The sequence below is a fragment of the Myotis daubentonii genome, chromosome 6, assembly GCF_963259705.1.
Source record: "Myotis daubentonii chromosome 6, mMyoDau2.1, whole genome shotgun sequence".
NCBI lineage: Eukaryota > Metazoa > Chordata > Mammalia > Chiroptera > Vespertilionidae > Myotis > Myotis daubentonii.
Genome location: NC_081845.1, coordinates 75,712,089 through 75,838,460, shown reverse-complemented (window position 1 = coordinate 75,838,460; position 126,372 = coordinate 75,712,089). Strand labels below are relative to the sequence as shown.

The 126,372-nt window shown below is 38.3% G+C and overlaps 1 protein-coding gene across 1 annotated transcript; it reads left to right on the top strand.

Moving 5' to 3' along the window:
• The first annotated feature begins 5,929 nt into the window (after nucleotides 1-5,929).
• On the top strand, nucleotides 5,930-105,066 carry HCRTR2 (hypocretin receptor 2). The gene is made up of 7 exons (XM_059699646.1): nucleotides 5,930-6,490; nucleotides 73,331-73,509; nucleotides 80,234-80,477; nucleotides 87,865-87,980; nucleotides 100,581-100,801; nucleotides 102,487-102,608; nucleotides 104,648-105,066. Exons 1-7 carry the CDS (start codon nucleotides 6,268-6,270, stop codon nucleotides 104,875-104,877), a joined length of 1,335 nt encoding a protein of 444 aa, XP_059555629.1. The 5' UTR covers nucleotides 5,930-6,267; the 3' UTR covers nucleotides 104,878-105,066.
• The last annotated feature ends 21,306 nt before the right edge of the window (nucleotides 105,067-126,372 follow it).

Here is a 126,372-nt window from a genome sequence, read left to right as displayed (position 1 = left end):
TACAAATTCAATGCAATTTTTTTCAAAATTCCAACCACGTCCCCCCACTTTTTTTCAGAAATGGACAAGCAGATTCTAAAATTCACACGGAACTTCAAGAAACCCCGAACAGCCAAAAATAATATTTAAAAATAAGAACAAAATGTATGGACTCACACTTCTTAATTTTAAAATATACCACAAAGCTACAATAATCGAACATTGTTATACTGAAATAAGAATAGAAATATAGATAAATAAAATAGAATTGGGAGCTTCAAAATTAACCCATGTATCTATGGCTAACTTATTTTCAACAAGGGTGCTAAGATCATTTAATGGGAAAAGAAGGGTTTTTAAATGGTTATAAACTCACTATAAAACTACAGTAACAAAGTCAGTGTGGTGTTGCTAAAAAAGTAGACAAAAAATTCCATGGGACAGACCAGAAACTCAGAAATAGAACCCCATAAATATTGTCAACTGATCTTTGCAAAGGGGGGAAAATAATACAATTGTGCAAAGAGACTCTCTTTGACAAATGATGCTGGAATAACTGGACATTCAAAGGCAAAAACCATGAATCTAGTCAAGGCCTTACAACCTTTACAAAAATTAACTCAAATATTTCGCAGACTTAAATATAAAATGCAGAACCATAACACTTCTAGAAGACAACATAGCAGAAAATCTAGCAGATGACCCTAGGTATGTCTATGACTTCTTAGGTACAATACCAAAAGCATGATCTATGAACAAAGTCATTGATAGACTGGACATTATTAAAATTAATTAATTCAGCTCTGTGAAAGGCAATTTCAAGAGAAGACAAGTCACAGACTGGAGTTAAATATTTTCGAAAGACACATCTGGTAAAGAAATGTTATTCAAAACATACACAAATAAATCTCTTAAAACTCAATAATGAAACAACATATACCAAAAGGGCCAAAGACCTTAACAGACATCATACCAAAGAAGATATACAGGTGGCAAAGAAGCACATGCATCATAAGTTCTCAGTGAAAGTACACACTTAATAGAATGGCTAAATTCTGGAGCACTGCTAGCCTCTCATGCTTGCAAGGGTGTGGAACAACAAAACTCTCACTCACTACTGGTGGGAATACTAAATGGTACAGACACTTTGGAAGACAGTTGTGTGATTCCTTCTAAAACTCAACATACTTCCACTATATGATCCAGCAACCCTTGATGCTTGGCATTTTCTCAAAGGAGTTGAAAATGTATGTTCACACAAACAACTGCATATGGATGTTTCTATCAGCTTTTTTTGTTTTTTTCAAAATTGCCCAAACTTGGAAGTAGCTAAGATGTTCTTCATAAAGCAAATGGCTAAATAAACTGCGATACAGCCAGATAATAGAATATTATCTAGTGCTAACAAGGGAAATGAGCTATCAACCATGAAAAGACATGGAGGAACCGTAAGGCCATACTCCTAAGTAAAAGAAGCCAATCTGAGATCTGTCCGTTCCCCTCAGCCACCTTGAAGGATGGTGTCCCAAGAAGGAGAGTGCAAGTGCAATACCTGCCTGTCTCAACATCAGTGCCTGGCCCCGTGAGATCTTACTTTACCCTCTGGGCTTGGGGTCATTGAGAGAGCTCTATGTTCTTTCCATAAATGTTGTTTTTTTATAATGGCAAGTGGTGAAAATGGGAAAAATAATAATAAAGAGTAGAAAAAGATAACAAGTTTCATTGCAGTCCTAAATTGCAGACTGTCACGAGATGCCTGCATACTGAATGATGTCCATTCAAACTGTTACATTTTTTAATAATACTCAATTCCCTTAATTCCCACACCGCTACCTTCCTTCTGACAGGATCATTATATTAACCTACTACCTAGAACCCTTATCTTTTGTCTCGCCCTTCCCTAATCTAGCCTCTGCATCACTGTGTGAGGTTGTTGCAATAGCCTGACCTTGCTCGCTTACCTTGCTTTTGTCCCCCCACTACATGTTTTCTCCTGCTTCCCAGTCCCTAGGAAGTGCTGCCTCCTCTGCTTTAACACCGGCCAGCCTTCACCACTTAGTAATCTCCTCCTTTGCCTCAAGGAGGTAAGCTCAAGAGTGACTGTCCCTGTAGGGGAGCCATCAATTTTTTTGTATTCTCAGGCTGAATTAGGTGTTTTTTCATGTTCTCATGACACTGCATCCCTCTACCCTAGAAATGCACAGTGATTCTCTCATATAATTCATCAGTGGGCTGTGATATAACTGAGGCTGGGTTATATCTTATTGATCTTCATGCCCCCAGCTCTTAGTGAAACTCCTGGGCACTTAGAACATACTCCAAAACGTTTATTGAAATGGATCTATCAAATGATTATAGAGCTGCAAAAAATGTGGTCTCATCTCACATCCGGGTTAAGAATGTAAAACCTAGGACAGCCCATATACCTGGTAATCTGAGATCTCTAAGCAACCTAACTCCAACCACTACTAGAGAAAAAAAATCGGTGTTGAGTATTATTTTCCTTTTATTTGTCATTTTTAATATATTCAGGCAAGTGAGAGAGCTAAAAGTGGCAGACAAACAGAAGTACTCAGACTATTGTGAGCTACATTTAAAAATATTTTAACACTTAGAGTAATTGAAATGTGTAGCAAATAATATTCACACCATGAGAGAATATAGTTTTACATTTTTTTTCCAACAAATGCTTTTCAGATCACTTTCTATATAACAGACACAGTTCTAAAAATATCAATTCATTTAATTCTCATAACAGCCTTAAGATGTCATCACAGGACCAATTTGGGACTTTCTTTACTGACTTGTGATAATAAGCTGACTCCTTTTCCCAGCATCCAACAGAAAGACTTTAAATTGAAGAGAATAATAGTATCTACAAAACTAAAAATTCTTTTCAAATGTCCTAAAGGGTATCAAAAGATCTAAGGAAGAGAGCACATCAAAATGAGTACTGCAATAATTATCATCTCTAATGTTCTTGCAAAAGGGCAAACAAATAATAAATTGGAGTTTTGAGTGAAATTTTTGTATGACCTTGGAGTACCACATATTTAAAATAAATCACCTGATAAATAATGGACAGAAGGCAATAGAATACTCGTAGGATCAAGATAAATCCAGGCTTGTCACAACATAAAGCAGATAACAGAACAAAATCTTGAAAATAGTCTTCTCTTTATTTACACTTTTAGTCAAGAGTGATTAATTGCAGATAGAAGACGTAAAGAGAGCAGATTGAAGTATAGACAAGTTGAAGTGCTATGAAATGAAAGCTAAAGGCACTGAGTCCTTAGTAAATAGCATACTGGTCCATATTTATGAGCCAACTGTCAATGACAAGAAATTTGCACACATTAATGAGTATAGATTGGTACTAAAGTTGCAACAACCTTTCCTATTTTGAAAAGAATAGTACATGGAGAAGGAAAACACAGATATTAATAAGTCAGAGGACACATATACCACTGGATAAAGTTAGCAGAGTTGTATCAATAAACTTGAATGAAGCTATAGAAGGCCTGCTTGTCAAATTTACTGATAACAAGAGGTCTAGAGAAATGACTAATGCTTTAATATATTTTATTTATTTTTTACAGAGAAGAAGGGAGAGGGATAGAGTTAGAAACATCGATGAGAGAGAAACATCGATTAGCTGCCTCCTGCACACCCCCTGCTGGGGATGTGCCCGCAACCAAGGTACATGCCCTTCACCAGAATCGAACCTGGGACCCTTCAGTCCACAGGCCGATGCTCTATCCACTGAGCAAAACCAGCCAGGACCTGACTAATGCTTCAGATAACAGGATCAGCATTTAAGAAAATCTGGTTAAACCTCAAATTAACAAAAGTAAATTAATACATGTGTATCTCATTTGGATATTCTACTTATACTAGTATGTCACCTTTTCACACAGTCCTCTTTTGACCATCTATTTCTAATATGGCCTTTGGTATTCGCCCTCACCATTACTTCACTCTATTTAGTTTTCAACATAGCACGTACCCCTTCCTAATACCTTCCTTATGTGCTTATTAGTTTGTTTTCTTTCTAACTTCACTGGAAAGTAAAATGCATGCAGTAGTACTGTAACCTTGACTAACTTGTATCACTGAGAGTGAAACAGAAGCACTAAGTAAACATATGTCAAAAAATAAAATGCCTATTTTTTTTCTCTTCTCTTAAAAAGAAATTTGACAAGGGAAGAATGGGGAAATCCAACAACAGTATTTCTTAAGAAATAGGGCATCTGTAGAATAATAGCACTAAGTATTGGGTGGTTTTGTCACTGAGTAGTCATTTGACCTTTGGTCAATCATGTAATTTCTTCAGAAACAGTTTACTCATCTGTGAACAAGCTGATAATAGCCCCTCAGAGGTTTTATAATAATGTGTATAAAATAACTTTATAAACTTTAATGTACAAAAGTGAAGAATTATGATTGGGGGTCCGGGTAGGGAGTTGAGTAAATGCTCAATATGAACCCTCAGTGTCTTGTGACTTTTGAAAACATAATAAGATAAAACATTGGAAATAATAGTATACATTTTGTACTGGCAAGACCCAATCCAGATAATTGTATTTCCTCTTACTTGCATGTTATCTAAAATATTGACAAATGTCTAAAGGAAGACCAAGCAAATATAGGTTGTAGAAATAATGTCATTTGTAAAACATTGGAAATAATTGGGGGGAAAGTGACCGTAGGGAGCATGGGAAGGGGAGGGGACTGTGGTGCTTATTTTTTTCAATATTCTGTATTTTTTTCTTTATTGATTATGGTATCACATATGTGTCCTTATCCTCCCATTGTCCCTCCCCCCACCCATGCCCTCACCCCCTGGTGTCTGTGTCCATTGGTTAGGCTTAATATGCATGCATACAAGTCCTTTGGTTGTGATGCTTATTTTGAATATGTGAAGAATTGTCACATGGAAGACTGATTCCATGTAGCACTAAGATGCCAACTAGGAATTCGATAGAAAAGACCGAGAAAGACAAATGTTGGTTAAAGACCTTGTTTCAATGTGTGGCACAGTTTTCCAAACTTTAGAGCAGTCCCATAATGGTGGATGTAATACATTATGGTGTCACGTCCAAACTAGGGACACATCAGGCTTCTAATATTACGCTGGAGTCTAGCCTAGATGATTCCAAGGTCCTTCCCAAGTCCAATTATAATCAATCAAATGCAATATTCCTATCATGCGTACTGAGAACGAAAGGATTTTGAACTCAGACTCAGACACACCCCAAAATACTTTTCTTAGAGACCCAATCAATTAATGAGAGAATGACAGATGATATCAATCCTGAGTCCATGAGAAGGGAGACCCGTGGCGTGGTAATCACCAGAGAGAGCGCTCCTGCTTCACCCACCCCATCCAGCTGGGAATCCCCTTCATGCTGTTTGGTATGGCTCCTCCGCTTGGGAACATTTAACTGTGAGCGCATTTATCGCCCTCGGTGTCCTTTAAGAATCTGCTGCTCTATTTCACATGACACTTGCTGTTGCAAATACAAATTCTAACTAAATATGTCTTAAAAACGTGGTCTCATTTCCCAATTCCGAGGGGGAGATGCCTGAAAGAGTCAGCAAGTGCTATATTGGAAAAGCCCCACAAATGTTCAACTATTTGCCTGAAATGACTTTTGCCGAGTCCTGCTGGAGGCACACAGCGGCTCCTCCTCATGCCCTTTACGTTGACATCACAGAGACAAAGGCGCCCATACCTCCGGAGTTCACCCTGCCCTGACATGCTTGCCATGTGCACAGACCTACACACGTGTGGTTTAGAGAAGCTGCAGGTGAGACATGGAGAAGGAAATGGAAAGTAGGAAAGACGGGAGATGGGACCCACAGAGAGAGACACAGGTTAAAATCATCTTCCTTACTTTCTCCCCTCCCACTCCAGCTCTCCATCCGCGCGGGAGGAGGCTGCGGGCTGCGGACTCAGTGCTGGAATGAGGAGTAATTGAGCCCGAGCCGAGCCGAGGTAGCGTCTCCTCCCGGTGTCATTGCTGCAGCCTCCAGGGCCGGGTCCGAGGTCCTCTGCCGCCTGGCTCCCCGGTGCCCAAGCGCCCGGCACACGCAGCCCAGGCGCGGCCGAAGTTGCGGGGCACAGGACTCCGGAGGAGGCATTGGCTCCTGAACTTTTCACGTCATTTGCTGCTCGGAGCCCCTTCTCGCCGCTCGGCGCAGCCGTTCCCACCGCGAGTCCCGGTGCTCATGGGGCAGGGCAAGAGCCGCTTGCAGCACTGAGCCGAACCGGACTCGAGCCCCGTGATGTCCGGCACCAAACTGGAGGACTCACCCCCGTATCGCAACTGGTCATCCGCCTCGGAGCTGAATGAAACTCAAGAGCCCTTTCTAAGCCCCACCGACTATGACGACGAGGAATTCCTGCGGTACCTGTGGAGGGACTACCTCCACCCGAAAGAATACGAGTGGGTCCTGATCGCGGGCTACATCATCGTGTTCGTGGTGGCTCTCATCGGGAACATCCTGGGTGAGTCCTGTCCCCGGCAGCCCTCCAGAGGGCTGTCACGTACCCTTCGCCCCGGGCTGCAAAAGCTCGGAGACCCCTCCCTCCCCCTGGGATGCAAACAAAGAGGTCCCTGCCCTCCGGGTGGGGTTTTCTATTAAAAAAAAAAAAAAAAAGTTTTCTGATTTTCAGAACCAGGACCGAGCCTTGAAATAGTGATTCTTTTTTTGTTTTGTTTTGGGGTGTTTTTTTTCTGCAGAGAGAAGCGGGGGAACCGCGTTTCTCTTGCGAGCACCTGGGTTACAAGTGCCAGCAGAGGGGCGGCGAGGGCCACCGCCAGGTGGATTGCGGGAGTGGGGAAATTAGCCATCCTTTTGTGTGGCGTGGCTGGCGGTTTCAGGGGCTTTGGGGAGAAGTAGAGCTGGCAGAATGAAAAGCTGTTGCCTACAAGGAGCAAGCTTGCTTCGGCTTTTGAAGTCACTAAGGATTTGTGGGCGAGGTGGAGTGCCCCTTGGCGAGGAGGCGTAGGCTCTGTCTGGAGGTGGACATGAAAGGGCAGGGAGTGGAGACCCAGGCGAAGCAGCGAGGTGCACCTGGGCACTGGGGGCTTAATTATAGAGGAACCATGCTGGGAGCAAGCAAGAAGGAGGGGCATCTGAGAAAAGTGCCAAAGAGATCCCAATCATCCATCCATTCATTCATCATTCATTCATTCATACACTCAACCAATATACCCCCTCCGCCCCCCCAGAACATGCTTGTTGCCACGTTTCAGAAAGACTTGTAACTGGTTGTTTTTTGTGTGTGGTTTTTTCTTCCCCCAAACAAGATCAATTTTAATGCTAGGCTTATCTCTATTTGTCCCTGTCCAGATTTGCATGCAAAACCAGCCCATTCTCCACCTCTGCACAATTTCTGAGGGTTGGGGAGTGGGCGTAATGGTGATATGATGACTGTGGTGGTGGAGTTGATTAGAGCAGCTGGGGAATCCACTTAAAAAGAGCTTTAGGAGGGCCTTGAGGACTTAACATGAATTGTGAATGGACCGAACATGTGCCTTGATGAATGGAGAGTGGGAGGCAGTTCATATGTAGAGGGCAGTGTGGAGGGAATCTCTGTTGAAAAGAACAGGAGGGGAGCGGGGAGGCTGGGTAAAGATGCTCTCTCGGTGATGGTTATGAAAAGGGAAGAAGAGTGATGTGAAATAGGCTGGGAGGCTTTGAAGTCCAAAGCAAATAGTCTGTAGCTTCAATGCAGGGTGATAAGGAACTTACCAGGCTTTCAGCATTCAGCTCAGTCTTACCTGCTCTCTCCTAGTGCGCCCGGCTGTGCAGGAGCACTCAAAGTAGCAGGTAGTGAGAGTCGTTGGCAGTATATGACTGAGAGGTGTTCTGGAGAAAGTTGGTAGACTTAGTATTTGGTAAGAGAAATAAGACACCTCTGAGAACTTTAGTTTGCTCTTCCTGTATTATTTTAGACTTTTTTTTCTTTTGTTGCTTTTTAAAAATATAAACATAAGGGAATATTTTGGGGATGCCAACAAGGTGGATGAAGGTGCAGATGCACATGATTAGGGCCCTTGGATATAAGAACACATCTGTTAATGACAATGCCTTTCTTGTTTTCCTTCTTCTTGTGTCCATCCTTGGTGTTACAACTATTCAGACTCATGGCCACCACTATAGCAACACTGCACTGCATTATGCCAACACTTAATATAAGTGAATAATCCCAATTGAAAATCTGTTGAGGACCTAATGTGTGCCGGACCCCTTCATATACACTCTCTCACTTAAACCTCAAAGTAGTCTATATTTGACATAAGAATTTTGACTTAGAGAAATGAAATTACTCATTAAGGAACATGCTGCAGATTCAATTCCATTTTTTTTCTGACCTCATATCCAGAATGCTTCAAGAATGTACCACTCTAGATCGATCTAGAAAGCATATAGAGAATGAATTTTTTACTCCTGATTGTCTGCAAGTCTATTAAATATACTTCCTGTTCTCTTCTGCACCTATGTCCAATGCTAGTAAATTACCACAGGGGGTTAATTCTATTATTCTATTATTCTCTCCAACAAAAACCTATCCATAGGGAAATGTTATTGCATTGCAGTAAAATTTTGACATGTCTTGAAGGGATAGCTACAAATCATATTTCCCCTCTCTAATTTTATTTTAGGCTTAATCTCTGTGATAAAATTTGCTCCTTTTTGCTGTTACTTCATCCTGGCTTTGCACAGACCTGTGATGCATCCTCTTTATATCCTAATTGAATAGTTTAGGGGCACATGCTTGCTAATCTGGGGAATGTTTTAATCTCAAGAAGTACTACAACTTGTTTCATTACCTAAGGAAGAGAGTACTGTCCATAGCTCCAAGTGCTGAAATGGCCATTTCCATTTAGCTTACAAAGAAAGCTTTAATCAAAGCCCTCTGCTTTCAAGATACTGACAGCTATTTTGTTCAGCACTGAATGACACTGAAATCCTCTCTGGCTGAACTGAAATTCATTCTTTACTGACATATTCTGAAAGTTGATGCGGTTAAGTTTGACATTTAAACAAATGAGCAGTGTCATTACTCACAGACAACTTCCTGCTCTTTGATGTCACTGTCAAATTTGCAAAACAGATTAGGTTGAGAACTGCTTTTTTGCCCCTCTGGTATAAGTAATTTTATTCAGAGATTGGCAGGACAAAAAATCATATTATTCTTCAAGATAAAGAGGCAACCTTAGGTTTGAAGGTGAAATACCACAATGTAGGTAGCAGATGTAATCACTGACCCTTTAAGTCCATTCACCATTTGCACTTGCATGTAACTGACTACTTGGAAAATATCAACCTTGTTGAACTTACAAATATAATGTATCAGTTAGAAGGCATTTCGACCACAATGCCCTTTTGTGAAGTGATGTAACAGGATGATAAAGTCTTCATCATCCCCACCTTATTTTCTTTAGTCCTCAGTTCCTCTCTCATTATATGCCCTCTCCACTATCAGGTGATACTTTCCAGAGATGGAAAGCAGTTTCCTGGGAAAAAATGTGACAAATTCATAAAAAATAAGACAAATATTACTATACATGGAGTTTCATAAGTAAAATCATTCTAATAAAAGGCACACACATTTCATTATATAATTCAAGTCCTAGGGGTGAAGGTGGGGCAGTGTTCTTTTTGAAAGCAGTGTTTGCCAGCATTAAATTATGCTCCATAAAACCTATTCCTGTGTATATCTTGTACTATAGCCAATTATTTGACTAGTACATTTTGCGCAATATTACATTTTTTTAAAAAATAATGTAGTTTGGGGGAGGGGGCTCTTGGGGACAACTCAAAGGAAACTCTTTAATGTAATTCCTACATTATCTTTGTAGTTGAAACTGAGAGATGGGTTCTAGTCAGTTTAAACATTCAACATTAGGAGGAAGTGAGCAATTCTCTGCCTTTCTTCTGCATTTAAAGATATCTATTTTTTACCTGGATTGTGTCTATTTTCCTGTTGGTGTTGCCATATGAAAAATAAGGAGAACATTCAACAAATGACATGACAAGAAGCTGTGTTTCTTGCTTCTTGTGTGACCATTAACAAGTTATTATTAGTAAGCTCTCCAAGTCTGGTTTTTCCAATTGAAAATTAAGGGTGGTAATGCCTGACTTATAGAAAGCTGAGGAGGATGTAATATATAGATATAGACTATACATATATATTCATCAACACATAGTAAACACTAAATGCCAAGTTCTATCCCTTCATTCCCACTGTTGAAGTCGCTCCCCAGTGTGGTTTGCAACTGTTTTCTGCCTCCATGGCCAGTCTGTAGTTCTGTAACTCTTAATGGCCTCTGCTCTAGCCTTCTTTGGAATTGAGTATTTTACTGAAAGGTATTAGTAAAATGGATCTGGCCTTTTTCTCAATTGAGAATTTTGCTATCAGCTATTCATAAAATGGAGTTGGCACATGTTACTCTCCTTTTCCATCCCAGCTCCACCCACCCATCCCCTAACAGGTGCTCAGTGCCTTTATACTGAGTGATTTGCATTGCCTTCCCACCTCTCTGTGAATGTCATTCCTATCATGATAATTTTTCCTCTCTCTTTCATGGTTTCAATTTGCCTGCACTGGGCCCATTCACAGAATTTTTAAATTGTTAGCTGGTTGGTCTATCACTGTTAATTTTTAAATAGAACCCATGTACACACAGACACACACACAAAAAATGGCAATAATATGTTGGTTTAACTGAGTTAATGCACACTGCTCATTAAGGGTTTACCCAGTAGCAGGTAAGCTAATTGGGTGGGTGGGATGGGAAGAATATCTGTCATAGGGGTGCTTCTTACAAGGCAAATCTTTATGTCCCAGATGTGGAAATGGCAGAGTTACAAGTTCTCACTATCCCTCCGACTAAGAGACATTTCTTTGATGCTTCTTCTGATGCCCACTTCAGCTCTGTGGGTGTGCGTAAGCCCAGCCTTTCCTCCACAGGAAGCAGAAAGAGGTTAGAGATAATACCTTATTCATCTCCTCCAGGACTCCATAGAAGTCATGACTAGTGACTGGAAAAGGTAATATTAATATGGTCATTAAGCTTTGAACGTGTATGTTTTTAGAATGCAGAATGCACCCTGACATATCCCACATCCTTAGTGCTGTTGGCTCCATTAAGTAATGGCTCACTAGTAAGGTTCAGTCAATGTCATGTGATGGACGAAGCTGAGGGTATTCATTTCCAGTTCCTTTCCTCACTGCAAAGAGAAAGGAAGACTATTTATTGCGCACTATATGCCAGGCTCCACAATGAATGTATTTCATTGATACCTCATAACAAGCTTTTACTGAGGAATTTAATAGCTTTGTTTTATAAATGAGATAAATAAAATTCAAAAAGCTATTTTAATGTGTTCCAAAGTTTAGTCCTACAGTAAGTAGCAGCATTAGGTTGCAAATAAGGATCTATCAGGTCCATGGCTCACTTGTGTTCCATTACTTCATCCTGTCTCTCTCCTTTGCTTCTAATTCTGATTAAGAAACACAGAATAAAGGAGAGTGGAAATGATACTTAGGTGTGCCCTCTAGACAATTTACAGAGTTTTTCTGGCATGTTGCCATGGCATTTCTCTGACAGACTATAGCTGTGAGCTCATCTGATAAGCTAATCAAGGTCAGGCTACAGTTACTTCACAAGAGAAAAATTCAAGGTAATATAGGTGCTGCCAAAAATACTTTTGCCTGGTCAGGGGGTGATTCATTGGATACAGGTTAGGTAATTGTGGCCTAACCTGTAGCCAATGTATTGTTTTGTTATTGAAGGTGCTGGGTTTAAGCATAAGTTAAGACTGAGGTTCTATCATTCAATATCTCACATGACCTAAAGATCTTTTCTTTCTTTTTAAGTTTTCAAACCTACACATGCATTTTATTTTATTTTTTCATCCTATGTTATAATTAATGTTAACTTTAAAATTATAAATTTATTTTGATTTAACTGAATAGGTCAATCTTTATATCGCACAATATTTTTCCTAGACCATAATGGTGTTACATATGTCCGAAGAGGCATAATCCATCACACCGGCTATGAAATGACCTTTAGACATTAACAATAGAACATTTTGAGGTGAAATACATGACATATATGACCAGTATTTTAATAGGTGACTCATAGGACTGAATTTGTTAATTTTACCTTTGTTCTCAGAGAGAGATGATTTCTTAACCAAGTAAATAGATTTCATACATATTTAAAATATTTATTGCCAGTAGAAATGTTTTCTAATAAACAATAACAAAAAACTGTTTAGAATAAATATGTACTTTATTTTTTAAAATATTTGGGGATTATTAACATTAAGTCTTTTTCAGTAATTTGCTTTCAATATGAAATACATATAAATGATGTTTAATATTTATATAGTATTTCACTCTTCAGAAGACATTGTTACTTATCTCATTTACTCTTCACAACAATCGTATTGAGTAGGTCTTATTTAGTGGGGGGAAGAAATCAAGTACTTGAAGTGATTGAAAATCACCTTAAAAGAAAAGTTTGAGTACATGGAAATACCAACGGGCTTTGTGTCACCTTGGGAAAGCTTGCCATTTTCCTATAATAGAAGATAACAGGATGAGGGATGCTAACTACCTTTGCCTGGCCTTCAGCTGTGATGTCTTTGTACATGATTTTGGCAACATTCTGTGTTCAGATGTACATTAACCAAATTCACACACCTGGCAAAAATAAAATAAAATTGAGTTCCAATGTTTAAGTATACAATAAGAAGTCACTCTTGCAAGTCCTAGAATACTTGAAGTCCTTTTAATCATCACGGACTCTTTCTGTAAAGGAATCTTTTTGAGAGCTTTGTTGGTCTGAATAGCTGGGCAATGCCATACTAGACCCTGAATTCTCATTGGCTTAGCATCACACAAGTTTATGTCTTGCTTATTTAACATCTAATGTGGGTTGGAGAGTCTGTTCCCATTCAATAACTGGTGGTCCAGGTGCTCTCGTGTTTTATATACCATTTTAACAGGTGGTCTCCTTGGTAACCTGCCTCCAGGGTAGCTCCTGACATGCCTTCATTTTCTGGCCTTCACATCCTTGTGGGGTCCTTTTCCACATTGTGCCAGCATTGCTCTGGGTAACCGACAACATACGGCACAAGGGATAGTATGTACCTTTTAAGATTAGAGCTTTATAAGCGATTACAGCTTCTGCCTTGAGTTCCCACTCTCTCTCTTGCTCTTGGATTTCTTGCCCTGGAGAAAGTAAGATGCTTCATTGAGAGTTACCTATATGATAAGAAATGGAAATATCCATCCAATATCCATAGAGGAAATATGGCCTCTAACAGCCACATGTATGATCTTGAAAGCAAATCCTTCAGCCATATTGAGTCTTGAGATATCTGTGATTGCACATTGACTGAAATTTAACAGGCTCTGAGACAGAACAGTCTGGCTAAGTTTTTTGGAGGTTCCTGACCCTTTAGAAGGGTATGTAAAATAATACATTTATTGTTTTATTATTATTACTAGAGGCCCAGTGCACAAAATTCATGCATGCATAGGGTCCTTAGGACTAGCCAGCAATCAGGGCTGATTGGGACCTTCCAGCTGCCAGCTGGGGCCTTCCTTTATTCCACTCCATCCCTGGTGGTCAGCACACATCATAGCGAGCAGTCAATCTCCCAGTCGGTCAAACTCCTGAAGGGACAATTTGCATATTAGCCTTTTATTCCATAGGATTTTTTAAATTTGGAGATAAGTTGTCATATAGTGTCTTAAATTGTCATGGTAGAGTGTGAACTAGAAAAAATATACTGGCTTCTAACTACTTTCGCCCAGAAGCTACACATGTCAATTTTACCCATGATCACTTGGCCAAAACCAATCACATGCTATCACCCTAATTGCCAGAGCAGCTGAAAAGTGTAAAGGAACCTCATATCTGTCATGGAAACCATACAATAGTTAAAATAATTTTTAACTTGAATAGATCCAGAACAAGGAAATTTAAAGGAATTGTACTTAATGGCATATGGCTAAAATAAGCTGATAAATATATCCACTTCACATTTTGAATCTCTGCCAATAAAAGTAACTTAAAATATTGGGAAACTTTGCTAAATTAATTACTATGCTAAAAATCTAGGGTACAAAGGTATTAGAAGCCAAGGAACCTATACTCCAGTTGGAGAGAGAAACATATCAATAGATTATTTCAATGTAATGTGGCAAGTGTTCTGACAGACGGTTATAGGATATAGTAAAAGCCTATAAGAAGGGCACTCCATTCCAACTGGGGGATTAGAGAAAGACCCAGGAGGAGATGACACCTACACTGAGTTCTAATGCATAAATTCAAGTTATACAGGTGAAGAAAATTGGGTAAGGATGTTCTAAGCAGAGGAAACAACATGAGCAAAATCAAAGATGCGTGAAATAGCATGGGCTATGAAGAGAGTGTTAAGCAGTTGGGTAACTCAAGTGTAACTGCAGATGAGGAGAGTCTAGAGGTAAGGCTGGAGCATTAGATAAGGGTTGGGTTATGAAAGGCCTGTGTACCAGACTGAGGATCTTGGCTGGCTTTGACACTGTAATTTAAAGGGAGCCTTAAAAGTTTTTAAGGAGAGTGCTGCCATTGGTTTGCATTTTTTCATGAGAGCATTCTGGGCTTAATGTAAAGAATAAACCCAAAAAGAGGAAGACTTGTAAAGGTTTTACACCGGAGTTTGAGTCCTGTTTGGGGCTCATTAAATGAAGTCTACTTCAATTAAAAAAAAAGGTAATAAAAGACAATCAAAATTATCTAAGTAATTTTTTCTGTAAGGTTTTCTACATGCTATATAAGGAAGGAAATGAGAAAAGAAGAAAGGGAGAAAATAGAGAAAAAATAAAGGAAGGGAAAAGGAAGAAGACTAAAATATAGGAAAAACTGTTTCTATTTTTGCTTTGCTGAATATTTAAATTTGAGAAATTTCTGTTTACATAATTTTTCACATTATTTTCCTGAAAGATGTATGTATGAATTTTACATGTCATGGCTTTATTAATATTTTCCAATATTCTGTACAGTTTTCACTAAAATCATTTTTATAGTAACTTATTGTGGGGATTTCAAAAAGTTACTGTACTCCTAGCCAACTTGACCTTTAGATCTTTTTTATCCTCATATTGAGACCCCAAAAATGAAAAATTTGAGATCTAATAAGCATTTTTTATATATTCCAATGAAATCCCCAATCTTTGCTCCAATTTAATTGCAATTTTCTAATGCTCATTTGAAAATTTATTCTAAATGGCATTTTTATCATTCAAATAATCAAAGGAGATATCACACTGACCCCAGGTCATTCCTAAGGGAATTACAGGGAACATTTCTCTACAAGTTGACATGGTAACACTTCAAAATTTCTAAAACTGTGGTTAGTTTAAAAATTTTACACAGTAGAGTATAGAGATGTTGTTCTATAAAGTTAGCACCTGAAATTTATATAATATTATTAACCAATGTTAAACCCAATAAATTTATTTTTAAAAATTAAAATATATATACAAATTTTTAAAACTGGAAACAAATAAATATATTTTAAAAACACTTTTATTTGCTATTTCTAGTTCTCATTGGGAATACAGTGGTGGAATTAAATATTGTAATATACTGTTTTTCTTTGCTTTGTTAATCCTCACCCAAGGATATTTTTTCCATTGATTTTTAGAGAGTGTAGAGGGAGGGTGAGAGAGAAAGAGAGAGAAATAGAGAGAGAGAAACATCAATGTGAGAGAGACACATTGGTTGGTTACCTCCTCAGGAGTCCCAACCAGGGCCAGGGATTGAATCTGCAACCCTTTGCTGTACAGTCCAATGCTCTAACCACTGGGCAGGGCTGCAATGTTCTTTTCTAGATTTTTAGTAAGTTTTTTTATTCCTACTGAGTGACTCTAAAATGAATTTACAAAGGATAGGGTTTATAACCATGTGTGGCCTTGATTTTATCAGTACATTGCTAGAAATGGAGTCAAAAAGGCACTGTCTATAAGAATTCATTTCATCAGTTTAGAGTAAATTTGATGAGTCATCCACTTTGTTAGAGAACTACATTGCTTATAAATACCATTTTGAAGCCAATTCATCTTTTTTCAAATGTGCAGATTGTGCTAATCTTTTTGGATAGAAGTACGAAGATATGGTTAAGTGCTTATGAAACCATTTTGATATTGGGTGAAACTGAGTCAACTTTTCATTATGATAAAATATCTTAAAACTTAATCACTTCAATGAGAATACTTCATGTAAATGTTCTCCAATTTTAGAAAGCTTTAAGAAAATACATTAACAAATCTCACTAGCTGATATAAGAAAGGACTTCATAATTATTGGGACAGTTACATGCTTGGTCTTGATATCTATTTCAGACAACCCAAGCCTAGAATGACTTTCTTCTGTAAAGTCAGCAGAGATGGTGATGGTGACTCATAGATTCCTGAAAGTCAGTAACCCTAGTTCATAGACTTATATGGTTTATTTTTCCAGGGTGTATGGACTTTGCAACTAATCAGTGAAAGGAAGTCAAACTATCTCAGTGGAAAAGAGAAATAATTTAATAACTTAAAAACTCATAAATAAAAACGTGCATGCGCACACATACACAGAGACACATTTGGGGGATTATAGTAAATAGCTAATAGGATTTTACTACACCTTAGGTTTTTTTCATGCAGGTGTAAGAAGGTACCCTCTGAACTTTAAAAATGCCAAAACTGGCCTTGACTTTTCCAAAGTCAAAAAATATTTTCAATTATTCTCTGAGTAAAATAACTAGCTTTTAGGGAAACAAAAAAGATTAATACAGTAGAGATGAGTAAGTCCTTGAATTAACATTCACGCAAGGAGCATCTTGATCCCTTGATCATTGTAGCATAAGTTAATTCCCTTGGACAGACTCACTATATTCCTGCTCACAATCTCTAACCCCTACAACCCTCTCATGGCTGCCTCCTTCTCAGGTCACATGTCACACCTTCATACAAGGTCTCTATGAAGGCCCAGTCAGAATCATCACCCCTTCCTTGTACTATACCATCCCATTTTATATTTGGCATTGAATGTATTATTATTTGAAATTATACTCTTGATTTACTTGTTCATTTTTCTATGTGTCCCTTAAGTATCATGTAAGTTCCATGAGGAGAGATCCTTTATTTTTCTTTCTGGCAGGTGCATCCTCGGTGTCTAGAACTGTGCTAGGTGTGCAGCAATTGTTAGCTACCAACTGAATTAGACTTCCACCAGGAGAAATACTTTAGTGATGAGTACATTTTTTTTTAAAAAAAAAGGCATTTCGGGCTTGAAATGTCTTTGATATAAACATTTAAAATAACAATTCAGTAATTTAAATTATGTTTGTGATAATTTTGGTCAATATCTTAAGGAACACACACTTTAAAATGAATATTATATAATGACTAAACTAATGATTCCAGAGAACATTTGCAAATCTCTCGCCAGCACTAAAATCCCCTGGACATTAACATGAAACTGTTTGGCTCTTGTCATGAAAAACAAGTGGGATTTACAAACAGTGCAGGTTTTTGTTTTCCCCCTCAAGAAAGTTATACCAAGATCCTTCCAAATAACATGATATATTTCTGTAATAACTGAGGAGAATATGTAATGTACAAAATTCTTACTTAAGCCCTCTCTGCTCTTTGTTTCAAAGTAATTCTTATTTGTTGTTGTTGTTGTTTTGAAAGTCTAAGGAAACATTTGTGACCCAGATGCAGTAAGGGAGCTGAGACTGAAAGTTACCAGGAATCCACACTTTCTGAAATAAAAAGGGCCAAACATACCCTCATCAGAGCCCAGGATGTTTCAGGAATGCACACAGCGCCTCAGCATTAGGAATCCTTTGTCATTCTGCCCATTGCCAGTGACATAACAATCCTGGTTACCTTGAGATGGAGCACAAGAGCAGTGTTGGGAATAGCTAAATAGTCCTAGACCCTTTATTTAATAAGGAACAAGAAAAACAATGAACAATTTTTACTAACTCTGGACGTCAGTTTCCTGAAATATTCATCAATTTATAAAATTTTAACAATCAAAGTGCTGTCTTGCCTGGAGAAGGGCGGCATTGCTAATTTTGGCAGACACTTAACCAATTAAACCAATTTTATTAATTTTTCTCGTTATTGTAAGTCAAATAAATTACAGTAGAATTTACACATTAAGCTTTTTGGAGGTGTTATATTGCTCTAATTACATAACTCTTCAACGTTTTAGTCAGTCCTACAACCACCTATGTGATTTGGCTATTAGTCACTCTTTTTCCCAGGTAGTAAGTAATAGTAAACATTCCCATTTAATATTAGAGAGCTGCTATTGTGCTGTTGGAACAGTTTCCCATATTATCACTTTGCTTCCCCAAAGGATGAGAACACTAAATAAATACCGTGTGTTGTTCCCCATTTCCATTTCTCCTTGGATAGTGAAACTATTCTAGTGTGCGTAATAAAAATATAAAGTGGGTAATTAAAAAACCCACAAATATTCCTGTGCATTTTTGTAAACTCAGCTGAAAGGGTCTGGAGTTTCAGCGACTAATCACCACTGTCCCGGGGACCTGTAACTCATTGTAGGTACCTGGCCGCAGAGGGGGGAAGAGGAGTGGCCGCAAAAGTCAAGCCTGAAATAGATTTTCTCTCCTGGTAAACAGAAGTGCATAAGACTTCTCTGAGTGCCCAGTCACAATCAGCAGCAATGGCAGTATCTACAGATTGTTGGCTTGAAGTCATGAAAATAGATCTTTATCATCCAAAAGGAGGTAAAGGCAACATACAAAAGCAAAGGATTCTGTCCAACTGTAGCAGCAAAATGTGCACACACACAAATAAAGCAACCTGAATCAACACCCAGGTTTTCTAGGGCTTATCGAATTTGGAGCTATTTCCTTTTTTCTATTTCATTCAGCAAATATTTATTGAACACCCACAACATGTAATGTGTTCTATTACATTCTGTGGAGGAAGCACAGTAGTGAATGAGACATGCTGCTTACCTACAAGGCATTTCTAATCTTGTGGGAGAGACTAGCATGTAAACAATAGATGACAGTATGAGGGTTACTGAAGAGGCATGCATGCTAAGTGTTAGAACATGGAAACATAAAAATTGGATCTGACTTGGGGTAGGAAGTACTCTTTTGCTTAGTAGGTAGCATTTGAGGTATTGTTGGCATGTGAGTATAATTTTGAAAAGTTCCAAAGGATGAAAAGAAATTATACTAATTTGATGAAGTCACCAGAGTAAATTTATGGTTGCTTGCAAATATAGAAATAATTATGCTGGTCATTCAGGGAATTCCAGTAAGACACAGGCTTTCATGAATGTTTCTGGGTAATTTCAAGTAACGGAGACTTCAAGTAATCTCCTCTGATGCTTTGTATTGCTTTTTTGGCCTTCTTTATTCTGTGGGAATCTGCCACACAGATACCTGTTATGTTACATCATGGTAGATTCACTGTAAAAAGTTTAAAATCCTGGAGTTATTTGAAAATAAGTTCTGATATATCAGAGCGCCCAAAGGAAGATAGTCTAGGGTAGTGGTCGGCAAACTCATTAGTCAACAGAGCCAAATATCAACAGTACAACGATTGATATTTCTTTTGAGAGCCAAATTTTTTAAACTTAAACTATATAGGTAGGTACATTGTTATTAACTTAATTAGGGTACTCCTAAGGCTTAGGAAGAGCCACACTCAAGGGGCCAAAGAACCACATGTGGCTCGAGAGCCGCAGTTTGCCGACCACGGGTCTAGGGCAATGGAAAGAAGTGAAAGTTATGTGAGATAAACATATTGGGAAGCCAGTTCAGAGCCTGTTGAGACTTTTCACAAAAATAATTATAAGGGTAAAACCAGAGCAGTGGAGTTGAATAGGAAAAACAATGAAACATATATGTCGGACACTCTGGTGATAGATACTGGTAACCCATCAAATGTGAGGATTTGTTGGGAACAGAAAATAAATCTTCTGAGTAATAGATATTTTTGCCAAAAGAAAGAATATTGATCATCTCATTTGTCTTTTTCTTAACATAGAAATTATAGAAAGAAAATCAAGTGTGAGGAGAGGGGTAATCATGAATTTGGTCAAGGCAGGTTGAGTTAGAATTACTAGAGGAATATATATATGTGTAGCTGTTCACTGGGAAGTAGGACTTGCTTTGTCACATGCCACTCACAATTAGTTTGCTACTCAGAGAAGGATAAGCAAGTAATCTACACAGTTTTTGTGAGAATTACTTAGGCAATGTCTTCTGGGGTAACTAAAAGCATGCTAGGAAGTATACATTTGTTAATAGGTGAATCAAGTGGCAAGTTCTTTTTTGCAACACTAAAACGTATTTATTTATTTATTTATTTATTATTGATTAAGGTATTACATATGTGTCCTTATCCTCACATTGCCCCCCACCCCCCAATCATGCCCTCACACTCACCCCCTGTTGTCTGTGTCCATTGGTTATGCTTATATGTATGCATATAAGTCCTTTGGTTGATCTCTCCCCCTTACCCCCACCCTCCCCTACCTTCCCTCTGAGGTTTGATGGTCTGATTGATGCTTTTCTGTCTCTGGATCTGTTTTTGTTCATCAGTTTATGTTGTTCATTATATTCCACAAATGAGTGAGATCACGTGATATTTATCTTTCTCTGACTGACTTACTTCACTTAGCTTAATGCTCTCCAGCTTCATCCATGCTGTTGCAAATGGTAGGAGTCCCTTCCTTTTTACTGCAGCGTAGTATTCCATTGTGTATATGTACCACAGTTTTCTAATCCACTCATCTGCTGATGGGCACTTAGGCTGTTTCCAGATCTTAGCTATGGTAAATTGTGCTGCTATGAACATAGGGGTGCATTTATCCTTTCTGATTGGTGTTTCTAGTTTCTTGGGATATAGTCCTAGAAGTGGGATCACTGGGTCAAATGGAAGTTCCAATTTTAGCTTTTTAAGGAAACTCCATACTGTTCTCCACAGTGACTGTACCAGTCTGCATTCCCACCAGCAGCTATTATGTATACTTAGCAGCTAAATGAAATAGGCAAAACTTCTTCCCTCAGGACACTTATATTCTAGTGTGTCATTTAAGATATATTTTGACAGTAAGGCCAATAGGATTTGCTAATGGATTGCATATGGGTGTGAGAAAAAGAGAGGAGTCAACATGATCATGACAAGTAAATGGATGTTCGTTCAATTTATTGAGATGTGGGATGCTGGGGAGGAGCAGGTTTGAAGTAGGGAAAGGGAAAAAATCAAAAGAATATACATTTTGAGATAGTTCATCCACACTAATAAAAGAGAAAGATGCAAATTGACCGTACCTTCTTGACACCCACTAGCCAATCAGGAGTGAGTATGCAAATTGACCCATCAAAGATGATGGGTCAATTTGCATACACAGGCTCCAAGCGGCCGGGGGTGGGGTGGGATGCTTGTGTCATGGCCATGGTGGCAATGCAGGCTTTCCACACCGCCCAGCTGCTCCAGGACTCTGGGTAGTGTGGGAAGGCAGGAAGGTGGCTCCGGGTGGAGCAAAGGCAGTGCCAGCAGCCAGGGGAAGGAAGGCCCATGCTTGAACGAATCTTTGTGCACCAGGCCTCTAGTTTAAATATAAAATCAGGAGTTTAAGCATTAAGTCAGATGAAGTAAACCTCTGATTTATAATCAGTCATCTTTTATGTTCATGTTTTTTTACATACCCCCATAGATATCAAAGACTATAGAATGAGCTGGGTAGTGAATACAAACATTTTTCTTACATGTTATTTTATTCTTGGCTTTCTCCTGTGTGATATTATCACAAATATGTTTCCTTAAATTGGGAAAAAGATCACCTTGAGCCATGTATGAAGAAACAAAAAATTAGGGTGCATAGTAAAAATTTTGTTTCAGGGCCTATGCCAGACTTATTGAGTCAGGTTTATGGGGTGGTAAATCAAAAATCGACATTTTCTTTCTTTTTTAAAATATATTTTTATTGATTTCAGAGAGGAATGGAGAGGGAGAGGGAGAGAGAGATAGAAACATCAATGATGAGAGAACATTATTGACTGGCTGCCTCCTACATGTCCCCTCCTGGGGATCAAGCCTGCAACCCGGGCATGTGCCCTTGACCAGAATCGAACCCGGTACCCTTCAGTCCTCAGGCCGACACTCTATCCACTGAGCCAAACTAGCTAGGGCTAGAATGGACATTTTCAAAAGAGCCCCAGTACACTGAGATGAGAATCCCTGCCATGGGAAAAGGTAAAGTCAGCGTCCTGTTAGATGAGGATTCCTATATTTAGAGATGAGCTTGAGAGCCAGGTAATTTTACATTTGACACAAATTAAAGAGTGCCTATCAAGAGCTATCAGAAGAGAGAAGATGAAAAGACTTGACTTGAAATGGGATTAGACAGAAAATGCAGCAAGGAGGCGTTAAATGAGAAAAAAACAAAGCATTGAGAGTGTGGGAGTCCCAAAAGTCCAGTGATCACTTTGAAGTGATAGTTACTTAACATTTTGAGCAGAGGTAGCAGTGGGCACACTGACTCAATTTATCGTTGTTATAGTCAGTACACATTGTTTGTTATCCAACTTTACCAAAAAAGGACATTTCAGAAGTCTGGCATGATGAGCAGAATTCACTGCAAACAGAATTAGTAATGCAATGATTTAGAAAAATTCTAGAGAAAAATAGAATTAGTAGTGCAAAGCTTTTTCTTCTGCATTTTTTAATTTATGATTTTCTATGTGAAGTCATTCTTTCAGATTGGAAATGAAATTTACTTCCTATTCTTGTGTCCCTGGAACCTTGAAATAAAGTCTACACATATATTTTATGCCTAATAAATGTAGTTAATCGGTTATATCATGGAAGGCATCTGAGGTTTGCTATGAAAAGGTGTTTGACAGCACAAAAACACATGAAAGCCTGGCTTTGATTTAGGTCCAGTGATTCTGATTTATTAAATTATCATTTAATAAATGTGAGGAGTTGTTAGTCACAGAATAGAAACTAGGATTATGTGAAATTCTAAGAACCTCAACAACTTTTTGGCCATAATATTGAAGATATGGAAATATTGGGTGGATACAGATGAAGACAAGGAATAAAAACTTTCCTCCAAGGGCTTGTCCACGCTAAGGTTTGAGAAATTCAGTTTTTCACTGAAATAGGCTTAATCCTCCAGATATAAACAAGGAGGAAACATAAGCCTCTGGGAAGCTCCATCTAAATCCACTGCAGACAGATGGTTGCCTACCCTTTTCTTCAATATATTGAAGTTTGCAAATATTCTGCTTCCAAAAAATAGGTGTTACAAAAATATTGTGAAAGTTGATAAGACTTGAGACATATTTGGTTGCAGTTGGTTAGAGAAGAGACTTTTTTTTAAATTTTTTATATATATATATTTTATTGAGTTTTTACAGAGAGGAAGGGAGAGAGATAGAGAGTTAGAAACATCGATGAGAGAGAAACATCGATCAGCTACCTCCTGCACATCTCCCACTGGGGATGTGCCCGCAACCCAGGTACATGCCCTTGACCGGAATCGAACCTGGGATCCTTCAGTCCACAGGCTGACACTCTATCCACTGAGCCAAACCGGTTTCGGCAGAGAAGAGACATTTTTATTATGGACAATAACAGTTCAGATTTGGAATATGTAAGTCTAACTGTTTGTCTATACATTACATATATGTTGCATATAAACATAAAAACTTGGGTATACTCCCATGTACTTTAAGGAGTTAGTGGCATTAGTCATAGATAATTTAATTCCCCTTTATATTCAGTTGAAGCTATTCAAATTTAAATTTTTCATTTGCATTTCAAGAAAAATATTTAGGATCTATCTTGGCTTTTATGAAGAAAGCCATTATCTTCAATTCTCCTGCAACTGGATCCCAGGTTATTATTATTTTTTATTGACTTAGAGTACTGATGAAGTATTGATTGATGAAAACATATTAAACACATTCTCTACTAAATCTAATTGTCTTCCTCTTTGCAAGCAATCGCTAAGTATTATGTGTTAATCTGAATACCCTGAATATATCTTCTGAACAGGATACAAGTTGTAGTATTATGAGCATCTTTCTATTCAACATTCTAATTAAATGCTTAAAGTTCTATTTTAAGCATTGTATCAGCATAAGAAAACATGATCTGTGCTCAGATTTAAAAAGTAAAGAAAATTTACTGAGGATTTCTGAATAATGACACAAGGTCATAGGGACTGATTCATTCGGAAGGTCATGGACTGCCATTTTCTTGAGGGAAAATGTCAGCCTATGCAGCCTGAATCCTGATGTTCTCCAGAGATCTAATGTGGGTGGTCTGCTGCTGTTGAACAGGTATACATGAAATCTAAGACATGAAAAGCATTCATTCATTCATTCATTCATTCATTCTTGAAACAATTTTTAGGCGTCTATTTATTGCCAGGCACTCTCCTTGATACCAGAAAAAACAAATATAAGAAAGATACCATTTTCTTCAAGAAGTTAGCACTGTCCCAGAAAGGACAGAAATATAATATATTAAAAAACAACTCCACAATGTTATATATCTACTATTAAATAGATATGAATAGTGTAGTGAAATGTAAGATCTAATGTATAAAATTAGCTTAACAAATGAGAAGAAAACATTAACACTGGAGCCATGAGCTTCAAGGAAATAAATGGCAGGAGGGACAAAAGATGAAGCAAAAAAATGCTGCTGAGGCAGGGTACAAGCAAGCCAAATGTTTGCTACCTCCAGCTTTTAGTATTCTCAGAAAGACACACACACACACACACACACACACACACACACACACACAAAGGCTGTGTCCTTGAGAATTGCTTTCCTCTTTCTCTACATGCAGAAAACCCTGGAGTTTATTCACCTCTCTGGCAAACCACAATTTATGGAGGAATTCCCACTGTCTTCACCTCAAACTGCTGTTTAACTGTGATACTTTTTGTTGTTGTTAATCCTCACCGGAGGATAATCTTTAATCCATTGATTTGCAGAGAGTAGAACGGAGGGGGAAAGACAGGGAGAGAAAGACATCAATGTGAGACACATGGACTGGTTGCCTCCTGCACGTGCCCCGACTGGGGCCGGGATTGAGCCTGCAACCGAGGTACATGCCCTTGTCCAGAATCAAACCTGGGGCTCTTCAATCCTTGGGCTGATGCTCTAACCACTGAGCTAAAATGGCTAGTGCTACCTGTGAGACTTGATCAAAGTATCATTATCTCCAAATTTCTCATCAAATGTAATAGTTTGTTTTTTTATTATTATTTTCTTTTAAGTGATTTTTTTAAAAATAAAGTCATTTAGAGTTAACATCATTACTTTTATCAATGTAGGACTACAATACTGCAGAGTTAGTTCCATGAAGGAATGCTTATATCCTTTGCTTTCTGACTTGTGCGTGTCTTTTCTTCTTCTGTTGCTGCCTTAAGACTGCTTCTCAACTTTTACCTCCTCAGCAATGGGACATAAATGGGTAAAATTCTTAAGTTTGTTGTCTGCCCCGATAACTTTAGGCAAAGTTTTATTTATTTTTCAAAACAGGTTTAAAAATAATGACCTAAAAATGTTTTGTTTCCTTTGTCTAAGTTCCCTTTATTTTCCATGGTCATAGATAGTTGTGTTACAAGGACAGTGTCTCCTAATTTCTATTACTAACTTAACATTATTAGGAAAGGTAATAGAAAGTTATAAATCTTAGAATGTTGTTCCTATTGCTATGGTAAAGGCTTAGGTTTTGCTTAGCTTTGGGATGAATATACTATTACGGGAACCATTGGTTATTTGCAAGTTCATTTACTTAAAATTCTAATAGGAGAATATATAGGTGTAGGCAAAAGTAAGTTTACTGTTGTGAATACATGAAACACAGAGTGTATTCTTGTGTTATTATAATCATAACCTGTATGTCTTTTTTCCATAAGAACAACTGTAAACCTACTGTTACCCAAGTCTGATTTATGTTAATTACCTATGTGACTTCCTTTTAAAAGAGAATAATTCTCACCGAAACCGGTTTGGCTCAGTGGATAGAGCGTCAGCCTGTGGACTGAAAGGTCAGAGGTTCGATTCCGGTCAAGGGCATATACCTGGGTTGCGGGCACATCCCCAGTGGGAGATGTGCAGGAGGCAGCTGATCGATGTTTCACTCTCATCGATGTTTCTAACTTTCTATCTCTCTCCATTCCTCTCTGTGAAAAATCAATAAAATATAAATAAATAAATAAATAAATAAATAAATAAATAAATAAATAAATAAATAAAAGAGAATAATTCTTTATTTTTAACAATAGTAAATGAAATACAATTCATTTTAAACATGTTCTTAATATTACAACCCATTCTCTTTTTTAAAATAACAAGTATGTCATCTGGAAACACTGATCACTTAGTAAAATTTAGAAAATAACTTAATATATAATTAAACATGGATGTTTATTTTCAAACTAGAGGCCCGGTGCACAAAAATTTGTGCACTCAGGGGGGGTCCCTCAGCCTAGCCTGTGCCCTCTCACAGTCTGGGACCCCTCGGGGGATGACCATGTACTAGCTGAGGCCTGCTCTCCAGGGGATTGGGCCTAAACTGGCAATCACACATCCCTCTGGCAGCCCGGTAGCCCTCAGGGGATGTCCACTTGCCAGCGGGGAGCAGACCTAAGCTGCAGTCGGACATCCTTAGCGCTGCTGAGGAGACAGGAGAGGCTCCCACCACCACCGCTGTACTGGCAGCTATCAGCCTGGCTTGTGGCTGAGCAGAGCTCCTCCATGTGGGAGCTCACTGACCACCAGAAGGCAGCTCCTGAATTGAGCGTCTGCCCCCTGTTGGTCAGTGTGTGTCATAGTGACCAGTCATTCCAGTCTTTCTGCTGTTAGGGTCAGTTTGCATATTACCCTTTTACTATATAGGATAGAGGCCTGGTGCATGGGTGGGGGCTGGCTGGTTTGTCCTGAAGGGTGTCCCGGATCAGGGTGGGGGTCCCCACTGGGATGCCTAGCCAGTCTGGATGAGGGGTTTAGGGCTGTTTTCAGGCAGGCCAAGCCTGCAACTAAAGCTCCCAGTCTCTCCTTTTTTCTTTCTTTTTTTTATTCTGGGATTTATTTACCTTCTGTAATTGAAACTGCGTTGCGGCTCCAACTCCTGCGGCTGGCTGAAAGCTGGTATCTGGGGCTTGTTTAGCTTCTATAATTGCAACATTGTTGCATCCAGAGCTCAGAGCTGGGCCGGGGAGGTGGGGAACCTTGGCTTCCTCCATCGCCGGGGCAACCAAGCCTCATGTTCGCTTCAGCTACGTAGCTGCTGGACGCCATCTTGGTTGGCAGTTAATTTGCATATCACCCTGATTAGCCAATGGGAAGCATAGTGGAGGTATGGTTAATTACCATGTTTGTCTATTATTAGATAGGATTAGAAAATATATCTGAGATGCTAACTAATAGGCAAATTATGTGTTATTTCTACTTCACTAACATGATAGGTCTTAAAATATTAATATTAGGGTCTGATTTTAAAATAAACCTGATGAACAAAGTCAGAAATAAACTTGAGATTTACTTTGGGAAATTCTGTTCTGTTCAGCATCATAATATTTAATTCCATAAATTTGGTATGTATGACCATTGAAACACCAAATCAATGAGATACTGATAATTCTTTATATAATTCTTTATCTTTAAATCTGATGCTTTCTCAATGAAAGAGCTATTGGCCTCTTGAATTTCTATGAAGAAATTGTGACTTTTAATTAAAATATAATCATATGAGAAGAAAATATTAGATTACAAACAAATATGAAATGAGTCATAAAATATTTAAAATCTAATAATTCGGACAGAGACACAATGTTTCCTCTAGTCATGTTTTCCAGTAAATGTCTCACCAAAAACACTTTGAAAATAATAATTATGAAGTCATTAACTTTCAGAATAAAGGGCAGGACTAGAAAGAAAGAAATGAAGAAGGTACCCAGTAATAATATAGAACAAAAGCGTAAATGAAGATAAAATACAAATTCAATAGGATATTGACATTTTTAAAAGACAGAAACATCACAATATAAAACTCCTCAGGAGGGGAACATTAGACACACACACACACACACACACACACACAGAGAGAGAGAGAGACACACACACAAAGACACACACACACAGACCCAGATTAATAAAACAAGAGGAAAAGCATGCCAAAATGATCTGAACACTGATTTAAAACTTTTTTTGTTGTTGTTAATCCTCACCCAATGATATTTTTCTATTAATTTTTAGAGAGAGTGGAAGGGAGGGGAAGAGAGAGAGAAACATTTATGTGAGAGAGACACTGAAATCCAGGTACATGTCCTTGACCGGAATCAAACTCGGACAGACCACAGGCCAACTCTCTATCCACAGCCAAACTGGCTAGGGCCTGACTTAAAACTTTTGAAATGTATTTGGGTAAAGTTTCATGGGGAAAATGTTTTATCAAGGTGCTCTGGGCACAGACTCAAGATAAAAAAAGAGGAAATGGCTTAATTTAAAATCAGAGAGAACTATAATAGCTAAAAAAAAAAAAAAAAAGAAAAGAAAAAGAAAGAGCACAGAAGATAAAAAGGAACACAATTCCGTATATCCCCCAAATGCCTAAATATCAATAGCATAGGGATCTGTTATAGATACCGGTTGCCTTTGGTCTTCCCAACTACCACATATCCCCTTCTTCACATATCAGCATTACCTCTTCCTTTAGGAAATTGCCCCCTTGCTATTCCATGTAAATGTGGTGGAGAGAGGAAAGAAAATATCAATCACAACATCACCACTCCCCAGCCACAGTGCTTGGCAAAGGGATGATAATCTGATCCAAATAGAAATAACAAGCTTGTTTATTTTTTGCACTTGGGATTATTAGACCTAAGAGATGCCTAAGATCTTCCCCTTTGCCACAGAGAAGAAAATTATCTCCTGTGGGAGAATTAAACCAGTTTCCAGAGACATAGACCAAGAGATGGAGAGAACCCTCATGATATTACTGGAATCCCTACATCTAGTTAGCCCATCCCTTTCCAGGTACATGAGCTTTTATTTGTTTACTTTCATTAGCTTTGGATGGTATTTCTGCAAAGTACTGACTAAAACAGGAACCCACCTGTGTGATACAGGTAATGAGAAGGAAGAAGTCAGAAAATGAGAGTGGAAGAATAAAACAAAGGGAAACATGGAGAAGGAGCGTGGGAAACTGACCAGCTTTATTCTTTGACAGAGTTTACACTCCTCAGCGAGGGTTATATAAAAGGATGAAGATGATACAGATGCTTACAGCCTGGGTGGTCCTCCAGAGAGCCCTGGCTGAATGAGTACACTGTTCCCTCAGGAGCCTTAAATCTACCTGTAAGGCTAACCTTACTGTAACACTAACAAGAAACCTGATCCTTCCTATAACGTTAACTGCACCCTAACACTAAACATCTTAACTAACCCTAAGCTAACAGTACCCCCAAACTAACTCTGATTCCAATTATAGGCATAACCTTATTGTCCCCCAACTTTGATCTGAGAATCAACTGTAAAGCTAAACCCAATCTTTCCTTTAAAACTTATTCCTAAAACTAACCACAATCTTATCTCTATATCTAATCTTAAAACTAACCCCAGCCATAGCTCTAACTCAAGCCTTAACACTAACCCCAAACCTGTCTTTAATCCTGCCTCTAACCATAACCCAAACATTTACCCAAAACCTATTTTTCACTGACTAACCTAATCATAATCCTAACCTCAAGTTTACCTCTACTTCAGTTATAACTAAACTCCAACCTGCCCCAACACTAACTGTTACGCCCAAACCTACCTCAGACCCCAACCATAATATAAATTTCAATCCTACCCCTAATCCTAACTCTGACACTACATGTATATCTAATTGATAGTCCAAATATATCTCTAATTGATAATCTAAAACTAAACACAACCCTATCTTGAGCTCCAACTCCTATATTAACCTCAATTCTACCTGTAATCCTAACTCAAATATTGGCACCAAAGATATCTCTAACACTATCTATAACCCTAACAATAAACTAATCTCAAACATAACTCTAATTTTAATTATAATCTAATTCTTCCTCAAACTACACTACTAAAAGTAATCCTAACCCATTTTTATGCTAATGCTAACACTAAATCTATTTCTAATTACAATTATAAACCTATCCCCATGACTAACCCATGATCTATTTATCTTTAACCCTTTCAAAAAACTCAGGCCTACCTCCTATACCATGCTAACTATACACCTAATACAAAATTTACCTCAAAATGTAGCCTTAACCATGACCCAAATCCTACCTATTAACCTAATCCCATATCTACCAATAAATCTAACCCTAAAACTAACCCCAACTCTAATCTCTATCCATGACCCTGTTTTTAATACTAACCTTAAATTTCAAAGTAACTCCAAACCTATCTCTAATCCTAACCCTAACATTAACCCCTATTTTTAGCTCTATGTCTAACTCTAAAACAAAGTCCAAACCTAATTCTTATCCTAACCTTAAAATTCACCCCGACATTATCTCTAACTCTAATCCTAACATTAACCTCAAACCTACCTCTAACGAACCCAAATCCTGCCCTAATCCCAACCATAATTCCGAACCTGACCCATAATTTATCTTAGCATCCATTAGTGTTCTGGGGATCACTGCTTTGTTTTATTCTCTTCCGACTTCTCTCACTTTATTTTGATAATGAATCAAAAAATATCACTATGGAGTCAGGGTCTTAGAACTATGGCATTATCCAGGATTTGTTTTGCTGCAAGTGATAAAACACAAAAATTAGCCTCACAAATGTAAGTAAATGTGCATGTTTTGAGGGAGGGCAAGGGGCAGAGTAACTGGCTCAGGAAGTGAAACATCCTGATGGCCTGGATTCACAGTTACCTGGATTTGAAGGTCCCAGTACTTGCCATCAGGCTCTGGTCTATCTCCAACTCAAGACTCTTCTGGCTGTTGGCTTCATTTTCAAGTTTCCTGTGACAACATGGCTGCCAATAACTCTGGGACTATGACTTACCTGGACCAACTCCAGTAGTTAAGAGTACTCCTTTTGGCACTGGCTGGGTGGCTCAATTGGTTAGAGTTCCATCCCTTGTCCCTGCACACCTAGGCCTTGGGTTAGATCACCATTCAAGAATCAACCAGTGAATGCATGAATAAGTGGAACAATAAATTGATGTCTGCCTGTCTGTCCCTCTCTCTCAATTTTTTTTTTAAAGAGTCCTCTTTTTTTTCTGGTTGTTCAAATGTGAATCCCAGGATAAGTTTAAATTTAATCTGATTGATTTTGCTTGGGTCAAATTGCCATTCATAACTCATCATGACTACGTTGAAATTATGATCTGCTTGGCCAGGTATAAGTGATACCAACTTTTTGTTTTGTTGTCAGTTTCTTTTGTTGTACAGAAGCTTTTTAGTTTGATATAGTCCCATTTATTTATTTCTGCCTTTACTTTCCTTGCCTTTGGAGTCAAATTCATAAAATGTTCTCTATGGCAGCCAACCAGATGGGAGATGATATATGCAAACAGACAAAGGTTTAATTTCCAAAATATATAAAGAACTCATAAAACTCAACACCAAACAAACAAACAAACAAACAAAAACCAATTAACAATTAAAAAATGGGCAGAGGACCTAAAAATACATTTCTCCCAAGAAGACATATAAACAAGCAATAGATATATGAAAAGATGCTCAACCTCACTGGCAATTAGGGAAATGCAAATCAAAACTACAATGTTAGAGTGGCCATTATTGGCAAGTCAAACAATAAGTGTTGAAGAGGTTGAAGAGAAAAGGGAACCCTCATGCACTGCTGGTGGGAATGTAGACTGGTACACCACTATGGAAAGCAGTCTGGCAATTTCTCAAAAAATTAAGAATAGACATACCATAAGACACAGCAATCCCACTCCTGGGTATATAACCCAAAATCTCAAAATCATATATTCACAAAAATATATGCACCCCTATGTTCATTGCAGCATTATTTAAGGTACTAAGGCATGGAAACAACTAAAGTGTCCCATGATAAGAGGACTGGGTAAAGAAGATGTGGTACATATACACAATGGTATATTACTCAGGCATAGAAAAAGATGAAATAGCGCCATTTGCAACAACAGGATGGACCTTGAGAACATTATGCTAAGTGAAATAAGTCAGTCAGTAAAAGCTAAGAACCATATGATTTCACTCATATGTGGGATATAAAACTGAAACTCATGAAGACGAACAGCAGTGTGGTGGTTGCCATAGGGAAGGGGTGGGGGAAGAAGAGGGTCCTAATATAAGGTGACAGGAGAAGATTTGACTTTGGGTGGTGGACACAGGGTGCAATATATAGATCTTGCAACATAGAAACCCATTCCTGAAACCTATATGTTCATGTTGACCAATATCACCCCAATCAATTTGATATAAATAATGCCCACTCTCAGAGACAGGAATCGAGGGGAGTAATGCCATTGGAGGTATTTATATGAAAAGTGGGAGGCTTGGGGGTTCCCCGAAAGAACAAGAAGGATACTGCTAATAGGAGAAAGAGAAACAGATGCTGGATGGCAAAACCCACTAATGTCCACTACAAATTTTGAAGAGGATTTTTCTTCATTATGTCTACCCCAACTTTGTCATTTTAAGAGGATATTGTAGATTTGACCATTATTTTAATACAACATTTTATAAATCTAGGGATGGATTGGCATCTTGAAAATTTGGAGACTATTTAACTAAAAATGCTTAGACAGGAAAGAATTGAAGTTTCAGGAATGTAAACAGTGTCCTATCTTGGGTAATATAAGTGTTTGCTAGGAAAAGCTGGCTCATGTCTTCATTTTCTTTCTAAGATTTTAAAAATATTTTTATTGATTTCAGAGAAGAAGGGAGAGGGAGAGACAGAAACATCAATGATGAGAAAAAAATCACTGACAGGCCACCTCCTGCATGCCCACTATGGGGCTGGAGTCCGAAACCTGGGTATGTGCCCTGACTGAGAATCCACCTGACCTCCTGGTTTATGGGTGGATGCTCAACCACTGGACACACTGTCAGCCTCCCTAAATCTAAACACTACTTTTTTGTGTATAAATTTATTTCCTTTCTTTTGCTAATTTATCTTTCCCAAGTATGCATAGCCAAATTTATGCATTAGATTGATTTTTCTAGTAAGAACATTATTTTATTTTATTTTTTAACAATTTTTATTAATTAAGTTATTATATATGTGTCCTTATCCCCACATTACCCCCATCCCCCCCCCCCAACTCGTGCCCTCACCCCCCTGTTGTCTGTGAAGAACATTATTTTAAAAAAGCAATTGGAAAGTCTATACAAAATAAAATCATGAATTTAAGGATAATAGTTTTCAATGTCTCCTTTGTGCACTTGAAAAATTTACCTTTTTTTTATTTAAAAAAAATTAACAAGAAGATGTAACTGGGGATAATTTAAAGCTAGTGAAAAAACCATTCACTATCATTGATTATGTGAGAAAAAAATAACATTAAAATTCCATTCATGTTTCTGTGAATGAAATGAAAAATTCATAAGGGAAGGATCTAATCAGTCTATCAACAATCTAAATCCATCACAACATTATTCATTCACTGCACACTCTCAGTGTGTTCCGGACTTGAATGAATGCATTTTAAAAATCTGCACTGTGCTATGAACGTGAATGAGAACAGCAGTGGTTAATGGGTGTTCTTTGGTGCCTGAGGAACCTGTGCCTGTCACTCGCTGCCCCAGGTGAACATTCCCATCCATCTGCTTTCTCCACCTGGAAGATCCACTCTGATGGCAGCAATCAAGAGGAAAATGTTTATCATTTATGATCCTTTCGTAAAAACTTTTAGGTGAATCTAGATGCACTTTTACTATATGTATTCTCTATCCTTATAATGTTCTTTTTTAAAACATTCAATAGTACTTTACTTTTTGTGCCTGTTTGTTCTCTTGTTTCCTAAAATCTTTATTAGTGATTTTTCAAAGTGGAACTTGCAAGATTAATTCTACAATGGTTGTTTTAAAATATATCAATTGTTTAGTAAAGGCATCCATTGCTCTTTCTCACTCTGCCCTGCTTATAATTTTTCATGATTCCTTGTATCTATTTCTAGTTTTCCTGATTCTGTTCTCAAAATTAAAAATCTATGGAGTAATTTTTATTTTTGCCATTCATGAGAAGATATTTAGTATAATTTTGGCTCTTCTTAGCTACAATTACAGGCTCAATACATTTTACGTAATATTATATATTCTATAAATCTTATTCGGTATAATAGTTTTCAGCATTTCCTTTGAATTCTGATTACATATTGACAAATTATTTGTTGTTTTTAATAATATATTATAATTGGTTACACTATTCAACTATAGTTATTCATACTTTGTTTTTCCATGGTTGATGTCTTGATTTTGATATACTTATTGGTTTTGTGGATCCAAATTCCTCTCTCCTGGCAGGCAGTATAATTTTATTAGCTTTGTAAGTGAACATAAGATTGATTAGACATGAAATTCTTTAGTAATAAAGTTTTAATGTCTGATTCTATACACATTTGTCCAAATGTCTTTGCACTTTAGTGCTGTGAAGAAATAATTTTAGTCAAACCTGCTCATTTTTCTCTCTCAGAAGTAACATGTTTTTCTCTCTCCCTGGTAATCATTAATATTATATGAAATTGTATGAATATATGCCATCTGATCTGAATCTCATGTTTAGAAAATATTTCTATTCTTTTCTTATTTTTGTAATAGTGCATATAATTCTTAAACTGTTTCAGAGTCTGTTCTATTATCTTCTCTTACATAGTTTGATCTCATTCTCTTTTTCTGCTGAATTCTGGGAGGTTTCTCTTCACAGTGTTGATTCTAGATTATAGTGCCCCTAGAGTGTGTTTAAATCCTTCCCTTGAACTTCCTCTCATTATACTATTTTTAATTCATCTTTTGTTCATCTTTGAATTCATACATTTTGTTCTCTGTTTCCATCGTAGCTCATTCATGAATCCTTACTCTTCTTCCAGAGGAGTCACCATATTCCTTCATTTTTGGAAAAACTCAAACAAAGTGTTTCCCAAAATTTTCACCTGTTTCTTAGAATAATTTTTAACTTTGCCTTGTTTGTGAGTCGTCTGTCAATGTTTTGGTTTTAGTCGTATATCTTTCTTCCCTCATCCTGCAATTCATTTTTATAGTTACAGGCTGATATACAGCCCCCTACCTCTAATTATTTTTTTCAGAGGAGTTTTACCTTTCCTCCCTGGTCACTTTAGTGCTGTCAACTTTTCCTCCTCAGATTCAATCCACAATGTCAAGTTGATGAGTACAGAAGCTACCTAAATGTATGAAATTCATAAGGTGGGCTTTCTGGGCTAGTATTGAAGTATTTTCTCTACAAATTATGTGATACTCGAACCCAACTAGAATTAGCTGTGGTTTTGAATTCTTAATATAAAGTTGAGTCTAGAGGATTGAATCATTCAGCAACATCGACTCCACCTCACTCTCACTTTCTTGAGTACCACTTGTGTTTTTTTACTTGGATAAATAAAAATTTCTTTTCATTCCCTCCTGTTTGCCTCCATGTGTGTGCTTGTATAGGTACAGACAGAGTGGAACTGATGAGAGCAGCAATAAAGGTAGACATATTTGGTAAGTTTTCTAAAATTTTAGAGGATGTCCATCTTCCTTTCTTGGTCATTGAAGCTTTTATATCTTGGCATTGGGTGCAGACAGAGCAGATGGATCAGACGTTCTCTGTCTTCCTTGCTGCCATTTGTCCCGTCGTGCGGTAGGCAGGGAAGCGTGTGTAGCCCAGGAATTCCCATCCAGCTGCATCAGTGATGCATTTAGCAAAATTCCATTCAGACTTAGAACTTCGCCCTTCCCTTTTCTCTGTGTTTCGGTCATGCTAACTATTCAGACAATCGTGAGCTTAGAGAACATACATAACAACACACATGTTCACTTCAAAAACACATGTGAAATTCTAAAAGTAAATTTTAATGACACAATTCTAATTTATAATGAGAAAAATGAGATGATTTGTGTGCATTTATAAATATCTTATTAAATAGTAGAAGTCATACATAAACAATTATTTTCCTTGCTTAGTAGCATTGATTGATTAGTAGTAAAATAAAATCCCAAGCAAAAATAATTTGTCAGGGTATAAATGAATCCATAAATTATATATAGAATGTATAGGAGAACTTTACATAAATTTGAGAGCTATATTTCACCTCCTACCTACCTGGAGGTTAATTTAATATTCTATACTTCAAGAAAATTTGGGGCATATTTAGTTTTACCAGATTATCTAGATACACAAACTGAAGTTTTATAGTAAAATATCTAGAAAATTAAGCCAGAAACATCTATTAACATCTACTTATATTGCTCAGATTTATGATATGGTTACCATTTTTGAAATAGTTTTGACCATAGACATAAATATTAAATTTATTTCAGAAACAATCTTAAGCTAACATAAGAAAAGAACTAGAGATAAAAAATATTAAAAATTAAGCAGAAGTTTCTTCATTCACAGTGAAGATAAGATAAAGGCTATATGAGAGCCCATAGCCTCTCAGATTTGAGAATAAGGGTAGAGAAAATATTTCAAATAAAATTATATGGTAATTAAATTTTAAAGCAAAGCTTTGATAATCTGAATAAAATAAGATTTCTTTCATTTCTATTTTTGCTATCAGCAGAAAATAATACTTTCTAGCTACATAGATCTGGTTTTTTTTTCCTTTCCACCACCAATTCTTGCTAACTCCTTTTTTTTCTCATTCACAAAATTTAATCTCATTGGATAGTATTTATGGAATATAGTATTTGTGGAGGTGATATCTTCATTAAAGGAAGAGTCCATCTAAATCCTAGCCTTCATTATCTTGACCTTAACATACATGTTTGACTTCAAGAGCTGATTTCATGAAATGGCTTTTCTCTGGATAAAGCTCTGCCAAAAGTATGACAGGAACAAATGATATGAGGTGCAATACCCCTTATACACACACACCAGATTTAAACTTCAGAGGCTCAAAGTTTATTAATGTAATATTTGGTTCAACATAAAAGTTGTTTTAAATGTATTTCTATTCCTTTCATAAAGTAAAAACAAGTGGTTTAGGAGAAAAAGTCACCTTCCATTATTCAGAGTTCTCCAACTATCATTGCTATGTCAAAATTAGAATTGGAAGCACCAACATAATTAGATCAAGATACCCTAAAAACTCCCTCTCTAAAATTGCCTCTATAAAGAGAGAAACTGTGCCCTAAACTGTACATTCTCTCTGTGGATGAGTGTATAAAATAACATTCCCCTCAGGATAGAAATATGTCCTTTGTCCTATATATAAAAATTCATTTGACAAATATCATGCATAGCTCAAAGCTTGAGAAATAGTGTTTGTTTTTATTACTTGCTATCTCTAATTAAACACTGGTATTCAATACTGTAGTCATGATTTGAGTTTTCTGTTTTTTGCTTTTCCCTTGTGGGCCTAACTTGTGCCTGTTTGTGTTAGAAGTACAGAGGGCGGAGACATGAATAAGCAGACACAGTCCCAGTCCTTGTGGAGTTCAGTTTATTGGGAATTGAGAGACAATGAACAAAAGCAGTAAATAAATCTGTAAATTACATTTTTAGATGAAATTAAGTGCTATGAAAAAAATGGGAGAGGAGTTAGGGAATGCCTGATGGATATAGGTTCACCTTACAATTGGATAGTTAGAGAAGTGCTCATTGAGAAGGAAACATAAGTTCTTACGATTGCTTATAAGTTCTTATCAGATGTTCCATACAGTCCTCAACTATATCTCAATGTCTAGCTCTCCAGTTTGACTTCCAATTTGTGTGACATTTTGCATAAATGCTTTTTCTGTGCTTTCTCTTAAGGGTTGTGCATATTTTTTTCGTACTGCTTTTGTTCATTGTCTCTCAATTCCCAATAGAGTGGAAGTACCATGGACCACACGCCAGAAGCACTCTCAACATATGATTCATAGTAGTTGGTGGATAAATACCTCAACTTTCTCTCCCTCCTGGGTGAGAAAAACCTGAGATGTGTTTACTACAGTATCACCATGAGGCCCTCCTCTTAATTAAGCTCAACTTACTGACATCAGTATCTTGTCCCATGACATTTTTATTAATTTTTCTCTCCTTCCAACCTCACTTCTCTATTTCTCAACAGTATTTCTGGGGAACACTTTTCAAATAAATTACATTTTCTTGAATCATATTTTTAGAATTTTTTTCCTCAGGAAACCTGATCTGAGGCTGAGGCCAGGCAGAGAGAGAGAGAGAGAGAGAGAGAGAGAGAGAGAGAGAGAGAGAGAGAACATCATTAAAGTTGTTGCCCTAAGCAAGTGGAAGCCTGAATTTGGAGATTCAAATGTTCAAATTCAAGAATACCAAAATTTTACTTTCAGCCATTTGAATTTGAGATGTCTATTAGATATTAAGTGCAGAGGCCAAGTAGGTACTTATGAAAGTGGAATTTGGTAGAGAAGTCCAGGTTGAAGTTATATATTTGGAAAGTGTCAGCAACTACTTGATATTTAGTGAAGAGCCCAGATGAGATCACTAAGTAAATGAATATAGATAAAGAAGAGAAAACATCCAAGGACTGAGATGTAGAGTATTTTAATAAATGTTAGGAAAACAACAAAACATGAGAGGAGACTAAAAAAAAAAATGATCAGTGGAAAAGAAATCAAAGGGAGCCAAGGTATTAACTGTTTAAGAGCCAAGATATTTATCTGTATCACATGTTACTAAGTGAGATGTGGAATGAGAATAGACCATGAGGTTTAGCACTTAAGAATCATTAATAACCTTAGGAGAATGCTTTTTGTTATAAGGAGATAGGGGAACAATACTTAGAGTGGTTTCAAGAGAAAATAGGAGAGGAATTAGAGACATTGATATAGATCAGTGATTTTTAACCTGTGTGCCTTAATAATTTTTTAAATTAATGCTTAGAGAGAGAGGAAGGGAGTCGCGGAGAGAGAAACATTGATGTGAGAGTGAAATATCAGTTGCTGCCTCATGCATACCCCCTTCTAGGGATCAAGTCCACAACCCAGGCATGTGCCCTGACCAGGAATTGAACTGGCAACCTTTTGGTGAACAGGAAAATGCCAACCAACCGAGCGACAATGGCCAGGTTACAAGAATTTTAAGTCATACAATTATTGACTATTTAGTCAAAGGTGCTGACCTCTTTTCTCTTAGCTTGTCAAATATAAAATAGTAACAGCCAGCACAATAGCCATCCAATGTGAATAAATCAAAATTATAACAATTTTTGTCAGATAGGCAAGAATATATATTTTTGGTGTACTACAGAACTTTAGTAATTAGTTTATGTGTGCCATGAGATGAAAAAGGTTGAAAATTGCTGACATAGGCAATAACTTCAATGAGGTTTACAATTAAAGTAAGAAACAAGAAATTTGAAGTGCTTAAATAGCAGAATAGTCTCGAATGATTTCTGGAGATTTTTTGTTGGTTGGTTCATATCTTTGCTTTTTAGGTGGGAGAAATATCATCATTCATATTCATATCCATGCTTTTATTCTTGCTCTGGCTGCTTGCGATAGCACATGCATATTTATTGTTAATCTTTTACAGTTTACCTAGCCTAGATTTTCTCATGCACTTTTATGTTTGCACTGTCTTTTTAAAAACTTTTTGTAATATTTTTATGTTTGTTAATAATACCTATTAACTTTATCACTTATTGAAACCATTCTCTTTTTTGGGGAAGACTGAGGCCTAGATAAGAATTTAATATGGCGCCGAACCGGTTTGGCTCAGTGGATAGAGCGTTGGCCTGCGAACTCAAGGGTCCCAGGTTCGATTCCGGTCAAGGGCATGTACCTTGGTTGCGGGCACATCCCCACTGGGGTACGTGCAGAAGGCGGCTGATCGATGTTTCTCTCTCATCGATGTTTCTAACTCTCTGTCCCTCTCCCGTCTTCTCTGTAAAAAAATCAATAAAATATATTTTTTAAAAAAGAATTTAATATGGCTCTGAGAAACATTTAATAAGACTAAAGGAAGGCCAAGTATTGATTGAAGAAAATTTCAGATATTTTAATAGTAGAAAGGACTAAGTTATGGCTCAACCTGTTTAAATAAAAGTATGTGGGAATAGTTATACAAATTATCAATTAATTTTTTATAAAAATTAAAATATTTATTTGAATTTATAATCATTGAAACAATTTGAAAATTAGAGAACTTCTAGCTACAACTATAAAAATGTAATATTGTAAGATACTTATAAACAAGAAATGATCTCATGACTGAGATTACACCTGGGAATTTTCTTCACCTTCTTTAAGAGAACAATATTTAATCTCCTATTTGTATTCCTTTTATGGAACTACTAGGGGCCCTGTGCACGAAATTCGTGCACTGGGTGTGTGTGTGTGGGGGGGGGAGTGTCCCTCAGCCCAGCCTGCCCCCTCTCACATACTGGGAGCCCTCAGGCGTTGACCCCCATCACCCTCTAATCTCAGGATTGGCCCCTTGCCCAGGCCTTACGCCTCTGGCCTAGGCGTCCGGCCCGGGCAGCGAGGACCTGCAGTGGCAGCGGCCCCGCGATCATGGGCTTCGCTTTAGGCCCAGGCAAGGGGCCCCTAGCTCCCGGGACTGCCAGCTTCGACCGTGCCCAGCTCCCATCGCTGGCTCCACCCCTACTTCCTGCTATCACTGGCCAGGGCGGAAAAGGCACCTGATTCTCTGATCATGGCTGGGGGGCAGGGCAAAGGCGGCCCCAGGGACGCCTTTGCCCTGCCCCCCAGCTCTTAGCTCCCCCCTGGGTTTCCGATCACTGTCAGTGGCAGGGGGCTTCTTCCTGCTTTCCCTTTCACCTCCCTGCATTGTGCCTACATATGCAAATTAACCGCCATCTTGTTGACAGTTAACTGCCAATCTTAGTTGAGTGGCTCCCATCTTAGTTGGCAGTTAACTGCCAATCTTGGCAGTTAATTTGCATATAGCCCCGATTAGCCAATGAAAAGGGTATCGTCGTACACCAATTACCATTTTTCTCTTTTATTAGTGTTGATTTATGTGTTCAAATAATAAACTAAGATAAAGCATGAGAAAAGATATACATTTTCAAACAGAAACTGGAAGAAATGGAAACTATGTGAGGCTAATAAGAATTAATAAGTATTTGGTTTATTTGAAAAGAAAAGTGATTACAAGGAATATGGTGAAAATGATATGTACATATCAGAATTTTTAAAGCCAGCATTACTTTTGAAAATGTCAATTACCAAGAATTCAGGTTCATGTCTTTGGCTCATTCTAACTAGATAAAAATAATGGCTGCAATAATAAGATATGTGACATTTATTGAAAATAAGAAAGGTTTTATATGCATTATTACATATCAGTAAGATTTTACCATTTAATTAATTTCAAAAAATTTAGCATGACTTGTTCCTCTTATAAAGATCACATCAGAAAAGGGAAAAATAATTAAATGATTAGAATGGGATAATTTTTTGTGAGTGTTATCAACATAGGGTCAATTTCCAAGTTCAGGATTTATCGTGCAATGAAAAATAATCCAGAAGACAGGAGTTTCACTATATTCCTGTCTTTAAACTAATTGATGTATGAACATATAAAGTATGCTAACTTTCTTGGCCTTGGTTTGTTTTCTATAAAATGGGAGGATTCAGGAAAATGTCCAAATTATAACTCAAGAAACTCTTTTACTTAGGTATGAAAATTTATATTAATCTATAAATAAACACATTTTACTGAAACAGTAAGGGAAATTTATTTTACACATGTTGAAAGGCGCACTGGCCGCCTCTCCGGGCGGTGCAGGGTGGGGGGGGGGGGGGAGGAGTCTGACCGCCCGGCTCTGAGATCCCTCTGCGCCCGCCATAGGGCCTGGCCTCCCCGGAGCGGGTCCGAGTGTCCGGACCGGCTGCGTGGTGGCCGGCGGCGGGCTGAGGGGTGGGGGCCGGGCGGGGACCGACCACGGGGGAGGTCATGGGAGCGGAAGGCCTCACCGCCTGGCTCTTTCCTCCCTTCCCCCGTGGTCGGCTGCCGCTTGCCCGCGCTGGGGCCGGGGGTCCATGCGGCCCTCGGGGCCCGGTCGGTGGGGGGGGCCTGGGTGGGCCGGCCGCCGGGCCCCATGGGGGGGGCATTGGCTCCCCGGCCCACGGCGGGAGCCCGGCGCAGGCTGCCCCCCCCCCCCCGACTGGGCCCGGTGCAGCAGCGGCGGCAGCGGAGTGGGGCGCGTGCCCAGGCTCGGGGAGGCCGCCATGCTGCAGTGCGCCGGCCCCATGGGCCGGGCCTGCTCCGAGCGATGCCGCTCCTCCAGAGCTGGGCCGCTCCACCGGCCGCACCCCGTGTGCTGGGCCTGTGCCGCCCAGACGCGCTGGAGTCCCGGTCTGCCCGCAGGCCGGCTGCGGGTGCTGTGCGGGAGGGCCATCCTGCCTTGTGGCGAGTTCGAGCGGCAGCAGCAGGAGCCGGACAAGGACTGCGCCCTCCACCTTGCCTTGGGTTCTCCATCTTGGGACAGAGCCATGTGCGCCCTCCATCTTGCCTTGGGTCCTCCATCTTGGGACAGAACCATGTGCTTCCTCACGGGAAGAAGCCGCTGCTAGCCACACCCAGGATTTCTCTGGATTGACCAATGATGATCAAGGGAAGTGCACGCCATCACTATGACCACATCCTGTACCGACTCGCGCCTGGCCAATCGGCAGGGCCCACAGTGCCCTCTCCTGCCCTCACTCCACCCCCCTTTAAAACCCCCTGTCCCATCAGGCCTCGCTCTCTCGGCCACTGGACTTTCCGCTGTGTTGGTGGGTCTGGTGAACGGGGAGCGCAGGCCGGCTTGCATAATAAAGGACTCTTTGCTTTTGCATCGGACTGACTGGCTCCCTGGGGGTCTTGGGAACTTTGAAATCTGGGCACAACAATGTGTGTTCCTAACTTGTAAAATAAAAACACTTAATTATGAAAGCATTTTTTTTGACATTTCAAATGAAATATCCTATATAATAAAGAGGTAATATGCAAATTAACCCTCACAAGATAGCTGCCTACTACCAGGCCGGCAGGGGGGTTAGTAGGGATGACCAAACGACTGAACAAGCAGGCTGCGTGAGGCTACTAGTCCAGCAGGGGGCCATGAGGGGCAACCAGGCCAGCAGGGGGGGGCAGTTGGAGGTGACCAGGCTAACAGGGGGGGCAGCTGGGGGTGACCAGGCTGGCAGGCGGGGAAGTAGGGGGTGACCAGGCTGGCAGGAGGGCAGTAAGAGGTGACCAGGCCAGCAGGAGGAGCAATTAGGGGCAACCAGGCTGGTTGGGGGGGGGGTGCAGTTGGGGGTGATCAGGCCGGCAGGGGTGGCAGTTGGGGGCAATTATGCTGGCAGGGGGGCAGTGAGGAGTGACTAGGCCAGTTGGGGGGACAGTTGGGGGTGACCAGGCTGGCAGGGGGGGCAGTAAGGGGTGACCAGGCCAGTGGGGGGTAGTTAGGAGTGTCCAGGATGGCATGGAGGGGGCAATTGGGGGGCAACCTGGCCAGCAGCAGGGGGCAGTTAGGTGCAATCAGGCCAATGGGGAGGGGGCAGTTAGGGATGATCAGGCCAGCAGAGGGAGGCAGTTAGAGGCAACCAGGCAGGCAGGCAGGTGAGAGATTAGGAGCCAACGGTCCAGGATTGTGAGAGGGATGTCCGACTGCCGGTTTAAACCAGCAGTCAGACATCTCCCAATGGGTCTCAGATTGGAGAGGGTGTAGGCTGGGCTGAGGGCCTCCCTCCCCCATGCACGAATTCTGTGCACTGGGTCTCTAGTGTAATATATAAAAGAGAATGTTTTCTTTCTTTTGAACTCAGTTATATGTAGAAGTCAATAAGTTAAGGATTTGAGTTTTTCATGTGTTTAATGATTTTCTCTCTTTTCAATGGCTTCCATAACAAGTCTGAAAAATATGGATGTTATGTCTTTTAGATTTGCCATTTGAAAAAAACTAAAAGTCCAGTTAGAATATGAATATGTAGGAGACGAGGACCAAATTGATACTTTCATAGTGTTGTTTTAGGGAAAAAGGATGGAAACAATAGGGAAAAAATTTTAACTTAATTTAGGGAATAACTCCTAAGAATTATTGCAAATAATGTAAGAAGGCTGAAATAATGTCTTCAGTTCCTAAATCCTTTAAATGTTTAAACAATTCACTATAACGGGGGTATTTTACTAAAGATTTTTGCCTTGACTACGAGATCAAAATGGTGACCCATAAAGTTTCTTCTGACAGTAACATAGTATTACTCACTGTGTTTTATCCTCTAAAAATATCTAATATCAAGAGTATTCATGAAATAAACTATTTTTATAATTTCTTTATTGATTAAGTTATTACATATGTGTTCTTATCCCCGCATTACCCCCCATGCAATAGACTATTGCTGAAATGTCAATCATCCGCTTTTTTATGAAAAAATTCTGCTACAACTCCAGATATTGGGAAAAGCACACATTTTGTAATCTTTGTAATACTAGAACAAATTTAGCTCTAAAACCATGCCAGTCATTCTTGTTTTAATATACCTTTTTTGGATCTAGTTGAGCTTTAATAACTTCATCATGGATTATGGCTAGAGATTTTTATTTGGAAAAGCTTTGAACAACCATGATTGCTACCTTAATGAGGCAGGACATTTGATCTTTTTAACAAGAGCTATTTTTTTTCTTTACCAAAAGAGGCAGAATTCTGAATTTCATCTGGAAACTTCCACTTAAGAATGCATTACTCATAAATTTGCCTAATTGCTGATTAGATCTAAACCATTAGGTATATATATTTTTGAAACGTGGGGTTTAGGGTGCAGACTTCTCATAGATTCTTGCCCAACAAGTTTGAAGAATAAACTCATGGACTAACAGATTTCTTTAATACAAAGGTAGAAGTTTAGTGGAAGCATATACAAATTCCATCTGGGCAGGGGTGTCCCGGAAGGGGACTCCCTGGGAAGGGGATCCCAAATGGTAAAGTCCTGCTCTCTCTCTCCAGTGGTAAATATCTAAATAATCTGAATCTTCTGAGTCTCTTTTTCTTCGGTTTATAAAGGCTGTAGCTCTTTGTATGAACGTGACCTTTTCTAATTGGCCCCTTTCCTTAATTTGGGACCCCTGTGCTTTCCTTGTTGGTCATTCTGCTACATAGTATTAGTTTAAAAGCTCAAAGTCCACATGGTGGCCCCCTTTTTCTCTCCCTTATCTTGTAACATTCCTCTATCCTCCGTAAAAATATGTTTCCTTCTGCCCTATATCCTGTGACTTTTCTTTATCCTCTATGAACGTGTATCTTCCTCCCCCGCTTATCCTGTGGCATTTCTCTGTCCTCCACATATCCGTCTTACCTGTTCAGGCTGGAGTTGCTTTTGATCTACCTTATGGCTGGCCAGTTGTCCTGGTCTGAGATGTTTCATTGCCCTTATGGCTCTCCCAGCTACTCAGGTCAGGGCTGCTTTTGATTTCACTTATGGATGCTTTAATTGCTCAGGCCAAGATGCCTCTGTCCTCTCCGGACCTCCTCCCTGCCTTTCCCCCTGATTAAGCTAGCTAGCTAACCCTTATCATTTTGATGGGAGCAGGAAAGTTATTTGAGATTTTTTTTCTATCTGTTATTGATTTCCAGCTATCGTGTCCTGCTCTGATACATATGGATAAATTTGCACCTCACATTTTGAGCTGGTGTCATTCTTCCTGTGTGTGTGTGAGTGTGTGTGTGAGTGTGTGTGTGTGCGTGTGTATGTGTATGTGTGTGTGTATGTGTGTGTGAGTGTGCGTGTATGTGTGTGTGTGCGTGTGTATGTGTGTGTGCGTGTGTGTGTGTGTGTATGTGTGTGTGTGGATGTGGGTGTGTATGTGTGTGTATGTGTGTGTGAGTGTGTGTGTGAGTGTGCATGTATGTGTGTGTGCGTGTGTGCGTGTGCGTGTGTGTGTGTGTGTGTATGTGTGTGTGGGGGGTGTGTGGGTGTGGGTGTGTGTGTATGTGTGAGATATGTGCATTTCAGGACATCCAAATTAAATCTGTAATAGAATCTGGCAATAACAAACATTTATAGCTGTCTATAGATGGACTCAGTGATGTGCTATGTTTCAATCAACATCAGTCTTAGATGAACCATGTAAATGAAAGTTGTTAAGTTGACATTCATGCAAAAGTATTACTTACTGAAGTTCACATGGAGCTAAGAAGAGTACTTAGAACAATCTTGAATTACATTGTCATTTAAATCATGTCTCTGGCCCTAACTCAAGGCCCGAATATGGGTTCTGTTGCCAAGGCCGCACTCAGAAGGGAGATGCGAAGTACTGAAAAATATTTGCAAGTTTAAAATTATTTTTATTTTACTTACCATGTATCTTTTATTATAAATGTATTTTCTAAGTTAACTCTTTACATATTAACATTTGTGCTATGTTAACATAATGATAAAATAATCCACACTGTCTTTTAAATCCATTAAATTAGAGGCCTCTAAGGGAGTTATAAACAATTCTCCCATATGTTATTGGTATGCTTCATGAGATACAATTTAATCTCTAGGCTACCTGAAATCACATACTAAAGAATAATATATTAAAAGAGGCTTAATCATGCTATTTAAGTGTCATTGAAAGTGTTTGTTGATCAAGAAGATTTACCTAGAAAAAGATTATAGAATACCTCATTGAATTCAACAGTTGTTCCAGAAAATGTCCTTTGGTTTCTTTTTTAGAATGATTCCATTGAAAACTATCTAACTCAGCATAGCTTCTTTGTTGTTAAATAAAATGTTGTAGATAAGAATTATTACAAAGGTATGTTATTTTTTAAAATGTTTTTATTGATTTCAGAGAGAGCAAGGGAAAGGGAGAGAGAAATAGAAACATCCATGAGAAAGAAACATCAAGCAGCTGCCTCATGCACGCCCCCTACTGGTGATCAAACCGGCAATCCAGGAATGTGCCCTGACCTGGAATCAAACCTCCAACGGGTGATCTTCTGGTGCATGGGACAACGCTCAACCAACTGAGCCACAACTGAGGCAGAAATGCGTTATATTTTAAGCTGATATGATAATAGATATTGTTGGCTACATACCTTAAATTACTAAATACCATTAGTCACACAATTATTAGAATAGGCGAAGTCTTCGTTAGTGCTGTGATGAAACTTTGGGTTGTATTCCTAGCTCAAAATAACACCTTTTGGGGGGACCTGCTCTCCAAAACCATAGGACTGAGTGGCCTGCAGACATACCCTGTAACCCTATAATTCTGACCCTTGATGAATAGCTCAGGGGTGGACATCTGCCCTGGGGCCCTCTGATGGTTTATTCTTTAAATTTATGGTGTGAAATGAGAGGCTGTAGCTAATCTCTTCCATCACTTTCATTAGACTAAGACCAGCACTCATAGTCTACTTTTTCAGGGGGGGATCTGAGAACCCAGCCCACAGGACTGCAAAAGAAGAGAAGAAAATAGTTAAGCAAGAAAGGAAATGGATGGCCCCAATGGTTTTCTATATTCTGATCACAGTCCCTTCCTGTGGCCAGATATAAACAGGTCTCAGGGCTCCGAAAGGCATGCTTGTATCTTTATAAGCTTTTCTACTTATTTTCATATGTTGGAGTTGGTTTCTTTAATGCAACAAAAAGACCTTGACCAGTACAACCTGACTTTGCCACAATGTCCTGGATTTAAAAGCCCTTTTGGACATCGATTGGCATTGTTTTTACTTCTTAAGAGTATTACGAAGTCTTTTATTTTATAGCATTTCATTTGCTCATGAGGTCATTAAAAATAAATACAATTTTAAACTTACAGTAAATTTTCAACAGTGAATGACCTGGACCATCAATCTCACATGTATTTTGCAAAGTATAAAATGATTATACTTAATATTCCTGCTAAAATACCTGCAATTGATGCTCTGCTTGGTTCTGGAAAAGGCATGTTGCCTAAATGTTTATAGGAGAAGCTGGAGCTTTCCCCCCTATCCCTTCATTTTGCTCAGTACTTCGTTTAATTTAGGGGCTATGTGTTACCTATCCCTATCTGCTCTTGAGTGGAGACACATTCCCAATGTCTTGATATGTTTAAAAGCCTTTCATGGTCTAGTCTATCTTTTATGACTTTCCTTTCCAACTCTGTTCTCCACCCTATGGGTATCTCTCAGATTGTTTAATACAACATGTCTCCCTAAACTTCGAGCCTGTGCACATATAATGTTCCCAATGTAGAGCTTCTTGGCCAATTTCTACTCCTTCAGGGCACAGTTTGAATATCACTGCACCTGGGAAGCTTTCTGTGATTTCCAAGGTACTGGGACATGTACTCCCATAGTTTGCTGGGCTATGTATCACAGTACCACCTTGTGTTATTGTTATTATTTATTCAGTGTCTTCCAGCTAGGCCATGAGTGCTGTTAGAGCAGAAATAACACTGTCCTGTGCCCTGTCTAGCACAGGGTCTCTATAAGGAAACAACAACAAATGTTAAATTAATTAACATTAACAGACAGAATAAATACCTGTCTTTACCGACATCGCATGAATATGCTGAATGTCCAGCATTTGTTCATATATCCCTAGGCCAGTATTGAGGATGAAAGATGAAAATGACATCTCCCTAGAACCTCATCATGGCTGAAGTTCTATCCTGAGTGTGAGGTTTGCTTCTAGTGCTATTGGAGGAATTTTGATCCCTCAAGACTACACATATTTGGAAATGACACTGAGATCATCATGGTTAGATACCTTCCCATGTCATTTCACCTTTTCCTTATAGGCATCTCAACTTTGTTCAAGTGGCAATATGTGCAGCTTCAGTGATGAATCATGATTTTTCCAAAGCGAACAGATGAGTCCTCTTTCCTTTTCCCAAAGAATGGTATGGGTTGGGTATACCAATAACTTCTAGCCTATGAAATTTAACAGGAGTTCAGTTTGGGACATTTGGATAAAGAATTTGCTCTTGTCATCCTGGCCAGATAGCTCCTTTGTTAGAGGTCATCCTGGTTGCAGGTTTGATCTCTGGTCAGGGCACAATCAACCAATGAATGTATCAATCTGTGTAAGAATAAATCAATGTTTCTCTCTCTCTCTCCCTTCCCCATTCTCTAAAACCAATCAATAAATAAAACACTTTGCTCGTTAATGAAAAACAAAAGCAGCATCAGGAAAAGATCCTTTCTTAAGACCATTTTCCTCTTCCTGGTGTCAATGTGAGGAGAAAATCTGATACCAAGATTTGAGATAGATATGTTTCAATTATCTAACGACTAACTTGAAAAGAAAGAATCATATGCTGAAATGTCAGAGTGAAGAAAAGCAGGAAATTGGGTTCTTTTTACTTCATGAACTGCTGACCTGAACCTGAGACAGAATTTATTGTGATTCTTGTTAAAAATAATGTGTCCTTGTAGTTTAAGCTGCTCTCTACAAATCAACACATCATGAATGATACAATCCTTTGATCTAACCAAAATGCACCTGACAAGGGGCCACCTAGTTTTCAAGCCTCAGAAAAGATACTACCAAGGTGCTCATGTGTTCTAGGGGATATCTTCCTATGATATGTCACTGGCATTGTGACTATAACTCTTAGTTTCCATTCAGTGTGAGTCAGATTGTGGCTAGATTACTTTCGGGAGCGGGGGAGGGCAGAAAATTAAAGTACCTGAAAGGAACGAGAGGCAGGAGGAGAGAGGGAAGACAAAAGCCAGTGTGGACTGGAAAGACCTGGGGTGTTGGGGAAGTTGGGAAGGTTGAATGGAATGAGAGAAAAGAGCGTGAAACAGCAGCATGTGGAGCCCTGTGGAGTGCAGAGGGTGCTGGGTGGGTTAGTAAATGCCAGGTGTCAGTAAGGCGACGGACAGTCTTGTGACATCTTAAAGTTCTTGGCATGTGAAGCAAACTACGATTATTTACATGAGTTTTAGGGGGTCTTGCCACCTAGTGAAATTTGGGGGGAGAATGAAAAACGAGCCAGCAACCGGATGGTGCCATCAGCTAGAAAGCAGAATAGGAAGCCTCAGACTCTTCTGCACCAACTCAACCACAGTACATGGACCAATCCCTTTCGAGAGAACTTTAGAAACCAATTAAGAGGCTCCTGCATCCCAGGCAAACATGAAGTGAGCCATATCGGAACTGGTAGGAAAGTTTGTGGTATTTACTCACCATAGTTCACCCTGTTGGTACACCACAGAGCAATTGGAAGGAAATGCTCTAGTTTTGATTGCTCTCTGGGAAAGAGAGAGAGAGAGAGAGAGAGAGAGAGAGAGAGAGAGAGAGAGAGAGAGAGAGAGAGAGAGAGAGAGAGAAGGCTGAAACATGCACATGACATTCACATTTCAGGGGGCTGTGCACAGGAATTGTTTCAGTCTTGCCTGAATCTAAGCACTGATGGGGAAAGGAGCGGGTGGAGGCCTCTGAGAACAGTGGCAGTGTCTGGAGTATCATTTAGTCACTCACTGGAGTCCCTCCCCCGGGAACTAGAGAAAAACCCCAACACCCAGTTTCTTCCTGAGAAAGGAATGAGTTAGAGTGTGCTTCCAATGTTTCAGACTCTACATTAAATTTTTATTAAGATCATGGATTTTATGCTGTTTGTGTTTTTACTGTAATTTTTAAAAAAACCAGTTGCTAAATGTACTTGCACTAATTTGAGTTTACATAAGATGCTGCTAAAAAACAAAAGAAAAAGTAAATAGTGGAGTCTACTTACTTTGTCAATATATATCTTGTTATTTTTTAGGGGATTTTTACTGAAGCAGAATGTATAAAGTATCTTTTCGTTCTGATGACTCATTTTTTCTAGTTTATTTCTCATTTTTTTGAACTGCTAGTTAATTTACCTAAATTATTGACACCATATTTGACATTTTGTTAAATTCTCCATTAGCAGCTGGAACCCTTTCAGCTACATTTATGTGATGCCAAGCAGCTAGTAGATTTGGTTAATATGTGACAACAGTCCATCTGGTTACTTTGGTGAATAGGTCCTTACTCAATTCTCTTTTATGTCTTCCCAGAATCATGATTATCCTGTGAGCATGAGTTAAAAATACAGCATCATTATGAAACTTCCTGAAGGGACTTTTATACCAGTAAATGAGATAAGTTCCCTCTGTTTGGTGTTCTTTGATCCTAATTAACTTTTAGAATGAAAGTATGTTTGCAAAATCACTATTAGCTGACTGGGTTCAGGAGGGGTCTTTTTTGACTATCTATTTGTCATTACTTCTGTTACTTATGTTAACAATGGGTTTTATACTTAGCTTTAGGTTTGTTGATCATTTATTGCTTCAATATACTTTTCATGTGATAGTTTGTCAAATTTCTATATATTGTGCAACTTTTTCAGATTTAGGGTAAACTGCAGATTCAATTAAAATTCTAGTTCTCATTAAGAGAGTTGAAGAAAAAATCTGACAGTTCACCTTGCATAAAATGTAATCATACTTAATTCATATACATCACCCATTCACTTTTACTTAATTGATCATTTTAGAATAATTTTGTTCATTATGAATAAGGAAGAAATTCCTCATTTAGCTTCATCAATAAGCAGTAAGCTTGTAAGCCAGATCTCTACCCGCTGAGCATAAGTAATTTTTGAACAAATACAAGTGGGTGCATTTTCTGTAACTCACATTTTAGAGACAGTTGCAGACACTTTTCCAGATGTGTAATCTTATCCTCTATTTAGATGATGAGGTTTTTTTCAGATTTAGTGTTATCTTGTATTCTTTAGTCTTGATTTAAAGTTAATTTATAATGTTCTATTTTTCTCACATAATTTTGGTTTCTAAACACTAATATTGATAAATGAAAAAGTTAGAAATTAGAATGTGAAAATTATATATTGTATGCTATTAGTCTATGTTCACATAAGTGTCTCTACAGCCTTCTGGCTGTTGGCCGGGATCTTCCTTCATTCCACGCCAACCCCTGGTGGTCAGCACATGCCATAGCGAGCAGTCGAACTCCCCGTTGGATGAACTCCCGAGGGAACAATTTGCATATTGGTCTTTTATTATATAGGATGCAAACGAAACATGACTTTACAAAATGGTGCCTATGGTCACTTATCACCACAGTTATTATTATTTTTTTAATCTTGAATCCTTTTTTTTAAAACTTAAATAAAACATGTTCTACTTCTCCTTCCCAACCTCCTATGAGATGAATTATTGACCATAATCCAGAGTAGCAGTGTAGTGCTGCACTATAAATGGTGAGCCAGAGGCATGAGTTGTTGTAAGCATGGTCTTTGTAGGCAAAATAAATAACTCAGCAAATGCTCCTTGAAAGATTCTACTATGATATATTCCAAAACCTGCACAAGCACAGAGAATAAAAATGTGAACAGTCACTCCTATTTGTTCATTCACCATGTTCCAGTACCTGGAAATGCCAATGTGGTATATTTTAATTCCATATATTATACTTATATTTTTTAGATGTACAAAGAATGATATTGTAATTAATAAATTATAAATGCATTTAAAGATTTCACTATAATCAAATTATAATAGTTTTTATCAACAGAAATAACTAAAAGTATAATTTCTGTTAAGTATAACTTCTTTTACATATAGCTTTTATTAAATTCCTTTGACATTCTTTGCCTTATAGAAGGGTCTACATACTTGAAATGTTTGGTAAGTCCTACTTCATATGCTTATCATTGAAAAAATTAGTTTTATATGGTCCCCATGATGACACTGAAAGAAAGACAGGCTAGGCTGTTTTGTGCTTCTTCCCTAATTGAGCATCCTATATAATAAAAGCCTAATATGCTAAGTGTCCAGTCATCCATTCAAAGCATAATATGCTAATGATATGCTAAGGCTGCTCAACCGCTTGCTATGAAGTGCACTTACCACCAGGGGCCAGACGCTCCAACCAGTAGGTTAGCTTGCTGCTGGGGTCCGGCTGATTGGGACTGAGTGAGACGGGCCAGACATGCCCTGGAGCCCTCCCACAGTCCCTCCCCAGCTGGCCAACCTCTCCCATCCCCCCCCAACCCCGACTGTGCACCAGTGGGGTTCCTCCACCTGGCCTGTGCCCTCTCACAATCCAGGACCCCTTGGGGGATGTCAGAGAGCCAGTTTCGGTCCAATTCTGCTCAACACAGGAGTTGCCCCCTGGTGGTCAGTGCGCTCCCACAGGGGGAGCACTGCTTAGCCAGATTGGGCTCACATCTGGTGAGCGCAGTGGCGGTGGCGGGAGCCACTTCCGCCTCTGCAGCAGTGCTAAGGATGTCCGACTGACAGCTTAGGCTCGCTCCCCATCAGTCAGACACCCTCCAAGGTTCCAGGACTGCAAGAGGGCGCAGACCTGGCTGAGGGACCTCCAACCCCCGAGTGCACAAATTTCGTGCACCGGGCCTCTAGTCAATGTATAATGGGAGCGGGTAAATAATATGGTTTTAAGGTCAGGGACATTGGATTATGGAATCCTTGGGAGATTTATAAGAGCAATAATTATCAAATATTACCAATGCATATATAGAATGTGGTGATCCTCATGCCTTCTCCATTGTTCTTTTTTTAACACCCATTTATTTTCTTTTTAAACTTTATTTTTATTATTGGCACTATTATAGATGTCCTCATTTTCCCCCTCCTTGTCCACCTCCATCCAACCCCTGCTCCCCACTCCACCTCTTGTCATCACAACATTATTGTCTGTGTCTATGGATTGTACATATATACTCTTTGGCTAATTTCTTGATTTTCTCCTTTCTGATTCCCCTCCTTTTTCTTTTCCCCTCTGTGGCTTTATGGGCCTCATTAAATCCATATTACAATGTAAGATGAATTCAAGTGCCCTAAAGTACTTTCTATTTGTTCAGGATGGACTCCAAAAGAAAAAAACAATGATCATTATGGTATTAATAAAGTATAAGGACACCTAAACTCACTGTAGTTATGTTTAATCTCTGAGCTATATGAGTTGTGGACTGACAACAAATCCCAGAGGATTCTGTGCAATATAAAAGAGCTCATGAAAACAGGATGTAGATTATTGAAACTTTTTTTACATTAAAAATGCAATTTTTTCTATTTCAAATTTAATGTGTCTATTTTACAAAGGGGATAGAATTTAAATGTTAAAATTTGGGTAATGTAAAACAAGAGAAAAACAGAAAAATCCAGTAATAATTATAATTGATGTTTACTGAGTATTTCATTAGGTGCCAGGGATTGTTCTGATATTTGGATTTCATCACTTAGCCTTTAAAGCATTCTATGATGTCAATACTGTTTTTATCCAGGTGTTACAGATTGTTCCTAGAGAGTTTTAAGTGACTAGCCAAGTTGATACCCTAGTAATATCCTTGATACACACCCAGTTGGCAAGTATTTATTGATTGTTTACTAGGAGTCAGGCATGGAGATATCAACATGAACATGTATTATTCAATTAATTTTTACATTAATTCTGTGGGGGGTAGAAAGTAGTGTCTCTATTAGTTTTAGGCCATTAAAATAGGTTTACTAAAGTCACAGAGCTATTGCATATTGGAACCTGAATTGGAATCCAGTTCTGTCTGGCTCCATTTTCTCTCCCCCATTTCTTAAATGTGTGTGTGTGTGTATGTGTATGTGAGTGTGTGTGTGTGTGTGTGTGTGCGTACAACATAAAAAAAAAACATTCCAACACAAAAATCATTAATGTTTTCAGATATGGGTTTGAGAGGGGAATTTGGTACTGCATAAAAAGCTATCTTGAACAGTATACCTAGCCAATCACGCAGAGCTATCATTTGACTATTGACTGTCCTTGTCCTTGTGTGTTTCTACAGTACATTCCTATTCCCATGAAAACCACACTATTCTGGGGCCAGGTACTTCATCATCTCTAGTTTCCCCACGGTGCACAGTACATAATTCTAAGTAGATGCTCTTAGGGGAGGAGGTTGCAGGACTGGGTTAAAAAAAAAAAAGTGAAGGGATTATGCAATACAAACAAACAAACAAAAAACCCTCGTGTACACACACGACCATATATTGATTACCAGAGGGTAAAGGGGGGGATAAGTGGTGATATAAGGAGACTTGACTTGGTGCAGTGAACACACAATTTAATATACAGGTGATATGTTATAGACGTGTACACATGAAACCTATAGGATTTTCTTAACCAGTGTCACCCCAATGAATTCATTTTTTAAAAGTAGATGGTCCTGTTTACGCTTGGTGAGGAAAATGGTGGTGGCAGTATAAAAAATGATCAGTCAATTTCCATTGTGAACAACAAAAGGAGAAAAAGGAAAGATAAATGGAAATGAACAAAAGTGAAATTGTGATTTGGAAGTATAGATAAATCTATATAATGAAGATATCAAAATCCTGGCCAGAGAGTTCAGAGAAGATACATAAAGATGGTCATAACAGTTATTATTTATCCAAATAAGTAGTAACTTGACAGTTGGCAGACAGGAGATTACTTAGACACTGGTTAGAGTCTGAAAGATGATTCGGTAGGTGAGTTTGTTTGGGCCGAAGGCACTTTGGTGAAAACAGACAGTAAGGGGGGAGACAGTTAAGACTCAGAACAAATGCAGAAGTCATGGATGAAGTAGTAAGAGGATTACCAGGACAGTGATGAATAACAGAATCACAGCAGAAAGAATATGTGGACTTATATCATAACATGAATAATGATAGGGCCAGGGGAAAATAAGTCAACCAGAATGGGAAGAAAAAGGTTTGCAACTTGTATGCAGAAATTCAAAAAAGGAAGTTAAAACCTGGAGAACAAATAATGTTAACTTCCAATTTGGAAAGAAGAAATTTTAGTAAGCAAAATCAAAATGCAAAAGTTTGATATGTGACATTGTAGGATTTGGACACCCTGAGCACATGAATTCAGTTTATGACACTGTTTCATAGCATCTTTAGCTTGAAATGTAGGTTGAAATATAAGACTTTCTGTATCTTACAGCCTGTAACTATTGAGAAGTCAAGGCCATAATATTGATTTTTTCCCATTGGAACCACATGAGCTTTCTTCAGGAAACTACTAGTTGTAATGTTGATAGACATTCTAAGTGAACCAAAAATTTTTCACAATAACAGGTCCCAATTGTTTGCAGCAGTCAAACAGATAGCTCCTGAACTCTCGTCTATATTCCATATGTCTGTTGAGGTCTCATTCAAATTGCTGGATCAAGTGGAAGCAACTTTCTAAAACAATAAGTTTATTTGTATTCTTAAACCTTTGTAGATTGTTTAATTCAATGTTTGTATCTTTTTTTCTAAAATGACTTTCTTTAATATCATAACAACTGAAACATTTCTAAGGGCTTCCATTTCCTTTATAAATTCTGTAGTATATATCTCTCTATATAAAAGTGTAATATGCAAATCAACCAGACAGCAGAATGACTGGTCGGCTATGACATGCACTGACAACCAGGGGGCAGATGCTCAACACCGGAGCCGCCCCCAGCCCACAGGCCCTGATCACCTAATTGGGACCTGCCGGCCAACCTCTCAGTCCTTACCCCCAGCCAGCAGACTTTGATAGCCCAATGAGGAACCAGGAACCAGGGGTGGTTGATGGCTGATGTGGGCGGAGCCAAGGCCCCGATTGCCCAGCCAGTCATCCCACACACAGAGGGTGACCTGCAGCAGTGGTGGCCGGGGGCGGGGCCAGTTGCCGGCAGCCAGGGAAAATCGGCCCTGATTGCAGGCCAGGCCTAAGGACCCTACCCATGCATGAATTTTGTGTACCTCTAGTCTAGATATAATAAACTAGAATTATCTGACCAGTGACCATACATTTAATAATGGTTTGTTTTTATGGGTGCTATTTACACTAATATCTCTAGTAATACTAATAAAGCAACAAGAAAGATCTTGAGATGACAGGGTCTCTAGAGCCACCTTATTCAAAATATATAGTTCAGAGACCAATAACAATTATTTCCTAATTCAGAAACTTCGAGAATTTCTTCAAAATGTATAATATGAATTAAAGAAAAGTTGAATTTATGCATGAATTTAAATGAAATTCATTTAAATGAATGAAAGTAAATTTTAAAATGTATGATATGAATCAACAGAATAATGAGTTATAGAAAAGACATTATTTTTTTCTGAATATATATCCAATGATGTGGAGGCAGAATTATTGAAAAGATAGCATCAGCACATTTTTCACCATCACCTAGCATGGTGATGCATAGCATAATAGCGTATTTTAGTTACTATATAAATTCCAACTTTGTATGAATGGATACATGAATACTTGAAAGCAGATTTTTAAAATCCAAACCACTGTATACAGTTTTGTGTTTCACACAAAATGAACACTCATATATTGAAACATGTGTAGTACTTTCCTGTCTTCAGAACCACCCATTCACCCTTTTCTCTAAATTCTGCATATATGTCTGGAGTGACAGAGAATTTACTTCACCTCTGTATAAAATTCCTTATTGAGAGCTGTGACTCAGTGAGAAAAATTCGGTAATTTAATGTTTTCCATAATTAGCCCAGCTAATTGCTGCTTTCCATAACCTTTATGTTCTTAGGCTCTTTCCCATACCACTCTCAGACTAAGGTATCATTCAGAGATGCAGTATGAGTAAGCTCCAAGAAAAAGATACTTTTTTTTCCCCTCAAAATCATATTCCAATCAATATTGTAATTATACTACTCATTTACACACATTTCAGTAACTAAGCAAAAGTGCATAAAATTTATAGATACAATTTCTTATCTATATCTATACTAATAAAAGGGTAATATGCTAATTAGACCAGGAGATCAGACATCTTCCTACCGTCTGACTTCCTTCCAGACAAAGCCATGGTGGTGGGGGCCGAGGCAGAGTCAGTTAGGGGCAATCAGGCCAGCAGGGGAGGGCAGTTGGGGGCCATGAGGCCAGCAAGGGAGGGTGGTTGGGGGCCATCAGGCCAGCAGGGGAGCGGTTAGACAGCGATCAAGCTGGTAGGCAGGCAAGTGGTTAGGAGCCAGCATTCCTGGATTACAATAAGGATGTCTGACTGCTGATTTAGCGAGATGGGGCCTAAACCAGCAGTCAGACATCCCCCGAGGGGTCCCAGATTGGAAAGGGTGCAGGCCGGGCTGAGGGACCCCCCACACACACATGAATTTCATGCACTGGGCCTCTAGTATATATATATATATATATATGCCTAAGTGACCGTTCAACTATTCTACCCTTTGACCACTAGCTATGATGTGCACTGACCACCAGGGGGCAGACACTCAATGCATAGGCATGGAAACATGGAACAGACTGATGAATCTCAGAGGGAAAGGGGAATGGAAGAGGGCAGAAAGAGATTAACCAAAGATCTTATATGCATAGTAGAGGCCCAGTACGTGGATTCATGCACCAGTGGGGTCCCTGGCCTGGTCTGTGGGGATTGGGCTGAAACCGGCATGTGAATGGATTTATGCACTGGTGGGGGCCCTCAGCCTGGCCTGAGGGGGATCAGACCGAAACCAGCAGTCCAACATCCCCTGAGGGGTTCCAGATTGAGGGAGGGTGCAGGCCAGGCTGTGCACCAGGCCTCTAGTTTTTTAATAATAGACATGGGCTTGGATATTCTATTGGGGTACTTCTTAAACTTTGACCAGCAAAAATTTTAATATTCATTTTTATTAATTTTTAAGTTGCTAGAGCAAAGTGAGACATGCATGAAGCAAATACTCTCTTTTAAGAAGAGAACCAAAATGAAATATCTATATAACATTACACAATGGATCATATTTTGTGTTATAATGGAGAACAGAATGAAAAGGAATGCCCACTTTAACAACTAAAAGTGCCAGAGTTGTTGATTTCTAATTTAAACTATGGTATTTGCATTTTTTTAAGGAAAGGAAGCAAAAATTTGTAAAAAACAGCAACAATTGTCTATTTTGTGTAATTTCTAAGTAGAAATGTATGACTCTAGTATGGCAGGCTCAGTTATTAAAAAATATTATTTAACCAAAAACTATGAAAGGAAAAGAAAGAAAAGCAAGGAACATGGCTATTAAAGGGAAAAATTGTCAAGGCTTGCAAAATTATTAGCTGGTGAAATGACAACCTAAAAACAAGCCAACATAGTCTATATAGACAAGCCATCCCTTTAATAAATGCTCCATCGGAGTGAGGAGAGAGAGAACCAAGATGGCGGCATAGGTTAACGCCGGAGTTTGCTGCTTTGAACAACTACTTCAAAAGTGAAACCAAAAAACGGAAGGGACATCACCCAGAACCACAGGGGCGCTGGCTGAGTGGAAGTCCTACAACTAGGAGGAAAGAGAAACGCATACGGACACTCAGAGGAGGCGCAGTGCTGAAGTCAAATTCTGAGGTGCGGAGTGCGCGGATCGGGCTGGCGGCGGAGGGCGCGGTTGTTGTTTTCAATCGGGAGGGAGTCGCAGACTCTGAGCTCCAGATCCGGGCGAGTCTTTAGGGACCCAGACTCAAACGGGAGAAGCGGGACTGTCTGGCTTCGGTCAGAGCGAGTGCAGCTTTCTCTCCGAGCTTTGCAGCGGGTGCTGGGACTCAGAGAGGCAGAGCCCCTTGGGACAGGACTGAGAGCCGCCATAACTGCTCTCTCCGGCCCACACTGTTGATCCTGTTCGACCCGCCCTGCCCAAGCCCTGCACAGAGGCATTTGCCGGATAGCCTCAGGCAAAGGCTAGATTAGCACCTCCCTAGAGGACAGAAGTTCTCTCACCGCTGACACAGCTGAATCTCATAGCCACTTGGCCTGGAGGTCAAACCCTCCCTGGAATTAGCTACAGCAATCAAGATTTATCTATAAGACTGCGAACAAAGACCACTAGGGGGTGCACCAAGGAAGCATAACAAAATGCGGAGACAAAGAAACAGGACAAAATTGTCAATGGAAGAAATAGAGTTCAGAACCACACTTTTAAGGTCTCTCAAGAACTGTTTAGAAGCTGCCGATAAACTTAATGAGCTCTACACGAAAACTAATAAGACCCTCGATCTTATATTGGGGAACCAACTAGAAATTAAGCACACACGGACTGAAATAACGAATATTATACAGACGCCCGACAGCAGACCAGAGGAGCGCAAGAATCAAGTCAATGATTTGAAATGCGAGGAAGCAAAAAACATCCAACCGGAAAAGCAAAATGAAAAAAGAATCCAAAAATGCGAGGATAGTGTAAGGAGCCTCTGGGACAGCTTCAAGCGTACCAACATCAGAATTATAGGGGTGCCAGAAGATGAGAGAGAGCAAGATATTGAAAACCTATTTGAAGAAATAATGACAGAAAACTTCCCCCACCTGGTGAAAGAAATGGACTTACAGGTCCAAGAAGCGCGGAGAACCCCAAACAAAAGGAATCCAAAGAGGACCACACCAAGACACATCATAATTAAAATGCCAAGAGCAAAAGATAAAGAGAGAATCTTAAAAACAGCAAGAGAAAGAAACTCAGTTACCTACAAGGGAATACCCATACGACTGTCAGCTGATTTCTCAACACAAACTTTGCAGGCCAGAAGGGAGTGGCAAGAAATATTCAAAGTGATGAATACCAAGAACCTACAACCAAGATTACTTTATCCAGCAAAGCTATCATTCAGAATTGAAGGTCAGATAAAGAGCTTCACAGATAAGGAAAAGCTAAAGGAGTTCATCACCACCAAACCAGGATTATATGAAATGCTGAAAGGTATCCTTTAAGAAGAGGAAGAGGAAGAAAAAGGTAAAGATACAAATTATGAACAACAAATATGCATCTATCAACAAGTGAATCTAAGAATCAAGTGAATAAATAATCTGATGAACAGAATAAACTGTTGATTATAATAGAATCAGGGACATAGAAAGGGAATGGACTGACTATTCTTGGGGGGGAAAGGGGTGTGGGAGATGTGGGAAGAGACTGGACAAAAATCGTGCACCTATGGATGAGGACAGTGGGTGGGGAGTGAGGGCGGAGGGTGGGGGGGGAACTGGGAGGAGGGGAGTTATGGGGGGGAAAAAAGAGGAACAAATGTAATAATCTGAACAATAAAGATTTAATTAAAAAAAAATAAAATAAAAATAAATGCTCCATCATTCTAGACACGTATCTATCTTTAATCATACATTCTGTTGTTGCTCTACATTTCAGTACACCACAGAACATTTCCTGATATAAGTTGCTTAGGCACATCAAATTTAAATGTCTACAATGAAACTCAATCTTCTCACCTCCGCCCTGCCCCTCCTGCTGTGATTAATTTCTTCATCTCTGTTAATTGTCCAACATCTTCCACAGAACAGATGTGTCCTAGCCCATTTTCCTGAACACAATTTGGTATATCAAATTATCTCCTTTTTTTTGTTTCCAAGATCTATTCTAACAGAAACATTTGGCCTCAGCCTATAATTAAAAGCTTAACAATACTAATAGTTGCTTCAAAAAACATCCCCTCTTTGTCCATGTGCAGCTATTTACATTCATTTGCATGCAATTCACTTTCATACCCATTCACTGGGGTATGAATATTACTTAGTCCACTGGGCAATTAATTAATACAATCTTTATGTATTCACTTATTGAAATGCACTGCGCAATGCCTATTTCCTTGCGGGTTCTCACTGAAGCCGTGGGGTGTGGATTTTGAACAGCTGCAGCCGCTTTTGCCATTGCTCTTGTTGCACAGAAGAGCCAGGTGGACGTTCATTTTTTGTTTTCTCTCCTTGCCTTGAGTTGAAATTTTAAAAATCTCACTTTCTCTGACATGCTGTCCAAAAGGACGTCATCTTACCTTACTCAATGGGAGCTCAAAAACTATGATATGTTTATCCATCACTGATTGTGAGTCAAATTATAAGTATGGAATAAAGATCAGAATCTTCAGCGAAATTTTTTAAATAGCCAGTGTTATAGTTTTGTTGTTGGGTGACAGAGAATTTTATTAAGTTTTACTCTGTTAAAAGTATAATTTTTTTTTTAGCTGATTTATGTTGTAAGCTCTATACCAAGTACTATTATGTTCATTAAGACAGTTCTAGGAGATAGGTACAGACAGGTATCTCAACCTGAGACATGTCAAATCTGAAGCACAGAGAGGTTACGTAACTTTCCCAAGGTTAAAGGATATTGAAGCTGGAATTTTAGTTAGGTTTTTAAACTCAAAAATATATGATTTTTACCTCCATAAAATCTATTTTTGTTTGAAGAGAAATTTATAATACAAATAGTTTGATCATTTAAGAACCAGGCTTTTTTTCTAAATTCCTTTCAGGAAACAATATTTTATACCATTCCATACTCTTAGCAGTGAGTTAAAGAATTTAATGTTTTGTGATCTAAGAAAAGTGAGATTATTTTATAGACAAAGGTGCATTTTTAAAAATTAATTAGGTACTTTTTAAATAAAGGATTATTATACAGTATTATCAAAATTTATTTGAGTCATAATCCTGGAAAAGCCTAAAATTAGTAATAGTGAGAGAAGATACAAATAGTCTTTCCTTATACTTATTCAGTTATTGTAACTATAGTCAGAGCTAATAAGTAAAATATGATTTAGCATTTTTTAGTGAAGTTAAGCATGTAGCAGATTCACTTATGTCCATCTATATACATAAAAGCCAAGTGACCAGAGTGACCGGTCACTATGACATGTATTGCTGTGGCCAACTGGCCTGATCGGGCCCCGATTGGGCCCCAATTGGCCCCTCCAACCTCCTGTGGTCCTTCTCCCTGGAGCCGGCCCACCCCGATTGCTCCCTCCAATTGGCCCCCCAACCCCAATCGGGGTAGGGCCGGCCAGCCAACCTCCCGTGTCCCCCCCTCTGGCCCTACCTCTGAATGACCCCCATTGGGGCAGGTGGCCGGACCCCACCTGTGCACAAATTCATGCACCAGGCCTCTAGTTAAATATAAATTGCTATAAAATGGAAATCAATACGGTTTGTAGCAGAGATTGGAGTTTTCCTAATAATAATGTACCTATGCCCCAGCAGAAAGGTTTTTCTTCAGTCTCTAACTGAGGTGCAAACACATTTAATGTGGTCCATTCTATTATCTAAAAGGTCATTCGGTTGTTTTCAGTCTTCATTCAAGACACTCTCAGACACTAACTCTATCAGGGATGTGTGTGAGCAGAATGACATGAAGTCCCACAGTGGAAGGAAGTACTCTGATTTACATGTATTGAATTCTTTTTTTCTCTCCAGGATTAAATAATCAGGATAAATTCTCTAATGTAAAAAACAAAATCTGAATTATGCAAATTTTATGCAATCAAGAAATCACTCAGCAACCATTTTCTGGACACTTACTATATTCAGAATAGAGGCCCCGCCTTTGGAAAATAAAAAGTAAAATATAGGCTTTTTAAAATGACACAATTTTAGGAAAGATAAACTATATTAGATGGTAAAAATATAAAAGTTGACAAAGTACTATAGGAAGAGGGGAGAGAAATGGCTAGAACAATTTGAGGGATACCAAGTTTAAAACAAGTCCAGATTTAATACCAAGTTTTAAAACAAGTCCAGATTTAAAACAAGGAACCATCATGTTAATTTTAAAATAAATTGTATCTACAGTAGCCATCAAATTGCCCTATAAAAATTTGAATAAGAATTCTTTAAAATAACAAAGCCCTGGAAAGTAACGGGCTCTTCCATTTCCAAGTAGCCAATAAAAATAAGAATGTTAAACTTCGATCTAACATGAAAAGAGACTAGTGTTGGCAAACATATAGAGTGATGGAGACACTCACCTTTGTTTATGAGAGTACAAACTGGCACTGCAACAGTGTTTTGGAACTCTTTGGCAATTATGTCGTAATGGTGGTCATATATACAGTCTATGATAGCAATTTCAGTCTAAGTTATACAACTAACAGAGACCTATACATACTAGTATATCTGTCAAAGGCATATAGAAGAATGTTAATAACAGCCTTGCTTACAACAGTCCTAAATTAGAACCAACCAAAATGTCCATCAATAGTAGATAAATGGTAATCTAATCTATATCAAAATACTGTACAGCAATGAAAATTATGGAACTGTATCTACACATACAACATGGATGATCTCACAAACATAATGGTGAGTATTCTAATAACATTTTATTTCTTGGTCTACAAACAAGTGTCTGTATAATTTGTCTAGTAATATATTTATGGTTTTTATACTTTTCTACATGTGATACTTCAATAAAAAGTATATTAAAAGAAACAAGAACAATAGTAGCAACAATAAAACCCATTAACTATAAGAGACAATTATGCAAACTGACCTTCTAAAAATAAATACGTTGGAACTATCTTCTCTCACTCTGTGGCATATATTTTCATTTTAAATATTTTTGATTAGTTAGTTTTATTAGGTGGCTTTATTGCTGTTAAATCTGTCTGCTGTGTTTCTAGTCAAAATATTTTAAGTTCTACAATTTCCCTTGAACATTTTTCCAATTCTTATTAATATTTTACATAATATTATGCAAATACTTGGACTTAGTCTTATTATTTAAAAAAATTCAGAAAGCTTTCCTCTTCTTTTTTTATATAGACTTTTTGTCATGTGCTATTGCCATCTTGTATGCCTGGTGATTTTTTATTAAATGAGTGACATTTTGTATGAAAATTTGTAGAAATCATTTCATGCTCTTGATAGTTATCTTCCTCCATAGACAATTTGCCTTTGCTTTGGCAGATAGTTTTGGGACAGAAAAACCTCAATCCAGTCAGTAAATGAAGGCATTCGAAGCCAGGTTTCATTCTTTTTTTTTTTTTTTTAAATATATTTTTATTGATTTTTTACAGAGAGGAAGGGAGAGAGATAGAGAGTTAGAAACATCAATGAGAAACATCGACCAGCTGCCTCCTGCACACCCCTACTGGGGATGTGCCCACAACCAAGGTACATGCCCTTGACCGGAATCGAACCTGGGACCCTTCAGTCCGCAGGCCGACGCTCTATCCACCGAGCTAAACCGGTTTTGGCCAGGTTTCGTTCTTTAGGAGACCTTGTCTCCTTCAGGTTTATTCCTACTAGAGTTAGCAGAAGGCCAAGGTTGCTGACTTTCCAGTGTTACCTCTGTTCAGCCAGACTACTCAAGTCCCAACTCAGCTCCTCCATTCCTGTTGCTTTTCCTTCTCGGTCCTTAGCTGGTGCTTGCAAATTGCCAGCAGCTTTGAGAAGAGAAGGGGTGCTGGCTGTCCTTTTCTCCAGGATATTGACCCTCAAGTCCTCACTGCCTTGGCAGCTTTCCAATGCCCTGAAGAGATGTGTGGCCCTTCTGGTTATTTTAGGTGCAAGGTTTGCTCTGCAGCAAGGTTATCTGCCATGACAAGAAATGCAAACACTTTGTAATCATAAAACCAAGGTACCCTTCAGTGCTATAATATTTAGTACTTCCGGGAAAAATTAGCCCTTCTTGAATATTTGCCAACTAAGAATATATGTGACTGAAATTGCAGAGTTCTATAAATATAAATTTTTCTCTTCTAACTGAAATTCTACTCTTAGCCACTAAACTGGCTTTAATTGCTATCTTTATTCTGATGAACCCCCAATATTTATCTATATCTGAAATGTATCTCCTGAAATATAGATCCATAAATCCAAATGCCAAATTGATACTGACAGTAGGATAACTCACAAGTGTTTCAAACTCATGTATACAAAATGGAATTCCTCATCTTCTACTCCTGTTTACAAAGGAAGCCACCTCATTCTCCTTTGCTCCATAGGTCAGTGAGCAACATGATCTTCTCCCCAAATGCCAAGCAATATACCTGGTAACCACCCTCAGTTCTTCATGTCCCTTTACCCTCACATGTAGTTCCTCATTGAGGCCTCATATTGCAACCTCATTATTATTTCTTGAATTCATTCATTTTCTGCCTTTTTTTGTCAGCACCTTGTTTCCTTGGAATTATAAAACACTCTAAAAATCGACCCCCCCCCTGTTTCCAGTTCAAGAGTATGTATAATATTCACATTCCCCATAAGTCATCTTTGAAAAATAAAATTAAGATCTTGCAACTCCCTTGCTTAAAAGCCTTCAGTGATTCTTCATAACCTGCAGGACAATGCTCAAGTGGGTAAACATCGTATAAATACATTTCATCATTCATGAGTTGAATGTGAAATAAAGATTGAACCTCTAGAAGGTTAAAAAAAACATGTAGTTAGAAATTTTGATATGGAGAGGAAGAGAGAACACAATACACTTACCATTTTGGAAATTAGTCTCCTAGAGATAAGAATTGAAGTTGTGAGAGTAAATAATAGAGAAAAGAACGCCTAGAAGAAAAAAAGTAAGAGGTGAGAGAGGTAATTCATTTCCTTAAAGAAGAACAAAAATAAGTACATTGTGTCCTGACCAGTGTTGCTCAGTGGTTAGAATGTGGGCCTCACACATCGAAGGGTCGCAGGTTCGATTCCTAGTCAAGGGCGCGTACCAAGGTTGGAGGTTTGATCCCCAGCCCAGGTCGGTATGCGTGCAGGCAACCATCCAACAGGAAGAAAACCAGAAGTCAGATGTCCTAGGATAGGCTGCATTTTGTTAATTGGTACAAAGGGGCCAAGGATGAGGACTGACCATATGTCTCTGAGCGGCTCTGAGGACGGGGAGAGACCCAGAAGCAGCTCTGAGAGGCTGCACTGGGAACAAGTACCTGTAGAGAATAAAAGACAAGGGTCACAGGAAATTCCTCTGTCAACAAATCCTACTGAAGTGAAATTACAGCTACTAGATGGAGCCATCAATAGAACCGCAGATTCTAAGACCCCGGGGCCTTCCACTCCCCTAAACTTCTCTGCAGACCCGCCTTAACTAGGAATGCCTATTAATAACAGCACCATCTTGGTCTTTGAGAGCTCCTTCCTGTACAGAAGCCTTGGTGCCAAGGAGGCTGAGCCCCTCCCTGGGAGGAATCATGCCACTCTCAGACAGGTGAAGAGTCACCCCTAGTTTTCCACTTTCCCCACTGTGGTTTTCCTCTCTGAAAAAAAATTTTTTTGGATTTGATTTCCATAAATTATCTCCTCTGTGTTTCCGTTTTATAACATTCTTCTATGCACAGTGTCTCCCTGCCCATCTGTGTGTGTGAAGAGACTGTTTTCCTAAATCCCTTTCCAGATGAATTGTTAATTGTGGTGTCTTAATTATTCCCCACACTGCCTCGCTGATATCAACACCACGGTGACATCAGCCAGTCTCCATGCGATTTCCCACCCACATTAACATAATGAGCAGGTGCCGATGAAAACATATTTGTCAAATTATAGACTTTCGTATTTTCTCGGGGAAACAAAAACTGAAATGCATTTTAGACATATTGTTGTGTATGCATTTATAATCACTTTTCCAAAAGTTTGCTTTCTGTCGCTATTAGATAACCTTTTGGGTGGCATATTTCACTCTACAGATGTGATTCTTGGCAGTAGCCCATCTGTCAGACTTTTGAAAACGAAACAAACAAAAAAAAAAGAAGTGGCACATTTGCCTGCTGTTCTTCTGAGTGCAGACAGAGAGATTTATAGATAGCCTTGCCAAGGTGTGGAGGTGGAAAAAGGCATATTGGCCCAGGAAGAGAAGGACACAATACTAAAGTTAGGAAGGAGGGCCAATACCACAGTGTGGGGTGCAAAGAGAATGAGAAAACCGGCGGGGGGAGGGGGGGATTTCATGCAGACTTTGTAATACCTTTTTAGGACTCCGAGTCAACTTCCCTGTTTCTAAAGTCTACATTCTGTAGTGTTTCTGGATAACTTTATGTCTACCTGCTTTCTTATGGGAGTGAAGTTTAGGCTATTTTCCATGTGTATTCAATTGCTTTATTTGTTATTTTTCAGTAAGGAAAACTGTTTTATTTCACCTTACCTCATTCATTTGTATTTACTTGAGAAGATGGTGCCCATTTTATCCTTTGTAAAAATTTATTTTTGGTCTAAAAAATCTCACTTGAAAAAAATATATTCATTTCCTCGTTATAAAGAATATTACAATTTACTTGATGTTTAGAACTCATCCCTGAAGTGACAAAGTAAGCAGTTTCAAAGGCTTTCACTGACACGGTGTGGCAAAGTGTGGAACTACAGTATTTTTCTAAAGATATTTCCTGACAGGTTTATTTATCATTTTATATGTATGTAATATAACAAATAACAATCAAGGATTTATCTTACATATCTATATGCAAGTATTTATAGGCTAAGTTTTTAAAACCCGAGAAACTGGACAATCTTTTATTAGCATATCTAAATTATATCATAACCTACAAATAATTAAAATTATATATAAAAATCATGCAGTTACTTTTTTTGCAGTTACTTTTTTAACACTGCCATTAATATTGTGGAACTACAGTATTTTTGAAACATTGTGTTTTCATTAACTCTTTTAGCTGTTTGTGAATTTTAAAAATTCATAAAATGAGTAATTAAGATTGTTCCTTGGCATTTCCATTCTGTGTTTAAGATTATTGAGAGACATCAGTGTAGCTCAAAATTTTCTTTTCAATTTTATAGCATCATTTTTAATTGAAGTTGATTTTTAAATTTTGATAAATTATACATAACTGAAAATTTGCCACTTTCACTATTTCTAATGGTACAGTTCCATGATACTAAGTACATTCAAATTGTTGGACAACCATCCCCACTATACATTTCCAGAACTTTTTCCATCGTGTAAAACTGAACCTTTGGTCACCTTAAACAATAATACCTTAACCTCTCTTCCTCCCAGCCCCTGGCAACCACCATTCTTCTTTCTATAGTAATTAATTTGACTCAGTGCATAACATAAGTAGAACTAAACAATCATTACCCTTTTGTGTCTGGCTTATTTCACGTAGTATAACATCTAAACCTTGTTGTAATGTTACAATATTAAATACATTTGAAAATGCTTAAAAAATTGATATACTTAATACAGATCTTTCCAAGATGCTCAGTAACACACACTATACCATGCTTAATTACCTCTTGATATCACAAAATCGATTATTATTTGACATTTCAAGACATATGTGTATGTTTAATAAGAGTTGCAATCTCACCTCTGAAGTTTACATGTTTTTAATTGTCATATCACCAACAGATTGACAGTATGTCACCTTACATAGTGTGAGTTTAAATTTTTCCAAGTACAAATGTCAATTTGAGAGAGAAACATTTTCCATATCTGGGTCTGATAGATATTAAACTACAAGTAAACAGTTTATTATAAATGCAGAATAAAATGGCAATGGTGTTTTTAAACTAATATTTTCTTTTACTATTTGCAAGTCAATTAAACCTTTGACCCACACAATGATTAAGGTTATATCATATATATATATATATATATATATACATATATATATATATATATATATATATATATATATATATACACATATATACACACATATATATAATTTTTAAGATCCCTCTTTGCATCACAAGCTGCAGATGCTCCCATACATCTTGAGCCACCTTTCCCTCTGTTAGTCTGTGGAGAAAAGATGGGCGATATATATACAATCAGATTCTTACAGAAGGAGAGACGGTAACCTTACAGAAGGGCAAGAGAGGGGGGAATGAACAGATTTTTATCTTCTTGGCACCTCTGCATCTCAAAAAATCTCTACTGTAATAAAGTCTGTGCTAGAGCTGGAGTGTCATTGATTGCATTCTTGCCTTCAACAATGGCCTTTCATCCCTGTGTTCTCAACTATTCCTCTTTTGGTCATGGTTAATGAGGGCAGCCTTTTCAGTTCAAACTCACTACAAATGGACTGGAATATTGATGGATCATGATCATTCAGAAAACTGGTTTTAAAAGTAATGCCAAGTTCATGTCTTGGGACCTACCAAAGCTCATCAGAATGTAGTGTATGGAGAGTTGTGAGCCAAGAGAATAATTGCCATTCAACTACATTATGTCAGTTGTCAGAGTTTACTCAAAGAGGAATGAAGAATATAAATGCTTTCTTAAGCTAATGAGCTTTTCTCTCCCTTTAAAGTAGAGAAATGGGTAAATGTACTCATTAGTTTTAAGGTTTAGGAATAATTCTCTGAGGCTTGGTGCCCTGTTCTCCTAGCCTAGCATGGCAGTGGCCCTGACCTGATGAGTTGCAAACTTACTCTAGAGCAGTGGCCCCTTATTTGGAAATAGAGTCACTGCAGATGAAATTAGTTCAGATGAAATCCTACTGGAGTGGAGTGGGTTCCTAATCCAATAGGACTGGTGTCCTGATAAGAAGACACAGAAGAATGCCATGTGATGGTGAAGGTAGAGATCGGGGTTATGCAGCTGCATGCCGAGCAATGCCAAAGCTTGCCAGCAAACAACCAGAGGCTAGGAGACAGTCCAAGCATTTCTCTACAGGTTTCAGAGGGAGCATGCTCCGTTGACGCCTTGATTTTGGGCTTCTAGCCTCCAGAGCTGTGAGATAATACACTTCTGTTGTTTTAAGAGACCCCATATATTGTACTCTGTTATGGCAGCCCTAGGAAACTAGTAGAGTTATGACATAGCAAAAAAACCAGTTTCCCACTATTAAAAATGTTCAAGCCAGATAGATCAGGCAGATAACTGAGGTGACTTATGCATCAAATGGCAAGTTATATTGAATGGTCTCTGTTGAAGTATTGTCAAATAGATGTTGGCCACTTCCTTTTCATCTTCTGCTTCAATAGAGGGCATCATATAATGGCATAGCATGGCAGATACGAGTTAAACCTAATCTCTAGCACTTATAGCTATATGTCCTTAGGTAGGTTTCAGAACTTCTCTAGCCTCAGTTAAATATGAATATTAATAGTCATCACTTCATAGTGTTATTATGAGGTTTAAACTAGTTAGTAACTTAAACTGCTTAGAAGAGTACATGGCAATAGAAAGTAATATAAAAGTGTTGGTTGGGAAAAAAACACACACTTGCTTTCATATTGGTTAAACAGAATGCATTAACACTTTCTTTCCATCACTGCTATTTCTCACCTCCAAAATATGGAGAATTAAGAGAACTGGGGGGGGGGGGGTCAATCGGGGAAAAGGAGACATATTTAATACTTTAAACAATAAAAGAATAAAAAAGAAAGAACTAGAACTGCTTTCTTTTAAAATATTGTGGGGTTTGGGGTTTTTTGTTTTGGGGGGTTTTTTTGGGGGGTTTTTGGTCTATTTAAAATTATACCACTTGGACCATTTATTAACCAAGTATCAGTGGCATGATGCTTTTGACAATTTCCTTATAACAAGGCTTGATAATGTGTTAGTCCATGCTAGGATGGGTTTGTGCAAGAGAGAGCGGGGGGTGGGGGAGAGAGAGAGAGAGAGAGAGAGAGAGAGAGAGAGAGAGAGAGAGAGAGAGAGAGAGAGAGAGATTCAAGTGTTTCTGAGAAACAAATAATTCTGCAGCACCATTTTCAGATAATAAAAAACTACAGTTCACCCTAATGAAGTTCACTTGAGTTTGTGGGTCCTAGGGTGATGGAGTTAGATAAAGATGTGAAGTTTTTTTGCAAAATTAAACCCTGGGAAAAGTAACCCTTTTAAATTAGCATCTGTTGGTGACTGAAGGGTAATTTCAGCTTCAGGAGCTAGCGAAAGCATTTTTCAGTATATGACACTCTAAATAAATGATACATAATTGTCAAAAAGAAATCATCACTCAGTGCCTTAAATTTAACGAAATGTGCTTGTGTTTCTTCACTGTATAAGGTTACTAATCACTGCATCATTTGGGTGCATCAGAGACAGTTCTGGCAGGTTAATGATACCACAGGCAAATCCACAGTTACTTGCGGTGAAACAAACCATCAATAAATGTGGTAGCAATGCTTGCAACTATATAATTCTGAAGTCGGTGATTATGTAACTGTTGGATATACAGACAGAGGGAGGGCAGAGGATCAAGGACTGGTTGTTCCTTCCATAAAGAGCAAGCCGGTGAGATAGCGCAGCTCTTATACATCAGTGTATACTGAAAGGCAATGAGGCAGGCTCAGCTGTGAAAGCCTGAAAAGTACGTTTGAGTTAAGGTGATGTTTAGGGGCCATGAAGAGTAATAGAAAGAAGGATTGCATTTCTAGAATTTATATGGGCTTTGTTATAACTCCTTCATTTTCCCCAAAGAAGGTGACCGGTGTGGTGAAAGGTCAGCTCTTCGCTTGGTGTTTAATTCCAGTTCTCCTGCTTTATGAGCCATTTGCCCTTAGACAAGTTCCATGAATTCGCTGTGTCTCAGTTACCTCATGTTGGTCATGATGTCCTCTCTTTGGGATTGTTATCCAAATTCAATGACCTCAGCATACAAGCCATCTCGCTCAGTGTTTGGCAATAACAGGAGCTAAATATTTGTTGACTTTTGTCTTTGAAGCCTCTTCATCTATTGAAGTTCCAGACACAGCGTTTGAGATCAGATAAGGGTAAACGTCACGGATGAGGCAAACGCTGCAGTTCACTGGAAATAGCTAGCTCCTAATTCAACTCAATTCAGTAAATATTCCTTGAATGTCTACTACATGTTGAGCACTGAGGGAACGTCAAAAAAAGTCAAAGGTTGTTCTATAACTTCTGGGAATCATAATTCAACATGAAGTAAAAGTTAACACAGCTCTTTGATCCATTGAGAGTTGTCTTGCAAGGCAAGTGAATTGATTTTAAGTATATATTCAGCATTCACACAGATTGATGAATTCAATGAAAATTCAGCACAACCTTAAATTATCTTTCCTTTGCAATATTTATTTGTGGACTTTATAAGAATATTAATTAGCTTGACAATGTTTCTTCATGAGTATCTATTTTGTTTCTTTGTTTAGTTTACTGTCTTATTCTCTCTGGGCTACTATAACAGAATACCATAATCTGGATGGTTTACAAATGATAGAAATTTATTTCTCACAGTTCCAGAGGCTGGAAAGTCCAAGATCAAAGTGTTGGCACATTTGGGCCTGGTGAATGACCACTTCCTAATCTATAGACAATAGACTTTTTGCTGAGTCCTTACAAGTAGTCAGAGATAAGGGCACTAATGCCATTCACGAGGGCTCCATGTTTATGACATAATCACCACCCAAAGGCCCACCTCCTAATACCATGATGTTGAGGGTTAGGACGTAAACATATGAATTCTGGGAGGACACAAGCATTCAGTCCGTAATAGTTACTATTCCTTTTTCTTTCCAAATTAGTGTGTGTGGCTGTGTGGAAGAACCACCACATGAGGACGGTGACCAACTACTTCATAGTCAACCTTTCTCTGGCTGACGTGCTCGTGACCATCACCTGCCTTCCAGCCACACTGGTTGTGGACATCACTGAGACCTGGTTCTTTGGAAATTCCCTCTGTAAAGTGATTCCTTACTTACAGGTAATTGTTTTTGATACATTTTTGGTTCAAACACAGAGCTACGGAAAAATTACTTTCAATTATAGTCATAGAGCTCTATTGACTAGTTAGCTAAGAAAGTAATATACTTGCCCAAGGAATTGACAAATAAGGAAAACAAAGGAATCAGCAAACTTAAGGAAAGAAATACTTGAGACTTTCTATGTAAACAAGTTAAGCTCTGAGTTAAAATAAAGCAACAGAATGAGTAGATGCTGCGTAAACTTTTACTTCTTTCACCTCTAATTTTCTGATGATAAAATAAGGAATATGAGCAAAGTAATGATTGAAATTCTCCCAGTCCAAATAATAGACAGATATTTGTTTCCGTAAGTGGTTGCATTTCATGCTGAGAAATTAGGAACCATGTGATCAAAGCAGTACAGTAAACAGGTTTTAGTGTAGGTTCTGAATAAAACCACTGGGTTTGGAATATCTGTTCTGCCATTCACCAACTGTATGCTATCAAGCCAAATACATAAGCTCTTTGTGATTCACTGATTTAAAAAGGATAATAATTTTAATTATAACTATAGTCTATGGTTGTTGTTAGTCTACTTACATAAATTTATATAAATCACTTGGCATAGTGATTACCTTCTGGAGGATATTATAAAGACTTAGTATGTTCTCAGTAACTACCAGTCATCATCATCATCATCATCATCATCATCATCATCATCATCATTAGATGCTTTATTGTTCAGTAGTAAAAGCAGCTTTCCCACGATTAATTGCCCTACAAGAAGATAAGAACAAATACTTTCAGAGAGTACATTTTAAATGATATTCTGATAGCTCTAAATCTTTAACAAAAAAAATTCCTAAGCTAGGGGCCACAGCCATAATACTCAAAGACATGGATGCCCTTTAGCAATTGGGCTGTGAGTAAAATGCGGGCCATTCTCTTTGTGTTCCCAAACCCCATACCCATATCCATCCTCCACCTTCTCAGTTTGTACTCCATCCAGTCTCCCAGAGGGTGATCATAGTATTTGGAGAAAACAAAAATGTGCTCCTAATTATAAAAAAAAATTCTCATAAGCAGAACAAGCAAAAATATTAATGTAGACACAGACCTTACACCCGTCAGAAAAAGTAGTTCAAGATGTATCATAGATCTGAATGTAAAATACAAAACCATAAAACTCCTAGAAGATAATATAAAAGAAAACTTACATGACCTTCAGTATGTTGATGATTTTTTAGATACAACACCAAAAGCATTATATTTAAAAGAAACAACTGATAAGCTGACTTTTTCAAAATTTAAAACTTCTGCTTTATAAAAGACAATGAAAAGACAAGCTACAGATAGAGAAAATTTTTGTAAAAAGATAAACATAAAAGTACTGCTATGTAAAATTAAGGGAACTCTTAAAACTAATTAATAAGGAAATAAACACTCCAATGAAAAAGAGGCCAAAGACGTTAACGAACACCACACCAAAGAAGTTATATAGATGGCAGTTATACAGATGCTCATCTTCATACGTCATCAGTGAAATGCAAATTAAAACAACAACAAAATATCACTACACAACTGTTATAATGGACAGATTCCGGAACACTAGCAACACCAAATGCTGGTGACAGTGTGGAGTAATACTAACTCTTATCCATTGCTGGGAATGAAAAATGGTACAACCACTTTGGAAGATGGTTTGTGGTTTGTTGCACAATTAAACACAGTCTCACCATATTATCCAGCAATTGAACTCCTTGGTATTTCCCAAAGGAATTGAAAATGTGTGCCCACGCAAAAACTTGCACACAAACTTGTATAGCAGCTTTATTTATAATTATCAAAACTTGGAAGCCACCAAGGTGTCTGTCCTTCAGTAGATGAATGAATAAATAAACTGTGGTACATACAGACAATAGAATGTCATTCAGCACTAAAAAGAAATGAACTACCAAGCCATAAAAATATAAAGATAATCCTTATTACTAAATGAAAGAAGACAGTCTAAGGAGACTAACTATATTCTGTATAATTCCAATACTATGGCATTCTGAAAAAGGCCATTATGGAGAAAGTAAAAAGATCTGAAGTTGTCAAGAATGGGAAAGGTGGAATAGGCAGAACACAGGATTTTTAAGGCAGTGCAATTTATATATATAAAAAGCCAGCCGAAACTGGTTTGGCTCAGTGGATAGAGCGTTGGCCTGCGGACTGAAAGGTCCTAGGTTCGATTTCCGTCAAAGGCATGTACCTGGGTTGCAGGCACATCCCCAGTAGGAGATGTGCAGGAGGCAGCTGATCGATGTTTCTCTCTCATCGATGTTTCTAACTCTCAATCTCTCTCCCTTCCTCTCTGTAAAAAATCAATAAAATATATTTTTAAAAAAATAAAAAATAAAAAGCCAGCAACCGTAACGCCAGAACGACTGGAACGACCAGTCGCTATGATGACCACTATGGCCAGCGAACTGGCCTGATCTGAGGGTGGGGCCGGCTGGCCAACCTCCTGCGGCCCCTCCCCCAGCCGGTCCTGCCCCCAATGGGCTCCCACCACCCCAATCGGTCCACAGCCCCTCCCCCCAGCCAGCCCCACCCCTAATTGGCCTCTCCCACCCCATTGAGGGCAGGGCAGCCAGCCAACCTCCCAAAGCCCCTTCCCCAGCGGCTGACCCCCAATTGGCTCCCCCACCCAAGAATGGGGTGGGGCCAGCCTGCCCCCAGCCCCTCCCCACATCCAGCCTCACTCCCAATAAGCCCCCCATCTCAATTGGGGGCGAGACCCACTGGCCAATCGCCCGTGGCCCCTCCCCCCAGCCAGCCCGGCCCTGATTGGGCCCTGATTGGGGTGAGCTCACCGGAAACCTCCCGCTATTTCCTCCTCCTGACAGGCCTGGCCCCAATCCACCAATTGGAGCCAGGCCAGCTGGACCCCACCGTGCACGAATTCGTGATAATATATGATGGTGGATACATGTTCTTATACATTTATTTAAAACCATGGAATGTACAACATCAAGAGTGAACCACAATGTAAACTATGAACTTTGGATGATTAGGATGTCCAATGTTGTTTCATCAGTTATGACAGATGTATCACACTGGTGGGGTGTTAATAACAGACAGGCTATGGATATGTGGGGGCAAGGTATATTGGAAATCTCTGTACCTTCTCCAAAATTTTGATGTGATCTTAAAAGTATTCCAAAAAAATTAAAGTCTTGATAAAAACAAAAGTTGGGGGAGACTACAAATAGCTCATTAGTAGAAATTATACTAATTTGGATCTGAAATGCTACAAAAATATTTGCAGCCCAGTAGTTTTTCAATGACCTCTTATACAGAGAAGTGATCATTTTTTAGGTCAGATTCTCGATAGAATAGTAAGTGGGAAATAGTAAGTGGAAATTATAAGCTTCATGGCAGGCATTAAGTTTGATAGGATTAGTTTGTGTCAGTTGGCTGAAAACCATGAAAGGGTTACAAAAATACACTGCAGCAAAATTATTTCAGAGAAATACTACATTGAGCAACATAAGAAAAAATCAGTAAGAAAGGGGTCTTTTGGTGTTTTCTTGGAAACACAGGGGAAATCATACTAGCAGAGAATTCTAATATTTCACCATTGCTGTGGTACTTCCAGCAAGCTTTGTATTTCTCTTGATTCCAGTAACTATCCGGGGGGAAATTTGGGGGATCCTATTAAGTTTTAAGATGGCTTTAGTTGCCCAGAATCTTCTCTTTGCTGGGAGAGATGATTCCAAGCTCTCTTTATGAAACAGAACAGTCGCTTGTTAAGAGTGCGGTGATGCGTGAGGTGTGTATCATGCGGTAATAGGTGCAGTCCTGCTCTAATACACAATGGCCCCTTGTTGTAGACTAGGTATTCCAGATTCTACTGCTAACACTCGAGGACTGACTGGAAGCAGTGGGAAACAGTGAGTGATGCCAGGTATCCGTCTCTCTGAAAGCCATGGACAATAATCTTCTACACAGCATAACTTACGAAATCCTACAGTTGAAGGAATAGTCACCTCCTAATAGATTCTGCTTCTCTATAAACAGTGTCCAATCTAATCAACTCCTCAGTTGATCCTCTTCTCCATAGGCTGAGGAGACAACTACAGAGTAACCACAAGATCTGAGTCAGATGGAAAAGACCAGATCTATTCATTACCTCATTCAATATTACCTGTTTGTTTGCTTTTTTAATATATTTTTATTGACTTCAGAGAAGAAAGGAGAGGGCAAGAGAGACAGAAACATCAATGATGAGAGAGAATCATTGATCAGCTGCCTCCTGCACGCCTCCTACTGGGGATCGAGCCCGCAACCCAGGCATGTGCTCTTGACCAGAATTAAACCTGGGACCTTTCAGTCTGCAGGCCAATGCTCTATCCGCTGAGCCAAACCAGCTAGGGCTCAATATTACTTGTTTATGGAAAGTTGCAAATCCAAAAAAAATATTGACACACTGGTAAAACTAGTATCTCCAAATTCTCACATTATTTATTACTCACTTTCTGTAGCATTTTCCCAAATGGAATAAACAGTGTCAATGGTCAATAAGCCAATAACTTAAATTTAAGTAGTTTTTTTCTTTAATTATAATATTCTGAAACTGATGGCTTTTGCACCTAAGAGGATACTTTTGTCCTACTGAATATTTTAAAACATATTACAAAATGGCCAAGCCAGTTTTTAAGGTTATTTTGTTACGTTTAAGATTCTTTAGACATTTGCTAATTCTCTATAATATATAGGTTCCTTTTCTTCTAAATATAATACAATGCAACCTTTAGATTTATGAATGATGTACTATAACACTTTGGCAAATGCTCAAAAATCTTTAAAATCTCACAAATATAATGAGTCTTAGATGAATAATTAAAATGACATTTTTATATCTTTAATAATTATACAAATATAAGACCATTAACATTTATTAGGCTAGTTGATGAATAATTATCATGATTTTTTAAAAATTACATATATAATTTATTTTTTTCTTGCACTTACAGTTTCTTTTTCTGAGTGATTATTTTTAATATATTTTTTATTGTTGATAGTATTACAGATATCTCCAATTCCCCCTTTTTTCCACCCTCTTCCAAGTCCCTCCCATCCCCCCAAGTCCGAGTGATTATTTTTTATGAGCACAGAAAACGTTCTGCACAGGAAATGCCAGGAAAAAAACAGAAGCCAATAGAGATATGGGTTGTGGGTGCTTGATGGTCAGACAGGCTCCTTCACTCACAGTCACACATTCCCACCTTCCACTCTATTAGCGCCTGTCATCCAAATCTGTGATGTGGCAAAATTTCCACTTCTACCTGTCATGGATCTCTGAGGTCCTTTTGTCATTTCTATGTGCAAATATAAAACAGACTCATTCTCTACCAAAGAAAGCTTCCAGCATCACCCTGACCACAGGATGCCCACAGGAAGAGTGAATGACAAGCACCTGACAACAGAAGAAATTCACATCATCTCACTTTACTTCACTCTCAACATTCATAGCCACCCTAGGTTCATTTTTCAAATGATTAACAATCTGGTTAATTTGAACTGATATCAAAATCTAACTTGAAAAGGCACCCAGAAGAGCACTTCTGGAAGTGAAAAGCTGCAACAAAACTCTTCATTTATAATCTCTTATGATATGAAGAAATTTTATATCCCTCCATGAAAATCAAGTAAATTGAATGCTAGTGTGTATAATACACCAATAAATATAGTCATCAAACCGTACATGTTAAATCACTGATTGTCAAGGGTCCATCCAGGGGATTCTGCTGCTGGATCAGACATACTACTAGCAGCAGCATAGCCTCTCACACAGTGCCCGTAACAGAGAAGGCAATGACTGCCCTTTGACTACCTGTAGGCACCGGGTGGCAGTCTTTCAGTGACTGTTTTGAATAGATTATTACTATCTAAAAGCATAGAGAAACACTAGCAATGACTCTGTAATTTGAACCATATTATGTCTAGCTCTTTCACCCACATTGATTAGAATTCATGAATAATAAATCACTAAACCTTGTTGAACATTTTACACTTCTAATTTCTTGATTGGCTAAATATAGCCCTGGCACAGCAGCTGTGAAAGGTCAACTGTGCAGATCAAGACCATAACAATTCTACCCCCAATTTAGCAATAGTATTGAGGGGCCTTGGGTGCTTGGCATATTGGCAGGGAAGTAATGGCGGCTGGTAAAAGAAAGGGATTGGTTTGGGAAACAGGTTTGTATACACTCTAAGTAACACCAAGAAAATTCCCAGGAGTTATCAACTAATCTAAGCCTACTCTGATAGAGTTTAGCCCTTTAAGATTATGGTTATAAAGTGAAAATAGAGAGTTTTCCAGTTCAAATTAAACATATGTGTTATTTTTTCCAGTTGAGGATATGATTTTCTCTGTCAGTGGAAAGTTTCAAGACAATATAAGGATAATAATCACTCAAAGACTGCCAGATTATAAATTAAAACATTTTGCCTGAAAAAAAGTTTGCAATGTTTTCATTGTACCTTTTTTATGCTTAATAAGAAATATGATTTTTTTCCTAAAACATGTTTAATATTATTTAGTTTTTTTAATTAGAAAGCACTGCATGGAATGTTTTTTTGGACAATTTTAGATATGGTTATTTGTTGTGACTGCCTTTCTAATAAGGTAAAAATATTAAGAGCGATCCATGTAATACCGGTGCCTCTCTCTCTTTTACTCTGTCCTTTCTCTAGACCGTGTCCGTGTCTGTGTCTGTCCTCACACTGAGCTGCATTGCCCTGGATCGATGGTATGCGATCTGTCATCCTTTGATGTTTAAGAGCACAGCCAAGCGGGCCCGGAACAGCATCATCATCATCTGGATTGTCTCCTGCATCATAATGATCCCTCAGGCCATCGTCATGGAGTGCAGGGCCGTGCTCCCCGGATTGGCCAATAAAACCACGCTCTTCACAGTGTGTGAAGAGCGGTGGGCAGGTAAGTGCACCATGGCCCACAAGCTGACATGTCTGTTACAGCTGCACACTGGTAATGTCAGTTGCAGAGCCACTGGAAAGCTGGCCTTGTGTATTTTATGGCCATTTGTTCATAGTTTTGTAAAAGCATAAAAACCAAGTGGAATCCTAAAGTAGTTTCACAGAATAACTGTACCTGTCCTGGTCCTTTAGAAATGCTCTGTATGGTTATCTAGTTTTCAGACAGGACATGGAAGGAGGAGTTTATTCTGCAATTCAGATATGGTTATGTTATCTTTTCTTAAATTCTCTAAAATTAAAAGGACTCATTTACATGAAGTGAAATATGCATTCTGGAATGATTCATATTTCATAAGATGGCACAGGATTTTCTGGCCTCAAGTGTCAAGTTCCCCAATGGGCTTCAAATACGACTGGATTTTTCACTTGAAAACCATGTGCTAACTGGACACCCGACTGGAGTTGAGTACGTGGACCAATGCTGTTCTCTGTGTCAAAATATCTAAGTTTGCTTTCTCTGTTCATAACATATTAAACCAATATAATTTATCTCTGGCACAATTATGACATAATTTAGGAATTATATGAAATATGAATCCTTTCCCCTCCTATGTGATATTTAAGGTAGTTCATTTTAAATAAGCAGAAGCTTAGAGGTTTATGCTCCTTGGTCCAAACTCTCAGCGACAGTCTAAGGCTTTCCTGTAACAGTGGAAACACTTTAATCAGTGCCGGGTGGTGACACAAATCTGAAACCAGCAAAGAATGACTGGGAATTTTAAAAATCCTGCATTTTAGCATAGCATGCACTAGTTCCAAAATTATTGCATGGAATTTGAGGGGAAAAAATCTGGCCTCTTCTGCATAAGTGTATAACAATGGCTTGTAATTATGGAATTTAAACATTAGGAAAACACTGTTTATTAGAAAGCTATACATGTATGCCTATTAGAAAGATGTACCCCAAAACAAGCAGTGCACCCATGGGATAGCTTATGAATATGATATTTTCAAGTATTTGAATTAATTTATGTTAATTCCTACCTGGGTACTTTATTGGAACACTGAAAAGAGAAAAAGTCAACAACTGAGAAATTAGGCATATGCTTCCCCTATTGCAAGATAAAGTTTAAAAGTCGCTACGATTATGTTGTACATTTTCTAAAGTCCTATGATAGCTATATTTCACAATTTGCTCTTTCTATTACCCCAATTATTACATATCATTTCTGTTGCTGAGATTTACTCTTCTAACATTTGGACAAAAGCTTACCGAGGGGCTAATATTTCAGCAATGCGTTAAAGTTGAGCAGGATTTCTTCAGACAGGGAAGAGGTAAAAGGATGTCCCAGGAAGCAAGAAAACCTACACAATGGGCAGAAGAAAGGAAGAGGGTCCCAACTGACAGTTTAAGGAATGTAGGGCTATGTAGATTTATGAATGAATTGTATTTGGATAGAAAGTGGGTTGGGGCCCATTGTTATGTGTCTCTTATGCAATTGCTTTATAATGAGTTACATTTGCAAACATCCTAAAAATCTCTTGGTCAGAATTCTTTAATTAATTCATGATGAAACTGAACCATAAATTCTTTGGTCAGTATTATGAAGCAAACAAATAAATGTAAATCTAAGCTTTCAGTTCAAAGTTGCTTTTTTTTAATTTTATGGAAATGGTAATTAGATAAAACACCCACTTACTATTCATTATGTGTCAATTAGATAAAACACCCACTTACTATTCAAATATTTAATAGTATTTTTACTAAAGTGTTTTAGGAGTTTCATTTATAAGTTAATAGGCAGTTTTTATAAACTTTTCCTTATGTATATTGCCCTGAATAATCAGGTAATGTTAATTCCCATTAACAAACAGTATGCCAAGGCAGTGAATTTTGACAGTTGTTACAATTAAGTAAATAGCCACATCATCTTCTAACTATGTTTGAGCACTACATATATATAACTCATTTCAACCTTGAGTATTTTTATTATCTAGCTCTAGCAAGGACATTTTCAAAAATATTTTTTTAAAAAGCAATTATTGTTGAGTTCCTAAAAATCTAAACTCAGCCTTCAGAAGTCATTTAGGAAAATTACTTAAAAGTGATTTTATAGCCCTAACCGGTTTGGCTCAGTGGATAGAGTGTTAGCCTGCAGACTGAAGGGTCCCGGGTTCGATTCCAGTCAAGGGCATGTGCCTTGGTTGTGGGCACATCCCCAGTGCAGGGTGTGTAGGAGGCAGCTGATCGATGTTTCTCTCTCATCGGTGTTTCTGATTCTCTATCCCTCTCCCTTCCTCTCTGTAAAAATCAATAAAATATATTTTTTTAAAAAGTGATTTTATATAAGCCCATAATTACTTAAAATTATTATAAAGGCTAAAATTAAGTGGCTCCAAATTGAATTTGATCATCTTTAAAAGCAAATAATAAAATCTAAAAAATTAGCTATTTCAAATCCTATATAATAAAAGCCTAATGTGCTAAGTGTCTGATCGTCCGGTTAGCCATTCAACCAATCAAAGCATAATATGCTAATGATATGCTAAGGCTGCTCAAATGCTTGGTATGACATTCACTGACCACCAGGGGGCACATGCTCCAAGTGGTAGGTTAGCTAGCTGCTGGGGTCCAGCTGATTGGAACTGAGCAAGATGGAGCAGACACACCCTGGAGCCCTCCCATAGTCCCTCCCCAGCTGGCCAACCTCCCGTGTCCCTCCCCAGCCCTGATCGTGCACCAATGGGGTCCCTCAGCCTGGCCTGCGCCCTCACACAATCCAGGACCCCTCAGGTGATGTCGGAAAGATGGTTTCGGCCCAATCCCGCAGGCCAGGCCCAGGGACTGGTCCACGAATTTGGTAATATTTTCAGTATGACAGAGTTCTCAGTTATTTTGCACAATGAATGAGACAGACAGTATTAAATGAAATTATTAATCACAATTTTTCAAGAAGAATCTGAAAGAATCCAAAGTAGGTTTTTATTTTGCTCATTAGACATTTAGTTTATGATAATTTTTACATATCATGAGCTTTGCTAATTTAGGCTATTTATAAGTCCATATTCAACTTAAAATGTTATAACTCAGATATATGTATGATACTTACAACCTTAAAAACATCATAGGAGTTATATTTTACATTGTCAGCTCTCTAAAGTTTAAACATTTTAAAAATCTGAAGGCCATTTTGCACAATTTTAAAAAATGTGTTGTGAACTGTGTTTTTTCTCTTTATCCTAAGTTATATCAGTAATGTAGTTATAAAAGCAGACAGTGATATCATAATTGTTTTACAACCAATATTGCAGTGTGAAACGAGACAATAAACAATGTGGTCTCTTGATTCATATCTATCAAATAACCTTTGGAAAAGTCTGGAAAATGCTGTCTCATTCATTGTGCAAAATAACTGAGAACTCTGTCATACTGAAAATATTACCAGAAAGATGTGATATTTTATGGAAGTCATTATAGTCATCATTTCCTGTGGCTTGATGAGAAGAAGAAAAAACAACCACAAGCTGGAACTTTTGGTAGGCACATTTGACACTCAAAAACAAACAAAATGTATTAATATTTATTTTAATGATCTTAAAATATGTATTTGTATATGTTCATTGTTTGCTTCAGTAACATCAATTCACATTTCTAAAACTTAAAAATTCTTCCAGAATTATACCCATATGTTTTTGATTGATTGGTTTATAAATGCATCGTTTCACAGGATGAATCTATTGGGAGGACAGCAACTTTCTTTTTGTACTCAGTGATATAATTGTCTCATTATTCAATCATCCAGTGTTTAATGAGCAGGCACTATTTGTCAAACATTGTTCTGGACACTAGGAATATATAATTCTCTCCTTTTGGATTTTATTGCCAAATTGCTCTTTAATGGTCTGAAAAAACATAATAGTGGATCTTTTCTTTACAGCCAAATCCATGATGGCATCTGGTTTTTATGAGATTTTGAAAATCTATAAATATGTGTGTATATGTATTAATAGGAACATTTATTAAAATATTTATTAGGGAGAAGATACTAAAATATATTAAAGATTCAGGTAAACTTTAATGGATCCATAAACTTTGATAAGGTGGTTCAAATTAAATATTTGGGAAATTATTTTTAATTTACTTGCCATTAAATCCCTGATAGGAGTACTATGAAGTAGAAAACGTTTTTAGTTTTTAGATAATTAGATTAACATGTTGGCTCACAAATAGACCTTAACTCATCTGAAAGAAATTAAGTTCTTCTTAGCCAGTCTTGCTCAGTGGTTAGAGTGTCCACCCCCAGACTACCGGGTCCCAGGTTCAATTCTTGATTGCAACCAATCAATATTTCTGTCTCTCCCCCTCCCTTCCACTCTCTCTAAAAAAAATTAAGTTTTGTCTAATATATGATATTATTCTTTAATCTCTGATTTTAAAGCTGAAATAAATATCCACATTTGTTCCTTATTTATTGGTTTAATATGTATGCAAGAATTTATTCAGATATGCCTATTCATCAGTTGAGTAGAAACACCAATTTTTAATGGTTGTCAATCTTCAAAATGCTGTTTTCTAACTTAGATTATTCTTTAGTGGGACAAGTTCCATGTAGCTACATTCTAGGTTATATATAAATGTTTTAAAATATATTTAAGACATGGCTCGTCAAGTGCAGAGAGACTACAAAGACAATTTCAACACAGACAACTTAACATTTCCATGGTATTTCTGGGTTTCCGATCAGCTTAGACTCTAAGCATGAAATGAGGAATTTAAGATTATCATGTTACCCCAATTATGTATAATAATATCTTTATTAAAACAAACTATCCCAGCCTGAAAGTATAATTTTGCTTGATCAACTTTTCTATGTGGGTGTTCATTAGCATAATATGCATTTACCAGCCAATTACATCTTTTCCCAAGTATTTATATAAATATACCGACCTCTGAATGAGCTTTCTCTCCCATCTGTTTAAAACTTCAGACTGTTATCACAGTGACGGGAACCATAGCTATAGTAAAAAAATAAATAAATAAAAAATTTAAAAAAGCCTATTAAAATCTATCTTCCTCCACTTACTCAATTCATTTAGTCTGATGCAGACATCAAGGCCTCCCAGGTATGCAAGCTTCAAAGCTATATCTTTATGTGGGGAGCTCATGGGACACCTTCTTTAAAACAAACAAAAGTTCAAAGCCACTTAGGTGCCTAGAAAGTGCTGAGGTCGCTGTTCTTTGAAACTGGCTCACCAAATGCTGCTGGGGCTGTGGCGCTTCAAAGGGAATGGCTGTTTGTTATTCCTCCAGTCGGGCTGCTTGGGTTCTATCACTTTTGATGGAACTGGCCTGTTTTACAGGATAAGCTTGAAAGGGAGTTAGAAACTGATGAGCTAGGTGTCAGCCTCTTGGTCCACAGAGAAGCTAAAAATGACTCATTGCACTCTTAGACTCCTTAACCGCACACACACCCTGCTGTCTCCTCTGAAGATTGTGGTAGGGAAATAGTTCTATCAGAGAAAAAAGACCGAGATTTAGAAGGAAGAATAAGGAGAATATTAAACTCAACCAACTCTAGAAGATAAGACTATGAAATCAAGTGGAGGATATTCAACTCAAAGATATGTCTAAAATATATTCAGTAAGAATTGAATGATTGTTCAGTAAATGTTATCATTAGGATGGTGATCATCACAATTATTATTTGTTGATCCTGATTATAAATTGCCCTTACCACATTTGATGGCATACCTGAGTCTTCATGCTTCTATACAATATGCCCATTTTGAAGTAATGAAAACTTAAAAAAAATCCACGGAGGTGATAGAGAATTATCCCTCAATGATAGTATGGAACCAACCCCATTGTCAATATCAAAGACAAAATGACTTGTGTAATTTTTAGAAATGAATTAAAAAGAAAAAGACCTTTGTTTTGTTAGCTTTTAGTTAGAATTATTTCTAGTTTTTGCATTTAATATCTATGGAATCTATGCAGGATATTTTTCTGGTTTTTGTTTTATATTTAAGTAAAAGTGACTGGATCACTATAATATATTCAAATACTACTGTAAGGAAAAATATCCTTTAAAGCATTTAAAAAATCAGTAATATATTTATTTTAGGAAAGCAAAATAATCTCTCTCTATAAAAGCCTAATATGCAAAGTGTCCCCTCAGGAGTTCGACCAAACAGGAGTTCGATCACTCACTATGATGTGTACGGGCCACCAGGGGGCGGCATTAAACAAAGGAAGGCCCCAGCCGGCAGCCACTAGGGACCCTACCCATGCATGAATTTCGTGCACTGGGCCTCTAGTAATAACGATAATAATAATAATAATAATACTGATGATGATGATGTTAAGCCATAATGACAGTCATTAATTTATTAACTGTTTGTTTAATAAATGCCTAATTTGTGATAAGATTTACTTGTGTTCATAGAATTAATGATAAGTAAGAAATAGTTATACTTCTACAGATGCTTATGACTAATAAGTGAGATGGATGTAAAAAAGACAATACTCACGTCGTTTTAAAAACTAACTTTGCCTGGCCAGCATGGCTCAGGGGTGGAGTGTTGACCTATGAACCAGGAGGTCACAGTTCAATTTAAGGCTAAGGTACCTGGGGGGGGGGGGGGGGTCATGCAGGAGGCAGCCTATGGATGATTCTCTCTGATCATTGATGTTTCTATTTCTCTCTCCCTCTCCCTTCCTGTCTGAAATCAATAAAATATATTTTTTAAAAACTTATAAAAAATACTAACTTTAAAAATCCCTTAAAAATCTCATTTTTATTAAAAGTACATGCATACATGCATACATATATACACAGCATACTTAATTAATTTTGTATATGTTCTAGTAAATTAACAAAAAGAATTATCAAATGTTTGCTGTATTTATTTTTCCATTTTTTTCCACATTTGAAGGTACAGTTTATATTTTAATAAGGAGGAATCAACTGAGTTTATATTCTCTTGCTATTTTAACAAAAGAATTGGTAATTAGGTTTTGATTGAGTCATGTCCCTTCTTATTAATGTGAGTGTAGGACAATCCAATTTAATTTTTATTAATTAACCCCATGTAATCAAAAAAATAAGGCCTTTCAATAAATGAACACTTGACTGGATAGACTCTGACAGCACAAATTAAGAAATAGCTAATTGTTATTCCTCTCTGGGTCATTAAATGAAATTAAGACTTCACATTTTGTACATACATAGACTGAATAAATGTGAGTAGTTAATGTAAATTATTGTTCCCCTTTGTGTATAGATGTGCCAGTGAAACTATATAGAAGGTAAATCTCAACAATAACAAAGTTACCTTTAAAAATATCTATGAATTGTAAGATTTTATTATTTTGACTTTCATTCCAGGTGAAATTTACCCCAAGATGTATCACATCTGTTTCTTTCTGGTGACATACATGGCACCTCTGTGCCTCATGGTGTTGGCCTATCTGCAGATATTTCGTAAACTCTGGTGCCGACAGGTATGTATTTCAAACAATGTCCTTGTGTTTTCTTCAGGATGTGCTTAAAAACAAAATTTAAGAGAGGATGCTTAGCAAAGGATTGTGCATTTTCCTAAAACACTGAGGCTCGCTCACCCTGGCAATGTGTCCAGGCATTTTTTAGAGTGATAGTTATGGAATGTATTTTATGAACTGCTTAATGACTTTAAATTTAAACCTCTGTGATTAATTGATTTGATTTTAGTCTAGGACTGATATTATAAATTTTACTTCTGATGAGAAATAACAAATTAAAATTCCATTAAACTTTCCTGATGCATTTTTTATTATATGGGTTAAATATCCAACTTCAAAGATTTTTTTTTTAGAACAATAGAAGATTCAAGAAGAATTCAGTGTTTTAGAAACTGTTGATAGTGCTGATTTGGGAATACTAAAATTTGTCAGGTAATATTGCTTTTTCCAGTTTATGTAGTAAATCATCATTCATCAAACATTTATTGTATTTTTTGTATGCATATCTGATTAAAAGCTAAATGTCTATGTCATTGATGAATTCCTAGCCTACAGAAGGGAGACAGTCAGATACAGAATGAAAATTACCTTAATAAATGTAAGCACAGGGAAACAGAGGAAGACTTAGTGGAGGGGACTCTAAGTCAAAGCAGGTAGCATTTAGGCTAAACCTTGATTTGTAGGATATCACCAAACAACACATGTAGTGGTTTATAAAGGCACAGACAACGGGTAAAGCTCAGCCTCTTCTATTTGTAAATTGTATATTTAAGTGACTTTACTTACAATATCTCTGCCTCTAAATTAATTGCCAGTACTTTGAGCTTACCTGGCTTGTGAAAAGCCATTCCTTCAGTCTGTTTCCTCTGACACATTTTACCCAACTGAAAGAATTTGTTGGGCCACTTTAATTCATTAAAATAATTTCACAAACCTTTTATTTGGTGTTTGTCTGAGGATGAGTCTTAATTTGAATCTTCTGCATCCCCTGTTACTCAAAGCAATTTTCAAGTTCATCTTTTAGTGGTTGGATATGAGCAACAGCTGCATTTGTCAGCCCTGTATGTCTCATAATTCCAAATGTTCTGTTTCTCTATGTTTGCAAAGAAGTCCTTTCTTTTATGATCTCATAAATGCAACCAGTATCAACACTTATTAGCATTCTGTTCACCGATCTTTTTAACTGAAGTAACGAATGCATGCCACTGCAAAACATAGGCGGCGATTTTCCAGATCCTAATGATGGCTTCCCCAACACTCTCCACTGACCACAAAGCCAGTGCCACATGTTTTAGGCTATTTGTTACTGTTATACCCCACTTCTTTTTTTAAAAAAAAATATATATATTTTATTGATTTTTTACAGAGAGGAAGGGAGAGGGATAGAGAGTTAGAAACATCGATGAGAGAGAAACATCAATCAGCTGCCTCCTGCACGCCCCCCACGGGGGATGTGCCCGCAACCAAGGTACATGCCCTTGACCAGAATCGAACCTGGGACCCTTCAGTCTGCAGGCCGACGCTCTATCCACTGAGCCAAACCAGTTGCAGGGGTCCTCAAACTATGGCCCACGGGCCACATGAAAATATAAATATTGTATTTGTTCCCATTTTGGTTTTTTACTTCAAAATAAGATATGTGCAGTGTGCATAGGAATTTGTTCATAGTTGTTTTTTTTTAAACTATAGTCCGGCCCTCCAACGGTCTGAGGGACAGTGAACTGGCCCCCTGTTTAAAAAGTTTGAGGACCCCTGGTTAGGGCATACCCCACTTCTTGGTAGCTATTATACTAGTCAGTTTTTATTTGTTTTTTAAGAGACCCATCACCACAAAGCATAAGGATTCTTTTTTTTTTTTTTTTAATCCTCATCCAAGGATATTTTTTCATTGATTTTAGAGATAAAGGAAGGGGTGGGAGGAGGGAGAGAGAAAGAAGCATCAACATGAGAGAGAAACATAAGTTGATTGCCTCCCATAGGCACCCCAACCAGGATGGGACCTACAACCTAGCTATGTGCCCTGACCAGGAATCAAACCCGAAACCTTTTTGGCGTATGAGATGATGCTCTAACCAAGTGAGCAGCCCAGCCGGGGCATATTAGTCAGTTTTTGCTAGGTTATTCAGCTATAGAAAAACAACTCCAAGTATGTGGCTTGTAATAGTAGTTTGTCTCACCCATGTTCCATGCCAGTGGTGAGGATGGGCAGAAACTATGCTCCACTTGTCCACACAATCTGAAGGACCATCACTTCCTGGAACATGCCATTCTGGGACTGAGGGAAAGGGCTAGAAAGCTGGAAGAAATATGTAATGTCTCTTAAAATTCTGCTTTGAACTGGCATATGTTATGTCTCCCCAGTTTTCAGTAGTCAAAACAAGTCATGTGGTTAAGCTTGACCATGAAGAAGGGAAGTGCCCTTTACTCACAAAGGGCAATGGGGATCTTCTTAGAAGCTGGGGAGTGAATAACTGGAAATGATCAACAAGTCATAAACATAGACTCAAGGCCCAGACTATATGAGTTTCAATCCTGACTCTACAACTTAATCGATAGATGATTGTTGTTAACTACACACTTCCACTTCTGTGCCTCTCTTTAATCATCTTTAAAGTGCAGTTATATAGCATCTACATCACAGTGTTGTTATATTTAATAGATTAATTAATTCAAGTGCCTACTATATGGAAAGTGTTCAATAAATAAAATACCTAAATAGTATATGCTATTGTGCAGACTTTTAACTAATTTTGTGTGTATTTCTAGAATAACAAGCATAGGTTGAATTAATGTACTATATGACTACTTTCTTCACTAGATTTCTTTTTATAGCACTTTTCACTAACATTATAATGACTTTTTTATTTGTCTATCTTCCTTACTCTACTAAGTTGAAGACAGTACACTTTCACCCTCATCTTATATCCTTCCATTAGTACATGCTTAGCCCATATCAGTTGCTCAGTAAATAGTTTATGAGAAAAAAAGTGAGTAAAAGAATATATGCTAAAAGAAAATGGTTAGATACAGGAAAACAAGGGGAATCCATTGCCTAGTTATTCATTAAAAGAAAAGGTTCAGAGGAAAATTAGAATTTGAAAATATTCTTGAAGAAGAAAAAATTTTATTGAGCATGTAAGAATAAAAATATTTTAGATTTAGACTGAGATTTAGATATTCAGTGTGAAGAGCATTTTCTAGTTCTATCTTTTTACTGGTTAATGTGCATTACACATAATAAGTGCTTATGGTTTATTCATTTATTTACAGATTGACCTAACTTTAAAACTACTTGGGGATACCTGAATCTATCTTGTTCATAGTTGCAACACCAACAATTAACATGGTACCTTGCCTAAAGAACGTATTCAAAAAATGTCTGTTGAATAATTAGATAACTACCAAACCCAGCCAATTTACTTCTTGGTTGTTTAAATTTATAGTGCTCCATTTCTCAAGCTCTAAAATAAGTTCAAAATTGGATTACAAGTTTAGAAATAATCTACATTCTTTTGATGGATTGTCCTGGTTAGTACAAGCCACATGATTCAGAAGATTCACAGTAAAACTCCTGGGCTGTGAAACTAAAGACATTTACAAAATATATCGGAATACAATATGGCAAGTCCAGCTGAGTTCACTTTAGCAGCTAAAATGAAGTAAATTAACCCCAAGTGAGTGACTATATGGAATTCTGCTTGAGCAGCTCTCAATGTCCAACTGTTAATGTCTATAAACAGAGTGGCAAGGCATGGAGTGCCATAGGCTAAACAAGTGGGCCATTAATGAATGCCTGTCCTATTTACTCATATGACAAAGATGCATGGAATCTGTTACATACTTTGGAATTAATGAGTGTAAGTCTATTAGCGCCCAAAGTGTGTGTCCTTGTCTGACTTTTTCAAGACCTTTAAGAATCATTAAAAGAATTATCCAATGCTTTGCTATAACCAATGACTTCAATTCTCTCTTTGACAGTGACTCAAAGAACTCACTCAGTCTTTTTTTTTAAATATTTTTTATTGATTAAGATATTACATATGTATACCCTCTAACCCCCCCCCCCCCCGCTCATCCCCTCACCCCCCCGTTGTCCGTGTCCATTGGTTAGGCCTATATGCTTGCATATAAGTCCTTTGGTTGATCTTTCCCCCTTGCCCCCACCCTTCCCTACCTTCCCTCCAAGGCCTGACAGTCCAATCAATGCCTCTCCGTCTCTGGATCAGTCCTTGTTCATCAGTTTATGTTGTTCATTATATTCCACAAATGAGTGAGATCCTGTGGTATTTATCCGCTCTCCAGTTCCATCCATGCTGTGGCAAATGGTAAGAGTTCCTTTTTCTTCTTCCTCTTCTTAAAGAATACCTTTCAGCATTTCATATAATGCTGGTTTGGTGGTGATGAACTCCTTTAGCTTTTTCTTATCCGTGAAGCTCTTTATCTGACCTTCCATTCTGAATGATAGCTTTGCTGGATAAAGTAATCTTGGTTGCAGGTTCTTGCTATTCATCTCTTTGAATATTTCTTGCCACTCTCTTCTGGCCTGCATGGTTTCTGTTGAGAAATCAGCTGACAGTCAAATGGGTACTCCCTTGTAGGTAACTGACTGTCTTTCTCTTGCTGCTTTTAAGATTCTCTCTTTATCTTTTGCTCTTGGCATTTTAATTATGATGTGTCTTGGTGTGGTCCTCTTTGGATTCCTTTTGTTTGGGGTTCTCTGCGCTTCCTGGACTTGTAAGTCCATTTCTTTCACCAGGTAGAGGAAGTTTTCTGTCATTATTTCTTCAAAAAGGTTTTCAATATCTTGCCCTCTCTCTCATTCTGGTACCCCTATAATTCTGATGTTGGTACGCTTGAAGTTGTCCCAGAGGTTCCTTACACTATATTCATATTTTTTGAATCTCTTTTCTTTTTTCTTTTTCGGTTGGGTATTTTTTGTTTCTTTGTATTTCAAATCTTTGACTTGATTCTTGGGATCCTCTTGTCTGCTGTTGGATCTCTGTAAATTATTCTTTATTTCAGTCAGTGTATGCTTAATTTCTAGTTGGTCCTTTTTCATGTCCTCCATGGTCTCACTATACTCCTTGAGGGATTCATTAAATTTATCGGCGGTTTCCATAAAATTCTTGAAAAACCTTATAAACGTGGCCTTGAACTCTATATCCAGTCGTTTGCTTTCCTCCGTTTCTGCCATTTGTGACCTTTTTCTTTGTCTTCGCATTTTGGCTGCTTCCCTGTGTTGATAGAGTGGCCCTGCGTGCCAGGTGTCCTGTAGGGCCCAGTGGCTCAGCCTCCCCAGTTACCTGGGGTAGACACTCTTGGTGCCTTGGTTGTTGTAGGATCACTGGGGGGAATTGACCTCCAGGCCAATTGGCTGTGGGAATCAGCTGTGTCTGAAGTGGGAGAATGGTCCCCCTCTGACCACTGGGTGCAGTGGCTCCTGGATCTAAGGAGGTGCTAATTCAGCCTCTGCCTGAGGCCACACAGCAGGAGCCAGGAAGAGGCTCAGCTGTGAAGCAATGCAAGCCGCTGCGGGGCCTTGGGCCTTCTCTTGGAAGTTCCGGGTCTGCCTGGCTGGGCTGTAGTTAGGTACATTCACATGCAAAAGCCTCTGCCGCAGCCTGGGTGGGGCGGGGTCTCAGGGAGTCAAAGGGCGGTGAAAGCAGCTATGGTGATTCTCCGCGCCCTGAGTTGCGCGTCTCAGTGTCCTGGTAAGGGCTGCAAGCACCTCTGAGGGAAAGCCGCCCTCAAGTCCGCCCACTGCCACCTGACAGACCAGCCTTTCCCCGTATGAGTCCTGGGTCCCCAGAGACCCGCTGGAACCGGAGTTCAGAGCAGTCGGGAGCTTGTGATTCAAAAAGACAGCCGCGTCCTCAGGCACCACCCCCTTTCCGTGTGCGCGAGCCGCCGCCGTACCTCTGCACTTCACCTCCGCAGCTCCTCTGGCTCTCAGCGTGCCCCTCTTTTCTTCTAGTTGTAGAAATTACACTCAGCCAGCCTTCCTGTTGTTCTGGACGATGTTTGCTCTGACCCTTGCAGCATTCTTCAATTGTTGTGTGAGGCGACAATTTCCCGGTGTTTATCTATGCCGCCATCTTAGTTTCAACTCACTCAGTCTTGAAATTCTATAGACTTTTTTCTAAAATTCCTCTTTTTAAAGACCTGCTTTATCTTAGTTTACTTGGCCCTGTGTGCATATAAGCATTCTTTCCAGTTCTAGCCCTCACCTATTATAACGCTTTGATCTTAATCAACATGTGGACTCATGTTCATTTATTCTGCAAATATTTAAAAAGCACCTAATATGTGTCTGGTACTCTGTATGGAAATGGAGATGAAATATGATAAATATTTGAGTCTGACACTAAATTTGAACATTGAAAGTTCCTTTCAATTATGATAGACCTTCCCTTCTCAACTTTTATCAGTCTCTTCTACTTCCCTTTATTCCTCAACACTCTTCTAAGAGAACTTAATTAATATTAGGTGATGTCAAGGCAATCTAGTATGAAGAAATAGACAGAAAATTGTAATTGCAGAGGCATAATGAAAAGACACTAACTCAAGTCCACACATAGAAAAAAGAGCACCAGTACTGGTAACTATGTATGTAAATATAGAAGAGAGTATAAATGTATTTTTTGTAATTATTTTCTCCTATTTGACTTTAAAAGACAATAGCATGAAGCAATAATTATAAAACTCTGAAGATTCAGCTTACAGTGTATAAAGATGTGATTGAGCCCAGCTGGTGTGCTCAGTGGTTTGACCTAGAGGAGGTCAGGGTTCAATTCCAGGTCAGGGCACATGCCTGGGGCATGCAGGAGACAGCCAATCAATGATTCTTCCTCACATTGATGTTTCTTTCTCTCTCTCTCTCTCTCTCTCTCTCTCTCTCTCTTTCTCTCTTTCTCTCTCTCTCCCTTTCTCTCAGAAATCAATAAAAATGTATTTTAAAAAGTTGTAATTCAAAGAAGAGAAAGAATGAAACTATATTTGAGAAAAGTTTTTGCAAATTATTGAAAGTAAGTTAGAATTAATCTGTGGTATTTCTCTTTCTCTGTCTTTGCCTTATTTCACTTAGCATAATATACTCTAGGTCCATCCATGTTGTTGCAAATGGCAAGATTTCATTCTTTTTTTATGACTGAATTATATTCTATTGTCCATATGTACCCAATTTTCTTTATCCATGTGTCTATTGATGAACACCTAGATTGCTTCCATATCTTAGCTATTGTAAATAATGTTTCAAGGAACATAGGGGTGCATATATCTTTTTGAATTAATGTTTTTGGATTTCTTCAGATAAATAACCAAGTGGAATTTCTGGGTCATAAGATAGTTTCATTTTTAATTTTTTGAGGAACCTCCATACTGTTTTCCATAGTGGCTGCACCAATTTACCATCTCACAAACAATGCACTAGGATTCTTATCTTCCCTAACACTTGTTTATTGATTTATTAGTGATAACCATTCAGACAGGTGTGAGGTGATATCTCACTGTGGTTTTGATTTGCATTTTTCTGATGATTAGTGATGTTGAGCATCTTTTCAGATGTCTGTTGGCTGTCTGTATGTCCTCTTTGGAGATATGCTGATTCATGTCTTCTGTCCATTTTTAAATCACTTGTTTGCTTGTCTTTTTGATGTTGAGCTGTATGAGTTATTTATATATTTTGGGTATTAATCCCTTATCAGATATATCATTTACAAATGTATTTTCCCATTTAGTGGGTTGCTTTTTTGTTTTATTGATAGTTTATTTTTTGTTGCAAAAGCTTTTTAGTTTGATGTAGTCCCAGTTGTTTATTTTTGCTACTGTTGAGTTTGCCCTAGGAGACATATCCAACACAATATTACTAAGATCAATGTTAACTAGAATCTAAAAAACCAAAATAAATAAAACAAAAGTAAACTCATAGACACAGAGAACAAATTGATTAACTCCAGATGGGAGGACAGTTTTGGGAATGAGTGAAAATGGTGAAAGCGATTAAGAAGTACAGATTGTCCATTATAAAAATATAAATGAGGACATACAGCACAGAAAATATAGTCAATAATATTGTAATAACTATTTATCGCAATGACCATTTGGTAAAGATATGTAAACGTAAATCACACGTCATACACCTGAGAATTAAATAATGTTGTATTTCAACTGTAATTGAAGAATAATATTTTAAGTCTTATTTTAAAAATGGTAAAATTTTAAGTTTTGTTATATAGGTTTAACCGCAATAACAAGAAAAGTAGATGAAAAAATGTTGGCATTAATCTAAACAGAAAGACTCAGTAAGATAATTAAATTGCTATACTAGAAAATGTCTACCTAACACAAATAAAGCAGCAATGGGAAAATAGAGGACCAAAATAGACATAATATATATAGAGAACAAATAGCAAAATGGCAGATGTAAATTATACCTTCTTAGTAATTACATTAAATATAAATGAATAAAACACTCCAGAGATTGGTAGGATATGTGAAACAAGCAAAAAACCATGATCCAACTCTATGCTATCTATAAGGGACACAGCTCATGTTCAAAGACAAATAGGTTAAATGTAAAATATTGTAACCAAAAAGAAAACTGGAGTAGCCATAATATTAATGAGACAAAAGAGACTTTAACAAAAATAATTGTGATAAAGAGGGACATTTCATAATGACAAGTCAGTCCATCAGAAAAATATAAAAATTTTAAACTTCTCTGCACATAACAACTGAAACCCACAGCACATGAAGCAAACACTACAGAACTGGAGGGAGAAACTGACAATTCAACAGTAATAGTTAAAAATGTTAATCCCCCTTTTTCAGCAGTAGGTAGAAACTCTAGTCTGAAGATCCATAAGGAAACAGAAGACTTAAACAAAACTACTAACCTAATGGACCTAGAAATATCTGCAAAAAATTGTTCAAAAATCAGAATACACATTCATCCCAGTAGCGCATGGAATCCCAAGAGCACATAGAATCCTCTCCAGGTCAGACCATATGATAGGCCATAAAGTGAGCCTACAGTCACTTAAAGTGATTAAAATAATAAAAATGTACATTAATGAAATGATTGAAATAATAAAAAGTACATTATTCTACTACCATGGATTTATACAAAAAAAATAAACCATAGAAATAAAATTAGGAAATTCAAAAATATATGGAAATTAAACATTACATTTTAAAATAACCAATCAGTAAAAGAAGAAATCACAAGAGAAATTAGAAAATACTTTGAAATGAATGAAAATAAAAACAATACACCAAAATTTATGAAATGCAGCCAAAGAAGTGTTTGGAAGGAAATTTACAGCTGTAAGAATAATGAAAAAAATCTCAAATCAGTAATGGAACATTCTACCTTCAGAGATTATAAATAGAAAAAAATATTAAAAACGAAAGCCAATAGCAGGAAGTAAATGATAAAGATTAGAGTTCAAATAAAGTATAATGAAACATTCAAAGTGGCACAGACAACAGTGTGGTGATTATGAAGGTGGTGGAGGGTATAGGGATAAATTGTGATGGAAGGAGACTTGACTTGGGGTGATGAGCATACAATACAATGTACAGATGATGTATTATAGAATTGTACATCTGAAACCTACCTAATGTTATTAACCAATGTCACTGCAATAAAGTCAATAGAAAGGAAATGAACATTTTAAAAAATAAAACTGATGGTTGCCAGAGGGGAGTGGGGAGGAGGGATGGGTGAAAAGCTGGAGGGGAATACTAGTATAGTCAGCAATACTGTGATAGCTACACGGTAACAGCTGGTTACTAGACTTATTGTGGTGATCACATGGTAAGGTCTATAAATACTGAATCACTATGTCGTGCACCTGAGACTGATACAATATTGTATAACAACTGCACCTAAATAAATAACTAAGCAGACTTTATTAAAAATAAAAACGAAACGTTCAATAAAACGGAAAGTTCTTTTTAAAGATCAGAGGTAATGACAAACCTTTAACTAAATTAGCCAAGAAACAAGAGGAGATATCATCACGTCTTTTTGTATTTTTTTCTGGTGACAGGGACCACAGCCATACTCCCTGGGACAGAGCCACTTCACGGGGACTGTTTCTGATGGTTGCAGAAGTCATCAGATGCAGACTGTTGAACCTCTCCTTCAGGGGAACACTCAATAATACAACTGCTAAGGTTCAAGTGATCTCTCAAAGATCATTTAGAAAACAGTTCAAGGCCATTTAGCAGACATTTATAGAGTTATTCATACTAAAGGTCTTCTGGAACTTTCCATTGCCATTATATTTTTAAATGTCTATTTAAAAAGAGACTCACAGAATAGGTAAGATTCTTAGCTCCTGCCTCCTGCCAACCAATGGTAAGAATTCTGAGGGGGCCTATATGAAAAAGTTAGTTTTCATGACAGGATAGGTAGAATCAGAAGATAAATCATTATCTATTTTTTTTCTAATTGAGGGCAGGTTTCTATTAACTTCTTTTGCTTCTTTTTGAGAGAGAATAGTTATGGCCGAAAGGAGCATCATGTTCATTCATCTGTGTGAGCATCAAAGTAAAAGTCTCTTCTCAAATTAGAAATTATCTAACACACTTGGATCTTGTGATGTATAAAGCAACAAAACCCATCCAACAGCCATTCGGAGAGGCCACAGGGACACATTGATCTGCCGGGGTTTGCAGCACAGACATAAAAGCAACAGCTGAATGATCTTAATAGAACTAAGATGGCCGTATGGTGTGCTTGCTGGCACATTTTCCTTTCTAAAAAAATTACACATGCTGAATTTTATTGTTTTGCTCACTAAACCCTATCAATCTCCATGAGCTTATAATTAAGAAAATATTATACTTGGAGGGACTCCCTGCTTTTATCAAGTAACTTTGAAAAGAAATGGAAAAGTACAAGTTGTATAACTGTCATTACAAATTCCAGGTATTTGAAATGTTCATGTAAGACCACAAGGGATTCTCGGTGTTTTTGTGTGCGTGTTAAAGTGCCAGACCATAAAACTGGTTTCAAGCAATTTCATAACAATACATAGTAAGCAACAAAGAATTTTTTTTCCTCCCTTCATTCAAAGGTTTGCAGGGGCCAAACTTGAGAAGCAAAAAAAAACCTAATAAAAAGCAAAAGGTAGCTAAGTCCTGTCTCGCCAGCTGGCAGCAGATGGCAGTAGTGATACATGAAAAATCCATTCAGGTGGCTTGCAGTTACCTGCGTTTTTCCTTCTCTTTAAACTTCGGTATCTGAGCTGAACCAGGATTCCTAAGAAGATAATGGGGTTGTCATCCCTTTACAGTTTTAGCCAGTTTTCATTTCCCTCTTTTTTTAAAAAAAAAATTAAGAGTTTGTTTTTATTTTGTCGCAGTGGTTCTCAACCTTCCTAATGCCGTGACCCTTTAATACAGTTCCTCATGTGGTGGTGACCCCCAATCATAAAATTATTTTCGTTGCTACTTCATAACTGTAGTTTTGCTACTGTTATGAATCGTCATGTAAATATCTGATATGCAGGATGTATTTTCAGGGGGCGCGACCCATGGGTTGAGAACCGCTGATTTAGAGCCATTTTGGCTCACAGCAAAGTTGAGTAGAAGATACTCGGAATTCCTATTTGTCCCAGTTCCACTTAGGCACAGTTTCCACATTATCAACACTCTTCAGAGGAGTGGTTACTTTTGATGAACCTACACTGGCACATCATAACCACCCAAAGTCTATAGTTTACCTTATGGATCACTCTTGATGTACATTCTATAGGTTTGGACACCGTATCCAAATACATTGTATAATATATAATGACATGTATCCATTGTTATGGTATCATATCATAGAGTATTTTCACTGTCTGAAAAATCCTCTATACTTGCCTATTCATCCCTTCCCCCTTTAGCCAATCACTGACTTTTTTAGTGTATTCATAGTTTTATCTTTTCCAAGGTGTATTGTAATTGAATCATATATGTAGCAATTTTAGATTGGCTTCTTTAAGTAATATGCATTTAACGTTTCTCTTTTTTATAGCTTGATAGCTGATTTCCTTTTTAAAAAATATATTTGTATTGATTTCAGAGAGGAAGGAAGAGGGAGAGATAGAAACCTCAATGATGAGAGAGAATCATTGATCGGCAGCCTTTTGTATGCCCCCTACTGGGTGGGGGGGTTCAAGCCTGCAACCCGAGCATGTGCCCCCGGGCCCGAATCGAACCTGGGACCCTTCAGTCTGCAAGCCGATGCTCTATCCACTGAGTCAAACCACCTAGGGCGATAGCTGATTTCTTTATAGCACTGAATAATATTCCATTGTCTGGATATATTACTTCCCTTTTAATAAAGAGATAGCTTTTCCATTTGTAGCTCTCTTTAGACCTTGACAAATGTGTGGTGTTTCCACATTTTTTTTCCCATTTGAACTCCTATTTGGCACTTGGACGCATTATTCAAGAACATGCTCCATTCAAACATTGTAGGGAAACAGGCTCTTGAACCTCTCAGACCACGGGTGTCTGGGACACGTTCTTTACTGTGTCGTATAATTACTTCTCCAAAGTGGAACTTTCCGAAGTCAGATAGCAATAGAGGGTCTCCGCCTCTTTCAGATCCCTGGCACATCATCTGTGGTTCAGAGGAAATGGAAGCCCCTGCAGCCTGTTTCACAGCCTCGAGGGTCAGGACAGCAGACCAAGTCCAGGATTAACTCCGTGGCTGCTGAAATAAAGCAGATCCGAGCCAGACGAAAAACAGCCCGGATGCTGATGGTGGTGCTTTTGGTATTTGCAATTTGCTATCTACCAATTAGCATCCTCAACGTGTTAAAGAGGTAAAGTTTACCTATTATTTGAAAGTAAAGTGACCTGTCATTTCTTGCTTCTTAAGAACTTCTTTTTTAAAGAGAAAAACTGAAGCCCTCTGCCTAGATAGCTTGTCAGGCTTGATAACTGTATTGTTGTTACCAGCAGGTAAGGCAAACATCCATTTGGAGTGCTCAGACTGTAAATGCTCTTATCCATGCAAATTCTCTGTTGAATGGCAGACACAAAGCAGATGTTCCCTGATCTCTTCAATCTAATTGCAGAAAAAAAAAGTTCTAATGCAAAAGAACTCATTTACAGCGGGGAGTTCTCTTTTGATCAGAACAAATGGATTTTCCAAAGTTTTCAAAGACATGGGGAATTGTGACAGAATTCCATCTCAAGGCTAAAAAAGAGATAAGAATGTTTTGTTAGCATTCTAGTTATGCTTAAAAGTATATTTGTGAGCACATGCACAAAAAAATGAACTTATGACACATACTGTGTTTGAATGTTTAAACAGAAAGAAAGAAAATCCATTTCCTAAAGTCATTGAATCAAGCTCAAGGTGAATATTAATTTTTAAAAAATCAGTTCAAAATTTTTCAGCCAGGGAAAGTCTGTCATGTGTTACACTGCAGACACATTTAAGTTAACACAATTGATCAACGCAAACACAGCCAATGCAGGAGCAATGAATGGTACACTTGAACTTCATGGCCAGCCAACTTTATTGGGAATCATCAGAACCATTGCACGTAGACTGGTCCCAAAGTAATTCTAATTCTGTTTATAATAGACTTAGAACTACAACTAGGTTTGCTGCTCTCACTTTTCCCTGATTCAGGGTCAATATCATGTTCCTCGCAGCTGGGGACTCTGGAGAGAGCTTTGGCTGGAGTCGCACAGACAAAAGGTGGTAGAATCAGCTGCAAAGATTTCTCATTCTCTTTGGCCCTTTTATTGATTGCTTTGTGGCTTTTTCAATGGCAGAAAAGTGGAAAATGCACTTTTGTTTAGTAACATTATTTACTGCAGGCACAGTGTTAAATGTAAAAGATTTCAGCCGCCTGGGTCCTTGAGACATATACTGGCTCACAAATAAATGAGCGACTTGACTCTCCATATCTTTCCACATTTTCCTTCTTATTTTTCCTTGCCCACAGCAATCCTATACACATTTATTGTGATCTTTTGCCAAATGACGTTTTCAGCCCCTAAGAACTTTGTAAATATGCTGTGAAACTGGATGAATTTTCTCCTTGCTTTTTTCTCTCTTTCTTTCCTTTTTTTTTTTTTTGTACTTTTATTTCAGTCCATCTAAATTCAATGAAAATTAGATTTACTGCTCTCTGGAATGCTCATTTGGATTTCCTGCATCTCAGCACTTGTACTTTCCTTAAGCTACTTCCAAATACCTACACGTCCACAATATTTCTCTTATTCTTCCAACTTAAATACCTTCCTTTTCAAGGAAAGGAAATTGCTTTCTAAGGAGAAAGTCCATATTTAATTTAAAATATTTTCAATTTTTGAGCATTCTGCTCTCTTCCACATAATAAATAAATAAATAAATAACCTCAAAAATCATTGTTCTCTTTACCACACACATTTTCTTCAAATGTGTATCTGTTTGCTCTTGCATAATGTAATTATTGAAAAGATACTCACCAGCATCACACTGGATTTCCTGTTGTCCTTTCTTTGCTTACAGAGTATTTGGGATGTTTACCCACGCAGAAGACAGAGAGACTGTGTACGCCTGGTTTACATTTTCACACTGGCTTGTATATGCCAATAGTGCTGTGAACCCAATTATTTATAATTTTCTCAGTGGTAAGTTTTCAACTGTTTCTTCTATATAAGCCATAGTTCTAACCAAGGGTGAGGGACCAATGACCGGAGGTTGTGAACATTCTTGAACTAGGTGAAGAGCTTAGGTGCTATACAGTGAGAATTTTTTTTTTTTACTGATGTGATTTGTCTTGAGGTTTCTCCTTATGAGCAGGAACACATTACCTAGATGAACAGAAAAAAATTATCTAAGGGATCCCCCCCCCTCCATAAAATTAGAAGAAATGTTGAAATAGGAAGTAAGTGAAAATTGTGAGACCTGAACACCACAGAATATTGCTTGTCCTACATTAAACGTTAATTTCAAAAAATGTAAAATAAGTTTATCTGAAAATAAAATAGCCATGTTACATTATCTCCTTGCCCAATATCTGTAGCCTAATTGAGACTGAATTGGAACCCTTCCACTTTTAGGAACTTTTCTATTCACATTAATCTTGTGTGTAACTTCTCTTGGGGTTTTCTCAAGATTCCTCACTGACCACAAAAAATGATATTCCTCCCAAATAACACCTAAGCTAAGTGGTGTACACACACACACACACACACACACACACACACACACATATCTGTAACTTATTTAACCTGTTTATGAATCCATACACTGATTAAAATTATTTAGCTAATTATTGTTTTATTTAGAAACATTTTGTCTGACTGACTTTTAGAACTGTGTTCTAATTAGCTACGTCTTTACATTGTCTTATTCTATAACTGGTTGGCTATTTCTTTTTCATTTCTACTTCCAAATATCTGATAATTATATATGGAGCGATAAGCAATTCACTTTATTGCACACTTAATAAAGTATGTGCATTTTGTAACTTCATATTTGGCCTTCTGGGTTATAAAAATTTAAAAAAAGCAGTCAATAAGATTCTTTAAAAATAACTTTTTATTCAAACATTGCACATACCCCATATATGTATTATCTGTTTTAGTTCCGCTTTCAGAAAATCAGGTGGTATGTGTGGGAGGCTTGTTTTGTGTCCATTTGCCTTCCCTGCCACACCCAATCCCAGTTTCCAAAACAAAAACTACATCCGGTCTGAGACAGCCAGATAAGACTGCTCCGTGCTGTTCGAAGGGAGAAGGGGAGAGTGGAACTGTGACTTAGAAAGCAGTGAGGAAGCGGTTGGCAAGGGGTTAGGGATGCCTAAAGCGCTGAGCCTTGCACTAAGCAGGTAAAACCTATTAGGAGGTTGTAAGGGGAAATGTTTGAAACAGAAGCCACAGAACAAGTAAAAATGCTATTATGTGGTTAAGAGTGAGCTGATAATCACTGGGGACTTATGTTCCTGCTGTTGTATTATCCCTTAACCTTCATCTTCACATTTAATCACTCAATAACCCAATTTGGTAATTAAGGCTCAGAAAAAATAAATTATAATTCCCAACACTGCCATTTACCCTGAAAAAGGTTATTGTTTCATTTTCCTACCTCTCCAATTCCGTGTCAGTAATTTAAAGACAAGGAATAACTTCTAAAGTTGGTATGTGTGTGTTTTTAAGTGTTGTCTGCCTCTGCAGATTATAAAACTTTAGACTTTATAGATCTTTTAAGATATTTTTCTAGATATTTTGTTCAACTGATTGTTTCAGTAGAACAGTTTCTTCTGAGTAAAAGGGGTAAGTCTGTGTAGTTTCGGCTGTGTGCAGCATAAGTTTTATCATTTTTGAAATTATTAAGTATTTCTGGACATTCTTCTACTGATGATCACTTTTATTATAGTTAACTACTTAAAAATAACACACACTCACAAATATACAAGGAATGAGACAGACCCCAAATACAAGCATGAAAAGCAGTCTCATTATTTTATGAAAATACCTCATTGTTTCAAGAGTCTACCACGCTTCCCATAACGCAATTTCCTTTTCCTATTTTCCCCATCTTTGCAAAATGTGGCACCTCATTGTTAGTTTGGCTCAAGGGAGCCACTCAGTTGTACCCTACTCATGATTTGTTAAGACATATTTACACACAATTCTTTTTCCTTTCATTCTCCCCCGTTTGCCAGGAAAATTTCGAGAGGAATTTAAAGCTGCATTTTCATGCTGTTGCCTGGGCGTTCACCATCGCCAGGAGGATCGGCTCGCCAGGGGGCGGACCAGCACAGAGAGCAGAAAGTCTCTGACCACCCAGATCAGCAACTTTGATAACATATCAAAACTCTCAGAGCAAGTCGTGCTCACCAGCATAAGCACACTCCCAGCAGCCAATGGGGCCGGGCTGCTTCAGAACTGGTAGAATACTGATTTACATTACAAGGATGCCTGAGTAAAATGATTCCTCTTTTTTTGAAATCTCTGTTCACGGAAATTTTATGATCTGACCCATCTGAAGCTAAAATTACTTTGTGGACCCATGTTTTTGCAAAAGAAAAGCCTATTGCTCTTTGGAAATAAAGGTCAGTTTAAACCAAGTTCTCAACGATTGGTTTAAATATGTTAGACGTTTAACTTTCAACTGAATTAATTTCAGGCTATTTCACTTTTAGTTTCCTGTGTTATGCTTTGTGTGAATTAAATGTTTAAGTATTTCCAATCCGTATTATTTCAATTTCACATTCAAACTGGTTGCTAAAAATGACCCAAAGTTCTCCTGTGATTTCCTTTCGGCAACTAAAAGAAGTAGCAATGACTAACTGAATTAAAGACATGGTAGTTGACTTCATTGTTTCAAAAAAAAAAATCACAAGGGACTGTCATTCGGATGTGACATCTGAGAGAATATTTATTTACAGAATAGCATATTATATTAGATAACTCAAAAGCTACCTTCCAAAACTACATAAAAGTAATACTATTAAACTTTATGTTTCATGAATTCTATCACTCAGTAACACAATTTTCTCAGGTTTGTAACTTTACCATTGCTAACATTTCTCATCTCAACGTAATGGCCAGTAAGACACAGTGTAAGAATAAAGATTTTGGAGTAACGATGAATACATAATAATTTCCATCTCTAAGACTTCAACATTGAAGGGTAAGGTAAAGCCACATCATTGTACTGTTCTAACCAGTGAAAATGATGTAGTCGGCCTTGGTGGGTTCCAAAAGGAATGCAATTTGCAAAGAAAAGCTGTGGACCACTACATCCCAGCGGGCTTCCCTATCGCACAGGTTAATACCATGAAGAATTGATGGTAAACATTTGCCTTCGTTTAAATCCCGTAAACATTGATCAAACACCTACCAGAAAGCACCAGCTGCGCTGTGTGCTAGGGAATGAGGTGGGGGTGGGTATAAATGTGCCTTTAAAAGAGCTCAGGTCTCCTGAGGGAGCAGGCTGGTCCAGTCCGCAGGGCAGCAAAGCGTCCTGGGGGACAGGTTCCCACACCAACAGAGCAGCGGCACCCAGGATGCTGTTCCTACCAAGGTCGGCACTGTTTTTGTTTCTATTTAATTACAGCGACATTGTTGATGTCAGTGAATGCCTCTAGGCCTGCGCTGAAAGCCAGGTGATTAGACTAATGGAGGGGCTTGCTCTTAACCTACACACAGATGGATAGGAGCGCAGTATATTTTGTACAAATGTAAGCTCTGGGGTTCAAAGCACTGAATAGTTCAAATTTGTTTTTCTGCAGAATTTTCCTGATTCAAAATTCACTTCAAAATTAAATGGAAAGTAAAAAACCTTTTCGTAAAAACTTGCTCTTCTCATATAAGAGCGGGTGTTCTTATTTATTGAAACAAAAATATGGACAATAATATTTAAGATTTCCATACAAGATAGAAATTATCCTCTTCTTTTATTGCTTTTACCCAACCCATCACTTTTCAAAAGAACTAATACAACCAAATTATACACGAGTCGTTTTCAAATTTTAGAATCTGGGACTACCTTGTGCTTTTTACTACTTAAAGCAAAACTACTCTCACGTGAGGTTTATTGAAATTATATTACTATTTAGCAAAACATTATCAATAAAATCAAAGTATTGTAACTCTTCTTTCTCCCCTTGGTACATTTGAGAACCTTTTTCTTATTTATGCTGCATGAAAGGAGTTGTAATTTTCAGGTTGTGAAAGAAGCTAGCACTTTAAATAGTTTGAAGATAACTTCAGATACTATTGATAACATGCCTTAATAGCTACGTAAAATCTCAGAGTAAGAGCTAAATCTTTAGACCATAATATATCTAGTTTTTTGTTGTTTATCATTTAAGAATGAGAGAAATGAAAAAGAGAGAGAGAGAGAGAGAGAGAGAGAGAGAGAGAGAGAGAGAGAGATCATAGTTCTGTGGATGTGTGCCAAGGACAGACTCAGAAGTCAGAATTCCTTTGCTCTAAATCAGTGATTCTCCATGTGTGGTTCCTGAAATATCAGCATCAGCATCACCTGAGATTTTATTAGACATGCAAATTTCCACCCTATCCTAGATCTGCTGAATCATAAACTTTTGAGGGTGGTATCAGAAATCTCTGTGTTAACAAGCCCTACAGGTGATTCTGAAGCATCCTAAAATCTGAGAACCAAATCACTGCTCCAAATAATACTACCTGGCACCTATTTGTCATTCCATGTGATATAAAGTGTTTTACTGCACAGCTATCCACAGTAGGGACCACTGTCAGCCTGCTTGGAGGTCTGAAAGAAGAGGCTGAGTACCAGTGTTGAATGTCACCCAATGTCATCTCAGTTCAAGAGATTACGGTTTATGAAACAATTGTCCCTGAGCTACAAGTGCAGTGTGAAAGAAGACTGATTTTATAGCCCATGTGTGCTTTATGGCTACCTGGATGGCGAGTTTCTAATAAAAACACTTCCCATTTCCAACTTTTTTACACTAAGTTATTAAGGCTACATTTTAGAAGTAGTTTCTAAGAATAAATATTACCTGGGAAGAAAAGCAATCAAACATCAATTTTTATGAGAAACTGAGGGAGTAGAATAATAGACTGTGCACATTGCTCTCAATACATTCATTTACAAATCCTTCTAAGAGGTCTGGATTTAAATCCTCTTATCTTAATGGTTACCTTAATGGAGCAAATTAAAGAAATAGGTGTTCCCCAAACCTGCCAATTTATGGAACAAAGGGTCAACTCCTTACCTCATTATGTGCTAATAACACAAATGAGAAGATGTCTTATAAAAAGAATGTGTTGTGACTGTTTTATGCTATACATAAAATATGTATCTTTTTTATATTTCAAAGGTTTAATGTAAAATGTCATTAATGTTACTGAAATTTCTTATCAATAGGATGAGACAATTTTATCTAGTATGAATCCATTTGATTTTTATTGTTTCTGAATTCCTGCAAACCCATGAAAAGTTTAATAGGTGAATTTATTCTTGGCAAAATAGGACTTGGGGCATTTCTTGGATATTAAATAACTGTTAGAAATCATTGATGGGTTAATTGCAAATGTGTTACGCACAATTATATTGAATTTCATTCTCAGTGTACATTGTTTTAATAAAGATACAGGTAAATATGCCTATGAACATAATTTGGATATACATAAACCTGAAATATCAGAATGACAAAATCCGAAGATACTTACTGGTCACAATTCATGAGGAGGGCTATTGTTATTTTAATACTAGTGTAATAATAGAATGTTTCACTTGATATAAAGCATAATAGTAATCACTTGCATTTCAAAAAATCTGAATAGTCATTACAATTTAGAAAGCTTTTCAATTCTAGTTAATTTTATAACAGATGACTTTTCTACTTCCTATAAGTTTCAAGTCAAAAGAAGAGTACATTCAATTAGGTCATGCACAAAATTAGTTTTCGAATGGCATGAAGCAAAATAATAGATTTTTTAAAAAGACCGTATGTAAACAAAGGAAATACTAGTAATATACTAGTAAGTCTCTTCTATTACTTTATGTACCACAGAAAACAAACTGCCATGGCATGAAAAACACTGTCATCTCCCAAAATTCAAAGGGATTGTTTTCTAGAGACTATTGCAATTAAAGAGGGGGCAAAAAGCCACGTATTTCTATTATCTTACGTTTTCTTTACAAGCTTTGGAGTTAGAGTGTCTTTAAGTTTTCCATGAAATGTATTTCTCTAGTTGTTGTATCCCATGTGTGTAACATCACTTGTTTAATAATTATCTTATACACTTAAAGTTCTTTATGCCTGATTTACTGTGTCTTCATGAAGAATTTTTTTTATTAAATCCAATGTGATAGCACACCAACTACTGTGAAGGATGCTCGTTATGTAATTTTTAAGTAAAAACCATATTGAGAATTCAATAATCACATTCACATTGTCCTCTGTATTGTATGAAAAATCTTGTGGTTGATTTGATAAGTTGGATATTCACTCATAACTAGTGTCAAATCTTTGCAGTTAAGGATTAAATTAAGCCCTCTGGTACAGTACTTAATAACCAAATATTTTTCTCAATAAGGTTATATAACCAGGGATAATCATGATATAAAAGGTTTTTAATGCTGTTTTAAGAGCAGGAACTGTAATAAAGATGGTTAAGATTAATATAGAATTACTTCATAAAAATTATGTAAATCCACACATGTATATAGATCATTAAATTTTGGACCTTTTATCTGAGTCAAGAGACTTAGAGAAAATGATGACCTTGTGATTTTTAATTTATTATTAGAATAGTAAGTATAGCATTTACATAATTAAATAATTTATTTTTCTTGGTCATTATATAAAAAACTTTTAGCATTATTTTAAGTTTAATGATAAATTTACCTAAATGCTTCTTTTCATTTACCTAATGCTTCTTTTCATTTACCTAAATGCTTCTGAGACATGACAGACGCAACTACCAAGGAATTTGATTTAAATTCATTTTTATTCCGCAATATTTATTTTAACCGGTATCAAAAATGGAACTAAAATATCTGGGCAAGGTAAACACTTGACTCCTTATAAGGAATATGATTTGAGGGTGGGGTGGTTTCTAAAGACAAAGAGAAGCTCTCAGTAAAATCCCAAGAAGGACTAGCTATCTCAGTGGTGAGGATATTGTTGTTTTGTTAACATGTTTTTATTGATCTTTAGAGAGAGAGGAAGTGAGAGGGATAGAGAGACAGAAACACCCAAACATCCATGAGAGATAAACATCATCTATAGGCTGCCTCCTGCATGGCCCCTACTGGGGATCAAGCTGGCAACCCAGTCATGTACCCTGACCAGGAATGGAACTGATGACCTCTTGGTTCATAGGTCGATGTTCAACCACTGAGCAACACCAGCTGGTTGAGGATATTTGATTTGAGGAATCCATTAGCACAGATTCAGTGGTTCTCAACCTGTGGGTCTCGACCCCTTTGGCGGTTGAACGACCCTTTCACAGGGGTCGCCTAAGACCATCCTGCATATCAGATATTTACATTACGATTCATAACAGTAGCAACATTACAGTTATGAAGTAGCAACAAAAATAATTTTATGGTTGGGTCACAACATGAGGAACTGTATTTAAAGGGCCAGAAGGTTGAGAACCACTGGTTAGGTAGTTGCCTCTGGTCCTCCTAGTCAGCCCTGAAGAGACAGTCATCTTCACTGTCATCTAGACCAGTGGCCATGAATGGGAAGGAGGGTATTGAAGAAAACTTTCTTGAAGCCCCTCTCTGGCCTTGGCCTGCTTGGCACTGTTTCTCCCCCTCCAGCTGCAGTTGTTACCCCTAGTCCTACCCCCAGGCTAAGCAGGGTCTGACCTCCCTCCACAGCCTGCCTTGCCCTACAGTTCCTGGACCTCCCTTGACCCAATCCCAGCCAATAGGCATGAGTCATTCATTGCCTCAGGTTGTTGTTAATCTCCTGTGGTAAACTGACAGCAAGTGGCTAATTTGAGAACAAATGAAGCAGAGTTCAAGGAAAGAAACTTTACATTTTAAAATTCAAAAGTTTACAATTGTACATCCAAACACAAGCAGTTTATTTTCTTCCCAGAATATCTGTGTTTATCAGTGGCCTCTGGAGCTGTCAGCTCCCTTTCCGAGCTCCAGCTAAGTTTGTTGCCTCCACTTGGAAGGGATCTGAATTTGGGGTTTCTTAGGCCCAGGTCACAGCAGGTCACTGGGGACATATGCCTAAAGAAGCACTGGTTGTGCTGCTTTTGGAAACAAACATCTATCCCATCCAGCGTCCCAGCCTCTAGGCAATAACAGAAAGATAATACTCAATTTTTAAAATACACAAACTGTTGCTATTATGCAATTTCTAATTAATTTCACAACATTTGAGTTAAGATAATTCCCAAAGGGAGACTGGTGCAAACATGATGCTTGTGGGACTGGGAAATGTTTCCTTAACATTGCATGGCAACATGAAGCTTAATTTATTGCAGATGTATTAACAAGTGTGTCTCCAGAGGAAGTGATGTTCCTTTCCATAGGTGCACAGATAAAAAAGCTCTCCTTTCAGTGGTTCTCAACCTTCCTAATGCCGCGACCCTTTGATACAGTTCCTCATGTTGTGGTGACCCCCCAACCATAAAATTATTTTCGTTGCTACTTCGTAACTGTAATTTTGCTACTGTTATGAATCGTAATGTAAATATCTGATATGCAGGATGTATTTTCATTGTTCGCGACCCACAGGTTGAGAACCGCTACTTAGATATTCCAGGTAAATGAAGTAGAGAACTTATTTATAAAGGTGTGTCTAGATCATGCAGAAAAACCCATTAAAGAATGGGAAACATGATCATTTTAAAGTATTACCAAATCATATATATGTGTATGCATTTGTGTGTATAACTGAGTTATAGGTAACTGAGTGATGGCTGTAGGTAGGTAGGTAGATAGATGATAGATAGATAGATAGATAGATAGATAGATAGATAGATAGCACTCAGTTATTTAGCCTGAGAATATCCCACAATCTAAATTAAGTTAATATCCCAACCTTTTAAAGATTTCCCTTCTTCATCTACTTTACTCCTCTCTTAAATTATGTATTTTAGTTTGGTGGATAGTTTTCCTCAATGCTTATAAATATCTAGGTTCCATATTTCTGCTATTTTGGGCAGCCTTTTCTCTAAGACAATTTTATCCCTTCCTTTATATTTTATTTATTTATTTATTTATTTATTTATTTATTTATTTATTTATTTATTTATTTATTTAGCAATCCTATGGTTATAACAATCTGGAACAAATGAAAAGGAGAAATCTATAAACTGCCTATGTCCTCCAAAATTTCATGTAAGTGGTCAATAAGAATCTAAGCTGCTTGATGCCACAGACCTGTGTGTTGTTTGCTGCTATATCACTGGTTTCTAGAATGGTGACTATCAGATGGAAGTCACTTGATGCATATTTCTTGAATTAATGAATTAATAATCATTCTTTTCTTACTTTTTTCCCAAATTCTTCCCATGTTCCCTCTGTAACTCCCTGTCCACTGAGAGCAAAACATCCTATATTCTGAGAGTCTATAACACTCATACATTTTTCTTTACCAAAATTAAGCTGTACGTTGAGAACACTAATTCCCATTCTCCAACCACATCAAACTGGGTGTTTGCAAGAGTGTTCTCCTTTTCGTCAATCCTAAACCCAGATGACTACTCTTCCCTTTCTAAGGGAAAGTTGGCCTCTTCATGGAGCTTTACCATTGCTGACCTCTCTCTGTGGCTGGCATTGCCAGCCTCTTGATCTCTCTTCCTTTCACTCACATACATCAGCGTCTGGCTTGAAGGCAGACTCTCCAGCCCTGGACCATGTGAATTATGCACCCGGAATCCAGCCTTACATTCCCTTGGTCTTAATGTGAAAGACTTCGATTTACTGTTCTTCATGAAACCGCTCTCATAAGGCAGTTTTACATAAAGCAGCGCATAGGCTGCACCCTATATCTTATCTCTTATGACAACAGATCCTCCTCTGACATGCAAACTCTCAGTCTATTGTGAGCCAACAGTCACTTCCCCATCCCTTAATATCATTCTTATGTTCCCACTACAACTTTCCTTCTCATCCCCAATGGAATTACTGTTAACCATTTTATTTTATTCCAGTTCACTAGTCCCATCCTGGGCTTGCCTTCTTCCCCAGTCAGAGAAAAATAAGACCATCGGGTAGTATTACGCTCATTCCCACACATTATTTACTTAAAAACAAATTATTTTTGCCCTGATGAAGAGATCATGGCAGTTCTTGTACAATCAAGAGCCTGCTGTCCTATAGTGTTGGAGATCAATGCTTTGAGCAAGCCGTGAAGGTCTTACTGAGTCAGATGCGAGGCCAGCCACTCTCCTTTTATATGGGATTGCTATCCAGAGGTTCTCATCTCTAGGTGGAAAGTCTGCTGTGGCTTTAATTACAGCCTTTCCTTTACTATATCGCCGCTATCATCAGCCCTTCTTATTCTTTCTCCTACGTCAGAAGCTGGTTTGAAAATAATTTCATTTCTCTTTAAAACCAGATACGTTTGCCTAATTTGATTTTGCAAATCCGCTACAGCTCTTCTTATTGTCTAATCTTGGCTTTTAACTGTATGTGTTTGGGAGCAGGAGAAAGTCATCTCATCTTCTTCTTGACTAGCTATTAATAATTTTCTTTTCTTTGTTTTTTAAATAATTTTCTGATGTATTCATCTTTTAAAAATAGTAAAGCATCCATTTCAAATCTATCTGCAGCTGGGACTCATTTACTTTGTACACCCTGTGGCCTTCATTCCTTCTGTTGAGAGCTGTTGTAATAGACCTTCCTGTCCTCTGCCATCACGAAAAGATGGCAGAGCTCCGTTCATTTGATTATGAAGCTAATACTAGTGCATTTTCCTTACTCTAAAAGGAGGAGTCTCCATGTGCTCTGACAAACATTTTGGCTTTTTAATAATTGACTTAATTAAAATATTAGAAAATTGTATATTTCTCTTCACAAAGTATGTATCCCTCCTTACATCCATATTCTACCAATTCTAGACGCCCACTTTCCTAACATGAAAACCTAGTCTATGGGCCTTAAGGATATATTATTATAAAGAAGCATTTATAAACCATGTTTTGTTCATTTGTTTTGTTTTGTTTCATCAATAGAATCTGAATAGTTAACTTTATTTTTTAAAAATATATTTTATTGATTTTACAGAGAGGAAGGGAGAGGGATAGAGAGTTAAAAACATCAATGAGAGAGAAACATCGATCAGCTGCCTCCTGCACACTCCCTACTGGGGATGTGCCCGCAGCTAAGGTACGTGCCCTTGACCGGAATAGAACCTGGGACCCTTGAGTCCGTAGGCTGATGCTCTATCCACTCAAAAGATTGAGAAAGACAAAAATATTTCCCTTATTCCATAAGCCAAAATTCATGGTTCAAAAGTAAATAACACACTACATATTCGTGGTGGAAGATTCTTTCATGCTTATTACTCATCAATAAGTTACATGCAGGTGAAAGCCAATCCTGAATGCAACTTTTTCAGGAAACCAAAACCATCCCCCTATCACCTTTTCAAAGAGTGCAGGTAAGGCCTGAGAGTGAGGCTCATACTGGTTCTGAAGCACAGTATTTCAAGAGTCAGGAGCTGTTGAGATGTCCCCCTGACAAGATTTACAAGGTTTTCTAATGGGATTACACATTAAGATATTTGAAAAAATTGGTTTAATTTTCAAATATTTGTTTAAATATTTGTTTATGTTTAAATATTTGTACAAAGGAATACTACGCAGATACATGATCCCTCTGTTACATAGTACAGAATGATAGTCAATATTTTATATATATGTGACAAAATCACATTGCTGATAGGAGAATTCCAAATAGAACACTAAAACAGCTTTCTAATTATTACCATAAAAGAGTGTTGAATAAAATATTTGAAATAAACATTATTTTGTATACTGTATATATACCCCAATAACACCACCAACCAAGAATTGTACAATTTGATGCTCTTGACATAAAATTCTAGTGTAAATCATGGTCACCCAAATAAAACACCTTATCTAATTATGTTTGTACTAGGGGCCCGGTTCACAAAATTCATGCACTGGGTGGGGGGGGGGCGTGTCCCTCAGCCCAGCCTGCCCCCTCTCACAGTGTGGGAGCCCTCATGTGGTGTCCTCTGTGGGAGGCGACCGGGCTGATGAGGGGAAGGAGCCACCCCCATCACCCTGCTGCTGCTGCCACTGCCGGCCACCACAGCCACCAAGGTGTTTTCATGAACACAGACTCCAGTCCCTTCACTATGAAAAAATGTCTGTGTTCGCTCCAGGCCTGCTCAAGCTGCGCCATGGAGGCTCAGGCAGGAGCCCCTGTCTGTGTCCCAGCCTACCAGCTCCTGCCTGAACGTGCCTCTGTCGGGAGTGGCCTCCACCTCCAGAGGCAGCATGATGTTAGTGCTGGGCAGGCCTGTGTGTGCCTCCACTGGGGGCGGAAGTCCCTGCCCCCGTCCCTACCCACCAGCCCCTGTGCGCATGCAGCCTATTGACCGGTCATGATTGGAAACCGTTAGGACCAATTAGCATATTATCTCTCTCTCTCTCTCTCTCTCTCTCTCTCTCTCTCTCTCTCTCTCTCTGTCTATATATATATATATATATATATATATATATATATATATATATATATTTTTTTTTTTTCAATTAGATGAACTTGGAGGGTATATCAGCATAGTGAAGCTTAAAGCTGACATTGTATGAGTGATTTACTAGAACATTTAAAAATGGCCACAGTGTTTGATTATACTCTATATCCAAACTCAAATTATTGTGGCCAGGTTTTCATAGCAGGGACTACCAACCCATTGCTGTCTCAGAATCCCCTTGAGATTCTTGTTAAAAATTCAGATCCCCCTGGACACCACCTCCAATGCCCACTTCAGTTGGTCTAGGGTGAAATTCAGGGATTCTGATTTAGCCAGTCTAGGCTTGACTACTGATATATTCCCTAAGACTCCAGGGCTTCAGCTGCCCACTTTTCTATTGTAGAGCTAACTCCATCATATCTTTAAAGAATATTTATAGTCTATGGGCCTCTTCTGACCAGAATAAGCAGCATTTCATTTAAGACATTGTCCTTGTTGGTTTCTTATTTTCAGAAAATTTCAACCGAACACCAGTTTCATGAGAACTAAATTATATGCCTCTGCTTTTTTTCTGGTTAATATAACTGTATTTATTCCAGGCTCTTGTCAAGATTTATGGGTATTCTCCCAGTTACAAATTTTCAACTAACAATATTTGATAACCAAAGAAGTTGTAAGCCAAAGCAAAACTTTACCACAACCAGATAATAGCACTTTGGACTTACCTTTAAATAGACTTCCAAATGGCTTTTCAGAAACTAACTGGAGATAATTAGAACTTATAGAACACACTATTGTTATTTGCATATCCAAACCTAATCTAGGAAACAATACCTTTGGAGAATTTCTGTAGGGTATGCAGGCTTTTCCCCCTCCAGTTACTTTAAAATTCATCATCATATCCTCAAGTCTTTTTATTCCTTTTTCTACAGTCCCAGTGCACGAATTCTATGTGACTGGCCTGCGAGATCAGGCCGAAACCATCTCTCCAACATCCCCTGAGGGGTCCCAGATTGCAAGACTGCACAGGTCAGGTCAAGGGACCCCACCATTGCATGATCGGGGCCCAGATGGGACGCAGGAGTTTGGCCAGCCAGGGAGAGACCACAAGAGGGATCCAGGGTGTGTCCGGCCCATCTCGCTCAGTCCCGATGGGCCAGACCCCAGCAGCAAGCTCACCTACCTGTTGAAGCATCTTCCCCCTGGTGGTGGTCAGTGCATGTCATAGTGACTGGTCAACCATAGGGAGCAGTTTAGCAGCCTTAGCGTATCATTAGCATATTACGCTTTGATTGGTTGAACGGCCAACCAGATGACCAGACAGCATATTAGGCTTTTATTATATAGGATAGTACAGTAAACATATACACACAGAATAATACAGCCACTGAATGTCCTATTGTACTTTGATATGATGATAGCATCCTTCATTGAGAAGCATTGCAAGATAGAGCACAATGACATGTCATTATTTTTACTTAACAGTGTTGAGGACATTGTCCATGGCATTCCAAGGTATCTTATCAAGGAGCATATAAAATATATATATATATGTTTAGTTCAGGTATACTTGCTTTCATCTTAAGATCATTGCACAACCTTCAAATTACCTGCTAGAAGGATTAGAGACAAATCTGCCCCGTGTCCACTCACACCTGAACAAGTGTGGCCAACATTGTACGGACTAATCCTCATGTAGCTTCACTTTGTTTACCTCCCTTCCTGTTTGCCTCCATTCCCTGGCATTTTAATTTTTATACTGTCCTTAAATTATTTTTGAAACAAATAAATACAAATAAATGTGTCTGAGAACACAAAAGATAAACATACCTAGAAAAATGTAAGTTATTAATGTTAAGCAAACCTAAAATTAGCTATAAAGCTACATATAACTTCATATATTTTATCAAACTATTTCTTTACAAAAAATTAATAATCTGTAACAGAGAGGGAGGACTTGAACTTATAAAATATATGAATAAGGTACAAATGCAGATTTTGGGTCCCAGTCTCCCTGACTGCGGCTTCTGTGGAAGAGATTGTGCTGGCTCAAAATTCCACAGCTGATTGGATAAGTTGATCCTTCCCATGTCACAATTGAAGAGTGAACTTGTCTGGTTTATATATCTCAGGCCTCCCAAGGTGGAATTTGGTAATCCTCTACACCATGAGGACTTTAGAATCATTTTTATTAAAAAAAAAATATCTCCCAGAAAGGATTTCTTGAAATGTCAACTCCATTTAAATGCTTTCCCAATTTTAGATGGGTTTCAAATCCTGATGGACATCCCAGTTCTCATTATTTTTCACAGTGATGCTAGAGAAATTAATGAGACAGATTTCCCAGACAGGAGTAAAAATGAGGTCTTTGGGCCACCTCTGAAAGAAGCATTTTCAGAAGCCCCATGGGAGGATTAGAGGTGGAAGAATTTTTTTTGGCATAGTTACATTTCTTGGATTCCAATGTCCCATTTTACCCAAGCCAGTCCTGAAAGAGGGGCAGTAGGGAGTTTAGCAAAGCCAGAAACAGGGCCAATGTCCAGACTTTCCCTTCCATGCTGTAGTTGGGTGTAGTTCAGTATTCAGATCAGATTAAAGTCCATTAGTCCACGTGTGGAGTCCAACATGGCCATGAGCCATGTGGCCGCAGGGGAGCATGCCTCTGACATAGAAGTCCCAGGAGCCAGGTATCCTGGATTCAAGAGAGAGTGGCTCCTTTGTCTAGAAGTTTAAGTATTTAGATTTTGCAAGTGTGCTTGCAGTGGTCACGCCCATCCTGGCCAATTGCCTATTTCCAGGTGTGATTGATGGGCAAGCATTTTCCCACATCATCACTCAGACCTTACTGCCTTTGTCTAGGTCCTTCCCTCATTCATCAGTGGGGAATAGACTTGGAGAATGTTAAATGCAACTTTTTGCAAAGCTGTATAAAGGGCATGCCTATATTATTTGGTCTCCCCACCTACCCCTGCCTTTCCTCTGAAATTTGTCCATCTGTTACATGCTTCTATATCTCTGGTTCTATTTATTCATCAATTTATTTTGTTCATTAGATTCCACATATGAATGAGATCATGTGGTGCTTATCTTTCTCTGACTGGCTTATTTCGCTTAGCCTAACACTCTACAAGTCCATCCATGCTGTTGCAAATGGTAAGAGTTCTTTCTTTTTTACAGCTGCATAGTATTCCATTGTGTAGATGTACCACAACTTTTTTATCCACTCATCTGCTGATGGGCACTTGGCTGTTTCTAAATCTTAGCTATTATAAATTCCACTGCTATGAACATAGGGGCGCATATATACTTTCTGATTGGTGTTTCTGATTTCTTAGGATATATTCCTAGAAGTGGGATCACTGGGTCAAATGGGAGTTTCATTTTTAATTTTTAATTGGATTGTTTATTTTTTTGGTGTTGAGGTGCATGAGTTCTTTGTAAATTTTAGATATTAACTCATTATGGGATGCATTATTGACACATATCTTCCCCCATTCTATAGGCTGACTTTTATCCATAAATATAAAGAGCCAGGGGCCATCACAACCTAAACAACCGAATGGAGGACCGAACAGGCTGAGTGGGGCAACCAGGCTGGCAGGGGGGTTAGTGAGGGGTGACCAAATGACTGAGCAGCAGGCTGCATGGGATGACCAGGTCAGCAGAGGGGGGCAGTTGGGGGCGACCATGCTGGCAGGGGGGGCAGTAAGGGGTGACCAGGCTGGCAGGAGAGCAGTTGGGGGCAACCAGGCTGGCAGGATGGGGCAGTTGGGGGCCTCTAGGTTGGCAGGGGGCCAGTTAGGGCTGATTAGGCAGGCAGGCAGGTGAGCAGTTAGGAGCCAGCGGTCCTGGATTGTGAGAGGGATGTTCGACTGCCGGTTTAGACCTGATCTGCAGGATTGGGCCTAAACCGGCAGTCAGACATCCCCCAAGGGGTCCTGGATTGGAGAGGATGCAGGCTGGGCTGAGGGGACCCCCCCCCCCACCATGCATGAATTTCATGCACCAGGCCTCTAGTGTTGTTGATGATTTTCTTTGCTATGCAAAAACATTTTAGTTTAATATAGACCCATTTGTTTATGTTTTCTTTTGCTTTTCTTGCCTGAGGAGATAATATCAGAAAAAAAATACATTGCTATGAGAAATATCAGAGAGTTTACTACATGTGTTTTCTTTTAGGAATTTTATAGGTTCAAGTTTAACATTTAAGTCTATAATCCATTTTGAGTTTATTCTTGTGTATGGTGTAAGAAGCTGCTCTACTTTCATTTTTTTTTTTTGCAAGTATCTGTCTAATTTTTCAACACTATTTATTGAAACACACTTTACCCCATTGTATGTTCTTGCCTTCTTTATTCGATATTAATTCACCACAAAGGCATGGATTTATTTCTGGGGTCTCTATTCTGTTCCATTTATCCATTTGTCTATTTTTATGCCAGTACCATGCTGTGCTTTTGTTTTATTTATTTTTTTACTATGGCCTTGAGATGAACTATGTTCATCTTTCTCAAGATTATTGTGGCTATTCATGACATTTTAGGTTTCATATGAATTTTTGGATTATTTGTTCTAATTTTGTGAAAATGCCATTGGTATTTTGAAGTAAATTGCATTGAATCTATAGATTGTTTGGGGTAGTGCGGACATTATTTTAATGATGTTACTTCTTCATATACATGGGCACAGTATATGCATCCATTTTATTTTTATCTTCTTCAATTTTTTTTTGCAAGGTCATATAATTTTCTGAATACAGATCTTTTATCTCCTTGGTTAAATTTATTCTTCGGTATTTTTTTATGCAATTGTAAATGACATTGTTTTCTTAGTTTCTCTTTCTGATAGTTCATTATTGGAGTATAAAAATGCAGAGAATGGGAATATTTTTAACTAGTTAACAAAGAGTACTGCTTGGTAGGGTCACATACTCTGGTTGAGGATAGAAATTAACAAAATAATAATGCCAACAAACAGTAATGAAATTTTCTTTATTATGATTCATCAGTGCAGAAACAGAGATCATTTGATTTGGGGATTTGCATATTTAGTGTATTTAGGGATCACAAGTAGAAGGCATCCTAGGATAATAAAGAACGTTAAGAAATTCCTTACTATAGGTTTCACGATGGGAAGCAAGGGAGTGAAATTAGGAGAGTAATGAGAGAATAAGAAAATCATGCAGAACTGGAGCTATAGGTGGAAGTATAAGAACATAATTACAAGAAGAAACAAGATTTGAAAAGGAAGGAGATTAGTGTGCTTGGGAGGTGTGGCAGACTATAATCTTTCAAATATTGCTGCACCAATAGATACCCAGTTCCATATGCTGTTCTTACAATGCTACCGTGACTTTCCTCCATTAGGAGATGGGGGTCTGTGTCTCTTTCCCTTGAAATAAGTACCTTTTTGTCATTCCCTGGACCAAAATAATGCCGTGGAAGTGATGTTGCAACGTTTCAGAGGTTAACTCACAAAAGGCAACGCTGGCTTCCATCTGGCTTTCTCTTGGGCCATGTGCCATGGGAGCCCTGAACTGACATGTACAGAGCTCAGCATGTGGAGAAACTACATAGAGACAAAACCTATGTCCAAGGAGTACCAGATGCTCCAGTTTTCACAAGTCAGGCACCAGACACATGGTGAAGAGACTTTTGAGATTATCCCTCTGAAATAACTCTTCAATATTGAGAGAAATTTAAGCCAGACCACACAACCAAACCACTCCCAATTCCAAACCCACAGAAAGAGTAAGATATAGTAAATTGTTATTATTGTTTCAAGACACTATGCTTTGGCATAATTTTTACATTGCAATAGAAAAAAAAGCTAATAAATTGGAGACATGGAAAAACATGCAAAGTAGGAGAAAATGGGGGGTGAGATAAAGAGAAAATGGGGGAGGGTGAGATAAAGTGCTCTGCAGAAAAAGGCAATGGAATGGCTGTCAAAAGGAAATGTGTGCTCTGAGAATCTTAATGAATAGTCAAGATTACATGGCTCAAGTACCATTAATCTCAGGCCCTATTTTTAATAATTGAACTGTTAGGAAAATATGATTTGAAAATGAACATTACATCAACAGAGATGTTGAATTTGTTTAGAAATCTATAATAGGAGGGGAAGAACAAAAGCTGTTGGAAAAGTTTTTATGATAATTCCATTAAAGAGACAAAGGCCTTTTCAGGAGGGGATTGCAGGGGAGTGAAAATATGATGACCTGCTTAACATGATATAACATATTAATAAGGTATTAATAGTTTCCATAAAGCAGCAGACAGATGTAGAATATGGATGAGAAAAAAACATGTGAAATGACACCACAATGCAGGTGAAGAAAACTAATCTCAGGTGGGTGCTTCTAACTGAGAGACATGGGGCCTGCAGGAAAGAGCCACAGTTGCACTATAGAAGTGACTCAAAAATTTACTTCAATTATATCTGCAGTCAGGAAAAGTGTGTTAGGTATAGAACAAATATAATTGAATATCTCTCCCTTGGCCTAATATCCCTCCCCAGATATTTCCCCAATTCTGTTTCACTCCTTTCCTTGAAAGAGCAAATACCTATTGTCAGAAATTCTTCTGCTTCTATTTTATCCTCAATCTACTCTATCTAGGTTTTTGCACCCCAGGTTTCACAAATGCTTTATTATTATCACCAATGACCTCCACGTTGCTAACTTAATACTCCGTTCTCATTGTATTTGAGTTACTAGTACCTGGTTACCCACCTTCTCCTTGAAACACTTCTACTTGGCCTCTCGAATGCTTCGTGTTCATGGACTGCTTTCACTTCATTGGCCATTTCTTCCCAGTTTCTTGTCACCTTCCTGACCCTGTATTTTGGTGCCCCCTCCCATGGCACTTCACTAGCCTCCCAACTAGGCTTCCTGCTTTCACCTTAGCTCCTGTACTCTGTTCTCCACACAGCAGGAGTTGTGATCCATTTGGAAAAACTATAATCAATCCTATTACTACTCTGCAATGTTATTCAAGTAAAAAAACCCAAAAATCCTAAACCTACAAATTCCCATATGGTCTGGCCACAGAACCCCTTTGACCCCATGTCCTATCACTCTGTCAGTCCAGCCACAGGGGCCTACTTGCTCATCTGGGAGCATACCCAAAACTTACCTATCTCAAGGTTTTATACTTGCTCCTCCCTGCTTGGAATTTCTCCCTAACTTGTTCTCTTGAGTGTCTTGTTTCTTCGCTTATTCTATATAAAACAGTAATTCTTCTGCCCACAACTCAGGCATTTCACTTTTTTTTAACCTTTCCTTATTTTTCTTCTTAGACTTACAGATATCTGGTATAGATGGTATTTATTTTTTATTTTGTTTATGCCTGTATATCCCAGTAGAATATATGAAAGCAAGAGCTATGTCTCGTTTATTACCTATCTCCAAAACAAGAGCTGTGCCTGGAATATCGTAGGTGCTCAATAAATATCTTTTGAATAAATAAATGAATATTATACTTAATAATGTTTAAAATATCCCCATAATAGGATACAAGGCAGACATAAATATGATAATTTTGATATAGACATATGTACATGGGAAGGTGTTTGTGGTACATTGTTAAGGGGACAAATCAAATTATAAAACAGTATGTGGAGTATAATGTTAATATATATATATAAAATAGGGGCCCAGTGCAGATTATTCATGAACGGGGAGGGGGGGGGGTTCCCTCAGCCCTACCTGTACCCTCTCCAATCTGGGAGCCCTCAGAATTTTCTGTCTGTCTTTGCAATCACATGAGCGAATTGTCTGAGACCCCAACCCAGTTTGGTTTGTTGCTCACAGAATGATAGAGGCATTTTTTTTTTTCTTTGTTTCATTGGTGGAGATTTCCTGGAAGTTTTAGGATATCTTCCCTTTAATTTTTCCTAGACATTCTGATTTTACTTATGTCTCTCATCTTTGCTTTCCCTCCATCCCCCACTGCAACAGTAACTTGCTCCAGGCTCACTTTGCTCTAGTGTCTAGAACAGCCGTGGGCAAACTACAGCCGTGGGCCGGATCCAGCCCTTTTGAAATGAATAAAACTAAAAAAAAAAAAAAAAAAAAAAAAAAAAAAGACCATACCCTTTTATGTAATGATGTTTACTTTGAATTTATATTAGTTTACACAAACACTCCATCCATGCTTTTGTTCTGGCCCTCCAGTCCAGTTTAAGAACCCATTGTGGCCCTCGAGTCAAAAAGTTTGCCCACCCCTGGTCTAGAAGATCTGTCTGCCACCAGAGCTACAATTCCCAGCATTCCTGGTGCTCCCTGCGCTCTGGGCTTTCGCTTCCAGTCCTGGGGCTGCCATCAGAACTACTATTCCCAGAATTCCTGGTGCTCCCCATTCTGGGAGCGACCAAGGGAGCCATGCCCCCACTCCCACCCAAGCCTTTGGCTCTCCTGCTCTGCTCTCTGCCTGGCTACCAAGGGAGCCAAGTCCCTCCAAGGGAGTGACTGAGGTAGCGACTGAGGGAGCCACATCCCTCCAAGCTGCTGGCTTTCCCCCTTCTGCACTCCTCCCAGTGCCTGTGTATGCAAATTAACCCACCATCTTTGTCAGGTTAATTTGCATATTCACCCTGATTGGCTGGCGAGAGTAGCAAAGGGATGGTCAATTTACATGTTTCTCTTTTATTATATAGTATATATATGCCTAGAAACATTTTGAAAGCTGCACATTGAATCTTAGCATCATTTATCTCAGGGAGTAAAATAACGTAGTACTGTTTTTTGGATTCTTTATTGTTTAAAGTATTACATATAGTATTACATATGTCTCCTTTTTCCCCCATTGACCTCTCCCCGGTCACCCCACCCCCAGCACATGCCCTCACCCCCCTCTAGTGTCTGTGTCCATTGGTTATGCTTATATGCATGCATACAAGTCCTTTGGTTGACCTCTTACTCTCTCCTGCCTTCCCTCTGAAGTTTGACGATCTGTTCAATACTTTTCTGTCTCTGGATCTATTTTGTTCATCAGTTTATGTTGTTCATTTTATTACACAAATTAGTGAGATCATGTGATATTTATCTTTCTCCGATTGGCTTATTTAGCTTAGCATAATGCTCTCCATGTCCATTCATGTTGTTGGGAATGGTAAGAGTTCTTTCTATGTTACAGCAGTTTCCATTGTGTAGATGTACCACCATTTTTTAAAAATACATTTTTATTGATTAAGAGGGGAAGGAAGAAGGAGAGATAGAGAGATAAACATCAATGATGAGAGAGAATCCTTGATCGGCTGCCTCCTGCACACCCTCACTGGGGATTGAGCCCAAAACCCAGGCATGTTCCCTTGGCCAGAATTAAACCTGGGACCCTTCAGTCCACAGGCTGATGCTCTATCCATTGAGGAAAACCAGCTAGGGCAATAGATGTACCACCATTCCATTTTTTAATCCACTTACCTGATAACAGGCACTTAGGCTGTTTCCAAATCTTAGCTATTGTAATTTGTGCTGCTATGAACATAGGGATCCATATGTCCTTTCTGATTCGTTTTTCTGCTTTTTTTGGGGGGGATATATTCCTAGAAGTGGGATTACTGGGTCAAATGGGAGTTCCATTTTTAATTTTTTGAGGAAAATCCATACTGTTTCCCACAGTGGCTGTACCAGTCTGCATTCTCACCAGCAATGCACGAGGGCTCCTTTTTCTCCACATCCTGCATATAAACTTTGCATATTATGTGCCAGAGCCTTTGCAAACATCACATGTAATCAACATCAGAATGGCTTACACAAAATGGATGCACTCCCACAGATCAGCAAACATTATCTTCTGATCCAAAGTGGGTAATGAAGTGACAAAGCCTGATAGGGAGGAACAGCGGGGCTGGGCTTCTGACAGGGCTTCTGGGCCTGTCAGTGGTTAGAGAAGGTTCACAGGCAGTTGAGGCACATACAGGATCACAGGGAAAGGCACACTGGAGGGGCCGCCCTGCGCTAGCTCTAAGACCAGGGAACTAGAAGCTTGAGGAAGAGAACCCATCACAGGGGGCTACTTCTTAACTTTCACCTTCGTCCCTGTCCCAACTACATCTTCACTGTAGCTAGGAGGGAAGGAAACTATTGACTTGCACTTGGCTAAATTTCCTCTAAGTGGAGGACTTTGTAGTTGCTCCGAGTAAATTTCTTCCCAAAGAGCCTTTCCTGCGGGTGTTGTCTGGCAAGAGAAGGCCCATGACCGTTTGCTTTGAAGGAGACCTGGCATTTCTGCAGGGACATAACCAACCCGAGTCACCTAACTTCACTCCCCTAAAGAAGCTGTGGGAGCAGGAGAGGCCGGCAGACATCCTGGTTCTCAGTGGCTCTTATCCTCGCCGCAGCTGGTCACCAAGGAAGACCCCAAGGCCCTGGCTGTGGCTTTGCACTGGGACATAAGGAAGACGGAAACTGTTCCACAGGCCTGTGGGCAGGAGCTGAGCCTGCGCCTCCAGCAGATACAGAGTTCGCACTTCCTCAGGAACATTTCAGCAAGGAGGGGCTCACTGCCCTGAGAACTGCAGACTCCCAAATGAGCCACGCAAGGCCCCGCATCGCTGTAGCTGCAGATATGCCAAAGAGAGTCCTGTGACCTTGGTTTTGTTATCAGTAAATGCCTTCAGCCCTTTCAGCTACCTGTGTACTACTCTGCCCCTGCCTTGGAGCACGAGCTCCCGGGAGAGGCTGGAAGACAGCTCCAGATCTCTGCATCTGCCTTCTGCCATTTTGAATGCTGTAGCTGCCCCGATATACCCACCTCCTCTACACGTTCTTATGTCCTTTTTTAAATTGTGAAGGGCAGTGAAAAGATATTGTCATACTTCAGACTGACCATCCTGTTCTAAAGGTAGAAATGCAGAATTTAAACAAGTAATGGTAAAGAAGGTGGCACAATAGTGTTGATTATGGCCACACACTTGTTTCTCAAATCAATGAACTATTTTGTTTATCTGTTCAAAGGCACATATTAAGTTTGCAGACCTTAGGGACATATGGAGAGTGTCATGATTTCTAATATCCAATTCAGTATTGTGAAGTTGTATCTGAAACTCTTTTCAGTTTTCTAATATGTTTTATCAGCTGGGGTATAAGAGGTCATTAAATCGATTTCCATGTGATATGACTGAGTCTCTCTGGGTGCAAAGCAGAGACTTCTGGTTTACATACCTTCTGTTTTTGTGCAAACTTACTCTTCAGGTTTTGTAATCTATAGTATCTCTCCTTGCAGGGAAAAGGTAAAGGGTTATCACTGACT

What these genes read in the sequence shown, in the direction of transcription:
- HCRTR2 (XM_059699646.1), top strand. Translation starts at nt 6,268, where the DNA reads ATGTCCGGCACCAAACTGGAGGACTCACCCCCGTATCGCAACTGGTCA. An exon ending in AAGTGATTCCTTACTTACAG is followed by an intron (nt 73,510 to 80,233) that starts GTAATTGTTTTT and finishes TCCTTTCTCTAG; the next exon opens with ACCGTGTCCGTGTCTGTGTC. An exon ending in GTAAACTCTGGTGCCGACAG is followed by an intron (nt 87,981 to 100,580) that starts GTATGTATTTCA and finishes CGCCTCTTTCAG; the next exon opens with ATCCCTGGCACATCATCTGT.